The sequence below is a fragment of the Staurois parvus genome, unplaced genomic scaffold (assembly GCF_062004578.1).
Source record: "Staurois parvus isolate SC_StPar_1 unplaced genomic scaffold, SC_StPar_1.0 ptg000090l, whole genome shotgun sequence".
Classification (NCBI taxonomy): domain Eukaryota; kingdom Metazoa; phylum Chordata; class Amphibia; order Anura; family Ranidae; genus Staurois; species Staurois parvus.
In genome coordinates, this window is record NW_028317886.1 from 11,959,854 (window position 1) to 12,104,032 (window position 144,179).

Genomic DNA, 144,179 nt, shown 5'->3' on the forward strand with positions numbered 1-144,179 from the left:
ACAGCTCAAATGTAGACTGCATAGATGTGAACCTAGCCTAAGGGTTAATTACTTCTAAAGGGATGCAGACATTGCAAAGTTCCTTGTTAGAACAGTGCATGCTCATCAGCTGATTAGATTGAACAAATATCCTCCCATTCAGGAATCAATCTTCCAAAGACATACAGTAGTTGAACACACAGCTTTTTCTTAAGAACAGAAACAAGTTGGACTATTATTGTTAAAATCCTTGCAATGTACATAAATCACACAGATAGGATTGTTTTTTTCTCAACAAAAGTGGAGTTATTCTTTAAGATAAATGCTTTTGTAGGATTTTATAACTACCTGTGTTGACACATCTGTTCATATTGCATGGATACTGACACAATTATCTTTTAAAGCTGAATTCCAGGCTGATAAAAAAAATCCCTTATTTGCAGGTATATGTTCATTAAAAATTTCCCTTTGGGATTAATAAACTATTCTGAATCGGAATCTGTTCACATCTATACATACCCAGGTTAATGCATTTTTTGTAGCACTTTTTTAAGGGACCTTATTTGACTTCAATGGGACAGAAAATGCATTAAAACACATATAAAACAAACATGCCTCATTCTTACAAGTAAACTGCAATGCAGCACACAGATGTAAATGGGATCATTGGTTTTTTAATGTATTTTTAGTAAACGTTGTTTTGTGCATTTCGAATTACATTACGCCCTACTGAACTTTCAGTTTAAATTAATTAAATACATTCTAAGTGCATTAAAACAAAAGATATTGAATGCCTTATACTGCTTTAGAAAGCAGCCACATCCTGGGTAGAAAAAGCTGATCCCTGTCGGCATGCTGTAAAAAAGAGCATTTGATCTCTATAGAGAACACTCTAATCAGCAGGGAGTGCAAGCTTTTGTGTTTGCCAAGTTATAGGACTGACTTGAAGAGTATGTATTGTCGCAAACGTGCGCACCAGAGACTGACGCAGTCCCCCAGTTTGTTAAGAATCTCCATTTTCTCCCCTCATTCTCCCTTCCCCCTCACTCTGAGAGGCACAGTGACAGTGTATGTGTGTGTTAAAAAATGTCACAGGAGGGTCATAGGAGCTATAAAGGCCCCCCAGGGAGCCAGGCCTAGCTGTCCTAGAACCTGTGCCATTTCACACCTCGGAAGAGACAAGGCAAGCTTTCCCAAGAGTTGAAAGAGATCCTGACCTAATGAACCTACTCAGCATAGGTGACAGAATCAGATAACACTTCTCAAAATCCATGTTTCCCCTATGTCTTATATCTTGGAATATGGGAGCCTTACATAAAAACCGGACATATCGCCAGATGGACGATGAGCAGGCAAACAGTTTGATGGGTCACTCGCCTTGTCTCGGACACACAAGAAAGCAGAAAAATAGATCTCGTCAACCATTCAGTGTAGACTTTCATAATTCATATCTAATCAATCCTCAGACTTGTCTGCATAATAATCTACCCGCAGGTGGAATGTCACTTGCGCAGATGGAAAGGTATAGGCCAAAATATGAGTTACGGGAGATTTTTGCTCTAGTTGAGGCATCCACCCATATCTCCATGCCCTAAGCAGGGATTGGTCCTTGACTGCAGAGCCACCCCCTGCTGGGGACTACATAATAGGCTGTCAGGGCTAAGAAAAGAAAGTTGAAGACGTCTCCCATTTTAAGATCAATACCACCTGGGGGAGACCCGTGCCCCTTCTGCTCAGAAACTTGATCTGCTTACATCCAAGGCTTAATGGCAAGTACCTTAACCATTTAACCTCTCTCTGTTATCTCTTTGCTGTGCTGTTATTCTCTGTATGTTTATATATATATCTTAGTTACATCTTTTTTCTGTAAATATTTTTTATTGCACTCGTTTGACCTTTTAGTAATAAATCTTTCTTTCTGAAAGTGTTGAACTATTTCTATAGCTCTGTATTGCAATTTACGAATCCCTGCCTCTAAAGAGAACGCTACTGTTTGTTTAACCCTCTGTATAACTGGCCTGTGTTATGACCGGGTTATGTAGACGATTATTTCAATCATTATAGTGTTTTAGCTGAGATCGCCGAGTTTCCTCTTTCTCTGACAAAAAGGAGGTGGTGGCAGTGTGAAGGGTTAATTGTGTAATTAACCTGACCCAGTAACAATCGCTCAGGCTCCCGGTACATCGATCTGTGGTCCATTAGCTGGAAAATTGTTGTGCAGGGTGCAGCTGGGTGTGGCATTGTTACGCACGTGACATCGCGGTTTTAGATTGTCTAGCCCTTCGGTCACGAGTTTGGTGAGAAGGGCTGGGGTCTGACGCCGCGTTCGTCACATGTTGGACGTCGCGATCATGTGATCATCGCATGTTGGTGGCAGCGATCTTGCGATCATGACATATATCTTTCTCTACAGACCTTTAGCAGGGGGTATGCTTTTCTACTCAGCCTGTGGCTGAGTAAAACCAACTTTAGGACCAACTGAACACTCTTTGTGTAGCACCCTCCTAGTGCAGCTAGGGGAAACTAGACCCTAATGGTTAGACAGGAGCTGTTAGCAGCTCAGGTATAATAGCCAGTGGGGTCAAATTGTGGTCAGGGCTGAGAGACTCTGCAGACCAGCCCCTCTGGAATTTCCCCAACTCTGAGGCTTTCAGAGGAGGGCCATGGAGACAGTGGCTGGATCTGAGGAGTAGCTGGCTGCACTCTTGAGGAACCTCAGCCAATCCCCAACAGAAGGCTTGGCAAGGGGCTTGGACTCCCTTAAAAGTGGAAGAGCCTGCTCAGTGGGAGGAGAGGGAGAAGTTGAGTGCAAGAAGGAGAGGAAGATGTGAGGCTGGAGGAAGAAGGATGCCAGGAGGCCTAGTGAGATGGGGCCTGCCTGCAACCTGGAGTTGGAGAGGAGGAAAACTTGGAGCTCACTGGCCCCCTGAGAGAGAACCACCAGTATGACAGGGATGGAGCAGCCCAGCGTATAGGACTGGTAGCAGCAGCCAACCCACAAGCAGTACAGAAGAGGATCTGAGTGAGTACACCTGCAACCCCTGGTTGGATAAGGGAAGGAATAGTCTGGTGAGAAACTGGATTAGCCCCCTGCTAGTGACTGTTCACCATTTAAAGGAACAGGAGCTAGATCCCCTGCTCAAGAAGAAAGTCTCCAGATTGCTGGGTGAAGAAGAGTTCATCTAGGGTCTGGGATGGTACAACTAGGAGATGCTGGCTAGCACCTCAACAGAAACTGTGTTGCAGAAGAAGGAGAAGCTTGTGAAAAGTTTCAGGAAGTTGTCCTTAGTTATCGGTTACCTTAGGCATCCTATACCCCCTTACCCTATCCAAGTTCTAACCCCCTCAATAAAATAACAAAACCAACGCTCAAGGACTGATCTCTGTCTCCGGGTGAAAACTTATGTGAAAAATGCTGAATGACTGGCTGTGCAGGACTATAGGGGGACCCAAATTCAACAGCAATCCCTAAGGGGGTAGTGCTACATTTGTTTTGATTGAATTTATTTAGATAATTTACAAAAATTGGTCTTTAAAAACTAATTAAATGTATCATTAAAGTGATATTTAAAGGCAATTAAAAAAATTAAAATAAATAAATAAGCATGTCATACTTACCTGCTCTGTGTGATGGTTTTGCACAGAGCAGCCCTAATCCTCCTTCTTCTCGGGTCTCCCGCCAGTGCTCCTGGCCTCTCCCTCGTGTCAAGTGCCTCCAGAGCAAGCAGCTTATTTGGGGGCACCCAAACAGACTAGCTCCTGAACAAATGTCCATTCACACACAGAGCGTGGCTTGGCCCTGCCTCCAGTCTCCTCATTGGCTCACTGGATGTGATTGACAGTAGCAGGAGCCAATGGCTCCCACTGCTGTCTCAACCAATAAGGAGGGAGAGTCCCTGGAGTGCCACTGCTTTTGTCCACATCACTGGATTAAGAGGGATCTCTAGTAAGTATTGGGGGGGCTGCACACAGAAGGTTTTGGGCCTTTAAAACCACTTTAACCGCCTCCAGCCCGCCATATAAGGTAATGACGGGCGCAAGGCAGTTCTCTCGTTCTGGGAGGATGTCATATGACGTCCTCCCATTCTAACCGTGCATGAGCGGCTCCGGGGGCGCGCAACACGGCGATCATTGGTGCTCTTTGTCCCTCGGACACAGCGGATCACCGATCAATGGAAAGAGCCGAAGATGTTGGCTCGGTCATGTGATCAGCTGTGTCCAATCACAGCTGATCGCATGTAAATAGGGAAATGCCGATTATTTTCAGTGGTTTTCAAAATTTTCAGTGGTTTTTGGTTTGTTTAGCGAAAAAATTAAAAAACCAGAGGTGATTAAATACCACCAAAATAAAGCTCTATCTGTCTCAAAAAAATGATAAAAATTTCATACGGGTACAGTGTTGCATGACCGCGCAATTGTCATTCAAAATTTGACAGCGCTGAAAGCTGAAAATTGGCCTGGGCAGGAAGGGGGTTTAAGTGCCCTGTAGGCTAGTGGTTAAGAGCAACTAGTGTAAGCATTCAAAGTTGACTTAGTAACAGCTTTCTGCAATTGACTGTACAACAAGGCTAAGATGAAGGGGCAGAACTGGGGGCCAATCAATTGTGCTACAGTACTCATGTGATCACAAGGAACATGCTGGAATTCGGATAGAGTTATGAGCTTATCAGTCTTCTATTTATCTTTCACTGTCCAATCACAGACAGATGGAGGGACAAAACCTAGTTGTACTGCCTAATGGCAGTAGGGAAAAGCCGAGTCTCCAAGCTGGCTTGGTTATCTGATGGGGCTGTGTAAATCTCAGGAATACAAATGCATATGGGTTAAACAGCTCTGTATTTCAGTTGTGTACCTAGGAATTTGCCTTGAGCAAAATGTTTTTTGGTGTGGTTCTGGGCCAGTGTTATAGCAACAGATGTGGAAGATGTACCAGTTTGTTATAAGCCTCCCAGTGTTAATGAGGAGGTGGAAACTCAGCTCCTTGCACAGATCGAAAGGGCTGCAAGGGCTGGGATAGTGATAATAATGGGGGATTTTAACTACCCGAAAACTGACTGGAGTAATGGTACTGCAGGAACAGTTAAAGGGCAAAAATTTTTAAACCTACTACAGGACAATTTTATGGTACAGTTCATAGAGGCCCCAACTAGGAATGATGCTCTGCTGAACCTGGTAATCTCAAACCATGCAGAGATTATTACGAATGTCCATATAAAAGAACATATGGGTAGCAGTGACCATAAAATGATTTAATTTATTGTTAGCTGTAAACAGCAAGCACATACATGGGGACAAAGAGAAGGCACATTTATTTAATACCTTCTTCAGCTCTGTATATACAAAGGAGCATGGGGAGCTCTTGACCATAATGGGCATGGTATTGACACAGCTCCAGATGATCCACATTGGCTCACAACCGATAGGATCCAAAAATATTTAGACTGAATAAAGGTGAATAAAGCACCTGGACCAGATGGCATATACTCACGGGTCCTTAAAGAATTGAGCTCTGTCATTTCAAAGCCATTGTTTCTCATTTTTAGGGACTCTTTAATGACTGGCTTAGTACCACTGGATTGGCGTAAAGCCAATGTGGTGGCAATATTTAAAAAGGGGTCAAAATCTTTCCCAAGTAATTACAGACCTGTTAGTCTAACTTCTATAGTTGGGAAGATACTGGAGAGCTAATAAAAGACCACATAGATGAGTTCTTGCTGGAAAAAAATGTTTTAAGCAACAGACAGCATGGATTCATGAAAGACAGACGTTGTCAAACAAATCTGATTTCTTTTTATGAGGAGGTGAGCAAAATCTTGGACAGAGGAGTGGTGGTGGACATGGTATACTTGGATTTTGCAAAAGCATTTGACACAGTTCCCCACACACGGCTAATTTGTAAGGTAAAGTCTACGGGCTTGGAAAAATCAATATGTAAATGGATAGAAACTGGCTAAAAGATCATATTCAGAGAGTAGTGGTTAATGATTCATACTCTGAATGGTCTGGGGTCGTCAGTCGTGTACCCCAGGGTTCAGTGTTGGGACCCTTACTTTTTAATGTATTTATAAACGATATAGGGTCTGAGATTAAAAATCCCATTTCAGTCTTTGCAGATGACACCAAGCTGTGCAGTGGAATAACGTCCTTACAGGATGTCTTCAACTTACAAGCCAACCTCAATGCACTGTTTAGTTGGGCAACTATCTGGCAAATGAGATTTAATGTTGATAAATGTAAGGTTATGCACTTGGGGGCTAAGAATATGCATGCATCATACATACTAGGGGGGGTACAACTGGGGGAATCAATGGTGGAGAAGGATCTGGGGGTTCTGGTAGATCACAAGCTTAATAATGTCATGCAATGCCAAGCTGTGGCTTCTAAAGTGAGCAAAATCTTCTCTTGTATTAAAAGAGGTATAGATTCCAGAGAGAGATATATCATTTTACAGCTATACAAATCATTAGTAATGCCTCATCTGGAATATGCAGTTCAGTTTTGGGCACCAATTCACAAAAAGAACATTGGGGAACTGGAGAAAGTACAGAGAAGGGCAACTAAACTGATACGAGACATGGAGGAGCTCAGCTATGAGGAAAGATTAGAGGAACTGAATTTATTCTCTCTTGAAAAGAGGAGATTAAGGGGGGAAATTATCAACATGTATAAATACATCAGTGGTTCATATAGTGAACTCGGTGTAGAGCTATTCACCCTGAGGTCATCACAGAGGACAAGGGGGCACTCGTTACATCTGGAGAAAAAGAAATTTAATCTCCAAACATGGAAAGGTTACTTCACAGTGAGAGCTGTGAAAATGTGGAATAGACTCCCTCAAGAGTTGGTTCTGGCCAGCTCAGTGGATTGCTTAAAAAAAGTCCTGGATTCTTTCTTAGATACACAGAATATAACTGGATACTAACATTTATAGGTAAAGTTGATCCAGGGATTATTTGATTGTCTCTCGGGGGATCAAGAAGGATTTTTTTCCCCAGCAGGAGCAAATTGGATCATGCTTTGCTGGGGTTTTTTTGCCGTCCTCTGGATCAACTGTGAGTATTTTTTTCTATGTTTTTTTTTTTCTATAGTTGAACTGGATGGACTTTTGTCTTTTTTTCAGCCAGACTATGTTACTATGTAACCAGGCCCATCAAATGAAGCATTCGTCTTTCCTTTCTTATTGAACCATTAACACTGTCATCATGTCAACTAAAATATATTCTTTTTCTCACAGGTTTATTACTATGTGCAAAACATTTTTATGTGGTGGTTGTTAATAAAACAAAAACATCTACTTAATTATAAAACAGGTTAAAACACTTTTAATGCTATATTATGTTTTGAACCACTTGCCCTCCAGAGGATTTACCCCCCTTCATTAACCAGGCAATTTTTTGCGATAGGGCGCTGCATTACTTTAACTGACAATTGCACGGTTATGCAACGCTGTACATAAATAAAATATATGTCCTTTTTTCCCACAAATAGAGCTTTCCTTCGGTGGTATTTGATCACCTGTGCATTTTTTATTTTTTGCGCTATAAACAAAAAAGACCGACAATTTTGAAAAAAGAAACAATATTTTGGAGTTTTTGCTATAAAACATATCCAGTAAGAAACTTAAAAAATCAAATTTCGTCATAAATGTAGGTCAAAATGTATTCTGCTACAAGCCTTAGCTAAAAAAAAAATTCCCAATACATGTAAATTAATTGGTTTACGTGAAAGTTATAGCATTTATAAATAGCGGCATATATACTGGAAGTTTTACTGTTATTTGTTTTATAATAGTAATGGCGGTGATCAGCGACTTATAGCGGGACTGCATTGGGCATTCTGACACTGTATGGGAAATGACTAACTGCCACTGACATCCCAATGACACTAATACAGTAATCAGTGCTAATAAAAAGCATTGACACTGTACTAATGATACTAGGCAGGAAGGGGTTAACATCTGGGTGATCAAAGGGTTAACTGTATGCTATGTGCCATTCTACATAATGTGCTGTGTGTGTGTTTTACTAGGGAAACATGCTGCTGTGTATTTCTCTCCTGTGCAGAGAAATACACAGCAGCATGTAGTTGACAGAGACAGTCCTCTGGGTGACATCAGGGAATCTCTGGCCAGGACCCGGTGATTGAGCTGCCAATGGCAGCGTGGGAAGGGTGGCGCGCGTCCCCTGCCCAGAAATGCATATATATATATATATATATATATATACATATAAATATATATATATATATATATATATATATGATTTTGCACAGCCATGCCGCACTGTAGCAGTAGTTCTACTATAGGGCAGCGGGTAAGCAGTTAAAAATGGCACTTGCCATTTATGAAAAAAAAATTAAAGTTTTCCCTAAGGATTCAAAAACAAACTTCATACAGACATAGCTGGGAGTCTGGGTGACCAGAAAAAGGGTGGACAGCAAGCATGTGGCTGAACCATACCAGGCCACATGCTTTCAACATTGTAAGGCTGTCTTACAAGGAGAGGCAGAAAAACCTCTCCTCCAATTTCAAGGCACCTTGCCTCCAGTATTGAGGGAACAAGGGCCTCATTTCCACATCTTGTCTCCCTCTAGGTATGCAGGGCGGGGACTAATCAGAATTTGGAAGCCCCCTTTAGAATAAGGAGGGTCCCTAGATATCTGCCCCAGATACCCCTTTATTACTCATTCACAAAAAAGCAAAGAATACCCACATGGTGAAAAAAGGTTCTTTATTAGAAAATAAATAAAGAAACAAAATCCCCCCAATGCATATGCAACAGCAATCATGTCGTCCAGCCAAGTAGGTCTATGTCAATTACAATGAGCTGCCGACTTGGAGGTTGATCCACTTACATAATGACCCTCTGCTTGGTGATCTTCACTCGCCACTACTTCCGTTGAAAAAAACCTGGCCAGCATTTGTATTTAAACAAACAGGTTGGGAACAGTAAGTGACATCATTGACAAAATACGGTCATGACCATATTTGATCAATGATGTTATCCAGGATACACAGCCCTTTTAGTTACTCAGAGAAGCTAGTGGGAATCTGTACTTTAATGATGGTAGTGCTACCACCACTAAATGACAGCTCCCCGGAGTTGATTACAAACAGAAGACAGTGGAGCTCTGTCGTTTAGCAGGGCTTATATAAATGTACTTCGTGCTACCCTTCTATTTATACACCTATTTGTGAAGCAGCCTGTTGGCACTGTTATGTGTTTCCACACTAAAAAAAAGTAAATTATAAGAAAATAATAAATCATAGTACAAGCTCTGTATTTATAGGAGGTGCTTGATATACTATGTGCGGTGCTGATTTTCCTATGATTTATATTTAGCAGTACTAAAGATCCCTGGTTCCTTTTTAAAAACAATGTCATTTTAAAGGAATAATTGTAGAGCTTCTGCAACTTCATGTATAGATTTAAAGGTGAAGCATGGGAATCGAAAAAACAAACGTCTATACTCACCTACCTGCTGTAGCATCAGTCTGATCCTGCAGCTGTCCCCTACTGGCTCTAAGCCTGAGCGATTACATGACCACTGCATGTTGAGCTCAAGGTTTTCAATGAGCAGAGAGCAGTGACTGTCAGTCGCTCTTTTCTACTCTTGCTCTTTCCTTACAGCAGGTGGGGGTGGCGACTGGGCCAGCTGGCTCTGGCTCTCAGCCTCGTGCTAAGAGACTGAGCCTACTGTCAATCAGGTTGAGATCCTTCCAGAGCCTTGAGTGGCTCTGTGACACTTTAGCCCACTATTGGCTGTTTCTAGGTCACAGGATAGCATATGTGCGTTCATGTGACCAAGAAGAGAAATATGGCCAATACAGCTTTGGCTATACTTCTCTTTTAAGACATCCCCCAAACATGTTACTTTAAGGCTTGCTGGATGCACAGTAAAAAAAAAAGGTGTCCCTCAAACTTTTTTGAAAATGTTGGCAAGTATGAATTAGCCATTACAATGATTTGTGGATGGTGGAGTCTCCATTGCCAGCTGTTTTATTTAGGCATCTGTGGCACCTGAATACCTAAAGAGTGACTGTATTTGATAGGATGCAATCACTTTTTGGCCAATAAGTTTCCATCCAACTCAGTCATTTTTTTAAAATAAACCTAAGGCTTGATGTTTGGCTGATTCAACAGAAATATGGTGAAATCTAAATCATCTATAGGAACCTTAATTGTTAAATGACTGTAGTGATAGCAGATGACAGACACATAGAGCAAGCACTGTTTTAAAATAGTTGGGTGTCTCCTAGACTAGCATTGTAAGAAGAAAAGCAGAACTGTTTTATTCAGTTTGTGATCAGTTTCTCAAACTTTGCTCAATGTTTGAACAAGATTTGCAGCAAACCCCGTAGAATTCTATAGGGTTAATCTTGTTACTTAATTCTGTCCATTTGTGGGGCTAATAAGCAACCTATTGTCAAACAAAAGGCATGGGAAGGTGGGCACTGCCACTGGGAACATTTCAAAAAGTAAATGCAAATATATCTATCCATTTATCAATTTATAAAATACAAAATAAATCCTAAAAAAAAGAGTATTTTTCCACATAATTGTCAACTCTCCCTTACAGCTTCAGCACACACTGACAATATGGCGGCTGCAAGCCCACATTTTTTATTGTAGGGCTGAGCTATCCATTGCTTAAGATTAGTGACTCTTGTGCCACAGCTAATCGGCGGCAAAGGCTATACACTGCATTATAGGCTGTTGCTTATTTCTGGAGCACTTACCCCACTCCATGGATTGCCAACAGGAGTTCTGTTTTCACTGGAACAGTAGTAAAGAAATGACGCTTTTGGAAATAATGGGATACTATAAAAACATTTATTGCTATGACATTTACAGTTTACAATAAGAACTTTTTTACAGAGCACATATATATGCTCACATCCAGTAAGCCTATGCTGGTCTCATAACAAGTACATTCCAGGGACCATATAGTGAAGCACATTCTGCCTGAGCTGTGACAATATATAAGCTGACAAATCAGAAATCTGTATTACACAATAACATGTTTTAAACATTTCTTGGTGACACAATTGTTCTACAGATAATATTTTTATTGCAGCGTTACATCATTTATCAAGAGATAACAGAAGGAGCACACTATGAAGAATATCACTAGTTGTTTTTTAAAGACTCTCCAATTAAAATACTGCTACAAGATGTAGAAACAACAGTATCACGGCATTCAAAATAAAATACTATTTTTTTATTGGAAGCTGCTTATTGTATAAGTATTTGGCAACATCAGCAGGAAGACTTCAACGGACTTCTGCATAATCTCTTACACCTATTTAATTATCATATTAATAATAATGCTTAAGCAAGTTTTGACATTTATAAGTTAATGAACTTTTATGAAAGGTTTTCATAAGAAACACATAAAAATATACTCTGTATATGTCATGCAGATGTGACATGTTTATATATATATATATATCTATATAAATCTGTGTGACAAATGAAGTTAATAATTTCACAAGAATAATGTTTTATAAATAAAGTTACATTTTAAATGAATTAAAAAAAATGGCACAACCTTGGACATAAAAGTAATGTGGACATCTTTCTGTGAATAGCACCAATGACAAACTGGTACCCAATCATAAAAGGTGGAAAAATTGTAGATCTTTATCACAGCAGCTAATTTTAGGTGTTGTGTAGAATTTAATGCAAATCTAACAATAGAGATATAACTATGAGACACACTACCTTTTTGGCTCCAGTTCTTCAAAAATATCTCCACTGTAACATTACGTTAATGTTTTTATACATATATAATATATATATATATATATATATATATATATATATGCTAAAATGCGGGTTCAATGACGGGAAAAAGCATTATCCATAGCTATCAGAGGTTTCAAATTTTCAACTCCTATTAGAAAAATGACAGCTGCAGTCCGGTGGTTATGGATAACACTTCCACTGTACTACTTTTCATACTTTATGATTATAATATCTAATGAAAATTAGAAAGATAGTCTGATGGACTTTGACTGCTTAAAGTGACTAACAATTGTAAGTAAAAAAAGTCCTTTAGTTTGCTTACTAAAAGGGCAAAGTGCATTGGTATATAAAGTAAATGTGTAACCACTTTGAATGCCAAATCACGTTCGAGAGAAATTAAAATAAAGAAGGGTTTCTAGCTTGGGCATTCGATGTAAATACAGGTTTTCCTTGTCTACTAACAATCTGTTTGCTGAGAAAACAGCCTTTATCCTCAATGTCTGATGTGATCTTGCTGGGTTCATCATAAATCATAAGTAATATCTGTTTTGTCAACACTATCACTGCATTTTTCACTGGCACTGTACGCTTATACTTAGGGTAGGCAGGGTCTCAGAGGTACCTGCATCTAAAACACTCACTCACTAACCACCCATTTTTCTGCTAGCTATGTAATCTTTGTCCCACTACTTTAACTATTTGGTGCCAGCCTAGTAAGTGTATTTTTAAAGGTGGTAAATCATTGCAAGGATGGGAAAGTCTGGAGGAGCAAGAATAGAAGGAGCCATACATGCAAGTTATTTTCTATGTCTATTGAAAGCCTTAGGTTGAGCTTGGTCATGTTCCTTGTACTTCACTATAGGCCAATAGTTATGATTGATGGTTTCACTTAACAAAAGTACAGCACTGGAGGTAGGAGAGGTGGAATAAAGCACAGATTTATAAACTAAATTTCAGATTCGCATATTAGAGTGTCCTGAATTTAGGGGCTCCCATGGGCGCCTGCCTCAAAGTAAAATTAACAGGTCTAAATGTTTATTATACTTTATACCCACTCATCAATTAATTGCTCTCTTGGAGCCAATTAGCTTTTTCACTGCCACACAATTCAAGCTTGAACTCCCATACAAAGCTCTTAATTTGTTTCCAGACTAGCTCACAGTATTCTAGTATTATCAGATTTGGTTTTTTAATGAAAGAAAAAAATTACTTGCTTTCTGAAGCCAAAGACTACAGACCTTACCATTCCATCTTGTCTGATGAATGGAATGGTTTTCTAGGTGCAGTATCCATACAGGTTTGTTTTAAGGCTTTGGTGGCTTTGTGTCTCAAAGTTCAGATAATATAAATCCTGACCCTTTAGCTCAGAGGTCTCCAAACTGTAGCCCATGGGCTGGATACAGCCCTTTGCTTGCTTTATTCGGGCCTCGGGGCACTATTCTTCCCACTGATACAAGACATCAACAATGGGGCATTATATCTTTCATTGGTAGCAAGGATGGAGCATTATTCCTCCCTCTAATACCAAAGATGCACTGTGTACTCCCACTGATGTCAGGACAATTTCCACTCCCACAGGCCACAGTTTGCCTTTTGGTTAAAATTTGGAGACCCCATGCTTTAGTTGATGGTGCTGCTTTGGCTGAAGGTGCACTGGAGAGGTGCAGGGCCTTTAGATATCTGTAGCAGTTCTATTTCACAGTATAACATACTAAGGCAAGCCATAAATTATACAATGTACTGTCCTTCCACTATGAGTGGAAGGAAAGAAAATTGATCATTTCCCCCATCAACGTCCCCATCAGAGTTGATGGGGGAATTCCTCTCGCAGTGATATTGTGCTCTGCCGGCAGGCAGCCTTCCCTGCTTGCAGAACAAAATGATTACTGCTAGCTGTAATTTGCTGCCAGCAGTGATTGAATGCAAAAAATCTAACAGGCTGGTTGTACTGAAGTTGATTGATGGATTAACTTCAGTACAAAAAGTCTGCCCATAGATGGATCGAATTTTGTCCGATCCATGCTGAACTGGCTGATATTTGATCCATCTATGGCTGGCTTTAGGGTTGCTTCACAGTGCATAAATGATTCACTTTGGGGGGGGGTATTTTGATTTTTAAGCATTGCTATGTCTTTTGAGAATATTATCTAAAGTAAGGTTTTATGTTTATGAAAAGACACTGATGATACAGTGGAAAGATAGTGCAGCCCATTTACCCTAAACCTATTATTAAACAACATTTTGTTTATTTTATTGTTATGCAAATAGCTATCATAATGACGTTTTGGGTCAGCAGCTGTGTGGTTGAATTGACAATGTCTGAAAAATACAGTGGATTTAAATTTAAATGTTAAAATTTAAGGGAATTCTTTTTTGGATCTGTAAAGCTAGTTCTTGTGTGCAGTTAAAATTATTTCTGTGAAATACAAGTCATTCATAAGAGAGATGTTTGACTGAAGAAAAATGTCAAATCAAAGGAAGACAAGATTATCATTTACACCAGTATTGATTTTCTACACAATATAGTACATACAAATGATACAGTAAAATAGTTTATTTCGTTTTGTTGAAATGTGAATCAAAATGTGAATCTTCGAGAGTCTTTTTTTGGCGCCAAGTCTTGGTCAGCAGATCTTGATCAGAAGCTTCGAGGAAGTAACAGATGCCAGGAATATCTGATGGAAAGTTTGGTGGAAGATCTTCTCTAGACCGAGAGATGAAATTGAACCCTTTGTAATCCTTAAGCAAACTGCAAAAATATTGTAAACAAAAATGTAAATATAAAATAGCAATACGCGATGTTACCAAATATAAGAATAACATTTTTTTTTCATATATTGTGGCCAAGCAACCACCAGTGGTGGAATTACCAGGGGGCAAACCTGTGGCTCTACTCAAGTAATGCAAGAACTTTCTGTCCTGTTGTTTTCTTTGTATATCCTCTAAAGCTTTGGAGTGCATACATAAAGTGGAAACATAGCTAACTATGATAAAACATGCAGTTTGTAAACTCTTGGCAGCAATCCCCTCACCAGCCTAGAAAAGATACTGCAAATTCCTGTATGATAATAGAAAAAGTGTTGTGTATCATTGGCACTGACCACTTTTCATCTATGTTTAAGAATTAGAAGGTATTTTGACATTTCTAACTTGATAGTTTGTCTTTCACATTTTCTAGGCAGTGGTAGGAGATGGGGGCTGTACCACCTCAAAGCAAACATGGACAGCAATATACAGTATGAAGAAGTTGCCACACACAATGGATAAACATTTAAACAAGTGACTACCTGTACAGAACTTTTGACTCAATACAAACATGTACAGATTCAGGAACACTTGTCAGCAGTGCACACCAAATGCTCCTTTCAGACTCTGTGTATGAAGACTGACATGCAATTCTTCCTTTAAATGAAGTATGTATAGATTAAAGCAGCCTTTCTAAACTAGAGTTCTGTGCAGAGTTCCTATAAAGGTTTCTAGGGGTTCCTTGAGCAATTAGCAATTTTTGCCTCTCAGATTGGTAACTGCTTACCCCAGTGATCTTTGTAACTCTCAGTAATCTATCCCACTGGCCATAAATATAAGAAACATTCTTCCCACTGACTATCACACTAATTAATGGTTAGCTATAGATATAGTAATTATTAGCATATCTTTGCTAAGATGAGAAACTTATTTTATATGTTACTTTGTGTTAACAAGGTTGACAAAAGCTGGATCAGAGGTAGACACTTGCATTAGTGTATTGCAGTGGTCTCCATATTGTGGCCTGGGGACTGGATGTGACCCTTTGCTTGCCTTTATCAGGCCCTTGGGGCACTATTCCTTCAACTGACACCAAACAATGGGGCACTATTCCTCCCACTGACACCAACAAGGGGCACTATTTCTCCCACTGACACCAAAGACAGGACACTATCCCTCCAACAGACACCAATGATGGGTACCATTCCTTCCATCAATACCAACAATGGGGCACTATTCCACTCACAGACACCAATGATGGGGAATTGTTTACTCCCATTGATGTTGGGCATTTTCTACTTAACTGTCCACAGTCCAGCCCCCTCAAAGTCTGAAGAACAGTAAACTGGCCCTTTGTTTACAGTTTGGAGACCCCTGGTATATACTATATGACCAGTGGTGCGTATCTAGCAGAACAGATTGAGAATCTGGTGACCCTCTTTGCCTAGGTTAACTCTCTGTGTGTGACAGGAATATGCAAAAAATCACACATTTTTTGACAGGCACAGAAATGCATTGCCCTTTAGAGATTATGCCATGGTGCAATTAACTCTTAACTGCAAAACAGTAGCTGCTAATGCATACATGTTCACATGCGGCAAATTGGCACATTTTGGTGCGGTAAGATTTTGAAAAAGGGTCAGGGACTTCTTTTGTGTGTTTCTAATGCATAGGGCAGTCCTTTGAAATGAATGGGCTCCCCTACACATGAGATATGGGAATACTGTACACATATACTTTGTCACACCTACATGGTGTCAACAGAGCCTTACTTATGGATATACCATACACTGTAACTTGCTGTAGTGTTTGTCCCAAACTAAGACTATCCCTGTGTCCTTTGATGTCCATTTGTAGATAACCCAATGTGAATTTCCTTCATAATTCTAATAAAATAATACACATATTGATATGTACAAGTATGTTCTGCATTGCTGTGCATTTTATTTGTTTTTTTGTTACTGAAGCTCGGTATACATGTAGAGTTGTTTTTTGTTCAACAAGCAGGATGAATGAAGAAAAAAACCTCACAGAACCTTGTATCCATGCAAACAATGAGGATGCATGGATCTCCACCGTTGCGCTATTTTATTCTGACAGCAGGACCGTTCCACAGAAACTGGCTTCTGTTGAACAGACAGGGCTACACACTGAACGTGGTGAACCAGCTGAATTTTGAGATGTGTATACCCAGTTTACGATTCTTTATATCCTTTGAATACCACTTCCCTGTCTTTCTTGTGACAACTGCTGACATAAGACAACAATTATTCGACTTGCATTTTTAGAAGAAGTGATGAAACAACTTCATTACGGTTGATTTACTAATGGTGTTTTGGATGAATATTTTGCAGAGTGAATGTTAGTGAATAAAGTAAACCTGCGATGACTTTGACTACCCAATTATGTGTGGGGGAAATGAAAAAGCAGTGTTTTTGCTAGCGCATGATTGGTTACGTCTTCATTAAATCAACCCTAGCACTGTAGCACTGCTAAGCAGGATCTGCTTATATAATGAGCAAATTTGGCTGCCCCTATGTGAACATATAATTAAAAATACACAACGAAATGATGTTTAGAACACACATGGTTATTTTCATCAAGATGATCTTTTCCACATTTATATAAAGAAAAAATATAATTATCGATTGATGTATACTGTGTTCTAAAGAAGTTCATTAATGATTTTTCATTGCAAAATAATTATTTCTTCAGAGATAAAGCTCTTATGTAACCTGGTTATGGTACATTTTTATTTCAGTCATGTTAGTTTTATTAGTTTTAGCTTTAACAGGGAAGAGGAAGTTACTGCTGTACAAAGTGTATTATCAAATAAAAAAATATTAAAACACGGTATAAAATCTTACTGTAGCATGATATTTTCATACACAAATGAACTGTTTGAATAGATAAACAGGTTGTACTAACACCTGACTGGCAGTCTTGTAGATATGAACAATAAAATGAATATAGTAAATTTAGGAAGTGAACCAATGAAGGCCTGGGACGTACAGTACATATAAAATCAAGTGAAACCTTGTGCATCCTTTGGGATATTTACAGACAGGGACTGGAAATATTTTATTTTGATACAGAATCATTCCACTTTTGAACCAATATACCAATGATGTTGTCAGACTTCTCAGGATTACCACCCCACCCCCCTCATGTCATTCCTGTTGCAGCGGGGATTGTTTCACTAATCCTGCTACATTTAAATGAAAATTAAATAAAGGATTAAACAAATTAAATATATGAATAGCCAGTGATGAGAATAAGTGAGGCTCCTTTGGTTCTGATAGAGGGCAGCAGGGGTCTTCAAGAGACAAAAGAATCCAGTAGCTTGTAAGATTGAGAAATCAGTACTGGGCAGGCTGATCTTTATTATTTCTTAAAGTGGTACTAAACCCAGGACCCTGCATTCACTATATCTGGTCTCCCACAGTACACAGAACATGGAAATGCAATTATTTTAGTAAATATAAACTACTAAATACCTTTTCTTATCAGCAGTTAGAGCAGTCAGAGCAGTCTTGTGACTTCTATCAGTGTCCAGCAGAGCACTAGTTAAAGCTTGTAGGATGAGTTTTATCTAGAAGCATGTAGAACCCCTGATCTCTGTCTGGACAGTGCTGATTGGCCCTGTGCTAAGCACATGCACTCTCCCAAAAAAAAAAAACCTCTCTAGCAATACACACCATACTGAGAATGTGCAGTGTATCCACACAAGATGTCTTATCAGGAGATAAGAGGGAGACACTGGAAGAAGGGGAGGATCAGAGAAGTCAGGATCAAACATCCTTTTCACACAATGCAGAGAATTAACCCCTTAGGTTTAACAGGGAGTATAACAAGCATGCTTCACTGCATATACAGACTGATTTTACTGTTGTGGGTTTAGTAACACTTTAAGTCCTCCATCACTTTCCGCAAATTTCTTGGAAAACTGAAGAGGAAAATGAAATCTGAACCTGTGCAGCTGCCTAACATTGTATTATCATGGGAATCACTGGCTGCGTTCTATATAGCCAATCAGATTAGAGTTAAACTTACTATTGCAGTACAAAAAAAATTCCTCCAGGTTAACTATATACTGAAAAGATTTAATTAAAAAATGTAGATCTTTGCCTTCTTCTGTTTTGTACATAATAAAGTAAGAATGTACTGTATCCATTAAATTTTTTTCTGGTTGTGGATAGAGTGGGGAAGAGTTAGTACCCCTGTCTCAGCTTAACCCCTTCCAGTTGTCACCTCTTGGCTCTTTAAGTGGATCTAAATGCCGGGAGGCGGGCATTCCCATCATGTGACCACTGTGATTAGAAGTCACAGCAGTCACATGATCGGAAAGCTCCGGTTGCAATTATGTATCTGTAGCTTTCCAATACCCTTTTGTTACTGTGCTGGGAGTGGGCTCTCAGCACAGTAAAGTGTTTACCTAGGACCGCATATATGCAGCCCCTCTGTGTTAAAGCCCACCTGCCGAGAGGCCGTATATATGTGCCAGGTTGGCAGAAAGTGGTTAAATGCTGTTTGTGTCTATTTTGAAATGATTCATCCCTCTATATTTGCCCTGGTGACCACTGTCACAGAGACAGAAAGTGTCAGGACATTTTACAGTTGTCACCGGAACAGGAGGTTAGAGGATATCCTCCAATGTAGCCAACTGTGACTACTGAAGAGGGGATCTCCCCTTGCTTTGGAGAGATTTTATTGCAATTCCTATCTCTGGGAGAGAACTGATGGGACATGTCCCCAGTAGAGCATAGACAGAAAAACATGTAAAAAATAAACAGAGCTTTAACTAGTCTCTATTTTATGCCATTTCACTTGCTGAAATATCTTAAAGGATAACTCGGTGGTTTTGCCATAATCATATAGTGTTGTGATAAAAAAAAACACTGTACATTCAAATACATAAGATGAAACTCTGTATAGTAAACCTAAAAACACTGCTGGAGATGCCATATTCTATGTAACAAGTTGTTGGTCTTGCAATAAAAGCTTGAAATATTACTATATTGTTTTCTTTTACCTGTATGTAGTAGGACTGATATTGATATTCCTTGGCTCACTGCATGACTCAAATTTATTGGCAAGAGTGACATTGTTTCCAAAAAGGCAATAGCGTGGCATTTTTACTCCTACGACCCCAGCAAACACTGAACCAGAATGCAGCCCAATACGCATCTATTGAAGATAAAAAAAAATACATTTGCAAAAGCATTTTTAAAAGTCTCACTTGCTGTGTTGGTATTTCCTATTTAGGTTTTTAAAGAGGTTTTCTAATTTTGCAGTAGTTTTAACTCAACTACAGCACAGATGGTCTTTTGCAAAACTGTTTAGCCTGAAATGTAATAAATGCATCAGTTTCATTTAATTTCTGTCTTGCTGCCTGCAGGAAGATCCATCTTTGAGCTATGAATATCTGACCTTGGGAGGGAGGGTCCAGAAGGTGTGGCTAGGGAAAAGATAAATGTTTGGGAGGGCCTGTTTAGAGGTCTTGTCTCCTGGGGCCTCTTCCCCTGGAAGCCAACCTGTGTTACTGAAGATCTCTTAGGCCTCATCATGTCCTTGGCTTAGGGTTTGAAAAACATCTGCTGGAGGACAATGCCTTAGAAAGCTGGCCTCGAGAAGGACCCCTTTCACCAAAGTGTCATAGAGAAGATGGCTCGAGAGTTGTCTCTGGACATTGTGAGTAGAACATTTTGTCCAGAGTTTTAGTTGTGCCTTTGCTTTGACTAGTAGACACCAGAAGCTGCTACATGGACTGTGATTGGTTTTATTGAGTCTCAGATTGACTGACTGTTCCCTCTACCTCCAGCAATATTTAAAGAATATGTAAACCCAACATTTCATACTCCTGATATGTGTCTGCAATACCATGTACTTGTTTGAAAATGTATCCTGTTCTCTTTGCAATGCTTCCTTTGTGTGAAAGCCTTGGTGTTCTTGCCAGTCCCTCTGCTTGCCTATTAAAAACTGACCACACAAGGACATCACAGTGTGGTCAGTGTTCTGGCTGTGCTGGGAACCCAGCCTGCTCTCCGCCAATGATCAGACTTGTGCTGACACACCCTCTCCCCCTGCAAAGCCGTTCACTGGGAAGATCAGTATGCTGACTTTTCTCCTGCAGAATGTATGTGATCACTTAAAAAAAAGGGAAAACATATTTATAAAGTTTTTTTTATGGTTATATGCAAATGCCTTTTATTTTTATTTTAAACTGAATGGTCTATTTTACAAGGTGAAAGTTAGAATATATTTTAAGACTGAAATTGAGGGACTTTGCTTGAGAATCTGTCTTCCTGTACCTGCTTGTGTTAGGAGTATCCTGCACCCTCATCCCTCTACCCACCTGTGTTCAACTAGTACAGTAAATCTCAAAAAGACACGCATAAACTGCGCCTGTGTTTGTCAGTGTGCTTTGGAACTTGCATCTGGACTTGGCAGTCTCTGAACAGGTAAGGGAAACCTGGTTTATTTCCAGTGGCCCCTTTAGGGGTTATCACTACATGTGGAGGCTTGTTCAAGATATCCTAGCTTGCTCATGCTGCCATTGCCCATAGCAACCAGCGGACGATTGTGGACCTTGCATTTGGTATTTGCTGTACTGATTAAATAGTGGTAGGGATCTACCCGATAATGTAATATACTGCTTTGATACTCTTCTTGCAAGAGAACCTGTCACTGCAAGGCGGACTTTGCCTGCGGCACCCTCAACTGCATGTAATTTTTATGTATTCTAACATCCTTCATTTATTCAAAACTTCATTTACCTTGTTAAGTACTGTTATTGTCTACCCTTTTTACCCCCACCTATCATCTGTAAAGCAGGATACTCTGTTTTACATTTATTTTTCCTGGCTGATGAAGACAAGACTAGTCTTTAAGGAAGGGTGGGGGGAGGAAGTAGACAGCCCTTGACTGACCTGGTGTTTGTCAGTGTGTTTTGGAACAGGTATCTGGGCCTGGCATCCTATGAACAGTTAAGGGAGACCCGGTTTATTTCCAGCAGCCCCTTTGGGGTTTTTTCTACATAGACATACACATATCTATACATTATACATGGTTTCACTTAACAGACAATCTAGGTCATTTATTAACTGTTCATACACTTTCTGCTTATGTATGAAGTGGTGTAGCAGTTTACACCAGCTGCAATATACCTACAGCAGTTGTACTGGAGCGGTAATAAACTTTTTTCTCTCTTTTTAAAATTCACCTGGTGAAAATCCATTAACATTCTTCCTGTCTAAAGCTGGCCATACACTGATCATAATTCAGGTAGTCCAGCAGGGACTATCCAAACTTCGATCAGTGTGAGAGCTTCTCCATTAGACAGAAGTCAATGGTTTAATTGCCTTCTGTTAAAGGAAAATGTTGGAACATTTTCCATTTGATCAGCAGCTTTAGCCAACGGTCTGTGAAATTTTTAAGCAGTGGCTGCACATAACATTCCTGAACATGTTATGCATTATTATTATTATTGAGAAATAAATGTTTAATATATAATATTTTGTACATGCAGATGTTAACATACCTTGATGGGCTCACCATGAGGAGACATTACTGTATCCGAGAGTTCCATCATTTTTAATGCCATCAATGCAACCTGAAAAGCATGTGTCTCACTTTCTTTGTGTAATCCTCCTGCCACACAGTAAGCATCCCCAATAGTTTCCACCTTGAAACAGAAAATGTAATTTAATAATGTTAATATCTGCTTAAAAGCTACTACCCAAAATCTATTTCATAAAAGTAGGGAGCAGAGCTCATTATCTCTACCAGCCAATTGATTCATTATATGTGATCATATAATTATATAATCATTATATATGATAAACTGCATGTAAGTAAAAAGTGTTGAAGGGACAACCGAATTGCCCTGAGTTCCAGGGGGGGCGGTAGAAGGGTGACAAATTGATAGTGTTGACCTCCAACAGCAAAAACAAAGATGGCGTTAAGGAGGAAAAATGGGAATGTGCAAATAGCCATCCCTGATATCAATGGAGGCCAGAAGATCTCCATGAAGATTCCATGCAAAATGTTTAAACCTGCTGTAACAAATTGGCAATTTTCAGATACAGAATGGGTCAAATGCTTCCATTTGCCTTGGGAACGATAAACAGGTCCAAGTAGAACTCTCAAAGCGTTCATTATGTAAGAAAAGGATAATGACCCTTTGAGAACGGAACTGATGAACAACAGCATAAGGAACCACCTGTCTTTGTGAAAGGAAACAAAGAGGAGGGGAGCCCAAAATTCAAGGTTTTAGACCCTGGAAACGTGAATCTGGACCTAAACATCTGAATTTTTTTGGGACCAGAAGGCTAATAGACATTCCCTAGCTCTAACAAATGGGGACACTCCTTCATTGAGAAGAGGGCTTGGTGCCAGACCTGACAGGTTTGGATATCCATATCTTCTGATGAAAGTGTGTTCCAGACTTTGACTTGGAACTGGAGTCCTGAGAGGATGAAAATAACTTTTCTTATTCTCAGATATAGAAGGACTATCTGCAGGGACATGAGTCTTTTTCTTCATTGGGAAGAGAGCTTGGGGCCAGACTTGACAGGCTTGGATATCCATATCTTCTGATGAAAGTGTGTTCCAGACTTAGACTTGGAAAAGGAGTCCTGAGATGGATGAAAAGAACTCTTCCTATTCTCAGATATAGAAGGACTATCTTCAGGGACATGAGTCTTTTTCGGGGGAGGAAAGTACTCACACCCCCATAATCTTCTTAATGTACTTGTCTAAGGAAGGACCTTGAGGTGCTTTTTGCACGGGAGATTGCCTGACCACCATTTGAGCCAAAAGAACTTCAACAGAAGGATAAAGAGGAGTGTACCTCCCAGGCCATCACGTAGCAATGTAATGCCACAGGTAAAAGCTCCAGTGGTAGTTAATGGAGGGATCTGTTAAGATAGATCTAGGGTCTCTGGTCGTGCTTAGTCTAGACAGCAAGGGTCTGGCAGCCAGCCATGGAGGCAATCACAGATTGCATAGTGGGGCTCACCATAGAAAACTCTTGTCCATGGGTCCTTAAACACAGGATTATCTTACACAGAGACCATTAGTGTCTTGTTAAGACAAGAAACAATTATTGTCCATTTCAATAGGATATTGCTGGGCAAAAAGTTTATGAAAAGCAAAGAGCTTTCTAAGGTGAGGTCAGTCACCATAAAAAACAGGCTCTAAAAGCAAGTGGACTGGGAAGATCTTTACAGGTTTGGCCAATTTTAGGAAACTCATGTTGGAGACCTTGGAGTGAGTTGACTTAGGCTGCACTATCACTAAACCAGAGTGTACCATGTCAGTAAACACAACAATGGTATCTTTTAGCTTTGATGAGATCTCAGCCAAATACATATTGTCCCAATGCAATTATTAGAATTGGAGGGGTGATCTTTCTTTTCTACCTTTATCTCAGGTTGCGAATCAGTTGCCAGAGCAAAGTCAGAGACTCATTCAGAAGGGGAGACTGAAGAGGGTCATTTTTAACCCTAGTGATCTAAGGCCTGCAAAGAGGTTGACGATCATACCTATACAATAATGGTGGCAGAAAACCTCTCTAGCTAGGTAGGAGGAAGTGTGTGCAGTTGAAGGGCCGGCGGAGTTCCCAGGGAGACACAGGGAATCAGAATGGGGGGTAGTTGTCAGAACATAGGGTACTAGGGGCCCTTGGAGACAGACTATCAAAGAAAAGGATGAAGCCTTCTGTACCAGGCACTGTAGAGCCAGTAAGCCACAGGCCAACTGAGAGTGCACTGGAGTGACAGAATCTGGAAAACAATATGGCAATTTTAAAAAAAGGCCAGTGCTCCTGCAACTAAGCTGCAGCATTGCATTTGACATGTCACAGCCTGTGCTCCACTACAGCCCAATGGATTTGGAGCACCAGCATACTGGGTCAGAGAAGGGTGCAAGCCCTGCAACTTGCGCAATATTTCTTATTGCACCAAGGTGAGCATCCACATAGAATCCAAAGCTGTAGATGATGTTACAGGCCAGCCGCGCATCTTCTCCAGATGGGGTCAGGGTATGGTCTGCCACAGTGCAGCCATGCAGTCAACAATCTGTGGCTATGATGCAGTCAGGAAGCTTGATAAAAAAATCTTGAGAAAAAACCCTCTGCATAAAAGACATAAGCTTTTCTCAGTAGAGATAAGATGTTAGTTTTGGGTTGATGTAGCAGGGCAATTCATCTTCTGGCATCATATATTCTGTAGATAAAAGGCAAGATCGGTCACATGTTGCAGCAGTTAATGCAAGTGTCTTAAAGTAGAATTCCAGGACAACCCCCCTCTGTCCCTTCCCCCCTCCTAACACTTTTTCTGACTAACCTATGTAAGAAAGATCTGTATACTTACCTATTTATAGGCCGCTCCGGTCTGTTCACATGATCTCCCCTGTGTTAGTCAGAGCCGACTGCAGGGGAGAAAAGTGAGCATATGAAAACAGCTAGCAATGCCTGGCCCACAGGCTTAATGTGGACCATCCGTGGTTGGCGCTCCCTCCTCTCTCCTGCAGCTGCCACTGACACAGGGGAGTTGCATCAAGTGACTGGACTGGAGTAGCCTGAAAATAGGTAAACAGTTAACAGATATTTCTTACAAAGGTTAATCAGCATAGGTGTTAGGATGGGTGGAGAGAGCATTTTTAAGATAAGTTAGGTTTATACTGGAACTCTACTTTGGTTCTCCTGAATTCATTTTCATTTGTTTTACATTATATAGAATGTTCCAGGAGATGTCAAAGTTGAGTCTGTGATTATGTTCCCTATGTGCTCTAATTCTCAGGACAAGCTTTTAGGGGTCTAGCAATTTCTCCTAATTCGAGAAGCATTGGTACACAGATGTTTAATATACTCTTTTGGGCTTAACATTTTGCTAAATCTCTGTGTATTAGTACTGCTTGGACCTAAAAGAAGGTAGACATCTGAAAGCTTGTCCTGAAAAACTGAAAATAAAAATATATCACTGAGAGTACGTAACTATGTTGATGCAAGTGCAACATGACATCATTAAGCATCATGTAAAGAGGAAACAAAGCTGCCAACTCTAGAAAATAGATCCTGCCCTTGGAGTTCCCTAAATGAAGCCTTGCTATGTTCATAATTCCCCAGCCTTGCTTATATTGTGGCAAAGCCATGAGCATTTCAGTGGTCAGTCCCATCCCTCCAGAGGTTCAAGAATTAGGAAGCTTCCAACAAATAAGGGAAAAAGTAATGGCTGCAAGGAAAATCAGATATAAAATAGATCACAGTGGAAAAGTGCAATGACGTTCACTGCAATTTATCCCAATGATTAATCAAGGGAGCAGAAATATGAAATGCAAAACTCACAGTTCAACTAGGTCAAGAAATGTAGATGATTAAATTATAATAAAATGTATCATGTATGCTACTGTACTGTTGGTTGAAGGAACACTTTGTGACTAATCAGTCATTATTTTGTACTAGAGTATTACACTGTTTTCTTTATAGTTAAAGATTGCCTTCACTTCATATGATTAACAGATATTCTGCTCATGTATTGAATGAACACTTTGTGATTATTCAGTCATTATTTTGTACTGAACCATAAGATTCCCTTAATTTTCTATTCTGATGACAGCAATCAGCAGGACAGAAAACAAGAGGAATTTCCCCAGGCTGAACTAGACAACAATAATAACTCAAGAAGACCTTACTTTTCCAGAAAACTAAAACATAAAATTATATCTGGAGTTACATTTAATCTCTACTGCTAATACGTCAGATTATATATTATATGCCCGTATTTGGAAAAGACGTAACTCTGCAAATTCTTACAAAACCTTTGCACTGCTAACTAGAGATGAATAAGAGCCCACAGCTCCAGCAGTTGCCAATAACTGCTCATTATGATGAAAAAAAATGTAAGGAATCAACACCAGGTCTAAAATTCAAACAATACTATTACCTGCGCAAATGCCCTTACTTAAAAAAAAAAAAAAAAGAAAGCTAAGTCATATGGGTCTTCATCCTTCAAGTTTTGAACCTTGTGGGAAGGTCATGCAGAATTCAAGTTGATAGAAGCCTATTATATTTTATGAGTATCTGAGGTAGCAACTCCCCTAACAATCAGTCAAGAACAGCAGAACTCTGCTCAAAATATTGCTAAGCTTTACTGTGGAAGGTAATAAGCTGAGGGATGTAAATCAAAGTATAACCTCCTGCTGTAGTCATATAGAGAAAGGTTAACTCTGTCCTAAAGAAACTTTTTTTTTCCATCATAGAGGTATGGAATACCTAACAAAATGACAGAAATAGCTAGCAATAACCATGTATCCCTTTTAAAAAAGGCCATTTTGGTCACGCCTGCAACATAAGTATTCATATGTTGTCAATTTAAAAATCCACCCCAAAATAGTTTATTTTAGTTGAATAATTATATCAATTGTATCTGTAAGTTCTGGGGTGCTAAATAACTGCAAAATTATACAATTAACTGATTACCCAAAACAGATATTTCAGACAGGTCTTTATTCAACCCTTGCAGAGTTATGATCACCTGAAAGCTAGGTTTTCTAACCAAGCTAGTGTCACTGAGCCTTGAATGCCCCATATATCTTTTTGGGGAAATCATAGGGTGTAGATTCACATGCTAAAAAAAAGCAGCTTTTGTTAAAACCCAACATTGTCAGCCTGTTGTGAATATGCTGCCAGGGTAATGAGACCTTCCCCACCAGTATTTTAGATAGTAGCAAAAAAACTCAGGCGATCTAACCTTCTCCCAATCTATGCCAGTGTTTCTCAACCTTTTTCCAGTCGGGGTGCCCTTGAAAAGTATTTTCAGTCACGAGGCACCCCTGTCCAAGGTTTGGTTCACGTTACTGTGTGTCACGGAACGCATGCAAAATGGTGCTCATTCCTGACGCGCAGACAAATGCTCTGCTCTTTAGGGGTACCCCATAAATTGGCAAACACAGGGTGTTTTTGGTGTGGTGTAATTTTAAAACTAAGGTCAGGGACCACTTTCCCTGCATTTCTGTGGGTAAGGCAGCCCATTGAAATGAATGGGCTGCCCTACACACAACCACACAGATGTGAACCAAGGGCCTGTCCACCTGTGAGGTTGGAGGGTGGTAAAACCACGCAATTGATCTGCTTTTATTACCCCCAACTGCTCCCCCTTTAGCCTCAGAAACAGCAGCTGGGGGTATACACATGCTGTTGCTGCAGCTGGAAGTATACCTCCAGGTGAATGGAGCTGAACTACAACCACCCCGCAATTGTGTGTGCATTGCACACAGTTGTGGTGTAGTGATTGATGCTGGGGTAAACCAGGTGGTGAGGAGGCAACATATTGCCACTTTACCACCTGTCAAATGCCTCTGAAAAGCAATCTGATCATGGATTGCTTTTCAGAGGAGCAGCAGTCCTTGCTGCTATTACAAACAAGTCCTAAAAAAGCAGTTCTGATAGGACAGGAATAGGGGGTCGAGATTAAATGTAAAATACATATACACACATATAAAAACAAACACACACATACAAACACATGTACACACACAGACACACACGTACATATACACACACATATGTACACACACATATGTACACACATGTACGTATACACACACACATACACATGTACAGACACATATATACACACACTTGTACACATACATACACACACACGCACATATATACACATGTACACACACACGCACACTCGTACACACACTCGTACACACACACAGGTACATGTATACAACTTTATGAAAAGTTACAGTACCTTAGCTTCCATCACACAGCCGGGTACTGCACTTTAGGGGGAAACAGAGAGCACAGAAGACACTCCCCTTCCCTTTGCTTTCACTTTGCTTAGCGGTCTGACGGCTCCCAGTGCCGATGTACAGTGCGGCTGGGGATCGGGAGCTCAGGCTCAATGGACAGCCATTCTCCCCACGGCACCCCTGAAGACCTCTGGCAGCACTCTGGGGTGCCACGGCACCCCAGTTGAAAAGGGCTGATTTAAGCAGACATAATTAGCTCTTTAATGTTCTCCATATTATGAAACATATAAGTGTATGTAAACCCTAAAACTATTTCTCAGTATTTTTGAAATCATGCCCCACTGTATACAGTTTTATTAAAGGATAAGTTCACCTTTTAACAAAAAATAATAAATGCACATTCTTTTGCAGGTAAAAAAAATGTGCATTTACTAATCTTTGTTTTGGGAGCCCGTAAAACATTGTACCAGTGATCAGTACATCTGCTGCAATGCAGGACTCCTGCAGACCTGTCAGTGTATCTGTGTGCCCGTACATCATATTGGGCAAGCAGATGCACACTGACAGGAAGAATCACAGAACTACTACAGCTCTCCACAGCGCCGTGGTAGTTCATTGAGAACTACAAACCAACAGCCGCAAAAGCTGTCAGAACTTGTCATATTCTTTCACAGAATACTGTGAATTAGTGATGGGCTGGGCAGACGGAGCCCTCACAGCCACATTTTTAAAAAATTGTTACAGCTAGCGGAGGGAGAAGATCCCCCGCTAGCTGTAAAAACATTTGATGGGGGGGAGCGGGAGCTGTTCCTTTCATTGTATGTTGCATCCTGAATATGGGTGTAACATGTTATATAAGGTGAACGTATTCTTTAAGCAAATTGTTTTCCTGTGGATATGTTGCAAATGTTTCAGCTCAGCTTGCAGTGTGTGCTCATCAAGTATCAAGTAGCTTGCATAGAAGGGTGACAACGCTGCTGAAGATTGCAAGGCAGTGGCTTAGTGTTGTCAGCCTGTAACAGGAAGTGCTGGTACTGGCAGGATCTCCTTGCAACAGTTTGCATAAATTTGACTTGCTTTAAAAGACTGTATACAGTAAAAGCATAATTATATACACTGGAAAAAAGATTTTGGGTTTACATATACAACAACAAAACAACATTAGAAATTGCTTTCTACATACACTACATCTCTCTAAACCAAAGGCTCTCACATCCCTGTAATTGGCAACAGAATTCTGTATTATATCTTATTATAGTAGTGCTTACTCCTTTAGTGATTATGTACACATTCTCTATTACTGAAATAACACAAAACAAAAGCTTTTGCTTATTAGCACCAGAACACAGATCTGTAAAGTTGTATCTTGTGTTATTAGAAGCTAAAATAGGCATACCTTGTACACATCCAGTTCTCCACACTGGAAATCAAAAAGTGTATATAGTTCGTTAAGCATGGTAATAACTTGCATGGGTGAGCAATGAGAACATATTGCAGTGAAGCCTACAATGTCAGAAAAAAGCATTGTCACATTGCTAAATTTCTTGGCTTGCACAGTTTGCCCTTGCCACAACTGCTGGGCAACTTCACCAGGAAAGATAGAGAATAGAAGGTCAACAGTTTTCTTCTTCTCTTCCTCCAAAGCCTGATGAGCAAGTTCAAGTGTAGCTTTCAGCTTCCCCAACCGCTTCTTCAGCCCATCTTGTGCTCTGGCTTGCTCTCCAATCAGCACAACATCCCTCAACGCATTATGGATGGGAATGTCTGAAAGGTAAAGACCACGTCCTGTAAAATCCTCTAGCCGATCCACACATGGTGACCCCAGGAATAAAATGGCGCTGGATTCAAAAACATAGATCATCTGGCCTTTCAAATTCATTGTCTGTAAATAAAAGACAAGAAAGTTGTGAACAATGTGTCACCAGCAATAGATGTCCCAGCTTTTCTAACCATCATAAATTAAGGGTTCTTTTTCCTGATAAAACTGAATACCTGCAGAAGATGATTGTTTTTATCTACTGTCAAAATTACACATATGGGAATCTTTCCCATTTTGCATCAGAATACAGTGAGACATAGAATGAAACAGTTTATCTCTGCTAGCAAAACAAGATTTTTATGTGAAACATAAAAAAGACTGGGTTATATTTTTAGATCAACCCGAATGTACAAAACATGAAAAGAAAAGCCCACTGCTCTTGTTAACTTTTCTGTTTGTATCTTTTTGTGAATTATATATTTACGTTTCCTTAATATTTACATTAATTCTGTAGGTCATGATGAAAACTTGTGTCTTACGTGGGATACGATTTACACCAAAATGACCTTAAAGCCTACGGTTATCTATAAATAAAATAAAGAAATAAATAAACAAGGGGCATTACTTACCTTCAGTAGGATGCGTCCCTTGTGCTGCCATGTCCTCCTTTAGATGAAATATTTCCCCTTCAATGTCTTCTCCACCCCTGCTGTCACAACCTTCTGGTGCAGCTTAGAAGCTGTCACAGGATCTCATCAAGAGAACCTGACTATACCTGAGATCTGCCATTCATAGAAGCCGTACTACAGCTTCTATGAATGAAACAGGATTTAAGAATGGAGAATGTGTGGATGATTGATAGCAACGCCCCCTCCATTCATAGATCACATTTCATTTATAGAAGTTGTAGTATGGCATCTATGAATGGCAGATCTTGGCGAAAAGGGCTGACTTAACTGTAAACAAAGAAAAACCGACTTGTCCTTTTATTGGAACTGCCTGGGAACAGTCACAATGCAACTGGTATGAACAGACCCTAAGAATATTTTTGGCAATTACAGAAAAATATGCATTAATCTTTCGAAAGATGTAATTTCCTTGTCACTTAACTGCGAGCCGAACTGAAAGCAAAAACAATGTTATTCCTTCTGTGAACTATTATTATCACCACTACCTATGCAATGGAAACAGAAAAAGGCACAAAAGTTTGTACCCCAGTCTGGGTGGTAAGCATGGCTCCCTCTAAAGATACAGTGGAGGAATAAACATTGACACTAAGGGATAAGTGTGTTATTTGCAACATGACCAGGTGAAAATGAAGGGAAAAAACTTGAAAAATGAAAACAAATGCAGTCATCACATCTAAGGACTGGTAAGGTGCAATATATACATTTGTTTTCAGTTTGGATACATTTTAAATGAAATTTCAGTCCAACTCTCAGAGTTTTGCTTCTTCACTTAGAAAGTCTAGCTTTCTTCCTTTCACCACAACAATATCAACACTTTGTACTGTGTGTTTCTTTTTTTTTAACGTGCCTTTTGAATTGTGTGTTATATTTAGAAATAGACTTATTTTGATTTAAGAAGAAGAATATAGGACAGTAGACCATACTTCTACAATACATAAAATATCGTAAACACTCTATGTAAATTATATATTACAGGCAGTTGGAGTTCCAGTTAAATTGGTAGGACTAGTTGACATGCGACTTAATGTTACCCATGGCAATCCTCTTGTAAGCTCATTTGTGCTCGTTGTCTTCTATTACACTATTTTAGCAATCCCCGAATAGCAGCTGTAAAAATTCTGGAGAACAGATATTTTCAAGTAAAGTTGGTTTTGCAAAGTCTCCATGGATATAATGAAATCATCCTTCCTTTCATATTTTTTAGTGGCTTAAATCAGAAGATAGAAAACATAATATTAAATAATCCCACTCAATAGAGAAAGCAGGGTTGAAGGAAGCCAAAGTGAAATTAAAGTGGCTTTTACACTGAGTTTTCACAGCTGCTATCTAGGGATTGCTTGGGAGCGAAACAATAGGAAAAGGGAACAAAGAGCTTAAAAGCCTCTATGCACCGGTACTGTTAAATGAGATAGCAGAAGAAATGGCATGTGTCACTTTAAAAGCAACATCACCACTTAAAGAGTTCTAAACAAATCTCCTTTAAAAGCCAGCAGCATTATTCTAAACACAACATATATGTCCTAATGAGCATAATGCCATCAATGATACATTTAGAATCTCCATACACCATGATGATCTCTGCTTCACTAAAACACAGTAGTTATAGAGAAAGATATGGCTCTGTAGAGGTCTTTCCTCTCTGTGAGTCGGAGAAATACACACAACAAACAGTATTACAGGACAGCTACAAAACAGCAGCCTGGGCACTCATGCCTATGAGCCCTAATAGACTGTGATCACTATTGTTGTCCTCCCAAGTCAAACAAATATGTAGTTGAATAAATATTATAAAACAAAGAAATGCAGGAAAAAGCGAAGTCTGGAGCTTTTTACAGAAAGGTGAAACTAACAATTAATTTTTCATTTTTTTTTGTTCCTTTCACTTTTTATGGGACAAGATTTGTGACATCAACTAAAAGTTAAATACTCTGTTGGGTTAACTTTTATATGGGCAAGTGCCGGGATTACACGTGCAAACATTTCCAGTCCTGTACAAATAGCTTAACCATATAAAGGAATAAACAGTGCTCCAGCACAGTTAATTATGTGATACGCGGTGTCATCAGGTGCCATACTATATACTATCTTAACATGTCAGAAGAAATGCCATGAGCCGCATAGCAATGATTTCTACTTAGAGCGAGAAAATGTCCCTTCTCTAGGGAATATACGACCTGTCAAACTGGCAATACAAATCTCAGATGTACAAAATATTCATTTTCAGGTATGAGAAATATTTCCATATTCTGACTACTATTCTTGGGGAATGTCATTTCCTAAGCCTTTTTAATAACGACTATACCACCCAAGAAAAAAAATCTACATACATTTTAATAAGCTATGTCAGAAAGAAAATCACCTTCTAACTTACTAAGAGAAATTGTCACATTTCATTAAGATCTTTGTGTATATCAAACCTAATGAGGTGATGAGTTACGCTTTCAATAATAAGCATAGAAATGAAGCATGAAATTCAGCTCAGCCATATTACTTTTGCATAAAATTAAGGAGTAATTTTGTCACCCAATTTTCACATCTGCACTTTATTAACTGCATAATCCAAGCATTGGGACCAATGTCTGTGCCACTATTTTTAGTTAGCTAGAACCAATTCTAATCATTTAATTAACTTAATAATGACAACTTTAAAGCTGTAGATGTATTAAGAAAACCCCAACAGAGAGCTATTCATGATATGGAAAATGAAACATAAATATAATAAAGGAAAGCAACATTTTAAAAGTGGATTATTGATATATTTCAGCATTCTACAAAATGATTTCCCTTAAAACTGAATTATGAAAATGCTTTACTGAATGTACCAGCAAGATGTACCAGCTAAACTTGTTATTTTATACAGGAATGATCAAATGTGTGAGCCAATGGATTTTTAGCTAATTTAGGGCTCCTGCTGAGTGCACGCAATATATCCTATTTAATGATGGTATGGAAAGATTTTACTTCTCTTCTTAGTGTTGTGGGTAACTTGCTTTACTGAAATGATTAGTAAAAACATGGCTAAAACATTTTGGGGTTGATTTACTAAAACTGAAGAGTACAAAATCTGGAGTGATGTCAGCCTATAGCGGACTTTAGCATCCACAGAATTACAGCCAAACAAGCTTTCGTTGTACTTCTCCTTTAATTGAACAACCTGAAGTTAGAAGCTGATTGGCTATCATGCACAACTGCACCAATTTTTGCACTCTCCAGTTTTAGTAAATCAACCCCTTTGTGTACCTATTTTTTTCCCAGCAGGAGCAAATTGGATCATGCTTTGCTGTTTGTTTGCCTTCCTCTGGATCAACTGTGGGTATAGGATTATAACTTTTTTTTTTTTTTAATGGTTGAACTGGATGGACACTTTTCTTTTTTCAGCCAGACTAACTATTAGGCTACATTCAGATGGATGTTGGGGACAGTGAATAGTTTGCTGTGTTCAGAGGAGGCTAGACGCCGCCTCTGGATGCAGCTGAACTCTGTGCTCTGACCATTTGGAAACACGGGCACTGCCGAGGGCCCGGGGTCAGTGGGGGGCCCCATGAGATGCCCCTGGTACCTTTTTCATAGGCTTTTTTGAGTTTGGGCAAGGACACAGGGGCCCTAATGCCCGGGGGCCCCATGAGTTGTCAGTCCGCCCCTGGCTCTGGCTATATACAAACTGGCCAATTAGATGCAGCCAGTTTGAGTGCTGCAAGAAACTCAGCAGAAACATTGCCCCTGGATACACATTTCTGAGTCCAGGGTTGGTAGTAAGCTCTGACGAGTGGTTACATGTGAACAGAGTCGGTGTTGGTCATTGATCTGTACAGAGTATGAATCAATGTGAGCAAGCAGCGTACAGAACTGTCGGCAAGAATCTACGGATTCTCGCCGGTGGGTGCCCCTGGCCACCAGTCTGCACCCGTGTGAATATAGCCTTAGACAGATTCTATCAAGTGTCCATGGGAATTACAAAACAGGCATTTGTGCGCATGCATTCCCTACTAGCTGATGACTAACAGTGGTACTAAAGGCACAACGAAAAATACCATATATGATGCAGTCTGTAAGTAGCATTAAAGTGTCATTAAACTCACATTATTACAAACTGTCAGTTCATCTGTATTACATGCTGTTCATACACACTCAATCACTATGGGATTCATTTTCTGCTTTCAGCAAAAAAAACTGGTAGACCCTGCTGTTCACTGACCTACCCTCCTTGTCTGTGTCCCCACTGATATTGTGTAGACTAGCGATTGCCACATCTACTGAGCATGCTCCAGTTTCAGTTCCCTTGTAAGCTGTTAATTTCCTCCTTTTTTCTATCTGTTCAGTCCACATGTCTACAGCGTCCAACATGTGAGAAGTGACGTCATCCTCAGCCATTCAAGCTGCCAGAGCCAGTAAACCCGGAAGAGAGACCGAGAGAAAATGGAAGCCCGGTCAGTGGTGTCAGTAAGTTTCACATAATGTGCTAGTATGCGATGCATATGCACATAATGACATTGTCTTGTGGGGGAAAACGTATTTTTTTTTAGAGTTTACTATCACTTGTAAATGATTCTAAAGGTAGTAATTAAAAAAAAAATAACAAACATGTTATACTTACCTGCTCTGTGCAATCGTTTTGCACAGAGTAGCTCTGATCCTCTTCTTTTTGAGTGCTCCGCTGGTGGTCCTAGCTCCTCCCCTCGCCACCCCCAATAGCAAGCCCAATTACAAACAGAGAGTGGCTCGGCCCCTCCCCCACTCTCTCCTCATTGGATCACTGGCTGTGATTGACAGCAGCAGGAGCCAATGGCTCCCGTTGATGTGAGCCAATGAGGAGAGAGAGACCCCAGAGCCACTGCTCTCATGCATATCGCAGAGGTATTAGAGGGGGTTGAGGGGAAAGCTGCACCTTAACTGCTTCCCATCTGCCCTATAGCAGAAATACTGCTACAGGGCAGCTCCGGTGTGCAAAATCACCTATATATACATGATTTTGCATGTCTGGGTAGGGGGCATGCATGAGGCGTTCGCGGCCACGGCTCTTAATCACTGGGTCCTGGCCGGTGATTACTTGTCGGCGCCCGTTGATTGCGGAGCATATCAAGCGGGGAGGAGAACTGTTTGTAAACAAAACAGTTCTCCTCCCTGTCAGCTCCTGCACACTGCTTTGCATGGCTGTGCACAGCACTGCCATGCAAATCAGTGTGCTTACAGTGAAGCACACGAACACAGAACAAAGTAAAACAGCACACAGGACACAGTTAACCCTTTGATAGCCCCTCATGTTAACCCCCTCCTGCCTAGTGCCATTAGTACAGTGTTAGTGCTTTTTTTTTAGCACTGATCACTGTATTGGATGTCAGTGACACCAAGTCAGTTCCGCCCAGTGTCAGAATGCCTGCCACAGACCTGCTATAAGTCACTGATCGCCGCCATTAGTAGTAAAAATAATTTTTAAAAAATCCCAGTATATACACCGCCATTTGTAAACGCTATAACTTTCATATAAACCAATTAATTTACACGTATTGGGATTTTTTTTTTTAGCAAAGACATGGAGCAGAATACATTTTGGACTAAATTTATAATGAAATTTGATTTTTTAAATTTTTTTACTGTACATGTTTAATAGCAAAAAGTCAATAAGATTGTTTTTTTTCTCAAAATTGTCAGTTTTTTTTTATAGTGAAAAAAATAAAAACCGCACAGGCAATCAAATACCACTGAAAGAAAGCTCTATTCATGGGGAAAAAAAAATTTCATTTGGGTGCAGCGTTGCATGACCGCGCAATTGTCAGTTAAAATAACGCAGCGCCGTAACGCAAGAAATGGCCTGGTCAGGAAGGAGGCAGGGGGAATCCTCTGGAGGGCAAGTGGTTAATGCATAGAATGCATTAAGGTAAACAAAAACCTTCTGCCTTTAGAAACACTTTAAGGATTGTCAAGCTGCTATATATTACATTTTTGATTTTGAGTTTCATACTTCTGAGAAGCTCACAGTGTGCAGTGAAATCAGAGTAAGATAATTCAGTACAGGGGAGGAGCTTGTATAACTGTAGAAGAATTAAGGTAAGGATGGAGTTCGGCTTTAATTCACATATTGATGTCGCCTTCCACAATTCTGACTGAATCGGATCAGATTATTGCACAAATGTAGCTTGGTTTGGGTTTTGCCATTTGGGTTAGCAATAATCTAATAGGTTGTTCATTTTATCAAAAAAATGCTGCCTCTTTAAAATGTTTACTAATCAAAAGTTTATTAGCCTCAATAAATATCCCGTGTGCGACCAGTGAAAAGTCAGTACGGCAAATGCAATTTTCAAATAAGCAAAGCCTGTTTAAATCAGCTTATCTCATCTATCTACAGGGTGAGTACTGTAACTACCAAAAAAAGCAAAGATGTGCAAAAACGTTTCCTAAAATTAGTACAATATACATAGCTGACTATTTTTTTGGTAAACTAAGTTCTACTTTAATGCTCAAGCTGGTCAGATAGATAGTGATAAAATTATTAGTGCACACTTCCTGTGCTTCCTCTTGCAGTTTTTGAAGCACTATGAATAGTTCCACCTCACTTTCCAAGCCTTGAAGGCTCTATTTCTGCAGTTACCAAGGAGACAGTCTAGCAATTTAAACTTTTGAGGTCACTACGGATTATTGAACTAACATTGCCTGCATCATCCATATAATGATTCCAAATCTTGGAGAGAGCAGAATAAGTTTCAGTACATTGAACAAGTGCTTCATGACTTTGACAGCCTAAGAGCTCCCATCCTTTCATTTACTTAGGGGCCAGAAAATAAAAAAGAGGAGCTGCATCCTAGCCTAAGAGTTAAAGACTAAACATCCTGACATAAAGTGGAAGTAAACCCTATTTTTTAATGTTTTACCATTAGGTACTGGAAACATCTCCTTAACATGCACCATTAAGGAAATATTTACTTCAGCAGCGCTGGCGATGTCACCGGCTCATGCGCACCGTACTGTCAACGGGCGCCGTGCCATGGCCGAAGCTCCCACACGTATGCGCAGGAGTGACGTCATCACGGTTTGGCTAGTTGAACGGTTGCTGCCCATGAACCCGGAAAGAAAGCAATGGTCAAGCCCACCAAAGACTATTGTGTTACTGGTAAATAACTGGTTAGTAATGGTCCATTTACTAATGGGACCCATGATGGGCTCTTGCTTGCCAAATTAAGATTTACTCAAAGTAAATCTGCAGCCAAACATTTTTCTATGTGTTGGATAGTATAGAAAAGGGTGCAATTTTCTGTTAGGTTTCCATTGCTAAACTAAAGATATTCTTTTCACCTTCAGCACGTCCACCAGAACATGATGAAAAACATCCTCCAGAGACAAAACCAGCAATAAACACTTGCTGGAGGCTGTAGCACTTACTCAAGTTACACATCTATCACCTGTACTGTTGAGATGTTATTCAGCTTGATACATGCTACTGTAGCTGATAATATGGGCTGGATTGTGGTGCGGGGTTGTGCATGATGGGGATGAGATCAAACTTGCAAAGTATCTTATTTAACCAACCACATGAACTCTTCAAGGCTAATCAGGTCAAGGTCAAACATGAAGCTTTAAGCTGAATTGCTTCACCTTAACAATCATTTTACACAAATGACCACTCCATCAGATAAATCTATTAAATTGCTTCTCTGGACCAGTCTGAATCTGTAAAATAAAAGCCCATATTCTCCAGTTGAACCCCGAAGAAGTCAGGTGACCATGACGATATGCATTGGGCGAATCCAGGTGACTGAGTGCTGAAACCGGAAATGATGTGGGAGCAGCAGCCCCGCTGTGTTTAAATATCGCAAGCTTGTTTTTTATAATATGTAAGTGCAATACTATGTTAATAAAGTCATTTTAGAATGTATTGAACTATGGGGATCCTCTGTATTCTGTGAATTCATTGCAGAAAGTGACCCTGATTTTTTAACAGGCCACCCTTTTTAAAGGACACCTATATACAGTGGGGCAAAAAAGTATTTAGTCAGCCACCAATTGGGCAAGTTCTTCCACTTAAAAAGATGAGAGAGGCCTGTAATTGGCATCATAGGTAGACCTCAACTATGAGAGACAAAATGAGAAAAAAAATCAAGACAATCACATTGGCTGATTTGGAAAGAATTTATTTGCAAATTATGGTGGAAAATAAGTATTTGGTCATTATCAAAAGTTCATCTCAATACTTTGTTATATATCCTTTGTTGGCAATGACAGAGGTCAAATGTTTCCTGTAAGTCTTCACAAGGTTGGCACACACTGTTGCTGGTATGTTGGCCCATTCCTCCATGCAGATCTCCTCTAGAGCAGTGATGTTTTGGGGCTGTCGCTGGGCAACACGGACTTTCAACTCCCTCCAAAGGTTTTCTATGGGGTTGAGATCTGGAGACTGGCTAGGCCACTCCAGGACCTTGAAATGCTTGTTACGAAGCCACTCCTTCGTTGCCCGGGCGGTATGTTTGGGATCATTGTCATGTTGGAAGACCCAGCCACATTTCATCTTCAATGCCCTTGCTGATGGAAGCAGGTTTGCACTCAAAATCTCATGATACATGGCCCCATTCATTCTGTCCTGTACATGGATCAGTCGTCCTGGTCCCTTTGCGGAGAAACAGCCCCAAAGCATGATGTTGCTACCTCCATGCTTTACAGTAGGTATGGTGTTCTTTGGATGCAACTCAGCATTCTCTCTCCTCCAAACACGACGAGTTGTGTTTCTACCAAACAGTTCTATTTTGGTTTCATCTGACCATATGACATTCTCCCAATCCTCTTCTGGATCATCCAAATGCTCTCTAGCAAACTTCAGACGGCCCAGACATGAACTGGCTTAAGCAGGGGGACATGTCTGGCACTGCAGGATCTGAGTCCCTGGCGGCGTAGTGTGTTACTGATGGTAGCCTTTGTTACGTTGGTCCCAGCTCTCTGCAGGTCATTTACTAGGTCCCCCCGTGTGGTCCTGGGATTTTTGCTCACCGCTCTTGTGATCATTTTGACCCCACGGAGTGAGATCTTGCATGGATCTCCAGATCGAGGGAGATTATCAGTGGTCTTGTATGTCTTCCATTTTCTAATGATTGCTCCCACAGTTGATTTGTTCACACCAAGCTGCTTGCCTATTGCAGATTCAGTCTTCCCAGCCTGGTGCAGGTCTACAATTTTGTTTCTGGTGTCCTTCGACAGCTCTTTGGTCTTCACCATAGTGGAGTTTGGAGTGTGATTGTTTGAGGTTGTGAACAGGTGTCTTTTATACTGATAACAAGTTCAAACAGGTGCCATTGATACAGGTAATGAGTGCAGGACAGAGGAGCCTCTTAAAGAAGAAGGTACAGGTCTGTGAGAGCCAGAAATCTTGCTTGTTTGTAGGTGACCAAATACTTATTTTCCACCATAATTTGCAAATAAATTCTTTCCAAATCAGCCAATGTGATTGTCTGGATTTTTTTTCTCATTTTGTCTCTCATAGTTGAGGTCTACCTATGATGCCAATGACAGGCCTCTCTCATCTTTTTAAGTGGGAGAACTTGCACAATTGGTGGCTGACTAAATACTTTTTTGTCCCACTGTATGATGAATCTGCACTCATATATGGAAGTGGTGACAGAAGCAGGATTTCCTAGAGTGTTCACACGGAGTGGAGACTGGGAATAACCCCAAGGAAGGGAAAGTGTTTGTGACCTGGAATTTACCAGGTCAGCTTCTTGAGGCGAGTGCATGAGTAAATGGTGGTGGGAGTCACGTTATATATTTTTTACTGTAGTGGACTTTCATTAACAAAGAGAATTTAGAAGAATTCGTGGAGAGTTTTTTAGGTTGAACTGTTATTTTATGGACACATTTATGGACACTTGCACGATAAATATATGTAATGTGCATTTATGTATGGCTATGCACTGGTATCTACTTGCTCATTTATGTTTATGCACTGTTATGCTACTTTAGTTGACTAGCATTAGGGTTGGCGTGACAAATTTACACTTATACAGTTTATAAATTCTCCAATGGATCAACTGCTTTTAGTTGCTTCACTGTAACCTTGCACACACATTGGGGCATGACAGGGACAACAACAAAGGATCTTACAATGAAATTCTGGGCTATTCCTAACTATGCTTATATCTGCTCCCAGCCCCCTTCTAAATCCTAAACTAACTACCCTGTGAAGGAAGATGTTTATACTTACCTATTCTGAGGGCACTCCAGTCCGGTCATGTGACCAGCAGAGGTTTCAGGGGAGAAAACGTACAGCCAACAACATATGTCCCATAGCAAGCCTATGGGTGATGTCACTACGCAGGCATTGCGGCTGCTGTTGGGGATCTTCTCCCCTGAAGCCGCCACTGAGAAGATCACATGACCAGACTCTGAGAATAGGTAAGTATATGCATCTTCCATTTACAGGGTGGTTAGTATAGAATTTAGAAGTGGGGTGGGAGCAGGTCTAAGTATAATTTGGAAAAACCTGAAATTCCACTTTTTTAGACAGAAGGTTGAAGTCCCATCCATAATCATAGTGAGAAGAATGAATTTACTTTTATTCTGAAATTACTCCGGAGTGAAAGTAAAAAGGCTATTAAAATTAGCCACACATCCCTAAAGCACTGGAATTATCAACATGCTTTTTTGTATATCTTCTTTACACATCTGCATGAAATTTGGTACCTGAAGCTTTCTTACTTTGTCTTCTCACATCAGATGTTTAGTGTTTTAGCAAATCACATTTTCTAACAGAAATAATACATAAAAAAAATGTTTCAAACAGAGATTGATATTCTACCACCCACTGTTCCAATTTTATCCTATCACCCTGAAAAACATATTAAAATATATTAAAACATACATGTCCAAAAAATGTTTTACTAGCAATTGTGCAATAGCAGACGTCATCAACATATCACACTGAAAAAAATGCTTCAGTTTTGCTCTGGAAACTCTAAGCAAGTAATAAAGTTTTGACTTTACGAAGAGTCAAAGATTAGCACAACACTTAACCATTGCATTTCACAATGCTTTGGGGACACATTTCAATTAGTTGCCAAGGCAACTGGATTGAATTATGGGATGTGGCATGAAGTGGAAAGAAGCTGCCTGTAGATTTTCAAGGGGTGTTAAAGCACAGCTGAGGTATTTTGAAGTTATTCATAGTAATGAGCCAAACATTCCTGGGTTAGGTTTGAGCATGGTTTGGCAAACATGGCTAAAGACTGAGTGATGATTCCGGAACCCCATTGTAGTCAATGGGAGCTAAATGTTAAAAAACAGTTCTAGCAATTTGATATTCTTCAAATATTACATTTATGGATTCATGCAGTCCACTACGTGATCCATCACCCATAAGAACAGCACTCACTGATAGTTGTGGCCTCAAAATTATAGGTAGGTCAAAATAAACCTGAATTAATCAAAGCTACAGGGTCTACAGTCTACAGGGGACAGGACTCCCCCGCAGGTAAACTATGGCAACGTGTGGTTGACTCAATCCAAAGCACTATGTGCCAAGATGAGTGCCCACACAGGATCCAGTGCTGAATTAGCTTTACAAGCCTGCCCTGAATCAATAGGGGTTCCAGCTGAAGAGTCCAGCTGAAATGGAAAGCTGCTGAAGAAAAGCCACAGTGGCTATGGGAGCAGCTAGAAACTTGACAGAAGAATCTTGAGAGATAAACTATAACAAAGAAGTAAGCTTATCTCAGCTGAGAGAAGAAGTCCATCACCCAAGGACATAAAACTGATGCAAACTGGGATTATATAGAGGGTGCCGCTGCAGCTTTTTTGCCAATCACCTGAAGGTATAAAATTTTGTCCTTAATCACAGCGCTTTAAACCAACATTCAACGATAGTGCAAAATGCTAAATTATTATTTTTTAACATATAATATCCCATGTAGTGCAGCTTTAAATAAACGTGTCCATAATTAATTATGTCCTTCAAGTGCTGCTTGCAGCTATGCTTTATTTTGTGCAATACAGTTCAAATACAGTGCTCCTGGCACTTTTTTTTTTTTGGGGGGGGGGGTTATCTTGCTGGGGAAAGGTCAATTGTTGCTGGGAGGGATCTACTCTTGATGGATCAGTCTACTGTTGCCTTCTGCTGGAGGATCTATTGATGCTGGCTGCTGGGAGTCTATTGATGGGGTGGATCTATTGTTGCAGGGATGGAATTTTGTTGAGAGGGGTCCACTGTTGTTGGGGGAGGTTCTATTGTTGTGTGGGGGATCTATTTTTGCTGGGAGGTCTATTATTACTGTGGGGGGGTTGTTAATTGGGGATCTATTGTTCCTGAGGTGTGTATTGTTGCTGTGGAATCTATTGTCGCTGGGGGGTCTTTTGTTGCTGACTGCAGGGAATTTAATTCACTGCTGTTCTTGTTATCATTAACAAATTCCATGCAAGTTACTGAGCACCACAGACTGATACTTGATTCTGTATTCTCTAAAAGAAGTGTGACTAAGAATGGGCAGGTTCCTGCACCTATTCTCTAAGAAAAAAAGCCCTGCATATAACTAATGATTAAAACTAAGGTCCTGTGTTCTGTATAGTTATTTAATTTGCTTCACATGTGCATATTTGAGTTTACCTGCAAATCATTCTGTTGGTTGGACTGGATTTCAAATGGATGTAAAATGATAACTTGCAATTTGCAACAAAAGTTGCCCTCACCAAATAAAGCAAAACATATACTACTAAATACTAAAGTAGTCAGATAAAAAACATCTTAGTTCTCTGTAACTGATCTTACCTCTGGTGAATTCTCAATGGTTGTGTCCCATCTTTTAACTCTTACAGTAAACTGCATATTCAACATAGTCATGATAGCACTAAAAGTACTGCTTATCTTTGGGGAAATTATTTCAAAATTTTCTTCAAAGTTGGTTTTCCCAGGAATGTCCTTTCTGTTGAGCAGTTTCTTTACTCCATTACCAATCTGTAGCATATTCATGTCTGTATCAAACATAAAATGGAAAGGGAAAGTCTTGCAGAAGATAGCTGCTGGGATAACCACATATGACTGTGGTTTACATGGAGACAAGGATGGTTTGGTATTTTTGACCTCCACAGAGTATAAAAGATAGGGTTCTTTGATAAAGTCACTACTATCGTTATCACGATGTGGTATCAACTTCACTTCCACATCTGTTTCATATAGTGTATATGCTGCTGCTTTAATAATCCCTGGTAAAATCAATCTTGTTACATTATTTGGGAAGAAATAGTAGACATTTAAGTAATCTGGGTCTTTTTCTAGGCACAAGATTGACCCTTCTTGAAGTCCACCCCCATCTTCCTGTGTTCTGCTTTGTCCACTTTGTTTTAAATGTGTGCTAAAACTGTTTAAAAAGTCTTTCAGTGACCCTCCAACAACTTCCAAAACATGTTCATCTTCTTCATAACATAGTTTGAAAAGTTCTTCTCCTATAGATTTTTTAACATCGTCCACAGGAACTCCTAAAATGATAACATTTCACAACATGAGAATGGAAAAGGAGGACTATGATAACTACAAATGTTTACAGAGGAAACCAAATAGCATGGTAATTTAGGAGCAAAGGCCCTACTAAAAATACCCTACTTATGAGAATTATTATATACCTTAGCTTTTTTACTTTCATTTTACAGGATTGCAGCAATACCATTATTGTTTTTACTTATTGATAAACACTACTACAGTAGTCCATATGACCACAATGGTGTTCCTATATCACATTACCAGTAATTATCTTGTCATTAATAATATTGCTGACCATAATATTGGCGCTACTTGCCTTGTACTTATCCATACTTGGACATGCAAACCTGGCAGAGATTTTATGCAAACTAGATTACACAATAACACCTTTTTTATGTACAACCACAGGCACATAGTACATTGGACTTATATTAAGCTCATTTATGTCAATACATTTAAAACTTGCAATTGATTAAATGTGTTTGTAGCATATAATAATGTAATTTTTACAAATATAATATAATGTGATTCTGCATTATTCATTTGTTTTCAGAACTTTTTGTCAATATATATGGTTTGCTGCACCATTAAACATTTTATTCGCTCTTGAAACATCATGCAACCTGAAATGTACCACTCTGGGTAGGCTTTAGACTTAGTCTCCCTTCTAATAGATAATATCCTTTGGGATATCCTTTCTCCAAGAGAACGGGGCACAATTATACAGTAGGGAAAATCATTTTTTGATCTACTGCAGATTTTGTAAGTTTGCCCACTTAAAAGAAATGGTCTATAATTTTTTTCATAGGTGTATTTTAAATGATGGAGACAGAATATCAACCATAAATCCAGAAAAAAAAAACATGATGCAAATGTGATAAACTGAGTTGCAGTTCAGTGAGTAAAGTAAATATCTGATCCCCTACCAACGAACAATAATTCTGGCTCCCACAGACTGGCTATGTGCTCATGTGGTACACAGATTAGTCCTGTCAATTTAAGAAGGTGCTCCTGATAACAACTAGTTATGTGTATTAAAGACACCTGTCCACAGAATCTCTTTCTTCCATTCAAACCTAATCATCACCATGGGAAAGACCAAAGAGCTGCCAAACGATGTCAGGGACAAGATTGTAGACCTGCACAATGTTGGAATGAGCTACAAGACCATCATAAAGAAGCTTGGTGAGAGGGAGACAACTGTTGGGGCAATTATTCACAAATGGAAGAATGATAAAATAATCATCAATTGAATAAAACGTGAGGGATCAGCCCAGAACTGCATACAGTAGGAGGAGCATGTGAATGATCTCAAGGCAGTTGGGACCACAGTCACCAAACAAACCATTGGTAACACAATACGCCGTCATGGATTGAAATCCTGCAGCGTCCACAAGGTCCCCCTCCTCAAGAAGGCACATGTACAGGCCCATCTGAAGTTTGCCAATGAACATCTTAATGATTCACAGAAGGATTGGGAGAAAGTGCTGTGGTAAGATGATACCAAAAGCGAGCTCTTTGGCATTAACTCGACTCGCCATGTTTGGAGCAATAAAATTGCTGACTAAGAACACCATCCCTACACTCAAGCATGGAGGTGGAAACATTTTTTTTGGGGGGCTGTTTCTCTGCTAAAGGCATAGGCTGACTTTGCCGCATTGAGGGGCCAATGGATGGGGCCATGTATTGTAAAATCTTGGATGAGAACCTTCTTCCCTCAGCCAGAACACTGAAGATGGGTCTTTCAGCATGAAAATGACCTAAAACACACTGCCAAAGAAACAGAGGAATGTCACAAGAAGAAGCACATTAAAATCTTGGAGTGGTCTAGCCTATCTCTAGACCTTGACCCTTTAGAACATTTATGGAGGGAGCTGAAATTGCCAAGCAACAGCCAAGAAACCTTAAGGATTTAGAGAAGATCTGTAAAGAAGAGTGGACCAAAATCCCTCTTGAGATGTGTGCAAATCTGGTAACCAACTACAAGAAACGTCTTACCTCTGTACTTGCCAACAAGGTTTTCTCCACCAAGCACTAAGTCAAGTTTTGCTTGGGTATCAAATACTTATTTTACTCACTGAACTGCAACACAATTTATAACATTTGTACCGTGTTTTTTTCTGGATTTTTGGTTGATATTCTGTCTCTATCATTTAAAATACACCTATGATAAAAATTATAGACCCTTCATTTCTTTGTAAGTGGGCAAACTTACAAAATCTGCAGGGGATCAAATAATTATTTTCCTCACTGTAAATCCAGTTACTCAACACTCTATATCCCTGTGGGACAGGGTGAAATGCACATCAGGCTTACTGTCCGCACAGAATCCACTGCTCTCGTTCATGCACAATCCATCCTTCTATCCTGCATTTGTCTCCCCAGCTTCGTTTCACCTTTGGCTCCAATTTAAACTGATTTCATCACCTATTTACCGCCTTGAGCTTCAAAACTTTCACCCATCTGCAAGAAACCTATAAGATCCCTAGCTCTGAACAGTTTCACCATCTGCAGATAAGACATTTCTTTCAGCCAATTTTGAAAGCCCATGAAGAGCCTACCAAGGAGATCCCCATTTGAGCATTTATGCTCCTCTGACCCTTACACCAAGGGTGTGATCTCACAACTTTTTAGATGCCTAATGACCTCTCCCCCCACCTATGTCACTCGCTACACAGTGGAATTATCTATAATCCTGACACCAGCAAAATGGTCTGATGTCTGAGTGACCACTCATGTATTTTATTTATTTATTAGAGGTACTTATATAGTGGTGTCAATTTACGCAGTGCTTTACATATGCAGTATACATATTGTACATTCACATCAGTCCCTAAGCCTCAAGGGTCCCTAAGCAATCTAAAGTCCCTAACATACATTCATACATACACATACTAGGGCCAATTTAGACAGGATTCAATTAACCTACCAGCATTTCTTTGGAGTGTGGGAGGAAACTCATGTAGGCACAGTGAGAACATGCAAACTCCAGGCAGGTGGTGCCGTGGTTGGGATTCAAACCAAAGACCATAGTACTGCCAGGCGGAAGTGCTAACCATTTAGCCACTGTGTATATCTTGGCAAAATATAGTAGCACATGAAACCAATTATAAGGTACTGTCTAAATGGTTCCTTGTCTCTTTGAGAATAGCGAAATATGTCCTGGGTTACTGCACCCTCTGCTTCAGAGGCTATGGTGAACCAGGGACATATTTGCACATTTGGTGGACCTGCCACCTGGTGAGTTCTTTCTGGTAGGAGATCTTTCAAGTCCTCAACTGTTAATTTGGTACAGCCCTGCAACCCGACTCTCAGGCTGCTCTACTAAATGTAACCCCTCCCCCCTGAACCTGACCAAAGCCACTCTTACTTCAAATCACAACAGCAACAAAGCAAACTATAGCAAAATTCTGTAAAACCCATGCCTTGTGTTTTGGCCATAAAGCATAGAGCAGTCCAAGCAATGATACATACAGGACAGAAGCTGCACATATTTGAAGACTTGGCAACTCTGGTTAGACAAATTTCTTCTTCCTGATTTCCTTACAATCCTATTGGAGCCTTGACCCTTCATATTGATTGATCTTTATATCACCACACTGGGCAACTTACCAGGCTAACCCACGAATACCCTTCCCCCCATCCTTTGACCCTCCTCACCTCCCTTTCTTACTCTCTATTCTGGATTCACTTGATGAGTAATTGCCCCAAGCCAATCTTTATTTGCATTGACTTTGTTGTTGTTTACAGTATCAGCCTGATTTTTTTTTGTTGAGACACTTTTCACATATTTAATAAACTATGTTTTGAGATGCTGTGATACTGTTATACTGATAATGTTATTCACTAATTTCTCTGTAATTCAGGCTGTCACCTCTATCCCTGTGTGGAGTTTGCCTCAACTCTATATTGATCATACATGTATTAAATGTATACATGCTTTTAATAAAAATGTGACTAAGAAAAACACTTTCTGGAGTCCCTGAATATATGGGGGTAGATGAAAAAACCAAGACATAATTAATATACATTTGCTATGCGTTGAACACCAATTTCTCTTACCTGCTGCATTTGACTGGTTTATCAAAATTTTCTCAAAATCTTCCTTCCCAACTTTTCCACACACTGGCATGCCAGGCAGCTTAAATGTACTGCAAGCAGATCTACACAGAAACAAATGTAAAATCACTTCATTCAACAACCAGAAAGCATTTCATACTTAGGTATGGATCTATTAAACTAGTGTGTCCTCTTTAAGAACCTTGTCTGCGTTGCATGACTGAGCTTTACTTGGCATCGATTTCATGAGAAAAATGTGAAATCTCATCTATTTGGGGTCTCAGACCTATGACACAACTAAAGTCTCAGCCTATAAAAGTTTTATCACAGAACAGACTGGGAATTCGGTAACTCTGGCAGGTACTAAAAAGCCTGATGGACATGAGTGTATTTTTGTTCTGATAGGAGCTTCTGACTCTTAGTCATTAGTCTTAGTCATATTTTGTACATGACCTTCAATACTTTATTGGTGCCTACTAGTCATTTTTTTTTTCAGATCTCAGAAAAATATGACAACGCTCACAAATATAGGCTGGCATGCTTTATGTGCCATTGCTGTTTTAAATCCCAGCCTGGGACTATTTGTGCACCTCTGGCTTAGACAGCATCATAGTGATTTGATTGACCGTATATAGCACAACATTATTCAAGCAGGCAATGGAACATTCTGCCTCCAGGGCATAAGGCATCCAAAAACATTATTTCTGTTCAGTGAGTTCCACTTACAGAACAAATGACACATGCCTCTCATAGAAACAGTGCCCAATATTCCTACCATCATAACTGTGCCCTTTAATACAGTCCTTTAAATGAATTCATCTATGCGGCATGACAGTATCTGCTAAGTGCCATTAATTCACAGTAACACTACGGATGTTTCCAGATACAGCTGCTACATATTCTCTGCTTTTTTTTTATTGTGTCCATACAAATCTCATTAAAACTGAACAGTTATGTACACTGTGTATTATTCAGATTGGCAATGCATTTATTTTTGTTTTTAAATACAAATAGAAAGCTTTCAATTGTATTTAGGGGCTGTCCTCAGGATACTCATACATATCAGCATCTAGATGAAAAGTTAGCTTTGAGAAAATACTGCCAGCAGTAGACACTGCCTGTGTTGGGTTCACAGAACACATCTATTTTAGTGCATGCAGTGCTTGAGATGCTTTCAGAAAACAAAGTCAATATGTTATAAGGGCTGTAGCCAAGACTGAAAGCATCAATGATTTCCCCTGGCATAAGGAAAGACTACGGATTAATGTGAGCGCAAACCACTCTCGTGGTGACACATGTGCTCATTGCATCTAAAGTGTAGGTAGTATTGGACCCTGAAATCTTCTTAAAAACTTTAGCCAGTTCAGGAACAGGAATATTTGTCTGCGCCCACATCTGGTAAACAATTGCTGGATAAATGTCTGATATATATTACACAACATAAACACAGTCAGTATACTGTATGTTGGCAAGTATTTAGCTATAGGAGGCAACAGGTCTGTAGCAAAGGTATAAAAAATATTTGGCTGGTCCTCCAATATATACAGTATATCACATGTGTCAAACACAAAGCCTGCAGGCCAAATCTTGCCCACCAGACCATTTCATGTGGCCCTTGCACCTCTCCTGCAGCTGCGCACCCCCCTCACCTCCGCCTCCCACCTTGTCTCCGCAGACAGCAGCAGAGTACAGAACTCTCTGTGCAGCCACAGTACCCCCTTATCTCTGGCTGGTTTTATCAATCAGCAGACTCCAGCAGCTGACTCCAGCCCTCCTCTGGTCCTCCTCCAGACCCTGCACTTTCTGCTTCCTAGCTCCACCCTTAGCTTTTTGCTGGCAGCAGAACAAGGTAAGGCGAATGCACTGTGATGAAAGGGAGAATGGGGGATTCTTAACTTTTGATGGTGGGGGGATTTTGGCATCTGATGTAAGGGGGGGGTGGGGTGCTCTAGAATTATAGTATTACAGACACAACCAGGCGTTTGAGGGCAACCATAATGCTGATGTGACCCGTGATGAAATTGAGTTTGTTGTTTCCATTGGACAGCTATCCATTGGAAATATTCAGATTTGCCAAATCAGATTGCAAACCCCATATCTTGTCAATGTGAATATGCACAAAAGTCTATAAATATAGCATATAGTGACCTGATGAGTAAGTAGACGGCAAGCTACTTACAAGGGGTGATTGATCACCTGTGTCTTTCTATAAATAGACCTTTCAGTCACTCTCTTTGTTTCTTTTCAGGAGAAACAACTTTTTTTGTGTAATTTTCAATTGTACTGACAAAACCTCACATGGATAATGAATCCCTTGCCGTATAATGAACCTAGAAATACTGATGTAATCGTAATGTGCATGGTACATGGTAAAACATGACCACAGTCAACAGGCTTTGCTATAGTATTTGGCTATAATTAGAGATGAGCGAATCGAAGTATCCGAAGTGGAATTCGAGTCGAATATCGGAAAAATTTCGATTCGTGCCGAATCCGAAAAACAGCCTAATTCGGACGCGCGAATCGAAATTTTTCCGAAAATGGCGGCTGACATGTGCGGCGACGGAGCGGGGATGTCGGGGAAGGCGCGCAGACAAGGCGCGCTGCCCCATAATGCATTCCTCAACGACATGTGATCGCATCAGCCAATCAGCAGCCAGCCAGCCAGCACTGTGTAATGGTCGAGGTATATATAGCGGCCATTTTGGAAATCTTCATTTGCCTGCAGTCATTGAACAGAGGCAGACCGCTCTGTACTAGGGACAGGGACAGAGTTAGGGCCACAGAAACGAGAATTGGGGACAGAGAGAAGTTACTTAGGGACAGAGAACCATTACTCAGGGACACAGACTTGTTAATGAGGGCCACAGAATCGTTATTTAGGGACAAAGAAACGCTAGTTAGGGCCACAGAATTCATACTCAGGGACAGACAGAATTGTTACTCAGTGCCAGAGAATTGTTACTTAGGGCCACAGAAACGTTATTAGGGCCACAGAATTTTTACTCAGGGACAGACAGAATTGTTACTGAGTGCCAGAGAATTGTTACTCAGGGACAGACAGAATTGTTACTGAGTGCCAGAGAATTCTTACTCAGGGCCACAGAATTCATTCTCAGGGACAGACAGAATTGTTACTCAGGGACAGACAGAATTGTTACTGAGTGCCAGAGAATTGTTACTCAGGGACAGACAGAATTGTTACTGAGTGCCAGAGAATTGTTACTCAGGGACAGACAGAATTGTTACTGAGTGCCAGAGAATTGTTACTCAGGGACAGACAGAATTGTTACTGAGTGCCAGAGAATTGTTACTCTCACAGACACAAAATTGTTACTTGCACAGACACAGAATTGTTACTTGCACAGACACACAATTGTTACTCAGGGCCACAGAATTCATACTCAGGGACAGACAGAATTGTTACTGAGTGCCAGAGAATTCTTACTCAGGGCCACAGAATTCATACTCAGGGACAGACAGAATTGTTACTCAGGGACAGACAGAATTGTTACTGAGTGCCAGAGAATTGTTACTCAGGGACAGACAGAATTGTTACTGAGTGCCAGAGAATTGTTACTCTCACAGACACAAAATTGTTACTTGCACAGACACAGAATTGTTACTTGCACAGACACACAATTGTTACTCAGGGCCACAGAATTCATACTCAGGGACAGACAGAATTGTTACTGAGTGCCAGAGAATTGTTACTCAGGGACAGACAGAATTGTTACTGAGTGCCAGAGAATTCTTACTCAGGGCCACAGAATTCATTCTCAGGGACAGACAGAATTGTTACTCAGGGACAGACAGAATTGTTACTGAGTGCCAGAGAATTGTTACTCAGGGACAGACAGAATTGTTACTGAGTGCCAGAGAATTGTTACTCAGGGACAGACAGAATTGTTACTGAGTGCCAGAGAATTGTTACTCAGGGACAGACAGAATTGTTACTGAGTGCCAGAGAATTGTTACTCTCACAGACACAAAATTGTTACTTGCACAGACACAGAATTGTTACTTGCACAGACACACAATTGTTACTCAGGGCCACAGAATTCATACTCAGGGACAGACAGAATTGTTACTGAGTGCCAGAGAATTCTTACTCAGGGCCACAGAATTCATACTCAGGGACAGACAGAATTGTTACTCAGGGACAGACAGAATTGTTACTGAGTGCCAGAGAATTGTTACTCAGGGACAGACAGAATTGTTACTGAGTGCCAGAGAATTCTTACTCAGGGACAGACAGAATTGTTACTGAGTGCCAGAGAATTGTTACTCTCACAGACACAAAATTGTTACTTGCACAGACACAGAATTGTTACTCGCACAGAGACAGAATTGTTACTCGCACAGAGACAGAATTGTTACTCAGGGCCACAGAATTCATACTCAGGGACAGACAGAATTGTTACTGAGTGCCAGAGAATTGTTACTCAGGGACAGACAGAATTGTTACTGAGTGCCAGAGAATTGTTACTCTCACAGACACAAAATTGTTACTTGCACAGACACAGAATTGTTACTTGCACAGACACACAATTGTTACTCAGGGCCACAGAATTCATACTCAGGGACAGACAGAATTGTTACTGAGTGCCAGAGAATTCTTACTCAGGGCCACAGAATTCATACTCAGGGACAGACAGAATTGTTACTCAGGGACAGACAGAATTGTTACTGAGTGCCAGAGAATTGTTACTCAGGGACAGACAGAATTGTTACTGAGTGCCAGAGAATTGTTACTCTCACAGACACAAAATTGTTACTTGCACAGACACAGAATTGTTACTTGCACAGACACACAATTGTTACTCAGGGCCACAGAATTCATACTCAGGGACAGACAGAATTGTTACTGAGTGCCAGAGAATTGTTACTCAGGGACAGACAGAATTGTTACTGAGTGCCAGAGAATTGTTACTCTCACAGACACAAAATTGTTACTTGCACAGACACAGAATTGTTACTCGCACAGAGACAGAATTGTTACTCAGGGCCACAGAATTCATACTCAGGGACAGACAGAATTGTTACTGAGTGCCAGAGAATTGTTACTCAGGGAAGACAGAATTGTTACTGAGTGCCAGAGAATTGTTACTCAGGGACAGACAGAATTGTTACTGAGTGCCAGAGAATTGTTACTCTCACAGACACAAAATTGTTACTTGCACAGACACAGAATTGTTACTCGCACAGAGACAGAATTGTTACTCAGGGCCACAGAATTCATACTCAGGGACAGACAGAATTGTTACTGAGTGCCAGAGAATTGTTACTCAGGGACAGACAGAATTGTTACTGAGTGCCAGAGAATTGTTACTCTCACAGACACAAAATTGTTACTTGCACAGACACAGAATTGTTACTTGCACAGACACACAATTGTTACTGAGTGCCAGAGAATTGTTACTCAGGGACAGACAGAATTGTTACTGAGTGCCAGAGAATTGTTACTCAGGGACAGACAGAATTGTTACTGAGTGCCAGAGAATTGTTACTCAGGGACAGACAGAATTGTTACTGAGTGCCAGAGAATTGTTACTCGCACAGACACAAAATTGTTACTTGCACAGACACAAAATTGTTACTTGCACAGACACAGAATTGTTACTCGCGCAGACACAGAATTGTTACTCAGGGCCACAGAATTGTTACTCAGGGACAGACAGAATTGTTACTGAGTGCCAGAGAATTGTTACTCAGGGACAGACAGAATTGTTACTGAGTGCCAGAGAATTGTTACTCGCACAGACACAAAATTGTTACTTGCACAGACACAGAATTGTTACTCGCACAGACACAGAATTGTTACTCGCACAGACACAGAATTGTTACTCAGGGCCACAGAATTCATACTCAGGGACAGACAGAATTGTTACTGAGTGCCAGAGAATTGTTACTCAGGGACACCTAATCGTTGAATTAAATAGTATGTCAGACAACATGCAGAGGAGTGGCAGAGGAGGCAATGTTTTAGGAGCGAGCAGACGTGGCAGCAGAGGAAGGGGTCGAGGCAGCAGTATTCGCAGCCAGAGGCCAGTGCTCCCGGTGTCATCCAGCGGTCGTGTCTCCACCGACAACCCTGCCGTCATTGATTGGTTGGCTCGGTCGTCTTCCTCTTCCCAGGTCACCTCTGACACCTACAGCCAACGGTCGGTGGGTACGTCAGACACAACCGTTAGTTGGCATGGCCCGGGACCAAGCCCACTGAAATCACGTGTCCTCTACCTGCCCCTGTCCTTTGCTGTTCCCTCACCAAGCGAAGTATCGCATGCTGTGGGCTCAGCCCCACTGTACAGTGAGGAAGAGCTAACAGAGGGCGGTCAGGAACGGGGGGAGACATCGGCCTTTTCAGCAGCCAAGCGAACAAGTACTGGCGAGGAGAGTGGCTCGGTAGCCGGTCTAGAGACAGGTCTGTCTCCTGACCCAGACGCAGCCGAGGGGGCTAGTAGTGAGGCGGAGACCCTACTTGATGATGAGGAGGTTGATCGCACTTGGCACTTGACTCACATAGCTGCTGCCAGGCCCCTAATCTGCCATAGGCCCCTATATACCGCCTCCTCATGCTGCTGCCAAGTCCAGAGTCTGTCATGGTCCCTGTACGGCCTCCCATTGCTGCTGTCTCCATCGCCACACTCTGCTGCCATGTGCCACTTTCAGGTCTCTTCACACTGCTGGTGTGTTAAATTTTTTGACATAGGGTGCAGGCAGATTACGGGCCTCACATAGCTGCTGCCAGGCCCCTAATCTGCCATAGGCCCCTATATACCGCCTCCTCATGCTGCTGCCAAGTCCAGAGTCTGTCATGGTCCCTGTACGGCCTCCCATTGCTGCTGTCTCCATCGCCACACTCTGCTGCCATGTGCCACTTTCAGGTCTCTTCACACTGCTGGTGTGTTAAATTTTTTGACATAGGGTGCAGGCAGATTACGGGCCTCACATAGCTGCTGCCAGGCCCCTAATCTGCCATGGGCCCCTATATACCGCCTCCTCATGCTGCTGCCAAGTCCAGAGTCTGTCATGGTCCCTGTACGGCCTCCCATTGCTGCTGTCTCCATCGCCACACTCTGCTGCCATGTGCCACTTTCAGGTCTCTTCACACTGCTGGTGTGTTAAATTTTTTGACATAGGGTGCAGGCAGATTACGGGCCTCACATAGCTGCTGCCAGGCCCCTAATCTGCCATGGGCCCCTATATACCGCCTCCTCATGCTGCTGCCAAGTCCAGAGTCTGTCATGGTCCCTGTACGGCCTCCCATTGCTGCTGTCTCCATCGCCACACTCTGCTGCCATGTGCCACTTTCAGGTCTCTTCACACTGCTGGTGTGTTAAATTTTTTGACATAGGGTGCAGGCAGATTACGGGCCTCACATAGCTGCTGCCAGGCCCCTAATCTGCCATGGGCCCCTATATACCGCCTCCTCATGCTGCTGCCAAGTCCATAGTCTGTCATGGTCCCTGTACGGCCTCCCATTGCTGCTGTCTCCATCGCCACACTCTGCTGCCATGTGCCACTTTCAGGTCTCTTCACACTGCTGGTGTGTTAAATTTTTTGACATAGGGTGCAGGCAGATTACGGGCCTCACATAGCTGCTGCCAGGCCCCTAATCTGCCATGGGCCCCTATATACCGCCTCCTCATGCTGCTGCCAAGTCCAGAGTCTGTCATGGTCCCTGTACGGCCTCCCATTGCTGCTGTCTCCATCGCCACACTCTGCTGCCATGTGCCACTTTCAGGTCTCTTCACACTGCTGGTGTGTTAAATTTTTTGACATAGGGTGCTGCAAGATAACGGGCCTCACATAGCTGCTGCCAGGCCCCTAATCAGCCATGGGCCCCTATACCGCCTCCTCCTGCTGCTGCCAGGTCCAGAGTCTCTCATGCCATGTGCCACTTTCAGGTCTCTTCACACTGCTGGTGTGTTAAATTTTTTGACATAGGGTGCAGGCAGATTACGGGCCTCACATAGCTGCTGCCAGGCCCCTAATCTGCCATGGGCCCCTATATACCACCTCCTCCTGCTGCTGCCAGGTCCAGAGTCTCTCATGGGTCCCTGTACGGCCTCCCATTGCTGCTGTCTCCATCGCCACACTCTGCTGCCATGTGCCACTTTCAGGTCTCTTCACACTGCTGGTGTGTTAAATTTTTTGACATAGGGTGCTGCAAGATAACGGGCCTCACATAGCTGCTGCCAGGCCCCTAATCAGCCATGGGCCCCTATACCGCCTCCTCCTGCTGCTGCCAGGTCCAGAGTCTCTCATGGGTCCCTGTACGGCCTCCCATTGCTGCTGTCTCCATCGCCACACTCTGCTGCCATGTGCCACTTTCAGGTCTCTTCACACTGCTGGTGTGTTAAATTTTTTGACATAGGGTGCAGGCAGATTACGGGCCTCACATAGCTGCTGCCAGGCCCCTAATCTGCCATAGGCCCCTATATACCGCCTCCTCATGCTGCTGCCAAGTCCAGAGTCTGTCATGGTCCCTGTACGGCCTCCCATTGCTGCTGTCTCCATCGCCACACTCTGCTGCCATGTGCCACTTTCAGGTCTCTTCACACTGCTGGTGTGTTAAATTTTTTGACATAGGGTGCAGGCAGATTACGGGCCTCACATAGCTGCTGCCAGGCCCCTAATCTGCCATGGGCCCCTATATACCACCTCCTCCTGCTGCTGCCAGGTCCAGAGTCTCTCATGGGTCCCTGTACGGCCTCCCATTGCTGCTGTCTCCATCGCCACACTCTGCTGCCATGTGCCACTTTCAGGTCTCTTCACACTGCTGGTGTGTTAAATTTTTTGACATAGGGTGCTGCAAGATAACGGGCCTCACATAGCTGCTGCCAGGCCCCTAATCAGCCATGGGCCCCTATACCGCCTCCTCCTGCTGCTGCCAGGTCCAGAGTCTCTCATGGGTCCCTGTACGGCCTCCCATTGCTGCTGTCTCCATCGCCACACTCTGCTGCCATGTGCCACTTTCAGGTCTCTTCACACTGCTGGTGTGTTAAATTTTTTGACATAGGGTGCTGCAAGATAACGGGCCTCACATAGCTGCTGCCAGGCCCCTAATCAGCCATGGGCCCCTATACCGCCTCCTCCTGCTGCTGCCAGGTCCAGAGTCTCTCATGCCATGTGCCACTTTCAGGTCTCTTCACACTGCTGGTGTGTTTAATTTTTTGACATAGGGTGCAGGCAGATTACGGGCCTCACATAGCTGCTGCCAGGCCCCTAATCTGCCATGGGCCCCTATATACCGCCTCCTCATGCTGCTGCCAGGTCCAGAGTCTCTCATGGGTCCCTGTACGGCCTCCCATTGCTGCTTTCTCCATCGCCACACTCTGCCATGTGCCACTTTCAGGTCTCCTCACACACTGCTGGTGTGTTGAATTTTTTGACATAGGGTGCTGGCAGATTACGGGCCTCCCATAGCTGCTGCCAGGCCCCTAATCTGCCATGGGCCCCTATATACCGCCTCCTCATGCTGCTGCCAAGTCCAGAGTCTGTCATGGGTCCCTGTACGGCCTCCCATTGCTGCTGTCTCCATCGCCACACTCTGCCATGTGCCACTTTCAGGTCTCCTCACACACTGCTGGTGTGTAGAATTTTTTGACATAGGGTGCTGGCAGATTACGGGCCTCCCATAGCTGCTGCCAGGCCCCTAATCTGCCATGGGCCCCTATATACCGCCTCCTCATGCTGCTGCCAAGTCCAGAGTCTGTCATGGTCCCTGTACGGCCTCCCATTGCTGCTGTCTCCATCGCCACACTCTGCTGCCATGTGCCACTTTCAGGTCTCTTCACACTGCTGGTGTGTTAAATTTTTTGACATAGGGTGCTGCAAGATAACGGGCCTCACATAGCTGCTGCCAGGCCCCTAATCAGCCATGGGCCCCTATACCGCCTCCTCCTGCTGCTGCCAGGTCCAGAGTCTCTCATGCCATGTGCCACTTTCAGGTCTCTTCACACTGCTGGTGTGTTTAATTTTTTGACATAGGGTGCAGGCAGATTACGGGCCTCACATAGCTGCTGCCAGGCCCCTAATCTGCCATGGGCCCCTATATACCGCCTCCTCATGCTGCTGCCAGGTCCAGAGTCTCTCATGGGTCCCTGTACGGCCTCCCATTGCTGCTTTCTCCATCGCCACACTCTGCCATGTGCCACTTTCAGGTCTCCTCACACACTGCTGGTGTGTTGAATTTTTTGACATAGGGTGCTGGCAGATTACGGGCCTCCCATAGCTGCTGCCAGGCCCCTAATCTGCCATGGGCCCCTATATACCGCCTCCTCATGCTGCTGCCAAGTCCAGAGTCTGTCATGGGTCCCTGTACGGCCTCCCATTGCTGCTGTCTCCATCGCCACACTCTGCCATGTGCCACTTTCAGGTCTCCTCACACACTGCTGGTGTGTAGAATTTTTTGACATAGGGTGCTGGCAGATTACGGGCCTCCCATAGCTGCTGCCAGGCCCCTAATCTGCCATGGGCCCCTATATACCGCCTCCTCATGCTGCTGCCAAGTCCAGAGTCTGTCATGGGTCCCTGTACGGCCTCCCATTGCTGCTGTCTCCATCGCCACACTCTGCCATGTGCCACTTTCAGGTCTCCTCACACTGCTGGTGTGTTGAATTTTTTGACATAGGGTGCTGGCAGATTACGGGCCTCCTATAGCTGCTGCCAGGCCCCTAATCTGCCATGGGCCCCTATATACCGCCTCCTCATGCTGCTGCCAAGTTCAGAGTCTGTCATGGGTCCCTGTACGGCCTCCCATTGCTGCTGTCTCCATCGCCACACTCTGCCATGTGCCACTTTCAGGTCTCCTCACACTGCTGGTGTGTTGAATTTTTTGACATAGGGTGCTGGCAGATTACGGGCCTCCTATAGCTGCTGCCAGGCCCCTAATCTGCCATAAGCCCCTATATACCGCCTCCTCATGCTGCTGCCAAGTCCAGAGTCTGTCATGGGTCCCTGTACGGCCTCCCATTGCTGCTGTCTCCATCGCCACACTCTGCCATGTGCCACTTTCAGGTCTCCTCACACACTGCTGGTGTGTTGAATTTTTTGACATAGGGTGCTGGCAGATTACGGGCCTCCTATAGCTGCTGCCAGGCCCCTAATCTGCCGTAGGCCCCTATATACCGCCTCCTCATGCTGCTGCCAGGTCCAGAGTCTCTCATGGGTCCCTGTACGGCCTCCCATTGCTGCTGTCTCCATCGCCACACTCTGCCATGTGCCACTTTCAGGTCTCCTCACACTGCTGGTGTGTTCCATTTTTTGTCATAGGGTGCTGGCAGATTATGGGCCTCCCATAACTGCTGCCAGGCCCCTAATCTGCCATAGGCCCCTATATACCGCCTCCTCATGCTGCTGCCAAGTCCAGAGTCTGTCATGGTCCCTGTACGGCCTCCCATTGCTGCTGTCTCCATCGCCACACTCTGCTGCCATGTGCCACTTTCAGGTCTCTTCACACTGCTGGTGTGTTAAATTTTTTGACATAGGGTGCAGGCAGATTACGGGCCTCACATAGCTGCTGCCAGGCCCCTAATCTGCCATGGGCCCCTATATACCACCTCCTCCTGCTGCTGCCAGGTCCAGAGTCTCTCATGGGTCCCTGTACGGCCTCCCATTGCTGCTGTCTCCATCGCCACACTCTGCTGCCATGTGCCACTTTCAGGTCTCTTCACACTGCTGGTGTGTTAAATTTTTTGACATAGGGTGCTGCAAGATAACGGGCCTCACATAGCTGCTGCCAGGCCCCTAATCAGCCATGGGCCCCTATACCGCCTCCTCCTGCTGCTGCCAGGTCCAGAGTCTCTCATGGGTCCCTGTACGGCCTCCCATTGCTGCTGTCTCCATCGCCACACTCTGCTGCCATGTGCCACTTTCAGGTCTCTTCACACTGCTGGTGTGTTAAATTTTTTGACATAGGGTGCTGGCAGATTACGGGCCTCCCATAGCTGCTGCCAGGCCCCTAATCTGCCATGGGCCCCTATATACCGCCTCCTCATGCTGCTGCCAAGTCCAGAGTCTGTCATGGGTCCCTGTACGGCCTCCCATTGCTGCTGTCTCCATCGCCACACTCTGCCATGTGCCACTTTCAGGTCTCCTCACACACTGCTGGTGTGTAGAATTTTTTGACATAGGGTGCTGGCAGATTACGGGCCTCCCATAGCTGCTGCCAGGCCCCTAATCTGCCATGGGCCCCTATATACCGCCTCCTCATGCTGCTGCCAAGTCCAGAGTCTGTCATGGTCCCTGTACGGCCTCCCATTGCTGCTGTCTCCATCGCCACACTCTGCTGCCATGTGCCACTTTCAGGTCTCTTCACACTGCTGGTGTGTTAAATTTTTTGACATAGGGTGCTGCAAGATAACGGGCCTCACATAGCTGCTGCCAGGCCCCTAATCAGCCATGGGCCCCTATACCGCCTCCTCCTGCTGCTGCCAGGTCCAGAGTCTCTCATGGGTCCCTGTACGGCCTCCCATTGCTGCTGTCTCCATCGCCACACTCTGCTGCCATGTGCCACTTTCAGGTCTCTTCACACTGCTGGTGTGTTAAATTTTTTGACATAGGGTGCTGCAAGATAACGGGCCTCACATAGCTGCTGCCAGGCCCCTAATCAGCCATGGGCCCCTATACCGCCTCCTCCTGCTGCTGCCAGGTCCAGAGTCTCTCATGCCATGTGCCACTTTCAGGTCTCTTCACACTGCTGGTGTGTTTAATTTTTTGACATAGGGTGCAGGCAGATTACGGGCCTCACATAGCTGCTGCCAGGCCCCTAATCTGCCATGGGCCCCTATATACCGCCTCCTCATGCTGCTGCCAGGTCCAGAGTCTCTCATGGGTCCCTGTACGGCCTCCCATTGCTGCTTTCTCCATCGCCACACTCTGCCATGTGCCACTTTCAGGTCTCCTCACACACTGCTGGTGTGTTGAATTTTTTGACATAGGGTGCTGGCAGATTACGGGCCTCCCATAGCTGCTGCCAGGCCCCTAATCTGCCATGGGCCCCTATATACCGCCTCCTCATGCTGCTGCCAAGTCCAGAGTCTGTCATGGGTCCCTGTACGGCCTCCCATTGCTGCTGTCTCCATCGCCACACTCTGCCATGTGCCACTTTCAGGTCTCCTCACACACTGCTGGTGTGTAGAATTTTTTGACATAGGGTGCTGGCAGATTACGGGCCTCCCATAGCTGCTGCCAGGCCCCTAATCTGCCATGGGCCCCTATATACCGCCTCCTCATGCTGCTGCCAAGTCCAGAGTCTGTCATGGGTCCCTGTACGGCCTCCCATTGCTGCTGTCTCCATCGCCACACTCTGCCATGTGCCACTTTCAGGTCTCCTCACACTGCTGGTGTGTTGAATTTTTTGACATAGGGTGCTGGCAGATTACGGGCCTCCTATAGCTGCTGCCAGGCCCCTAATCTGCCATGGGCCCCTATATACCGCCTCCTCATGCTGCTGCCAAGTTCAGAGTCTGTCATGGGTCCCTGTACGGCCTCCCATTGCTGCTGTCTCCATCGCCACACTCTGCCATGTGCCACTTTCAGGTCTCCTCACACTGCTGGTGTGTTGAATTTTTTGACATAGGGTGCTGGCAGATTACGGGCCTCCTATAGCTGCTGCCAGGCCCCTAATCTGCCATAAGCCCCTATATACCGCCTCCTCATGCTGCTGCCAAGTCCAGAGTCTGTCATGGGTCCCTGTACGGCCTCCCATTGCTGCTGTCTCCATCGCCACACTCTGCCATGTGCCACTTTCAGGTCTCCTCACACACTGCTGGTGTGTTGAATTTTTTGACATAGGGTGCTGGCAGATTACGGGCCTCCTATAGCTGCTGCCAGGCCCCTAATCTGCCGTAGGCCCCTATATACCGCCTCCTCATGCTGCTGCCAGGTCCAGAGTCTCTCATGGGTCCCTGTACGGCCTCCCATTGCTGCTGTCTCCATCGCCACACTCTGCCATGTGCCACTTTCAGGTCTCCTCACACTGCTGGTGTGTTCCATTTTTTGTCATAGGGTGCTGGCAGATTATGGGCCTCCCATAACTGCTGCCAGGCCCCTAATCTGCCATAGGCCCCTATATACCGCCTCCTCATGCTGCTGCCAAGTCCAGAGTCTGTCATGGTCCCTGTACGGCCTCCCATTGCTGCTGTCTCCATCGCCACACTCTGCTGCCATGTGCCACTTTCAGGTCTCTTCACACTGCTGGTGTGTTAAATTTTTTGACATAGGGTGCAGGCAGATTACGGGCCTCACATAGCTGCTGCCAGGCCCCTAATCTGCCATGGGCCCCTATATACCACCTCCTCCTGCTGCTGCCAGGTCCAGAGTCTCTCATGGGTCCCTGTACGGCCTCCCATTGCTGCTGTCTCCATCGCCACACTCTGCTGCCATGTGCCACTTTCAGGTCTCTTCACACTGCTGGTGTGTTAAATTTTTTGACATAGGGTGCTGCAAGATAACGGGCCTCACATAGCTGCTGCCAGGCCCCTAATCAGCCATGGGCCCCTATACCGCCTCCTCCTGCTGCTGCCAGGTCCAGAGTCTCTCATGGGTCCCTGTACGGCCTCCCATTGCTGCTGTCTCCATCGCCACACTCTGCTGCCATGTGCCACTTTCAGGTCTCTTCACACTGCTGGTGTGTTAAATTTTTTGACATAGGGTGCTGCAAGATAACGGGCCTCACATAGCTGCTGCCAGGCCCCTAATCAGCCATGGGCCCCTATACCGCCTCCTCCTGCTGCTGCCAGGTCCAGAGTCTCTCATGCCATGTGCCACTTTCAGGTCTCTTCACACTGCTGGTGTGTTTAATTTTTTGACATAGGGTGCAGGCAGATTACGGGCCTCACATAGCTGCTGCCAGGCCCCTAATCTGCCATGGGCCCCTATATACCGCCTCCTCATGCTGCTGCCAGGTCCAGAGTCTCTCATGGGTCCCTGTACGGCCTCCCATTGCTGCTTTCTCCATCGCCACACTCTGCCATGTGCCACTTTCAGGTCTCCTCACACACTGCTGGTGTGTTGAATTTTTTGACATAGGGTGCTGGCAGATTACGGGCCTCCCATAGCTGCTGCCAGGCCCCTAATCTGCCATGGGCCCCTATATACCGCCTCCTCATGCTGCTGCCAAGTCCAGAGTCTGTCATGGGTCCCTGTACGGCCTCCCATTGCTGCTGTCTCCATCGCCACACTCTGCCATGTGCCACTTTCAGGTCTCCTCACACACTGCTGGTGTGTAGAATTTTTTGACATAGGGTGCTGGCAGATTACGGGCCTCCCATAGCTGCTGCCAGGCCCCTAATCTGCCATGGGCCCCTATATACCGCCTCCTCATGCTGCTGCCAAGTCCAGAGTCTGTCATGGTCCCTGTACGGCCTCCCATTGCTGCTGTCTCCATCGCCACACTCTGCTGCCATGTGCCACTTTCAGGTCTCTTCACACTGCTGGTGTGTTAAATTTTTTGACATAGGGTGCTGCAAGATAACGGGCCTCACATAGCTGCTGCCAGGCCCCTAATCAGCCATGGGCCCCTATACCGCCTCCTCCTGCTGCTGCCAGGTCCAGAGTCTCTCATGGGTCCCTGTACGGCCTCCCATTGCTGCTGTCTCCATCGCCACACTCTGCTGCCATGTGCCACTTTCAGGTCTCTTCACACTGCTGGTGTGTTAAATTTTTTGACATAGGGTGCTGCAAGATAACGGGCCTCACATAGCTGCTGCCAGGCCCCTAATCAGCCATGGGCCCCTATACCGCCTCCTCCTGCTGCTGCCAGGTCCAGAGTCTCTCATGCCATGTGCCACTTTCAGGTCTCTTCACACTGCTGGTGTGTTTAATTTTTTGACATAGGGTGCAGGCAGATTACGGGCCTCACATAGCTGCTGCCAGGCCCCTAATCTGCCATGGGCCCCTATATACCGCCTCCTCATGCTGCTGCCAGGTCCAGAGTCTCTCATGGGTCCCTGTACGGCCTCCCATTGCTGCTTTCTCCATCGCCACACTCTGCCATGTGCCACTTTCAGGTCTCCTCACACACTGCTGGTGTGTTGAATTTTTTGACATAGGGTGCTGGCAGATTACGGGCCTCCCATAGCTGCTGCCAGGCCCCTAATCTGCCATGGGCCCCTATATACCGCCTCCTCATGCTGCTGCCAAGTCCAGAGTCTGTCATGGGTCCCTGTACGGCCTCCCATTGCTGCTGTCTCCATCGCCACACTCTGCCATGTGCCACTTTCAGGTCTCCTCACACACTGCTGGTGTGTAGAATTTTTTGACATAGGGTGCTGGCAGATTACGGGCCTCCCATAGCTGCTGCCAGGCCCCTAATCTGCCATGGGCCCCTATATACCGCCTCCTCATGCTGCTGCCAAGTCCAGAGTCTGTCATGGGTCCCTGTACGGCCTCCCATTGCTGCTGTCTCCATCGCCACACTCTGCCATGTGCCACTTTCAGGTCTCCTCACACTGCTGGTGTGTTGAATTTTTTGACATAGGGTGCTGGCAGATTACGGGCCTCCTATAGCTGCTGCCAGGCCCCTAATCTGCCATGGGCCCCTATATACCGCCTCCTCATGCTGCTGCCAAGTTCAGAGTCTGTCATGGGTCCCTGTACGGCCTCCCATTGCTGCTGTCTCCATCGCCACACTCTGCCATGTGCCACTTTCAGGTCTCCTCACACTGCTGGTGTGTTGAATTTTTTGACATAGGGTGCTGGCAGATTACGGGCCTCCTATAGCTGCTGCCAGGCCCCTAATCTGCCATAAGCCCCTATATACCGCCTCCTCATGCTGCTGCCAAGTCCAGAGTCTGTCATGGGTCCCTGTACGGCCTCCCATTGCTGCTGTCTCCATCGCCACACTCTGCCATGTGCCACTTTCAGGTCTCCTCACACACTGCTGGTGTGTTGAATTTTTTGACATAGGGTGCTGGCAGATTACGGGCCTCCTATAGCTGCTGCCAGGCCCCTAATCTGCCGTAGGCCCCTATATACCGCCTCCTCATGCTGCTGCCAGGTCCAGAGTCTCTCATGGGTCCCTGTACGGCCTCCCATTGCTGCTGTCTCCATCGCCACACTCTGCCATGTGCCACTTTCAGGTCTCCTCACACTGCTGGTGTGTTCCATTTTTTGTCATAGGGTGCTGGCAGATTATGGGCCTCCCATAACTGCTGCCAGGCCCCTAATCTGCCATGGGCCCCTATACCGACTCCTCATGCTGTGACGTTGCAACAAGGTGGAATTCAACCCTACATATGTTAGACCGCCTTTACGAACAGCAAAAGGCCATCACAGATTTCCTGATGTTAAAAGCAGATAAAGGTACTCCCTGTGTAACTTAGATGTCAGCCATTGGCAGCTCATGCGTGACACCTGCGCTTGCTCAGGCCCTTTGAGGAGGCCACGCTATTCGTGAGTCGGCAGGACTATGGGATGAACGACGTCATTCCTCTGTTGCACGTCCTGGAACAAATGCTGTTAACAATGGCTGGTCAGGGTGCGGTAGACGTGGCGCACAGATCTCAACGCCACATGGCCCCTGTGGGGGCAGGACTGGAAGAAGAGGAGGAGGTAGAGGAGGACATTGGTGCTCAGGAATTATTGAGTGAAATGGGTGGTTTTTCCACTCAGCGGACAGGAGTGGAGGAGCAGGAGCATCTGGTAGAGGAGGAGGAAGAGGAGACAGAGGACCTAGACGCACCGTGGCAGTATGCTGTGGAGATGGAGGCAGGGAGTCCCTCGCATTCCTTGGCACAAATGGCCCATAGCATGCTCGGTTGCTTGCGTAGCGACAGCCGAATAATAACCATCAGACAGAGGGATGACTTTTGGCTGTCCACCTTGTTGGACCCTCGCTACCGTTCAAAAATGGTGGCCTTTTTCACACCTGCTGAGAGGGAGGCCAAAATAACGTACTATAAAAAACACCTATGTAGTCAGCTGGTCTCTGCCTGTCTGCGCCAACGTCCATCCTCAGACACTGTGGGCCCTGTGCGCTCGTGTTCCGCTGCCATGGCAGCAGGGGAGGGGTGGGGTGGTAGGAGCAGTGGCAGCTCCACCAGCAGCGGCTGCCTCAGTCTGCAGTCGATGATGAGTAGCTTTCTTCACCAGCGCAGTGAGGAAACTACTAACCAGCCGCAGCAGCAGCAGCAGCATCAGGTGGACCTGGAGCAGGACCTCAAACAACAGGCTTAGGCCTACTTGGACAGCACCCTGCCAACCGAGGTAGACAATCCCCTTGACTACTGGGCAACGAAACTTGACCTTTGGCCCCAACTAGCTGAATTTGCCCTTGAAAGGCTGTCATGCCCGGCCAGTAGCGTGGCATCGGAGCGCGTGTTTAGTGCGGCAGGAGGTATTGCAACTCCGCGGAGGACACGACTGTCCACCCAAAGTGTGGAGAGACTCACGTTTGTGAAAATGAATCAGGCGTGGATTAGTCTGGATTTCAAACCACCAGTTCCTGACACAACTGACTAAATCCGCCATGAATCATGCCCCAAACATGTGCCACTTTCAGGTCTCCTCACACTGCTGGTGTGTTCCATTTTTTGTCATAGGGTGCTGGCAGATTACGGGCCTCCCATAGCTGCTGCCAGGCCCCTAATCTGCCATGGGCCCCTATACCGCCTCCTCATGCTGCTGCCAAGTCCAGAGTCTCTCATGGGTCCCTGTACGGCCTCCCATTGCTGCTGCCTCCATCGCCACACTCTGCCATGTGCCACTTTCAGGTCTCCTCACACTGCTGGTGGGTTCCATTTTTTGTCATAGGGTGCTGGCAGATTACGGGCCTCCCATAGCTGCTGCCAGGCCCCTAATCTGCCATGGGCCCCTATACCGCCTCCTCATGCTGCTGCCAGGTCCAGAGTCTCTCATGGGTCCCTGTACGGCCTCCCATTGCTGCTGTCTCCATCGCCACACTCTGCCATGTGCCACTTTCAGGTCTCCTCACACTGCTGGTGGGTTCCATTTTTTGTCATAGGGTGCTGGCAGATTACGGGCCTCCCATAGCTGCTGCCAGGCCCGTAATCTGCCATGGGCCCCCGTACCGACTCCTCATGCTGCTGCCAGGCCCGTAATCTGTCATGGGCCACTGTTGTCGCTTGTTGGCATATTCCGCTCGTTCAGATGCTCCTTCTCCTGCTACTCCTCTTCACGGATTCCGTCAGCAGTCTTTCTTGGAATCCGTTTCCAAGAGACAACAGTTTGCGAGCACGCACCCGACGGTGCAGAAGCTGAACGTCCTCCTGTCCAAGTTGCTGCTGCCAGGCTCGTAATCTGTCATGCGCCCCTGTACCGCCTCCTCATGCTGCTGCCAGGTCCAGAGTGTGTCATGGGCCCCCGTACCGACTCCTCATGCTGCTGCCAGGCCCGTAATCTGTCATGGGCCCCTGTACCGCCTCCCCATGCTGCTGCCAGGTCCAGAGTGTGTCATGGGTCCCTGTACGGCCTCCCATTGCTGCTGCCAGGCCCGTAATCTGCCATGGGCCCCTGTACCGACTCCTCATGCTGCTGCCAGGCCCGTAATCTGTCATGGGCCCCTGTACCGCCTCCTCATGCTGCTGCCAGGTCCAGAGTGTGTCATGGGTCCCTGTACGGCCTCCCATTGCTGCTGTCTCTATCGCCACACTCTGCCATGTGCCACTTTCAGGTCTCCTCACACTGCTGGTGGTTTCCATTTTTGTCATAGGGTGCTGTATGGCCTCCCATTGCTGCTGCCTCCACCGCCACACTGTGGCTCCACACTCTGGTTTTGGCCCCGTGACTGCCCAAATGAGTGAAGTGTGCGGTGATTCTAAGATCGACGGCACTCATCTGCATGTCATACTGACTGACAGTATTATTTCTCTTCCCCAGCAGACTCCAAGGGCATTTAAATTAAAGGTACAGTGTTCTGCACTAATATTAAGTCTCTCTGAAGCCTAGAAACACCCTTTTTTAAGTTAAATTCACAGCGAATTTATTCGACTCGAATCGAATATTGTCCACGAATTCGCCGAATCAGTCGAATCGAATTTTTCATTTCTTCGCTCATCTCTAGCTATAATAATGGGACGCTTAAAGCAGAACTTCACCCTAAAAGGGAAGCTCCGCTTTAACACCTCCCCCTTCCCCCTCCTATCCCACTTTTGGAGAATGTTGTTGGGGGGGGGGGGTAGCTAGTTTTAGCAGGCAGTCAGAGTGGAAGTTCTCCCCCCACCCAAGACATGTCACCATTCATACAATGCAGCATGGCTTGAGCATATGTAGTTGGAAGCCAAATGCGAAGCTGCAAAGAGTCACAGCTGGCTTCCCTTAGTAAACATGGCGGCGTGAAGGATCTAAAGGCCGGCCGGATGAGGACAACTCTGGATCCCTGGACAGGTTAGTGTCCTTTTTTAAAAAGTCAGTATCTACAGTATTTGTAGCTGCTGACCTTTTTTATTTTTTTTTTACTTTAGGATGGAAGATCCTCTTTAACTAATCAAAGTATGTGAATCTCCCTTAATCTTTATTATGACACTGATAAGAGTATTTATTCTGTGGCTGGAAGCTGAGCTCCCTAAATTTTAGGGGTGTATCTAAAACAGCATTTTTTTTTTAGTATTGGTAGAGTAGGGAAGTTTTAGAACACCAGTCCGGCTTGTTATTGTTCTCTGTGTCCCAATTAGGAAGATTTACCCTCTCTATTTGTCCTGGTGATTATTGTCATTGGGCTAAAAGGGAGTAATCAGAAAATTTGAGTTGTTGCCAGAACAGGAATATATAGGAAATCTTCCAAGGGGACACATATTCTGTGTTCAATCTTAGTTTATTGACTATTTGCTACAAAACATAACAAGACAATCCCGTATTAACGGTATTAGAAAAGAAACAAGTTCCAAAAATGTACATTGTTTCAAAAAAGGAAAAATTAAAGGTGACACAATACAATAAAACTAAGCAAGAATATAAAGTAAAATGCAAAAATAAGCATATCGCTGGAGACCATAGTGGCAAAGGACACATACCTACAATAAGGCAGATATACAATCAGGGTTGGTACACAATTATAAAAAAAAAGTGTGTAGAGCATATGAAGTGTAGCACAGCAAATAAGAAGGGGATACAGTCCATGAGGAGGTGCCCAAAGGAGAACAACACCATTAGAATGGATGCATGGGGGTCACACACAGGGGGAGGGGCCTGAACATGGTACCGACAGGCAGTGTATGCTAGGAGCTCCGGCAACTGCCGGAAGATGCTGGAGAGAGATAAGATAGAGACATACCTCTTGTCTCATGCCTTCTGAACTGGGGAGCTGTGTTGGTGGAGTCTGTGTCTGCTGGGGCCCCTGTGGCTTGGCTGGAGAGCAGAGACTGCACGGCGGAGTGGAGGTGGAGCCCGGTGTGGAGGTGGCGGTGACTGCGGGAGCGGTGTACAGGTGGTTCTGCCTGGCTGCCTGGCTGTTGGTGGAGGCGGCTGTGAATTGGCCAGTGAGAGCGGGGTGGAGCCGGGACCACCAAGCTGACTGCTAGGGTCGTATGCACTGAGTGCACTGTGACTGACAGTGACAGTGAGGTGATGGATCCCTGTGGAGGAAGCCAGCCCCGCTACGGGAGGTCCCATGAGAGCTGTCAAGCAGATCCCTGGGAGGTAAGTGGCAGAGCAGAGAGAGGGAAGAGGAGAACTTGCTGTACAACACCCCTGGTCACCCCAAAGTTGAAGGAAGATCGAGAAGAAGTACTGCAAACTATGAAGCTGTGTGGGCTGAAGAAAGGATAAAAGGCTGGACAATCATATTGTGGAGAATGGTGAGTGCCCACAATTAAATAACATTATAAGTAACATTCTAAGCCTTGAGAATACTTTTTTTTTATCAAGAAAATAAAGTGGCTGGTGCAGGCAGTACCTAGAGAAACTTATGGTAGGAAGTGATACGGGGTATCCAGTGGATTAAAAATAAGTATTAAGGGGATGGAGCCAGAAGATTGGAAATAATCGTGAAGGAACGTGGATATTTGAAAGTACAATATTGAAGGCAGAGGCCCTGTACACCTGTACCATATCCATTTATCTCTTCAATCCACCTATGTAACTGTGTAATCCCTTATCGAAAACAAAAAGAGGATTAAGAGTGTATACATAGTCGCTAAGGAAGGTGAAGAGGGGGAAAAGAGAAAAGAAAATAATTATGAAGGACAGATTGGCGAAAGGAGGAGGAGTAAAGACACCCAAAACAAGCATAGGTACAATTAAAAAATACATGCCCCCACAGGAGAAAAGCCCAGGAGGTTTAACCCTGGAGAGACAATGGAAAACTAGTGGAAGACAGGAAACGGAAATGAATAGTGGAGATCAATCTAGACTGTCCCTAGAAACAACAGATTTGAATCTAGGTAAAGATAAACTAAAAAGCGAAGAACAAAATGGGAAGCTCACAAATACCTACAAAGATTGAAATGGCAGATAATGTTTGTGAAGTTGGAACTCTCAATAAAGAACGATATGGCAATCCTGCATTTAGGGAAGGTTTTGTCTCGAGTGGAAGAAACGGAAGAAAAATTGGATAAATACGCACAAGTAATATCTGAGTTAAAGGAGCAAATGGCGGAAATGTGAAGTGAACAGAGGAAACTGTTATATAACATAAGAAGATCAGGAAAATAGAAATAGAAGGAATAATCTAAGGATCCAGGGGTTACCCTGAGACATCCAAGGGAGAAGATTTAAGAACTGTAATGAATAAGTTACTAAATTCAATATTAGATAGACCTATAACAGAGCAATTGAAAATGGATAGAGTTCACAGGACAAGAAGACTCCAAGCAGTGACCATAGAAACACCAAGAGATGTGATAGTAAGATTCCACTATTAGGAAGATAAAATAAAGATCTGGGAGAAAATTAAAGGGATACCTTCAATGAAATATGAAGGAGCGACCTTGCAGGTTTACGCAGATATAGCACCAGAAATGCTAGCAAGAAGGAGATCCCTGAGACCTCTATTGGAACAGATGCAGAAAAAAAATATTCGAGTCAGCTGGGGTTTCCCAGCATGTTTAGTGGTATAGAAAGATGGTCGTTCAGCTAGATTGATGTTCCAAGAAGAGCTCCAGGACTTGTGTGAAAATTAGAATTGTAAATGCCAGAAATCCTAGGATGGACTGATGAGATAAAGTAAAAAAGGGGACTCGAAGAAGAGAGGTGGCTATTAATATCCAAAAAGAGAGACAGTAATAGAGACTCAAAGAACGGAAGAAGATAACATTCTTGAGAGACTGTACAGTTTAATAGAGGGAGTTGAATGGGAATTTAATTGAAAGTTAGATTGTGGATCTCCTTTTTCCTTTTTTTTTCCTATCTTTTGACTTGATTCTTCTCTCTCTCTCTCTCTCTCTCTCCTCCCACTCTCTCCTTGCCCTTTTACCCATATGTAATATGGGGTGGTTGGAGATGCAGGAGATTGGGGGGAGGGGGAGGAAGAGAGAGAGATGGAGGTAGGATGTTTGAAAGGTACAGCATAGGCAGGATAAATGGAAGCCAATACACTTCTGGACCCACGCTCCAAAGAGTTGGGATGGGGTGGAGGGAGGTGTAAATACATAAAGTCTTACCCAAATTAGAGGGATCAATGATGGGAAGTGTCCTACAACAGATCCGAAGGCTTCAGATGAGCCATAGGTTTTTTAGGGGAGGGGGGAGAGGATGGGGGGAGAGGGGCAGAAGAGTAATAGGGAGGGAAGAGGTGAGGGGGACAGGGGGGAGAAGAAAGACTTGCCTAGTAGTTCCTTGTTGGGTTAGATGTATCATATTAAGATCTATGAATGGGGTATGTAGCGCTAGAGAACAGATGACAAGCACGGGGGCTGTTACAATATGAAGTAACCATACAGTAGTTCATATAATGATTCATATATAACGGTCAGAAGAAAAAAGGAGATGATCCAATGCTGCTCCAGATCACATTCGGTGAGATAAGAGAAAATAGTGAGGTTGTGCGCTTACCACAAGTACACACAATATGAGCATTGTATGCAATTCAACAGCAACCGGACATCATAGTCTGGTCAACAGCCTGGGCACCCTCTGGTCATATCCGAACATCTGGGTCACAGGTACACCGCTGTCCAGGCCCCCTCTGGCTTTCAAATCCAAAACGCCACCTTGCATAAGATCGACAAAATATACATCCAGGCCCAAATATATAGGCTCCCTGGTGGTTAGTGGTTCATTCAACATGCACCGCATACAAATCCCCTTTGAAAACGAGCTTTAGCTCGAAACATGTTAGGGGATCCACCCTACTGACGCCTTTGCTACTGAGGACCCACTAGCCACCAGGGAACTACCTCACCAGACCTGGATGAGTATACTTGCATTATCACCCATTATACTCTATGGCTTTATACTCATGATACCACTAGCCACCAGGGTTTTATCTATTGGACCTGGATTTGTATGCGGTGCATGTTGAATGAACCACTAACCACTAGGGAGCCTATATATTTGGGCCTGGATGTATATTTTGTCGATCTTATGCAAGGTGGCGTTTTGGATTTGAAAGCCATAGGGGGCCTGGACAGCGGTGTACCTGTGACCCAGATGTTCGGATATGACCAGAGGGTGCCCAGGCTGTTGACCAGACCATGATGTCCGGTTGCTGTTGAATTGCATACAATGCTCATATTGTGTGTACTTGTGGTAAGCGCACAACCTCACTATTTTCTCTTATCTCACCGAATGTGATCTGGAGCAGCATTGGATCATCTCCTTTTTTCTTCTGACCGTTATATATGAATCATTATATGAACTACTGTATGGTTACTTCATATTGTAACAGCCCCCGTGCTTGTCATCTGTTCTCTAGCGCTACATACCCCATTCATAGTTTTTATTCCAAGGCAGTGAGGTTTACCCTGTATGTTAGCTGCTCACCTGATCTGTTTGCGCTCACTTACCCACCCTTTATATTAAGATCTATGCTCAGGTGAATTGGAAGAAAAGGAGTAGGAATACAAAAAGATGGAGGATGGAAAGATAGTTAATTTTACAACTTATAATGTAAAAGGATTAAATACCCTGGTAAAAAGACATAAGATTTTAAGGGAAATCTACCAACGCTCGATGGATGTAGTGTTCTTACAAGAAGCACATTTATCTCATGATACACGAAGTAGGTTACTATCAAAAAATTACCTGGTTTGGTATTATGCTGATTCACCAATAAAACGAGCTAAGGGGGTAGCTTTTTGGATGACAATAAATGTGAGATTCTCTATAGAAGATAGAATAGTGGATCCAGAAGGGCAATTTTTGTTTTTGAGGGGGAAATTATACAAATGGAATGTACACTTGCAAATATTTACTGTCCAAATAAGAACCCAATCACTTATTTAGAGGATACGTTATGGAACTTGATGGATTTTAAGAAAGGTAAACTGATTGTGGTGGGGGACTTCAACGTTTACATGGTCCCCAAGTTAGACACTTCATCGCATGTACAGAGGAGTGGAGGTAGACATTTAGGATGAATAAAAAGGAAACTACATCAATACCAATTGGTGAATGCATCAAGAATAAAACATTTAGAAGTAAAGGACTATACGTTCTAATCCTCAGTACATGCGATGTATTCCAGATTCGATTATATAATGATAGAACATAGATTATTGGAGTCATTGATTAAATCTAATATCGAAGTTACATCATTGTCAGATCGTACACCAGTCACAATGAGGCTGAAAATGGGGAAGAAACAAAATAAAATGTATGCATGCAAACTAAATGAAAAATACAAGGTCAAGAGACGGAAGTAAGAATACAAAAAGAAGTAGCAATACTTTCAATTAAATCAAACAGAAGAAGTTTTGATTGCTATGGTTTGGGAAGCCCATAAGGTGTATATAAGAGGTATCCTGATTTCCATAGGGACGGAAAAAAAAGAAAAAACGGCTGGAAAAGATATAAACAGTAATAGAGGAATTATATGAACTAGAGCAATTACATAAAAAAAAAATAGAAACTATAACACAACAAAAGATAATATTAAAGAGAGAAGAATTAAGTAGTCTAATGGAACAGGAGACAAACAGGGTCTTTAATATGGTGTTAAGAGAAGGATATCCATGGGGGTATAAATCGGGAAAATATTTGGCAAGGATGGTAAGGAAAAAGAAATCAGTAAATTATATAGAAAACATCAGGGATAAATCAGGAGAAATAGTATATTCAACTAAATGAATTGCGAGTGTATTCCAAAAATATTATAGTTCCCTATATGTGGTAACTTCAAAGAATTCAAGAGAACTGGAGGAGGATAGAAATAAAAAATAAGACATTAGAAATAGCTGCACTACCTAAATTAGAAGAAGAAAGATTGGCAATGTTAGAAAGACCAAGAACACAAGAACAGGTGATTGAAGCTCTGAGGAGTACACAAGCAGGGAAAAGCCGGAGGCTAGATGGATACATTGTAAGATATTATAGGAAGTTTAAAGAACAATTAATCCTAAAAATGTGTGTGTATATGAATGCATTAGGAGAGGGAATGAAAATAAGGAAAGAGTTTTTGCTGTCACACATAACAATCATTCCCAAAGAAGGTAAAGACTTATCTCAATGTGCCAGCTATAGACCAATAGCATTATTGAATATACTGTAGATACGAAACTATATGCAAACGTTATTGCTAATAGGAGAAAAGATTTAATGCCAGAATGGATTTATATAGATCAAGTGGGGTTTATACCAGGAAGAGAAGGAAGAGATAATGGCCTGAGATCATTGTTACCGCTACAAAAAAACAAGAAGGAGAAATCCCCAGTCTTATTTCTGTCAATAGACACTGAAAAAGCGTTTGACAGGGTAGACTGGAGATTTATGATGAGCACTCTTGAAGCCACAGGACTAGGACAAAAAATGATTAAGTGTATAAAATCCTTATATAGTTACCCTTCTGCAGCGGTGAAAGTTAATGGCTCACTGTCAAGTCCTTTTGATATGCACAATGGAACAAGACAAGGATGCCCACTCTCACAGCTCTTATTCATACTATCCTTAGAGCCCTTGTTAGCAACGATACAGCAGAATGTAGATATAAAGGGGTTTCAAATTGGAGAAGTAGAACATAAAGTGGCAGCGTATGCAGATGATATATTGTTTTATGTAGTAAACCCTAGAGTAACAGTACCAAACCTCATGAGAATATGAAAACATTATGGTGAATTATCAAATTCTAAAATTAATCTCTCAAAATTGGAGATATTAATATATCGAAAGCAGAAAGACAGTCTCTACAAGAAAGGTTCCCATTTACTTGGAGGGATACAGAACTTAATTACTTAGGAGTAAACCTGTCACTTAGGAATATATACCAGACAAATTGTATACCACTATTAAATGAGATTAAGGATGAGCTGAGGAAAATCTCAAAAAGATCACTTTCCTGGATAGGACGAATAAATATGTTGAAGATGGTGATAGTGCCTAAAATTCTCTATAAATTTCAAATGTTACCAATATACTTCCTGCAAATGTATTTTAGGGTCTTAAAAGGAATGATAGTGAGATATATATGGGCAAATAAAAAAACAAGGGTGAAATATGAGGTATTATGTAAAGATAAAATAAATAGGGGTTTAAATGTGCCAGTCTTTAAAAGATATTATTTAGCAGTATTATTATCACGAACAATGGATTGGGTAGATAATGCATGGGGGAAAAGTTGGGTAGGGATTGAACAAACACTAAGTGTATCAGATGTTTTCGGTAAACACTAGCACTGTAACCAGAAATGTATTTAAGGTATGGGATTTAATTCATAAACAAAATGGATGGGGGTTTAATTCACCATTAATACCACTGGCAGGAACAAATTTTTTCCCACGGGGAAACACTATTATAGCAGGAACTTGGATTAAAGATAGGAATGCATGATTAAACGATATTCTGAATAATGGGGAAATCGGCACCTTACAAGAGTTTACACAAAAAAAGGACACGTTTTATGCACTTGATGACTGGCGATATCGTCAATTAAGGCATTTTGTTACATCTTTTCCACAACCACTGAGAGGGGTTAAAAATATGTATCCATTTGAGCAATTGTTAAATTCAGATGGAATACAAAAACATGGTACTTCACGCATTTATAATATACTGACAATGATATCTGAACCGGTTACACCAGCATTTATGGGATAATAGAAAAATGAGTTGGGAATGCAGTTAAGCGAACAACAAGGAAAATATTTAGAATTGCACATGGGGCAGTTGATATGAATACTGTGGTGACGAATTATAAATTGCTGGTAAGATGGTATATTACACCTTGTAGAGCACACAAGCAACACCCGGAGAATTCTATGTATTTATGAAGGGGATGCAGGATGGAGGGTACAATAACACACGTATGGTGGGAATGCCCCAAAATACAGGAATTCTAGCAGGGGATAATACAACAAATAGTTGAGATTATGAGGGAAAGTACATTAAAAGACCTGTGGGTGTGTCTATTCCATAATACTGATCTAACAACGAAACAATATACGAACACGGTGATACCCCATTTAATAAAAGCAGCAAAAGGCTTGATCCCTAAATTTTGGAAGGCCCAAGAAACCCCTAAAATAAAAGACTGGATAAAAAGGGTAGAACTTTTATACAGTAATGAAGAACTATATTTTAGTGGAAAAGATAAAATGGATAAATTCAGAAAAATCTGGGAAAAGTGGGGAGAGTTTAAAATAGAGATTTGTAGAAGAAAAAAAGAGAAATATAGGAATGAGACGTAAGGGGTAAAAAGTTGATATAACGATAAGAAGATATATTGGAGTCAGAGGAAAATAGTAGAGGTGAGGGAAAAACACTAGAAGAAAAATAGGCAGTGACATTTTGGGAGAAGTAAGGGTGGGGGGTGTAGAGAAAATTGTAATAAATGTTTGATTATTATGTATCAATGTATTTATGTTATATTGGTTTTGCACTCAGTAAATATAATAAATAATAAAAAGAATGGGTGCAGGGTAGTTACATAGTTAGTCTGGCTGAAAAAAGACAAAAGTCTATCCAGTTCAACCATCAAAATAATACATCACCAAGCTAGAAGATCTTGCAACTCAAATGATTCTCTATATGTATTCCAGAGGAGCCAAGTCTGATTACAAAAGTAATGAGTTCCAAATTCCTAAGCCAGAAGGGACTCCATACGGGAAATATGGTCTATCTCCTCTATCCACTCTCAAAGAGAAGGAACCCATGTCATTCTCCAGTGGCGAGGGATGACCTGCTGTGCAGTGGTCAAGCAATAGGCCTTGCTTAATACACTTGTAGGAACCAGGGAGAACAGAAAGTAAAACCACTTGGGGCGTATTAGGAACACTAAGATCTTTGACAGCAATGTAAATACATAAAATTAGGTTCCAAAAGGCAAGGATAAGGGGACATGACCACCAGATATGTAGTAATGACCCCACATCTGAGTGGCAATACCAACAGAGATCACAGACCATGAAAAACAACCTATGGAGATGAGTGGTAGCTTGAAATTAGTTTCTTGTGCCTTGCTAGTCAATGATAAGCAGTGTGTAAAAGTAAAAGATATCTCCCAATCCTCTTCAGGCAGTTGAACATCTAGATCAGCAGCCCATTTGGTCATAAACTCTAGTAGGTCAGGTTGGATGCGGGAAAGTAAAAATTTATAGACCGCAGAGAGCATATGCAGAGGAGGGAAATGTTGAAGAAGCATAGCTTCATAAGAATCCGTGTCTCTAGTCAAAGAGTCATTATATGGGAGGGAACCAAAAAAGCTAAGTTGGTGGTATCCCATCCTTTGCGCAAAAGGTGCTTACCCCACCTTGGCTATGTGTCAGAAGTTGGGAGTTGGGGAGATGACCCCTGTAAAGAATCTGAACCAATCGCCTATGCGACAATTTGTTCCACATGAGAAAGCATGATCTTGTCATTGACGGAGGAAACTGGAGGTTTCCAAATAAAGGAGTCATACAGTCTATCATGGAAAAGACCCTTGGTTTCAGGGACAGATGATCCCATATATGCAACAAATGATAGGTGAGAAGAGGTAAAGGGGAGATGGAGCCCTTGTACACTGGAGCCACCCATGGAAGGGCAAGGAGATCGCAGGACACTAAGGCCTGTTTCATAAGCACCCATTGCTTCATGGAGGAGTTGTGAAACTAGTTGGCCATCTGAGTGAGAAGAGCAGCCACATGTAAAAGTTAGAGGTCCGAAGCTCCTACACCATTCCTCTGCTTGGGAAGAGTCAAGATGGTCCTATGAAGCCTCGGGTTTCTCGCACCATACGAATCTCGTAAAGGCTGATTGTAATGTTTTAAAGAAGGACCAGGGGGTGGCTATTGTTAAAGTTTGAAAGAGGTAAAGGAAATGAGTTGTAATATTTATTTTTAGGATATTAATCCTACAGAACCTAGAATATGTGGGACGATGTGACATAAATGTACAGATTTGAGTAGCTGAAATGTGACCTGTAGCAATATGTAGTCATAAATTTAGTTCAGTCCTTATCATTAAAGAAATATTCAGTCATAGGTACTCAGAGACAGATGGTCACTCATTAGCATCTGAAAAGAGACAGACCTTCCTCAGGCTGGAAGTGACACCTGGGTGCTAATAAGATTTTGTCACCAGATTTTTGTAATCAGACTGTGCCATCTTCCTGAAGTTTAAAAGAGAAACGCAGATTTTTCGGCTTCATGACACCAGGGGGGGCTCTGATCTGTCTAGAGAGCTCTAAAAGTATATACATAGATCAAAGAAGTATGTTTCATCCCTCATAAAAGCTAAAATATTAGTTGCAGAGAGATGAAAATACTTCCTTCTGATTGGGCACTCTGTAGGCTGCATTGGCATGTAAAAACTATATTTGTGGACTATGTAGAATGCCAGAAAAATGCATGAAATAGTTATGTGGCAATGGAGTGTGATAGCGGAACAGTGATTGGTACTGTTGTGATCGGACTGATGCTCTGGTGTCAGAAATTCAATCCCCGACTTGGTGATTCAAGGCGGTCTTGGTCCAATTGACTTTGGGCAGTTCAACACCCAGGACAACCTGTGGGCAGGTACAGGAACACCCCCCAGAGTCGATTGGCCAAGGACTAATGTCCAGCCTACATCCATATCCCCATAAATTGAGGACCCTGAGATTTGAACATTGTGATTCGTATGGAGCTGGTTCAATCAACTAACGGATTACGGACTCTCTGACTTGCTCAAGTCGCAGGGTAAATCTTGGTAAAGGTTTTATCTCTGTTTTTATTCCCTTTTATTTTATAGTGAATAGTCTATGTGTGTCTTCTTGTATTTTTTGTATTTCTGTAACTTTTTATAATTTGTACATATTTTATGCACTGCCCACTTGCGGGATATTAAATTTTAAAATTAAAAAGTAACTTCTGTGTATTTAACCATTAGCCGCCCGGCCAATGGCCGTTTGGCGGCTTCAGATGTGCTCCTCCATTCCGGGTGCACGCCATTTGGCGTGCTCACGCACATGCGCCGTTTGCGCTAGTGCAGGGCGGCGCAGCAGTGCAATCTGTTGCCGCCCGTGCACCTCGGACACGGCCGATGACAGATCCGAGTACCATCTCCCGTTGCTGGTACCATGTGACCTGCTGTGACCAATCACAGCAGGTCACATGACAGTTGTATACATGGATGGCTTCATTCATGATGCCATCCATTGTATACTAGTGCCTAGCTGTGGTCACAGCTAATCACATGCACATGTCATGTGATTAGCTGTGACCAAATCACAGCTAAGCACAAAAAAAAAAAAAAAAAAAAAAAAGCTGAATGAATCGATTTCATTCAGGTAAATGCTTGCTTATAGCAAAGTAATTCTTTGCTATAAGCAAATTGTGTAAAAAAAAAAAAAAAAAAATACTGATCACTTCCCCAAAGTAGTACAATGTTACTATGGTAACATTGTACTATTTTGGTCATAGTAAAATATGAAAAAAAATCTTAAAAAAAATAAAAAAAAATGTAATAAAAAATTAAATATAATAAAAAAATAAAAAAAAATTAAAAAAAAAAATATATATATATATTTTTTTCATACTGTCACCAGTCAGTGTCCCTGTTCACCGCCATGCCAGTTATATGATGACGCTGTACTGCACTGGTGACAGTATGTAAAAAAAAAAATAGTGAAAATAATTTTTTTCATTTTTTCATTTTCGGAAAAATTATGACAAAAAAATACAACTTCAAAAAACTCGCCATGCCTTTTATGAAGTACGTCCGACTGTCTACTCTGCAAAAAGGGGTCATTTGGGGATATCTGTACTATTCTGACATTCTTGGACCTCAAGAAATTAGATTGGCCGTCAGTACTTCAGGATTGATCAATATTCAGATCTATACCATAGTTTGTGAACTCTATAACTTTCCTACAAACTAAATAATACATCCTAGTTTGGGTTATTTTCACCAAAGGCATGTAGCAGAATACATCTCGGCCTAAATTTATGAAGAACAATTATTTATTTGTAAACTTTTATAACAGAAACAAAGAAAAATGTGTTTTTTTTTCAAAATTTTTGGTCTTTTTTTGTTAATTTAGCAAAAAATAAAAACCCCAGCGGTGATTAAATACCACCAAAAGAAAGCTCTAGTTGTGTGAAGAAAATGATAAAATTTTAGTTTGGGTACAGTGTTGTATGACCGCGCAATTGTCATTCAAAGTGAGAGCGCTGAAACCTGAAAAATGGCCTGGGCAGGAAGGTGTAAAATTGCACGGTATTGAAACGGTTAAGCACGGGCTCATATCTTCGGAGAGATTAGATTGTATTGAATGTTAGTGCCTTTGTATGCTCGGTCAAGCTCATTGCCTGTCTGTATGCAATTGCACTGCGTGTTGGCAGATTGCATGCAGATTGTAAAGGTAACAGGTCTGCCAGATGGAGATCTGTGTGTGTGTGGTGTCCCAGCAGGCCAGTAAAGCTGTTGGGTGGTGGCAATCTACCGTTTGTGGTGTCTGGTGTGGGGGTGTGTGGACAGTGGAAGAGTGATTAACACCGGGGTTCTGACTTGTAGGATAGCTGGAGGGATCCTAGAAGGGTGTGTGATTGCTAAGTTGCTCCTCAACTCTAATTAGTGCACCAGATTGTATATAAGATTTGTATCTGCCAGTGTGTGGGGTCGACCAGCTGGATTGGAGTGGAGTCTCCCTCTGGTGGTGGCCAAGAGGTAGTGCAGGCTGTGGAAGTATATCACGGCTGGTCTTATATACGGTTTTATATAGTCAACGTTAAGTCCCCCTTATTCCCTCTTACCCCAAGTCACGGCCGCACGTGCTCACCTTGGTTAGCTAGTCACTGTGGGCGTGGCATGTGGGTGGATCCGTGACAGACGATCATACTGCTTAAGGTTTTGTAAGGTACGCTGAAGGACAGGTGTGTAGTATCCCAAATATAGTGAGAACAAGTCTGAAGGAATTTTGATGCCTAAATAATTAAGGGAGCCAATGCAGAATTTAAAAGAATAGTTTTCTCAAATGGCTTGCTCCATGGGGATGGGTAGAGATACATTAAAAATTTTGGACTTAGCAAAGTTAACTTTAAAGTTGCTAAACTCGCTGTACCGCTGAAATCCCTGCAGGATAGATGGTAGGGACGGGTGTGGATTTGTTATGTAAAACAACAAGTCATCATAAAAAAAACTCTAATTTTACTTCCCCAGGGATTATGGGAACACCTGTGACAGTAGGGTTCTTGCAAAGGGCAACATCTAGGTAACCAGAACATAAAGAAGAGGGGACAATGGACACCCTTGCCCATACTATAGGGAAACTAAGCATCATGGAGCCATTGATTCTAATCCTGGCAGTTAGCCTAGTGTACAATACCAGAATCCTTTGTTGCAGAGTGGGGACCTCCCAATCCAGAACAATGTCTGTGCCAGGAACAGCCATTCAACCCTATCAAATGCCTTTTCGGCGTCAATGGAGAGAAGACAGGAAGCTGAATAGAGCAGGCATGGCCTATTACCAACAAAGTTTTCAATGTGTTGTCTCGTGCCTCCCACCCCTGCACGAATCCCACCTAGTCCGTATGGATAATGTCAGGAAGAAGGGGTTGTAGCTGGTTATAAATCATTTTTGCATAAATTTTAATGTCCACCTCAATTAGGGAGATAGGACAATAACCTAAGAAAAGATGTCCATCCTTATCAGGTTTAGGGAGAAGGGAGATGTGAGCTTCCAGGGTTTGGACTAGAAAGTTGGTGTCCGAAGAGATGTAATTGAAGACCCATAGCATAATGGGGGCTAGAACATTTTTAAAGGTCTTCTAAAACCTAGGTAAGAAGCCATCCGGACACAGGCGTTTGCCTGCTGGGGTAGCCAAGATAGGAGCCGGTGACTCCTTAATGAAAAAGGGGCTCTCCAGTGAGTCTCTAATGTCCACATCAATGGCAGGTAAGGCCGTGTCATGGATATAGTCAAGGAGGGGGTCCTGGAGTGAAGAGAAGTCCTCGTCTGCAGGGGGCGATGAAGTGGAGAAGAAGCCACGGAAAGTTTTGTGCATAAGAGATGGGATAGATGGTAATTCACCCGTGGAAGTCTTTATGCTAGGGATACAAGTTTGAGAGGAGTGGGGTTGAAGAGACGAAGCCAAGAGACGCCCACATTTTGTGGTCATAGCAGTAATGCCCAAGGGCCAGTTTACTTTGATAAGAATTGTAGGCGAAATCATACATCTGTAAAAAAATGACCAAATGAGAGAAATAGAGCTGAGCAGTTCCTGTGAGGGAGAGGATTTATGTCGGTTTTCCAATGTCCGAAGCTTGGCAAGCAGAAATTGAATACACTGAGAGCATTCTCTCTTTAGCCTTGTTCCATGCTGGATGAAGACTCCTCGCAGTACTGCTTTAAAGTTTCCCACTGTGACAGGTCACACTTGTGACCGCTTGAAGACAAAGAGGATCAGCCAAGAGGCTATCATTTAGACACCAAGTCCATTCAGACCTAGGGGCCTACAGAACCAATGTCCATAGATGAGTTCCATTCAAGGACATAGGAGCTGGCAAAGGAATAGTCTAATCTACAAAAGGACTGGTGACTGGTGGGCAGACAAATAATAAGTGTAGTTATGTTCCTTAGTGTAAAGTGTATGGCAAAGGTCGAGCAGGGGATGATTGTTTCTTGAGGTATTTAAGGTGGCTGGCCGTAGGACACATGAGACTGCTGTGAGGATGAATCGAGGGCAGGTTCAAGGGTCCAGTTAAGGTCTCCCCTGACTATGATCATTCTCTCTGCAAATTCCACCAATAACTCTGGGTAACGAGTGACAACACTAATTTGGTCATTATTAGGGATAAAGAGGTTAGCCACAGTGAAAAGTTTATACCAGAGCTTAAACTGTAGAAATAAATAGTGGCCATTAGGGTCCGACATGTATTCCAGTGAGTGGACTGGTAGGCGCTTATACATGGCGATGGAGACACCTCTGGCCTTGGAAGATTGGGGGGGGGGGGGCACTAAGGAACCATCGGGAATAATACCTTCAAGAGCAAGGGGACATATATTCTGGTGGCAACTGTCTAAGCGGAAATTTTCTCTCACATTTGGAAAGATCCTCTCTATTGTTCTTATAGGACAGGAAGTTAAGGTGACATCTCCCCAGTGAGACACAGATGGTAAAAAATTACTGGGTTTTTAAGCATTTCCTACTCTATCCAAAAAGAAAAAAATGGGCTTTAATTCTGGACCGATCATTTAAAGTGGGACTTTCAGGGTTAGCTACCTCTAATTCTTGGTATACTACATCCAGAGGGTTGCAGGAGACAATAAAAATCTTAGATGTAGTATGTCATGTTTATGTCATGCAAAGGCTAACATCTACATAAATTTAATGTTTTTTTTTTAATATACATACCACATTGATAATCATGCTTGCTAAAGAAATGTGTTCAGTTAACTATCTATAACAATGGCCCTCTTTCTTTCTTGGGACATTCATATTGCCAAAGGTGGAGTCCAGGGAGTGCAGTCATTTTTTTTATTGTAAGCTCATCCTGGACACATGTGAAATGGTTTACTGAAGACAAATATACTGTTTACTTTGCAAGGGAAGTTGCACAGTGCAAGCAAATTTCACTTTACAATTGCGTGCAAGGAAATGTTTTAAAAAAACAGCTTTTTTGTTTGCATGCTTGCATTGGATGATGAAAGCCAGCAGAGATTCACCTCATTCACTATGCTCTGAGGAAAATTCCTTTTCACTGTGCAAATTTCCCTGCAAAGTAAAGTGCCTATTTGCCTTTAATAAAGCAACCCCAATGAGAGTGCTGCTTGACAAGTGGCTGGGAATTTAAGCCATGCAAGCCTGCTAGGCTGTCAGTGGCTGTACATTCCCAGAATGCTGGGTCATTTAGAACAGATGAACACTGCTACTGAGGAAGCAGCAAGATAAGATTGTATCTTTTGTCAGCTGAATTCTTGTTCCTTTTTCTCAGCAGCAGCAGCAGCAGTGTGTGTCCTGTCATCGCTCTTGCTCCCCCGTTCCTCCTCTGACCTCTCTCAAAACAGTTTAAGTCTCTTTCCTGCCTACTGCTTCTTCCTCCAGCCCCCTGGCAGCAGTATTTTTGTGTATTTGCTCTTGTGAGACTCTCAGTAATCTGCTGTAAAAGAAGAATGCTCAGTGAAGGCCGTTACATTTTTAATAATGAGCAAGTTGAAATAAACACTTTTGTCGATTTCGCCACATAGGAAGAAAACAAATATCCTTCCTGGTCCCCAGGGGCAAACAGATCTATTTCCTGGGCCAAAAGTTTGTAGTCAACATAACTTATAATATCAGAAACTGCAAGAAAATCATATGGACATTTTTTTTTACTCTAAAACATCTTTTTTTCCCACATTGCAACATCCAGTACCTAGTAATATTTCAAGAAGATTTTTCCATCCCCCTTTGTTCATTTAGTTTCAAGTCCTTTTTTATTCAAACATACAATATTTCTAATACTTCAATATATGGAAGGTTTTCCATCCCCTTTATTAATTTAGTTGCCTGCTTGTTTTCCCCAAACATAACACATCCAATTTTTCAAATATTTTATTGTTAAGGTTTTCCATCCTTCTTTATTAATTTAGTTCTCTCAGTTTATCTCAGCATAATATACCCAATATTTCTAATATTTCAATGTAAAGATTCATCATCACCCTTTATTCATTAAGTTGCACGCTACTTTTTCCTAAACACGGCATTTCCCATTTTTCTCACATTTTGATCTAAAGAAGAATTTCCATCTTTCTCTATTAATTTAGTTGACTGCTACTCTTTTTCCAATTCAAAATTTCTAATATTTTATCGGTAAAGTGATATTAAAGGCATTTTTTTAAAATAACAAACATGCCATACTTATCTGCAGTCGTTTTGCACAGAGCAATCTTCCTCTTCTAGGGCCCCTGCAGGTTCTCCTGGCCCCTTCTGTCAAGTGCCCCCAGAGCAAGAAGCTGGCTATGGGGGCACCAAAGCAGGCTCCCTCCTGAACTGCTGCTCTGCATGTCCATTCACACACAGAATCACGGCTCAGCCCCGCCCCCTCTCTCTCCTAACTGGCTCAATGGCTCCCGCTGCTGTCCCAATTAATGAGGAGGGAGAATCCTGAATCGCAATGGGACTCAGGTAAGTATTGGGGGGGGACTGGGGGGGCTGCTGCACACAGAATGTTTTTGAGCTTCATGCATTGAATGCATGAAGGTAAAAAAAATGTGAGCCTTTAGAACCACTTTACAACTTCTTTATTAATTTAGTTCCCCACTAATATTTTCCAAACACAACATACCCAGTTTTTCCAATATTTCACCGTAATGAATATTTTCAATCACTTTCATTAATTCAGTTCCTTTTTTCTTTTTTCCAAACACAATGGGTTAGACCACGGGTCCTCAAACTATGGCCCGCGGGCCACATGCGGCCCGCCGAGGCCATTTATCCGGCCCGCCGGCAGGGGCGGGACAGGAAGGGACACTAAGTACAGGCTCGGGCAGGTGGCTGCTGTACCTTACCTGGCTCCGGTCCCAGTCCCACGACAATCCAGTCCAGGAAGCGCTGCTCCTTCATTCACTCCGGCCACTCACTCCTTCCGCTCGGCTCCGCCTTCTCACCGGTGATTGGGCACCAGAACTGTAGCTCAGGAAAGGCACACAGGCGGCCAATCACCTGCGAGGAGGCGGAGCCGAGCGGCCCCGCGAACATCGAGTGAGGGAGAGGCCGGAGTGAAGAAGGACAGCTGGCAGGTAAGTGTACCATGCTGATGGTGCTGCTGCAACCAGGTATGCTGGCTGCAGTAGCACCTAGGCTGGAGCAGGGGTCAGCAAGTTACGTGTCATTGGTGTCAGTGGGAGGAATAGTGCCCCATCATTGGTGTCACTAATACTAATGATGGGGCATTATTGCTCCCACTGACACCAATGATAGGGCACTTTTCCTCCACTGACAACAATGATTGGACACTATTCCTCCCCCCACTGACACCAACAATGGGGCACTATTCCACCCTCCACTGACACCAACGATGGAACACTATTCCTTCCTCCACTGACACCAATGATGGGACACTATCCCCCCCACTGACACCAATGATGGAACACTATTCCTCCCACTGACACCAATGTTGGGACACTATCCCCCCCCCTGACACTAACGATGGGGCACTATTCCCCTCCACTGACACAATGACGTACTATTCCTCGCACTGACACCAAAGATGGGGCACTATTCTTCCCACTGACACCAATGATGGGACACTATTCCTCCCACTGACACCAATGATGGGGCACTATTCCCCCCCACTGACACCAATTACGTACTATTCCTCCCACTGACACCAGTGACGGAGCACTATTCCCCCCCACTGACACCAATGACGTACTATTCCTCCAACTGACACCAAAGATGGGGCACTAATCTTCCCACTGACACCAATGATGGGGCACTATTCTTCCCACTGACACCAATGATGGGACACTATCCCCTTCCCCCATTGACACCAATGATGGGGCACCATTCCCCCCACACTGACACCAACGATGGGGCACTATTCCTCCCCCCACTGACACCAATAATGGAGCACTATTCCTCCCCCCACTGACACTAATGATGGGGCACTATTCCTCGAACTGACACCAATGATGGGGTACTATTCCTCCCACTGACACCAATGATGGGGCACGATTCTTCCCACTGACACCAATGATGGGGCACTATTTCTGCCACTGACACCAATGATGGGGCACGTTTCTTCCCACTGACACCAATGATGGGGCACGTTTCTTCCCACTGACACCAATGATGGGGCACTATTCCTCCCACTGACACTAATAATGGGGCACGATTCTTCCCACTGACACCAATGATGGGGCACTATTCCTCCCACTGATACCAATGATGGGGCACTATTCTTCCCACTGACACTAATGATGGGGCACGATTCTTCCCACTGACACCAATGATGGGGCACTATTCCTCCCACTGACACCAATGATGGGGCACAATTCTTCTCACTGGCACCAATGATGGGGCACTATTCCTCCCACTGACACCAATGATGGGGCACGATTCTTCCTACTGACACCAATGATGGGGCACTATTCCTCCCACTGACACCAATGATGGGGCACTATTCATCCCACTGACACTAATGATGGGGCACGATTCTTCCCACTGACACCAATGATGGGGCACTATTCTTCCCACTGACACCAATGATGGGGCACTATTCCTCCCACTGACACAATGATGGGGCACTATTCCTCCCCCTGACACCAATGATGGGGCACTATTCCTCCCACTGACACCAATGATGGGGCACTATTTCATCTTATGGAGCGGCCGGCCCAGTATTCCTGTTGTCGTTGTATGTCTGCAGTCTCTGGACATCTCCTGTACTGTGTCTGCATTTGTTCATAGTTTTTTTTTTTAAAACTATAGTCCGGCCCTCCAACGGTCTGAGAGACAGTGAACTGTTCCCCTGTTTAAAAAGTTTGAGGACCCCTGGGTTAGACATTAATGGCTGTGTGTTGAGTCATTTTGAGGGGACAGAAAATTACACTATTATACAAGCTGTATACTCACTACTATACATTATAGCAAAGTGTCATTTCTTCAGTGTTGTCACATGAAAAGATATATGAAAATATTTACAAAAATGTGAGTAGTGTGCTCACTTCTGTGAGATACTGTATATATATATATATATATATATACACACACACACACACTGTATATATACTATGTATGCAACATTTTATATATTATAGCTACTAACTTTAACCAATACACGCCAGGGCCAATAGCCAAAAGGCGGCCTGCAAAATGTACTGGATTTCTGGGTTGGACGCCAAATGTACTACTTTGGACATAGTGAAATATGAAAAAAAAAATCTTAACAAAAAGAAAAAAAATGTGATAAAAAATTAAAAATAATAAAACAAATAAAACAAATAAAAAAAAATATATATATTTTTTTTCATACTGTCACCAGTCAGTGTCCCTGATCACCGCCATGCCAGTTATATGATGACGCTGTACTGCACTGGTGACAGTATGTAAAAAAAATAGTGAAAATAATTTTTAGCATTTTTTCATTTTCCGAAAAATTATGACAAAAAAAATACAACTTCAAAAAACTCGCCATGCCTGTTATGAAGTACGTCCGACTGTCTACTCTGCAAAAAGGGGTCATTTGGGGGATATCTGTACTGTTCTGACATTCTTGGACCTCAAGAAATTAGATTGGCCGTCAGTACTTCAGGATTGATCAATATTCAGATCTATACCATAGTTTATGAACTCTATAACTTACCTACAAACTAAAAAATACATCCTAATTTGGGTTATTTTCACCAAAGACATGTAGCAGAATACATCTTGGCCTAAATTTATGAAGAACAATTATTTATTTGCAAACTTTTATAACAGAAACAAAGAAAAACTTTTTTTTTTCAAAGTTTTGGTCTTTTTTTGTTAATTTAGCAAAAAATAAAAACCCCAGTGGTGATTAAATACCACCAAAAGAAAGCTCTAGTTGTGTGAAGAAAATGATAAAATTTTAGTTTGGGTACAATGTTGTATGACCGTGCAATTGTCATTCAAAATGTGAGAGTGCTGAAACCTGAAAACTGGCCTGGGCAGGAAGGTGTAAAATTGCCCGGTATTCAAATGGTTAACCGCTTGCCGCCCTGCCACTGTATACATACGTGTGCAGGGCGGCACTCAGGCGCAAAACCACGTTTTAAAACGGGTTCCGCGCTCCCGACGTTTTCGCTGGCAGGGGGCGCGCGCGCTCCCGCCGACCCGTGGGTGACACCATTCGATCCCGGAGGGATCAATCATTAGATTTCAGCCAGTGATGTCTGGATGAAATCAGATGATCGGTCCCTGTCCTATCCTGTCCTGTGTTGAAGTTTACACAGGATAGGATATGATGTCATTCTTCTCTGCCTGGACACATTCCGTTCCAGACAGAGAAGAAGAAACAGTAAAAGTGAGTAAAACACTACACATTTACAGTTAGAACACACCTAGGTCACATTTAACCCCCTGATCGCCCCCCCCCCAGTTAACCCCTTCACTGCCCTGTCACCAGTGTCACTGATCAGTGAATCGATTTTTACTGATCACTGTATCAGTGTCGCTGGCGACTTCCAATAGTGTTAGCGCCCCTCCCAGATAGCGCAGGTTTGCCCGCCAGTACACCAGTAATCCCGTTTAACCCCTTAACCCCCCCCCCCAGTTAACCCCTTCACTGCCCTGTCACCAGTGTCACTGATCAGTGAACCGATTTTTACTGATCACTGTATCAGTGTCGCTGGCGACTTCCGATAGTGTTAGCGCCCCTCCCAGATAGCGCCAGATTGCCCGCCAGTACACCACTAATCCCGTTTAACCCCTTGATCGCCCCCCCCCCCCCAGTTAACCCCTTCACTGCCCTGTCACCAGTGTCACTGATCAGTGAACCGATTTTTACTGATCACTGTATCAGTGTCCCTGGCGACTTCCGATAGGGTTAGCGCCCCTCCCAGATAGCGCCAGTTTGCCCGCTAGTACACCAGTAATCCCATTTAACCCCTTAATCTCTCCCCCCCCCCAGTTAACCCCTTCACTGCCCTGTCACCAGTGTCACTGATCAGTGAACCGATTTTTACTGATCACTGTATCAGTGTCGCTGGTGACTTCCGATAGTGTTAGCGCCCCTCCCAGATAGCGCCAGATTTCCCGCTAATACACAAGTAATCCCGTCTAACCTCTTCATCGCCCCCCCCCCCCCCCCGAGTTAGCTCCTTCACTGCCCTGTCACCAGTGTCATTGATCAGTGAACAGATTTTTACTGATCACTGTATCAGTGTCGCTGGCGACTTCCAATAGTGTTAGCGCCCCTCCCAGATAGCGCCAGTTTGCCCGCCAGTACACCAATAATCCCATTTAACCCTTGATCGCCCCCCCCCCCCCAGTTAACCCCTTCACTGCCCTGTCACCAGTGTCATTGAGTACAGTGAACAGATTTTTACTGATCACTGTATTAGTGTCACTGGTGACTTCCGATATTGTTAGCGCCCCTCCCATATAGCGCCAGTTTGCCCGCTAATGCACGGGATTTTTTTTTACCAAAAACATGTAGCAGAATACATTTTGGCTTAAATTTATGACTAACTTTGAGTTTGCGATATATTTTTTGTAGCTGAAAGTAGAAAATATTGTTCTTTTTCAAAATTTTTGTGTTTTTTTGTTTATAGCGCAAAAAATAAAAAGTGCACAGGTGTTAAAATACCACCAAAAGAAAGCTCTATTTGTGTGAAAAAAAGGACGTAAATTTTGTTTGGGTACAGCATTGCATGACTACGCAATTATCATTTGAATTAGTGCAGCACCAAACAGCAAAAAAAGGCCTGGTCATTAAGGGGGGTAAATCCTCAGGAGCTCAAGTGGTTAAACATTAAAAGTTCTTTACTCCCATAAAACCATTAGAATCAGCAATTTCCCTCTCAAATATTCACCCTATAGATGCAATACTATCAAGATTTGAGAAGCCTCTGCAGTAGGATTGCTTTTGTTGCGTTATCTAATAGAATCCAGAGCCAGCAGTCTTTTTCATTTTCTCACATGCCACATTCAATAGAAAGGGAAGCTTCAACAGAATCTCTGCCTGAACCATTGAAGAGAAGACACTGTTCATGGCAAGTGCTTAGCAGAAGAAATCATAGCGATAAGAACTGGCTATTTTTTAATAAGGTAGCACAAAGATTATATGCACAGTGTAGTTGTAGTAACCAAAGGCAACCAATCAAATGTCACTTCACTAATGTCATATCATTGAAAGATAAATTCTAATAGGTTGCTGTGACTTACTGCACTTTGCACTTTGTTTTTTCCTTATTAAATCAACCTTATAGATTCATGGATAAGTGTTTTATTAAGGTTGAGCATTCCATCTTTCTGGTGTAATGAAAATGATTGAAGCAGCTGCAAAATACTGCTTGTGTACAACACCATGGTTGGTTTTTAATATGATTAGTTTTAGCTTACATGGTTTTGAAAGACAGGTCAATGGTCGAAGCATTAAAGGGACTTATGTGGTCTATTATTAGACTGTATTGAACAAAACACCAGGCAGATCAGGGGATGGGGAAAGGTCTTGTCAGCTCCTCCTAGACGATATTGTGCCTTTTTATATACAAATAAAATGTACTAGAAGTAAACATGCAACTGGGCTTACCTGTTTGTGCTACATTTTGTTTTATGTCTTGTGATTGTTCTTTGAAGAGCAAGATTCAGTCTGTCAAACTGAAAAACAACGCAGGTAAATCAGTAAGTAATGCTAAATACTGACTATGGGAAGTAATTACAGTACATATATGTGGTTTATGACTTGTGGCAGCAATAAAACACAGGGGAAAACATTTCATTATGTCTTAATTGTGGTAGTGTTGTTTTATCCTGTATAAACCATAATCTTGTCAGTTGACACAGATACTCTTTTAATATTTTTAATTGGCAGGCAAAATGTTTGTAAGTTCTAACGAGCAGAGCCCTCTGAATCCTCCAGTATTGATTTGCATTGTAATAGTACTGACTGCCCTTTTGTTGTAAAGCGCTGTGTAAACTGTTGGCACTATATAAATCCATAGAAGTGTAAAGAAATAGTAAAGTAATACAAGGAAGTTAACTTGGGCAGGCACATTTAAAAATGTCATACATTTTCCAGGATGCTGATAAATGATGTAGACAAATCTAACTTATAGATTCTGTATGGAATATTTCTAAAACAGATACATATTTTAAAAAACACACTCACACATTGACAGTTTATTGACACTTTATTAATATCCAGATTATTTATTTTCTTTTTTTTTCTAAATGCAGACCTTTTATCTGAAACCATGCAGTAGGAGTAGCCATTATAATCACAGCACAACAAAACCTGCATTACAGTGGAAGAAAAGGCTTGCATTAAAAAATGCCCTGCAATAGCTAAAGAAATCCAAGTCATTTCTTAAATGCAAAAATGTTGAGATTGCCAGGTTTGTACCCTTTTTTGTTTGTTTGTATTCCCTTGTTGTCGCGTGATTAGGATGTCTGTCTGTTCATACTGTATGGGCAGCTGGTGGGCATGTCTACTTGGCCCAGCTAAATCACATATGTCACACTTTGTGACTATAGTGTCCGTTTATTAACCAGCAGTAATAGATCGCTGCTCAGTTCTCCGGCATTCTCAGAGAACACAGTTCTCCTGTGAATGCCGTTTATGAAGCATATGTAGATCTGTTCTCCAAACGAAGGGAGAACGGTCTACAAACGCTGTAAAACGGTTGATTTTACTATAATCTCGTGAGATTACAGTAAAAGATCAGTTTACTAAGCAGAGGTAAATTATCTCTGCTTAGTTTGCGGTCCCTCCGATTCTCCAGCTCTGGGCTGGAGAATCTGGAGGGAGAACACAGATCGCCAGGGAAGGGCAGAACATATTCTCCTGGGTGTCATAAACTGTGAATGACCAGAGAATAGCTGTGATCCTCTGAATCGCAGCTATTCTGTGTGTCATAAACGGACACCATAGTGATGTACTTGCTCCTCTAGCAAGGGGGATGGGAGGAGCCGCATCGCCCTTCAATCAGAATGACATGTAACATCATGGGATGAGGGCATAGTCAGGTGGGGCTATGCAGTTTGGGGATGTGCTGCTTTCACAGACACCGACAATGTTGCCAGGAAGTGCCTCTGGACAACCACTTCCCACCTGCAGGACATCATATGACATTCTGGACTTGAAGTTGAGATATCTGGATGATGCCTGCAGCTTCAGGCATCCAGAAATGTTTATTTTCAGCCAGCTATTCCCTGTAATATAAAAGCCATCCTAGCAGCTGATTAGCCGTTGGATGACTTTTACAGGCAGTGGGAGGGGACGTTCACGCCCACCTCTTTGGCTCTCCTGTTTGATCAGGGAGCCCGTCATCAGATGCAGCGGCGACGGGTTACCACAGATCTGGCTGTGGACTGGATGGTCCCCGGCCATCTCTATGATCCTGGGACACTGGAAGCAATGTCATGACGTCACTTCTGGCTCTGGCAGATGTAGACACTGCCATTTTTTCCCCTGGAAATCAGAGATCATTTTTTTTTTTAATCTCATGCTTTCCAGGATATAGGAGATATCTGGGGTCTTATTGACTCCAAGGGGTTTATTTACTAAAGCTGGAGAGTGCAAAATCAGACTCACTTCTGCATAGAAACCAATCAGCTTCCAGGTTTCATTGCCAAAGCTTCATTGAACAAGCTGAGGTTAGAAGCTGATTGGTTTCTATGCAGAAGGGAGTCTGATTTTGGACTCTCCAGCTTTAGTAAATAAACCCCCAAATGTCTCCATAAAGGGGACCTGTCATGCCTTATTCCTATTATAATGGATGTTTACATTTCTTTTAATAAGAATATAAGTTATTCGATGGGATTGTGTCCTTTTTGCAGCCAGACTAGTTATGTAACTATGATCAAAAAAAAATTAAAGGTACAGTGTAAAAAAAATAAAATACAGAACATTTTTTTTGTAAAGTGCCCCCATCCCGCATACACAGGTCACACCTGCATATGTAAACGGTGTTCACATCACACATGTGAGACATCACTGCAAATGTTATAGCAAGAGCAATAATTCTACTGCTAGACCTTCTCTATAACTCTAAACTTGTAACCTGTAAAAATGTTTCAAGCATCGCCTATGGAGATTTTTAAGTTCCGCAGTTTGGTGCTATTCCACGAGTATCCACAATTTTAAAGTGTGACATGTTAGGTATCTATTTACTCGGCGTAACGTAAATGTTATATTTTACAAAAAAATGGATTATATATTTAGTTTTTTTGCAATAAAATTCATTAAAGTGTATATCTTTTTAGTTTGCATTTGAAAAATATCACATGACATAAAAAATTGCAAATTGTACTTTCTAGGGTCCAAGCTAAATATATATATATATATATATATATATATATATATATATAATGTTTGGGGGTTCTGAGTAATTTTCTAGCAAAACATTATGTTTTTTACATGTAGGCGAGAGATGCCAAAATTGTCCTGGGTGGGAAGTTGTTAAGGACTGTTTAGATCTTTTGTTGAAATGGATCCAAGATCTGTCTTAGACATTCTAAGGCAGCCTTTCCCAACCAGAGTTTCTTGAGAGGTGACCACAAATATAAGCTATCACTTTTACAATGGCCACCAATGTAAGGGGACACCATAGTTTTAATTTCTGTGTTTCTTTTCTATTATCATTAATTATTTCATTTCAAGATCACTACTGAAAATAATGTTGAATAAAAGATAGTTTGTTAAAAAAAAAAATATTCTGGGCTAGGTGTCAAATACCCTAGGAATGCCACATTGTTTAAACTTTCTATAACTTACAGATCATGCTAATGTGCCATGAGTCATAGGTATAATCATTCTTAGTAGGGGTTCGCACAGACCTGGTTATTATTTCAAGAGTTCCTCTGGGGCAAAAAAGCTGTGATGAGAAAGGCTACTCTAAGTGAATTAGTACACCAGGTATAATCTGGCTAGCAAAGAACAATTATGCCTAGTTTTCATTGATTTATCAGCAGATGGCCTAATTCTCACCAGAATGTTGCATCAGGCTTTTGGATTTTGATGGGGGTGTAAGGTACAAGATCACATTTGCATTAAAACATAGCCCTAGTATGTATAAGTGATTTCTTGTTTATGCACACATTGCAATGTGCATAGTTTTCATATCTGTTATACTTTCTCGCTTGGGTTGAATTCGTCATATTGTAACATTTTTGCATTCTGCATTTTCTCAGTTGTTTGCTTTGCCTTGTGTATAAATGGTACTTGGCAGTATGTGACTGGTTAATTGTATTCTTCTGCCTGGAAATAAGCATGGACTGGGTGTGTCCCAGCTACAGTCTACTAAAAAAAGGCACCAATGAGCATGAATAAATGAAATGCTAAAGGTAGATAATAAAACATATTGTAAATGAGGAAGATGCTTTTGTCATACACAATTTTTGACAAGTCTCATAAAAAATAAAAATATCCAAAATATCCCACAGTGTAAATTAGGGGTGGGCAATTAATTTTCCCAAAGGGCCACATGAGAAACTGGGACTGTCTGGGAGGGCTGAACCAATAGTCTAAGCCTAATTCTGCTCAGGTCTGAAATAAATCCACTATCAATCTCATCATCCAGCAACACAGATCTACATCAATCATGACACCTGCCAACCTGCCAAAAGTATCCACCAATTGCTGACACGTCCAAACCCTTCACTTGGCTCCCACCAAATCTCTTGGTACCTGCTGCCGAAATATAAGCAAAGGGACTGGGCCTCCAGGATGACGTCAATGATTCTATATTGCAGGGGTGCCCCCCCATGTGAATAGGTAAAAAAAAAGTTGCAACTTACCTAAAAACAGACACGTGTCACTCAGCAGGAGTCAGTAGACGTGTTTGGACATATCGGCAAGCATTGGGCAGCGTGACTGACATGGATCTGAATTGTTGATGGATTTACATTGTGAGACATTTTATGTGTTTTTTTATTAAGGCACTTTGGATCAAGTATTTTATACTGTAAATTTCAGAAAGTGTTGCAATTCTAGATTACAGGTACAGTATATATAACCTCAATGACACTGCCACAGCAGCCTTTGGCATTTTATTTTTAATGTCACCAAGATGTGACTTTATTCTGAGAACATGACTGCTTGTCATCCTGGGAGTTGAAACCAAAGGCTCCCAGAGAACGTAAAACTGCTGAGCTGCATGTCACCAGGGCACAATGACAAGTAGTGGAAATCTTAAGCTTTTCTTCTTGTTCTGTCAAATAGATTGTATATACAGTATGGTATGTACAAGTCCTGACTTCTGAGTCTATTCTCACACAGATTTATTGTGGTCTTGCAATGGTTTCAAGATGTGCTGAAATTTGTCCATAGTCTGTATAAACAAGTACAAAATTAAAAGATAAAATGATCATAAGAGCAGCTGTCAGGGCCAGACTAGGAATAAAAACAGCAATGACATACCACGGATCTAAGCGTGTAATGATCATAGGTGATAGCGATCATTGCTGGTCATATCTATGCAGCCTACAAACATTCCAAGACAGTCCAGCCATTCTGGCATCTTCCAGAGTGGTCAGGTTGCTGGTACTAGACTGATAACTGCTGATTTGTACCCCAGAACCACATTTAAAGAGGTGCTGGGAACTTTCAAGCTAAAACATGCAGTCAGATAAATGAGAATTGCAAACAAGCTCAGTAGCTCTGGTAATGCGGCTCCCACACAGCGAGACTCCCTCAATGGCCACCCGACAGTAGCCCAATCTATAGAAATACAGAAAGTACCACCAGATCAAAATAGAAGGAAAGAGTCCAACGTTTATTATAATTGTTGGTAAATAAATCATGAAAAAAACAGCCAATGAGTTTTGGGGACAACACCACTCTCCCTGCTTATTTGCAGTCAGGCCAAATGACAGCACTAAACAGCGGCTCCACTTCTATTTTAATTTCAATAAATTTTTATTGAGGGTTTTATAGACATAACAGATGATATTATACAGTTCAACAGGAAATGTCGGAATACAGTATAAACAAGAGTATTTTATCCCTCTGAATATTGGGGGATGTAGTTAGGGTCTATGAGACAACATCATCAGAGGTTTTCTAGTCAGTGTGTTGAACTTGGCTAAGTGTATGAGGTATTGGGGGAAGTATAGAACTGGAAAGGATAGGGGGGAAAGGAAGGGGGAGGGGTATGTAACTTGGAAGGGGGAGAAAATACCAGTCTAGGTTTGGTTGTTATTTTTGGTTTTAAATTTGCGATTTATTAAACAAAGTTGTATGGTGCATTTTGGGTTGTGTAACCATCGAGCCCATTGAAGGGTGAATTTATGTTGAGAGGAATTGTTTGATGCTGATCTCTTTTCCATGTCACATTGGAAGTTAAGATCTTGGATCAGGAGTGTGAGAGAAGGGGCGTTAGTGGTGTTCCATAATCTAATGATGTTGATTTTAGCTGCGAAAAGTGTGTGGACAATGATGGAGTTGGTGGAAACTCTTCGATTCCGATATGTAGGAGTGCTAAAGAAGGATTTGGGGTGGTCAGGGATCCAGATATTTCTGAGATTAGATTGAAAACGCTATTCCAGTAGGATCTAATTGTTTTGCAAGACCAGAAGATGTGCAGTGTTGAACCGATGTCACCACATTGTCTCCAGCAAGATGAGGGGTGTTTTGGATAGTAGGTAGAGAGCCTAATGGGAGTTAGATACCATTGGAGAAAGATTTTTAGGTACGACTCCCAATGGGAGGTACACCGGGTGGATTTGTGTGTAATAATGAATGCTTTTTCACATGATTGAGTTGTAATTTGTTTTGAAAGTACTTTTTCCCAGTTTGTTAGGGAGGTAGTTTGTATGGTGAATTGTAGGTTAGTGAGGAGCGTATAAAGGTTGAAATGCCCTTACCAGGATATCATTTTTTGGTAAGGAATTGGTATGCGGTAATGGGGATCGTTGTACAGTAGGGTATTTTGTTGTTTGTAAGCAATGTATAATTCTTAAGTAGGTGAAGCATTCGGTAGAAGGAAGTGTATATTTGATTTGGATATTCTGGAACGAGTGTGGGATTTGGTCATCATAGAGGTCAGTAATGTGTAGTATGCCCTGTTTTTGTCCATTGGGTTAAGTTTAAGGAGGGTATAAGGACATGTAGTAAATTGAGTGGAGTAGGGAGGTGTTTAATGTCGGTAAATTTGGTGGTAAGAAGATCTTGCCAAGCTTGTAGAGTGGCTTTGATACAGGGGTGTTTCCACTGATTTTCGAGTTGGGCTGTATGCGGTGTTATGAGTAGATTTTGGGGATCAAGAGGGTAAAATGGGAGAGTTTCCATGATGGACCATATTTTTTCTTTCGGAGGGTTCCACCAAAAGTATATTTGGTCAAGTAGAGTGGCATTGTAATAGGATTTCAAGTGGGGGAGGCCTGCTCCTCCTCTGGTTGTGGTGCGTATGAGAAGGTTAGTAGTGCATCTTTGTTTTTTGGAGTTCCATAGGAAGTTTGTGAATATTATTTGCAGTCTGGAAAAAAAAACATTAGGGACTGGTATTGGAAGCGTGCGGAATATGTACAGTATTTTGGGTAGTATGTACATTTTCAGAGTCGCTACTCGACCTACTGTAGTTTGGAGAGTTCTAAAGTGTGGAGAGTAGTAATTTCGTGGGGGATAGTTTCAAGTAATTTCTTGTGATTTGCAAGGTATAGTTGATCTGTTGTTGCCGTTAGTCTGATTCCTAGATAGGGGATACTGTGGGTTTCCCAGGAAAATGGAAATTGTGTAGTCAATAATTTTTGGTCTTGGGGTGATATATGGAGATTTAGTATTGAAGATTTAGGTTCATTGAGTTTATAGTAGGAGACTGTCGAGTAGGTATGGAGATGGTTACGAATTGTTGTGAGGGATTTGTTGAGGTTAATCACCATCAAAATGATGTCATCTGCAAATAGACTGATTTTATGTTCTGTGTTGAGATGTTTGATGCCGGTAAATGATGGGTCATCTCTGAGTTTGAAAGCTAAGGGTTCGATGAGGAGTGCGAATATTATAGGGGAAAGAGGGCAGCCTTGTCTAGTGCCGTTTGTGATGTCAAAAGGATCGGATAGTGTACCATCTGTTAGTACTCTAGCCGAGGGATGTGAGTACAAGGATAGTATGGCTGTTAACATCCAACCTGTAATTCCAAATTTCTGGAGTGTGAGTTGCATAAATTTCCAGTGTATGTGGTCAAATGCCTTTTCTGCATCTAGGGATAGGGATAGTAGTAAAGAGGGGCATTTAGAAAGTTGTAGATTGTGGAGGAGTGATATTATTCTTCTTGTAGCATCTGGTGTGAAACCTACTTGGTCCGGATGAATTAGGGTAGGAAGATAAGAGAGAAGTCTGTGTGAAATGATTTTTGCGTAGAGTTTTATATCGGTATTAAGTAACGATATCGGCCTATAGTTTTGGACAAGTTGTGGGTCTTTTCCAGGTTTTTAAAAAGTCTGGTTAGGTATGGTGATAGTTCTGGGGCAAATAGTTTGTAGTATTTGTTTGTATATCCATCATTTCCCGGAGATTTGTGTAGTGGTAGTGTTTTGATAGTCACTTCTATCTCTTTGGAAGAGATTGGGATTGAGATGTCAGTAAATTGGGACGGCGAGAGTTGGGGGAGGTTTGTTGTGTGTAAAAATGTTTGTATGGATGTGGATGTAGGTTGCGTGGTGTTGGGGTCATTTTTAAGGTTGTATACATTCTGATAATAATTTGCGAAATCATTAGCTATATCCTGTGGGTTGGTATATAAGGTATGGGTGGTTAGGTGTTTGATGTAATTTTAGATTTTAGTCGTTTTTGTTTGATGAGTTTGGATAGTACTGAGTTAGCTTTGTTACCTAGTGAGTAATATTTTTACTTCATCTTTTGGAGATTAAGATCGTATTTATATAATAAAAGGGATCGTAGTTTGTTTCTATCTGTATTAAGAGAGGAAGAAATTAATGGATCCGGGGATGTTTTGTTGATTTGTTCTTTTGATTTGATGGAGGAGAGGAGTTTATCTATTTACTGGTTTCTTTGTTTCGTGATGTGGGAATTAAGTTGTATGAGAATACCTCTCATGTATGCCTTGTAAGTAGCCCACAATATGGAGATAGATATGTCAGCTGTGTCATTGAGTTAAAAAAATGTGTGATGTGCATCCAATATGCGTTTCTTGAGGTCTGGGTTTTTCAGTAGGGATGAGTTCAGTCGCCATAGCCGCGGGATCTATGAGTATTGGTTGTGGTCAAGAGAGATAGTAATCGGGGCATGGTCTGACCATGTAATGGTGCCAATCTTGAAGGAAGTGACATGTTGCAGAGTCCATTTGTCGGTAATGAAGAAGTCTATGCGGGAGTAGGATAGATGAGATGGAGAATAGTAGGTATAGTCCCTTTCCGTGCTGTGTTGTCATCGCCAGGCATCATATAAATCGTTGAAGTGTAGAAAGTGGGTCTCCTGTAGGAATAGTACGTCCGCTTGTAAAGATCGAGCTTCTCTAGAAAGTAAGGATCTTTTATAAGGCGAGTTGAGGCCTCCGACATTTAGCGAAGATATACTAATCATCGTTTCTTATATTGATGGTTTGTTTGAGGTATTGGTGTTGTTTCCAAGAGAGTGGAGAAAGATAGGGTTTTTCATGGCGTGGGTGGTGATCATCCAGTGAGGATCTGTTGTGGGCTTGTATCGATCGTTTTTTTGGAAGGAGGTTTTCATCTTGTATTGGAGAACTGTGGGGAGGGTAGATTCGTTCAAGTTGACTGGTACTGTGGGGGAGGAGGAGGAATAAAAAAGACTTGCAAAAAATACAAGTGACATGGGTAGCATCATATGCTACTTCGTAACACGGAGGCTTGAGCAAGCTGGGAGGAATCTTGAAGTGTGAGGAAGTCCATACTGGGCCGTTTGCCAGTTGTAGTTGCTTATGGAGCAATGCCTGTTTTGTGGCGAGCTAAAGAGTGCAGGCTGGTTTGGAGTCATGACCATTCTCTGTCCATTTGCTGCGGACAGTTGGAGGCGGGTTCATGAGTGTCCTCCAGAATGATGTTCCACGTTTTCAGGAGTTCTATGCTTGTGTCTAAAGATTTGATCGTGTAGATCCTACCTTGGTGTTTAACGGTTAGTTTCGTGGGGAAACCCCATTGGTATCCTATTCCGTGGTTCCGTAGTGCTTTCGTTATAGTGATGAGTTTCTTACATTTGAGAAGTGTCGTTTTGGATAGGTCAGCAAATAATTTGATATTTGCATGTGTTGGTGCTATTGAGTTGGGGTTTCTGGCAGCTATCATTATCTTCTCTTTCCCATGATAGAAGTGTATGCATGCCAATGTATCCCTGGGGATTGCGGCTGGAAAGAATGATGATTTGGGAATGCGATGTGCCCGGTCTATGGCTAGTTCCACATCTGTGAGTGTAGGGATGATATGCTTCATGAGTTGTTGGATGAATGGGACTATGGCATCCGCTGTAATGGACTCGGGAATACCACGGAATTTTATGCTGTTTCTCCTGGAGCGATCCTCTAGGTCTGCTAATTTGAGGTTTATTTGGTCAACCTCAGCTGTATGGTCTGCGTGTGCATCTATGAGGTCATTATGTGCGGCGCACATTTCTCCTAATTTGTCTTCAATATGGTGAATGCATTTTTCTTGTTTTTGTACAGTAAGGGAGATTTGGGATAATGTCGCCGTCAAGTCATTATGCAACGTTTGTCACAGAGATAAGAGCATGTTTTTCATACCGATTTCCGTGATAGGTTGGTCAGAGGCAGGATAGGAATCAATCAAAGATGGAGAGTTGTCAGGATTTGAAAGTGAAACAGAAGGCTGTCTGTCATGGGGGACATCAGTGTCCAATCTCAGTCTAGATTTGGCTGGGCTTCTAGTAGTAGGAGACAAAGGAGGAGAGGACTCACCCGGGTCTCCTGGGTATAATGATGCCTTCAGCCTGGGGTCCGGGTTATATGCTGTATCTCCCTGTGTGTCTCCTTCATGAGGGGAGAGACTGCCTGTCACGCAGCCGGTACCATCTTGTCCACAGGGACCAAGGGCTGGGAAGAAGTTAGTGAGTTTCCTCGGTTGCCCCGGTGTTTTTCGACGTTGGGTCATGCTGACCAAGGGTTCCGTAACCCATAGCTGTGTGCCTGCTATGTTTGCTGGGTTCGGGCTTGCTGTGTGCCGCGTTGTCACTGGTGGACGGACGGAGCTCTACTCAGTGAGCTGTCATCTGCTGGCCAGCCGCGCATGCGCCCTTCACTTCTATTTTAAACTGCAGATCATAACTTACATTTTTTTCTTGTATTATGAGACCCCATAATATGCTCAGTATGGCATCTCAGATTCAACTCATGTATTGTCTCTAGACCAGCCTTTCTCAACAGTTTTTTGGGAACCATGGTTTCCTTCAGAAATTGTTGGGGTTCCAGTAGTAATGGTGGATTCATTTTCATCTGATCGTGCTTGCAGAAAGTCTGGTCCCAATCCATGAGGCCCTACACTGGCCACCAGTGTAACTGTCCATTCCTTTTACTGATTTTCAAAGTACGGAGGCACCTCTTTTACTGACCACCACAGTAAGCAGACACCTCTCCTACTGGACACCAAAGTAAAGGGGCACCTCTCCTATTGATCACCAAAGTACGGAGACACCTCTCCTACTGACCACCAAAGTGAGGAGACACCTCTCCTACTGACCACTTAAGTGAGGAGACACTTTTCCTACTGACCAACAAAGTAATTAGACACTTCTCCTACTGGCCAACAGATAATGAGACACCTCCCCTACTGATTACCAAAGTAAAGGGGCACCTCTCTCGCTGATCACCAATGTAAAGGGAAATTGACCTCTGATTTCTAATGTAAAGGAGCCCTTTTATACTGACCACAAATGTATGAGGGCACTTTTCCACTCCTCTCTTTCCTGGGCACTTTTGCAATGACTACCAATGTAAAAGGGGCATTTCCCACTGATTACCAATGTAAAAGTACACTTCACTGACCACTAATATAAGGGAGCTTTTTTCTACAGACCACCAAATTGCAGACTGCAATCTTCAGAGCCTGCATTTTTTTCCTTGTCTGGCATTATTGATTATTTGTCTGCTTCCTGCCTCTCTATTTGAATTATATTAATACCACGTTTTGTTAAAGCGGTAGTAAACCGCATCCAAAAAAAAAGTGAAAAAAACACCCCCTGCAAGGTAAAGGTATAATGTGCTAGTATGCATCGCATACTAGTACACTGTGAAGGGCTTTCCTTGAAAGAAAGCCCTCCAGTGGAGCGCTGTCACTGCTCCCCGGGGCTTCCATCTTCACCCGGTCTTCCTTCCGGGTTTGCCAGCTCTGGCCAGTTCACTGGCCGAGCAGCGATGACATCACTCCTGCAAATGCGCGTAGGAGTCCCAGGCCACGAGGCACTGCTCTGAAAGAGCGGCAAAGGTATGCCATTCCTTCAGAGCGCATGTGTCGGCTATCAGAAATGCTATTATCTTCTAAACGGTTCACGTTTAGGAGATATTAATTTTACCTACAGGTAAGCTTTATTACAAGCTTACCTGTAGGTAAAGTTATTAAAAAAGAGTTTGCTACCACTCTAATATCTTTGTATTAACAATTTAAAAACATATATATATATATATATATATATATATATATATATATACAGTGAGGAACAGAAGTATTTGAACACCCTGCAATTTTGCAAGTTCTCCCACTTAGAAATCATGGAGGGGTCTGAAATTCACATTGTAGGCGCTTTCCCACTCTGAGAGACAGAATTTAAAAAAATTCAGGAAATCACATTCTGTGATTTTTAAAGAATTTATTTGTCTTGCACTGCTGAACATAAGTATTTGAACACCTAAGAAACAGCAAGAATTCTGGCTCTCAAAGACCTGTTATTGTGCCTTTAAAAAGTCCACCTCTACTCCACTCATTAATCTAACTTAGTAGCACCTGTCTGAGCTCTTTAACCCCTGTCCACCCCACACTCAGTCAGACGCCAACTACTACCATGGGCAAGACCAAAGAGCTGTCAAAAGACACCAGAGACAAAATTGTGGACCTTCACAAGGCTGGAAATGGCTACGGGGCAATTGCCAAGCAGCTTGGTGAAAACAGATCAACTGTTGGAGCAATTGTTTGAAAATGGAAGAGGCTAAAGACGACTGTCAGTCTCCCTCGAACTGGGGCTCCATGCAAGATCTCACCTCGTGGGGTATCACTGATGAGAAGAAAGGTGAGGAATCAGCCCAGAACTACAAGGGAGGAGCTGGTCAATGACATGAAGAGAGCTGGGACCACAGTTTCAAAGGTCATTGTCGGTAGAACACTATACCGTCATGGTTTCAAATCATGCATTGCACGGAAGGTTCCCCTGATCAAGTCATCACATGTCCAGGCCCGTCTGAAGTTTGCCAATGACCATCTGGATGATCCAGAGGAGGCATGAGAGAAAGTCATGTGATCAGATGAGACCAAAGTAGAACGTTTTGGTCTAAACTTCACTCGTCATGTTTGGAGGAAAAAGAAGGATGAGTTGCATCCCAAGAACACCATCCCTACTGTGAAGCATGGGGGTGGTAACATCATGCTTTGGAGGTGCTTTTCTGCAAAGGGGACAGTACGACTGCACTTTATTAAGGAGAGGATGAATGGGGCCATTTATTGTGAGATTTTGAGCAACAACCTCCTTCCCTCAGTCAGAGCATTGAAGATGGGTTGTGGCTGGGTCTTCCAACATGACAACGACCCGAAGCACACAGCCAGGATAACCAAGGAGTGGCTCCATAAGAAGCATATCAAGGTTCTGGAGTGACCTAGCCAGTCTCCAGACCTAAATCCAATAGAACATCTTTGGAGGGAGCTGAAACTCCGTGTTGCTCAGCGACAGCCCCGAAACCAGACAATTCTAGAGGAAATCTGTGTGGAGGAGTGGGCCAAAATCCCTGTTGCAGTGTGTGCAAACCTGGTCAAAAACTACAGGAAACATTTGACCTCTGTAATTGCAAACAAAGGCTTCTTTACCAAATATTAACACTGATTGTCTCAGGTGTTCAAATACATATGTTCAGCAGTGCAAGACAAATAAATTCTTTAAAAGTCATAAAATGTGATTTCCTGATTTTTTTTTTTTAATTCTGTCTCTCAGAGTGGGAATGCACCTACAATGTAAATTTCAGACCCCTCCGTGATTTCTAAGTGGGAGAACTTGCAAAATTGCAAGGTGTTCAAATACTTTTGTTCCTCACTGTACACACTTACCAGCCACTTTAATAGGTACACCTTGCTAGTGCCAAGAATATATCCCCCACATCACCAGCCTGAACCGTTGATACAAGGTAGGATGGATCAATGCTTTTGTGTTGTTTACACCAAATTCTGACTCCGCCATCTGAATGTTGCAGCTGAAGTCAACATTCATCAACAAGGCATTTTCATCCAAACAACTGCCACTCATTGGATATTTTCTCTTTTTCTCTGCAAATCCTAGAGATGGTTGTGCATGAACATCCCAGTAGATAAGCAGTTTTTGAAATACTCAGACCAGCCCGTCTGGCACCAACAACCACGCCATGTTCAAAGGCACTTAAATTCCCTTTTTTCCACATTTTGATGCTCAGTTTGAACTTCAGCAAGTCGTCTGCACCACATCTGTCATGTGATTGGCTGATTAGCAATTTGTGTTACCAAGCAATTGAACAGATGTACCTAATAAAGTGGCCGGTGAGTGTATATGTATATATATATATATATGTATCAACAAGCACAGTATTTTTCTACGAGATAAGTAATAAAACAAAGTAATACAGTTAAAGTTACTAACAGGTGCTACTATCTCTAAGGCCCCATTCACACTAGTGTGATTTCTCCTGCATCTGCTGTTGCACTGAAATACACATCAGTGGAAATCATATTCTTTATTTTGCCCATTCCAATAAAAGCAACTTGGTGCAGTGCAATTTTTGAAAAGATGTGGATGCTTCTTTTGGTGCAGTATACTGCGCTTTTGGCCCCATAGACTTCAATGCTTGAAAAATGCATGTACATGCGGTTTTGGTAGGTTTTTGGGTGTTTTTGGCAGGGTTTTGTGCTTAACAACCAGTCTCCTCCTATGCATTAAGCATGAAAACGCAAAGAATCCAAGCACATAAACACACCACGAAAATGCACATTACACTAGTAAGAATCTAGGCATATAATTCAGTGTTTATTGTCAGCTGTGCATTGCGAACACGAGGTGGAAGAATTCACCTGAAACATTAAATGCTCACAGTGCATAGTAGAGAAGTTTGATAACTGATTATTTTGATTGTAAGTGCTCATGAGCAGGTCCCTCACCCTCTTGTATCGAATTGTATTGTAAGGTTACTTTCACACTGAGGGGTTTTGAGTTAACAAAAGCGTTAAAAAGTGTTAAAAAAAAAGCGCCTGAAAAGCTCAAGAAAAATGCTTCCCTATGTATGTCTATGTATGTTTTCACACTGGGGCATTGTGCTACAGTTGCGGAGTAAAAACTCCTGCCCGCAGCATCTTTGGAGCATGTTTGTTCAGTTAAAAAAAAATGCCCCAAAAACGCCTCTTCCCATTGAACTCAATGGAAAACGCCTGAAAAATGCCTCTGAGAAGTGTTTTTGGTGCAGTTTTTAAATCACGTGTCCTTTAAAAAACGCTCAGAAAGCATGGTAAAAGTGCAGTAAAAACACCTATGTGTTTTTGTGTCAGATCAGTGTGAAAGTAGCCTAACTGTACTCCCTTCCTTTATTTTATAAGGCGTTGAAAAATCTGTTGGTGCTCAGTAAATCCTGTATAATAAAGAAAGAATAATTAATATTAGAAACATTTTACACTTGTTTCTTTGAGTGATAATTTCATGCAAAACCCCATAATGTCAAGGAAGTGTAAAAGACCACACATTTCTTATATGCCGGTGCTAATTTCAAATATATATTCCTTTACTATGGCTATTTTCTGTAAAGGTCTGCAGTTGGTTGAGTTGGCCGCTTTGCATGACCCCTTTATTAATCATTGTGCTTGTAAGACCATGTAAAGGTCATTACTGCAGCATATCATTACTTCTAGTTACCTAAGTGCCCTGCTCATTGTGATTCTATACCAGTGATGTTCAACCTTCTTCATTCAGGGGGCCTCAAGTGCTGCCACTAAAATCATCAAAGAGCCACGCACAACATGTAGTGAATGCATTGCTACAGAAAGCTATCAGACATTACAGATATGCAAAATAAGAATTTTAAATACGGAGGGGGGTTATTTACTAAACTTGGAGGGAGCAAAATCTAGTGCAACTCTGCATAGATACCAATCAGCTTCCAGATTTTATTGGCAAAGCTTAATTGAACAAACTGAAGTGAGAAGCTGATTGGCTACCATGCACAGCTTCACCTGATTCTGAGTACTCCAGTTTTAGTAAATCCACCCCTATGCGTATATGCAAAGTGATGGTCAAAGACTGCAAACATGCTATTGGGGTTATTAGAGACTGGGAAGTAATAGACTGGACAGGGGCAGACTGACCATTTGGAAACTCGGGCACTGCCCGAGGGCCCGGGGTCAGTAGGGTGCCCCATGAGATGCCCCTGGTACCTTTTTCATAGGCTTTTTTGAGTTTGGGCAAGGACACAGGGGCCCCATGATCCCCTATTGCCCGGGGCCCCATGAGTTGTCAGTCCACCCCTGAGACTGGAGACACATTGTATGAGACTGCCAGAGATCACTGCTATTGCAACCCTTTTACAAATCAATACTTCCAAGTTTGTGCTCCCTACAGCTCCCCTTAACCCCTTGGCCGCCTCCCGGCCCTTTAAGAGTTCTAAAAGGCAGGCATTTGGGTAATACGACTGCTGTAATTGGCTGTCATATGATCAGAAAGCTCCCGACTGCAAGTATGCATCAGGAGCTTATCGATCCTCGCGGGTTACCATGCAGGGAGTGTGCTATCAGCACAATAAGTTGTTTTAACAGGCTGCATATATGACGCCACTCAGCATTAAGGCCCACACACTAAGCGGCCACACATATGCGTACGGCTGCCACCAAGAGGTTAAAAGAACCCCCACCACATAAAAGGTACCCCATTATATGACAGATACCCCATCACATCAGAGTTACTCACCATTTCACCTCAAATACTCCATCACATCAGATCAGGCACCCTATCACTTAGGACTCCCCCCTATACGTTAAAGGCCTCCTATACATTATAGCTCTCCATAACATCAAAATCATCCCTATACATCAGAGGCCCCCTATACATGAGTCTCCCAATCAAATCACAGTCCTTCCATCACATTAGAGCCTCCCCATCACAAAGTCCTCCCATCACATTAGAACCTCCCCATCACATCAGAGGCCCCCCATTACAGAGTACCCCAATCACACACTCCCTTCATCACAAGGCCTTCAGTTGCACAGACCCCCTCATCACAGAGCCCCACAAACACACATCCCTCCAATCAGAGCCCCCAAATCACACAGTCTCCTTTTCATATCAGAACCCTACCTTTTGGTTCCAGCAGCGCAGCACAGGGCAAAAGATGGGGGAGGTCTGGAGAAGGCATACTTCCATATTTCCCTTATTGCTAAGGGTGGCCCTGCATGCTTCCTGCTCTGGATTATAGTTATGTAATGCCATGGTGCAAGCGAGCTGGCCTCCATCATCATAGCACTGACTGGCGCCATGGGTCCTGACCCCAGAGCGTCATTGGTTGCTATGGTGTTGATGGCTGGCTCACCCACATCATGGTAACTCATGATGGTAATACAGAGAAAACTGGGTCCTGTGCTTGCAGCACCCTGGGGCAACCTAGAAAGCACCCCATGATGCAGTGGCACCCTGGTTGAGAAAAGCTGGTCTAAAGAACATATCTTCTTCACCGAACTGAGCAAGCATTTAGGCAAGGAAAAACAGGTTATTGTCTGCAGGGGCCCTGAGGGCTGCCAAGTAAGTGACAAAGGGCCACAAGTTGAGCACCTGAGCTCTATAATAATGATAAGAGAAGTCATTTTTAAGCTAACTGCAAAACAAGCCATAAGGAAGGATGAACACAGATACAACCTCGCACACACCTAAATCTGCATCTGCTACTCACTGGCCAGAACAAGATCATATTTGAAATGACAAACGACATCAGGAAAAACGGTGTCAGGCAGGCAACCCTAAGAACATCTGGTGTAAATATTCCAGCACACTGTGTAATCACAGGAAGGCAGCAGAAAGTGCGTTCCGTTTATTTTAGGAGAGATCACTTAAAAAAAATGAACAGTGCACCTGAACAGACCTGCACTTGTAGAAAGCAGTGGATATGTAAACTCGCACTGAGCTGCACCCTTAGACATCTATCACACAATAAAAATGTTAATTAGGAAAATGCACATCTGCACAATGACGTCAAAAATCACCCATGCCAATAGAAGCGCATCACTTTGTGCGTCTGCTCTGGGCACCGCTGTACATTGATTTTTGTATGCTGTCAGAAAACACATCATTCTTAATTGGAATGGACAAAACACATAGAAACAATTGAGCAGCTGACATACATCACCTCCATAGAGGTTAACATCTGTATAATCATACACTGTGGACCAATGATGGATAATGCACCTACATTATGTACAGACACCATCCAGGCAGAGGACTAGCTGTACTTTGGAGCTTGGCTACATTGCCTATTTATACAGCTGAGAAAGACGTTGGCGCTGGCTGCCAGAGTGTTTATTTCTCCATTTCAGCAAAATGCCTGGAGTGTTAAGTAGATGACAGCGACTATCACAAACCATTACCATGTTTGACATAAACTACCCCTTTTATCCTTTGTTGCATCTCAGTGCTGCTGGTGTCCTACAAATCCTTTGCAATCACTTCCTATCTACAGTCACAAAATTAATGGCTGTATTTCATTTCTCAGGGTGGCTTGCCTGATGGTGACAACAGTGGACCATAACTGTGTAATGCGCACTACGAGTTTCCATCAGACGCATGTCTGCCAGGGTGACAACCAGGGGCGGACTGACCATTTGGAAACTGGGGCACTGCCCAAGGCCCCGGGGTCAGTAGGGGGCCCCATGAGATGCCCCTGGTACCTATTTCATAGGCTTTTTTGAGTTTGGGCAAGGACACAGGGGCCCCATGATCCCCTATTGTCCAGGGGCCCCATGAGTTGTCAGTCCGCCCCTGGTGACAACACAAGGGCACAATTGGTAAACAGGGAAAGTGTTGCCATCTTATATAAGGTGCCTGAACATGGAACGTCATGACAGGAGCAGCACGCATTACTTTAATGAAAGCTGTAGATTTAAAAAGATTGAAATGAAAATTAAAGCCGAACTAAAGCTTGAGCGAGCAGGCAGGTTCTTTATGGCGGAAGAAACTTGCATTGTATCTTCTACAATAGGATGCACCTACCTGCCTGCTCACAGCATTCTCTGCTATATAAACTGAGCTGCACATGCACAGATCAACTGTCAGTGCCAGTTTGATCCCTGTGTACCTAGAAGACTAGCTCCTGCGCGTGCGCAGAAGTGGTGTCATGAAGATGGCTGAAAACTGGCACTCAGATTAAAGATGCCTGTGCTGGCACAGGGATGAGAACTGTTGGAGGAAAGGTGAGTATATCTCTCTTTACTTCTGTTTTAAAACTGGCTATTCACAATACTATCAGATTGCAGAATCTCAGCAAATCCTTTTTCGATGTACGAAAATTATAGGGCAATCCTAAACAATCCATTTAATTTGTATCCAATCAGGCAAGCAAAGTTGATGGTTGATCTAAAGGGGGTTGTATAATATGATTCTATAGTGTATGTCCAGCTTTTAATGCCATTAAAATGAAAAGGCTTATGAGAGTTTAGTGATTAGGCTTACATCTACTTTAATAGGACTACTGGATCAGTGTTTAAACCACATTCTTAACAATACAAAAACTGGAGAGTGCAAAATCTGATGCAGCTCTGCATAGAAACCAATCGGATTCCAGGTTTTATTGCCAACGCTTAATTGAACAAGCTGATGTTAGATGCTGATTGGCTACCATGCACAGCTGCACTATATTTTGCACTCTCCAGTTTTAGTAAATCAACTCCATTGCATTCATATTATTTGCAGCACAAAAATGCACCTATTGTTGATCCAAAGCTAGCCCTACATGGAATGAATTTTGATGAACCAGCCAAAATTCAATCTGTGGGTAGCCCTGTTGACCCCACACCGACCCTACATCCCTCAAATGAAAAACTAAGGGTTAGCTGAATTTTGTAAGATGTTGAATATGCTCATACTCTGTTATCTATATCCTTTAGAAACCTGTAATACATTATTGCGACAATACTGTTAATTGTTGTAAACAATCAAATGACCAATAAAAAACAATAATTTAAAAAAAAAAAAGAAAAACTAAGGGGCCAGGTGGAAAATTGTCATCCGGACAGCACCCGGATCCAAATCAGAACATAGTAGCCGTAGCGGAAGAACCGTCAACCTGCGCTGTTTAACATGGTTGGAGGAAGCTGTTCGATTTTTGTCGCTCACCCTACCTGTGTATGGCCAGCTTTAGAACTACTTTTTTTCCCTCCTTTTACTTAGACTGTAGAAATATTGATTATTCCACATACATAAATAGAACTAATAAAGAATCATTGTAAACTGATTGCTGTGAAGATGTAGCTTTAACCCCTTAGATGCCACAGCCCTGGGAGGAGGGGGATTGGTGAGAAGAGTTGATTGGGGTGCTAAGTGGAATAAATGAAATCAGTGTGGATTACCTCGGGGAAGATTAACTTGTGGATGCTCTCCGCTAAAGTGTGCAGGTAGACCCTGGTGCGGCTGCTCTTCCTCTGCGGAGGCTCCTCGGCGGCTCTTCGGTGCCGCACTACGCCGGACTCCTCGCTGCAGATCGGGGCTCCAGCTGCCGCACTGGCCGGCACTTCATCGTCCTCCGATGGCTGGCTCAGCATAGAGAAGGGGCATTCCCCAGACAATTTCAGATCCTTCAGCTTCGTGCAGAACATGTTGGAGTGCCGCTGTCAGCTCATGTGCCGCTCTCCGATCTCTCCGCAGTCTAACAGGTCCCGGACTTCATGCAGAGCTGGAAGTGTTCGGAGGAATGCTGTGTACAGAGGGCGGAGAGCACAGCACACGGCGAGGGAAGGGAAGGGGGGGCTCCCACTGCATGACGACGGGACCACCCTCCGCACTTCTCACACTCAACTTCGTCTACTGTCATATCCCTGATTATCATCTGTCACATCCCTGGCTGTCATATGTCACCTTCCCGGCCTGTTATCTGTCACATCCCTGTCTATCATCTGTCACATCCCTGTCTATCATCTGTCACCTTCCCAGCCTGTCATATCCCTGACTGTCAGCTGTCACCTCCCCTGCCTGTCATCTGTCAGCACTGCCCAGAGGCCCTATGTGCATGGGGGGCCCATTCAAGTTTACTCCCCGTAGTTTCCTGCCAACAGTTTCCCCAACTTTGGCTGACTGTTCTCTCTTTTTTTGTCTATCAGTCTTGCCTGTCATCTGTCACATCTCTGGAACCTGAGTGTCCTCTGTCACCTTTCCTGCTTCTCATCTGTCACTGGATGGAGGGAGCTCATAGGACTGAGATCTGCAGCATCTATCTAGGGAAAATTTACCTTTACCGGCTATTAATTTCCTGACCGGTGTGGTTTACTACGTCAGTTTTTCTCGACACATTTTTTTTTCAGTTACTACACAAATATAAAAAAAATTCAGGCACCCCAGTCTAAAAAATGTAAATGTTACTTATCAATGGGAAATCTAAGTCTGGACAATGTACACAACTGTTTTGATGAAATTAACTTCACATCAGAGGGTCCAAATCTCAACAGAGGTGACCCATCACATCAGAGGTGCCCCTTTAACAGTAGAGCTTTCCCCATCACTTCAGAGGTTCCCAATCACATTAGAGGTATCTGCATCCCATCAAAGGTGCCCCCATCCCATAATAGGTTCCCCATCACATCGTCACATCAACAGAACCCCTTCACATTAGATGTCCCTCATCACACCAGAGGTGCCTTATAACATCAGAGGTTCTCCCTTCACATCAGTGGTTTACCCATCCTATAAGAGTTGCTCCTTTCACAGTAGAGGTTCTCCATCACATCAGAGGTGCACCCATCACATCAGAGGTTGCCACATCACATCAGAGGTGGCCCCATCCCATCAGAGGTTCCCCCATCACATCAGCGATCCCCAAAACATCAAAGGTGCCCCCATCATATCAAGTCCCCATCACATCAGAGATCCTCATCCCATCAGAGATTCCCCCTTCACATCAGAAGTCCCCCCTTTCACATCAGAGGTCCCACATAACATCAGTGGTGCTCCTTTCACAGCAGAGGTTCCCCCATCACATTAGAGGTGCTTCCATCACTTTAGAGGTTCCCCATCACATCAGAAGCCAACCATCACATCAAAAGTTCCTGTATCACATCAGAGGTGCCCCCATCACATCAGAATCTTCCCATCCCATCAGAGATCCCCCATCCTATCAAGGTGCCCCTTTCACAGCAGAGGTTGTCCCATTACATCAGTAGTGCCCATCACTTCAGAGGTACCCCCATCACATCAGAGGTTCCCCATTGCATCAGGGGTGGCCCCATTAAATCAGAGGTTCCCCCATCACATCAGAGGTCCCCCATCACATCAGATGTTTTCCTATCACACCAGGGGTTCCCTGTCTCATCAAAGGCTTCCTCATCACTTCAGAGATCCCCTATCACATCAGACATGCCCCCTTTAAATCAAAGGTGCTCTTTTCACATCAGAGGATCCTCCATCACATCAGAGGTGCCCCCATCACATAAAAGATGCCCCCGATCCGATCAGGGGTGCCCTTTTTACTTCAGAGATTTCCCAATTGCATCAGAGGTGCCCCCATCACAACAGAGGTCCCCTATCCCATTAGAGGATTCCCCTTCACACCATAGGTTTCCCCTCCACATGATTTCATCCCATTCCATCCCATTAGAGGTTCCGCCATCACATCAGAGGTGCTCGTTTCACAGCAGAGATTCACCATCACATCAGAGGTTCCCCCATTACATCAAAGGTTTCCGCATGACTTCAGAGGTCCCCCATCACATCAGATGTGCCCCTTTCACATCAGAGGTCCCCCATCACATTAAAGGTGCCCCCATCCCATCAGAGGTGCCCCTATCACATCAGATGTTTCTGCATTACATCAGAGGCCCCTCATCACATAAGAGGTGCCCACATCACATCAGAGGTGGCCCCATCCCATCAGAGGTTCCCCCATCACATCAGCGATCCCCAAAACATCAAAGGTGCCCCCATCATATCAAGTCCCCATCACATCAGAGATCCTCATCCCATCAGAGATTCCCCCTTCACATCAGAAGTCCCCCCTTTCACATCAGAGGTCCCACATAACATCAGTGGTGCTCCTTTCACAGCAGAGGTTCCCCCATCACATTAGAGGTGCTTCCATCACTTTAGAGGTTCCCCATCACATCAGAAGCCAACCATCACATCAAAAGTTCCTGTATCACATCAGAGGTGCCCCCATCACATCAGAATCTTCCCATCCCATCAGAGATCCCCCATCCTATCAAGGTGCCCCTTTCACAGCAGAGGTTGTCCCATTACATCAGTAGTGCCCATCACTTCAGAGGTACCCCCATCACATCAGAGGTTCCCCATTGCATCAGGGGTGGCCCCATTAAATCAGAGGTTCCCCCATCACATCAGAGGTCCCCCATCACATCAGATGTTTTCCTATCACACCAGGGGTTCCCTGTCTCATCAAAGGCTTCCTCATCACTTCAGAGATCCCCTATCACATCAGACATGCCCCCTTTAAATCAAAGGTGCTCTTTTCACATCAGAGGATCCTCCATCACATCAGAGGTGCCCCCATCACATAAAAGATGCCCCCGATCCGATCAGGGGTGCCCTTTTTACTTCAGAGATTTCCCAATTGCATCAGAGGTGCCCCCATCACAACAGAGGTCCCCTATCCCATTAGAGGATTCCCCTTCACACCATAGGTTTCCCCTCCACATGATTTCATCCCATTCCATCCCATTAGAGGTTCCGCCATCACATCAGAGGTGCTCGTTTCACAGCAGAGATTCACCATCACATCAGAGGTTCCCCCATTACATCAAAGGTTTCCGCATGACTTCAGAGGTCCCCCATCACATCAGATGTGCCCCTTTCACATCAGAGGTCCCCCATCACATTAAAGGTGCCCCCATCCCATCAGAGGTGCCCCTATCACATCAGATGTTTCTGCATTACATCAGAGGCCCCTCATCACATAAGAGGTGCCCACATCACATCAGAGGTGCCCCTTTCACATCAGAGGTCCCCCATCACATCAGAGGTGCCCCCATCCAATTAGAGATGCCCCTTTCACATCACAGGATCCCCTATCACATCAGAGGTTTCACCATCACACCAGAGGTCCCCCGATCACATCAGAGGTCTCCCGTCACATCAGAGGTACCCCCATCATATCAGAAGTTCCACCTTCACATCAAAGGTCTCCCATCACATTAGAGGTCCCTCATTTCATCAGAAGTGCCTCCTTCACATCACAGGTTCCCCCTTCACATCAGTGGTCTCCCATCACATCAGAATATCCCCTATCACATCAGAGGTCACCCATCACATCAGAGTTGCCCCCATCAAATCAGAGGTTCCCCCTTCACATTAAAGGTCCCCCATCACATCAGAGGTCCCTCATCTCATCAGAGTTTCCTCCATTAAATCAGAGGTGCCCCTTCACATTAGATGTCCCTCCATCACATCAGAGGTTCACCATCACAACAGAGGTTCCCCCATCACATCAAAGCTTCCCACATGACTTCAGAGGTCCCCCATCAAATCAGCGCTCGCCAATCCCATCAGAGTTTCCCCTATCACATCAGAGCCACCCCCCCCATCTCATCAGAGGTCTCCCATCACATCACAGGTGCCCCTATACCATCAGAGGCGCCCCTATCACATCAGATGTTTCCACATTACATCAGCGGTCCCCCATTGCATAAGAGGTGCCCACGTCACATCAGAAGTGCCCCTTTCACATCAGAGTTGCCCCCATCACATCAGAGGTTCCCCCTTCACATCAAAGGTCCCAGATCACATCAGAGGTCCCTCATCTCATCAGAGGTTCCTCCATCACATCAGAGGTACCCCTTCACATTAGATGTCCCTCCATCACATCAGAGGTTCACCATCACATCAGAGGTCCCCCCATCACATCAAAGCTTCCCCCTTCATATCAGTACTGCTCCATCCTATCAGAGGCGCCCTTTCACATCAGAGGTGCCCCTTTCACAGCAGAGGTCCCCCCTTCACATCAGTGGTGCTCAATCACATCAGAGGTTCCCTATCACATCAGAGGTGGCCCCATTAAATTAGAGGTTCCTCCATTACATCAGAGTTCCCCTATCACATCAGAAGTCACCATCACATCAGAGGTGACCTATCACTTTAGAGGTCCCCCATTACATCAGAGGTGCCCCCTTCACATTAGAGGTCCCCCATCACATTGGATGTTTTCCTTTCACATCAGAGGTGCCCCTTACATATCAGAGGATCCCCCCTTCACATTAGAGGATCCCCCATCACATCAGAGGTTTCCCCATTACATTAGAGGTCCCCCATGACATAAGAGGTGCCCACATCACATCAGAGGTTCCCCTTTCATATCAGAGGTCCCTCATCACATTAGAGGGTCCCCTATCACATCAAAGGCTCCCCCTTGACATCAGAGATGCCCCCTATGCCATCAGAGGTGCCCGTTTTACAGCAGAGGTTGCCCCATCACATCAGAAGTGCCCCCATCACATAAGAGATTACCCTTCACGTCAGGGGTCTCCAATCTCATCAGAGGTGCCCCCATCACATCATTCGTGCCCGCTTCACATTAGAGAATCCCCCATCACATCGGAGCTTCCCCTTACACATCAGAGGTGCCCCTTACACATCAGGGGATCCCCCATCATATCAGAGGTTTCCCCATCACATTAGAGGTGCCCACATCACATCAGAGGTTCCCCTTTCACATCAAAGGTCCCTCATCCCATTAGAGGGTCCCCCATCACATCAGATGCTCCCCCTGCACATCAGAGATGCCCCCATCACATCAGGGGTTCCCGTTTAACAGCAGAGGTTCCCCCATCACATCAGAGGTCCCTCATCGCATTAGAGGGTCCCTCATCACATCAGAGGTTCCCCTTTCAGATGAGAGGTCCCTCATCACATTAGAGGGTCCCCTATCACATCAAAGGCTCCCCCTTGACATCAGAGATGCCCCCTATGCCATCAGAGGTGCCCGTTTTACAGCAGAGGTTGCCCCATCACATCAGAAGTGCCCCCATCACATAAGAGATTACCCTTCACGTCAGGGGTCTCCAATCTCATCAGAGGTGCCCCCATCACATCATTCGTGCCCGCTTCACATTAGAGAATCCCCCATCACATCGGAGCTTCCCCTTACACATCAGAGGTGCCCCTTACACATCAGGGGATCCCCCATCATATCAGAGGTTTCCCCATCACATTAGAGGCGCCCACTTCACATCAGAGGTTCCCCTTTCACATCAAAGGTCCCTCATCCCATTAGAGGGTCCCCCATCACATCAGAAGTTCCCCTTTCACATCAAAGGTCCCTCATCCCATTAGAGGATCCCCCATCACATCAGATGCTCCCCCTGCACATCAGAGATGCCCCCATCACATCAGAGGTTCCCCTTTCACATCAAAGGTCCCTCATCCCATTAGAGGGTCCCCCATCACATCAGAAGTTCCCCTTTCACATCAAAGGTCCCTCATCCCATTAGAGGATCCCCCATCACATCAGATGCTCCCCCTGCACATCAGAGATGCCCCCATCACATCAGGGGTTCCCGTTTAACAGCAGAGGTTCCCCCATCACATCAGAAGTGCTCCCATCACATAAGAGATTCCCCCTTCACGTCAGGGGTCTCCAATCCCATTAGAGGTGCCCGCAGGTGCCTCTTTTACATCAAATGATCCCTCATCACATCAGAGGTGCCCCTATCACACCAGAGGTTTTACCATCACCTCAGAGGTTCCCCATCACTTCATAGATGCCCCCATCACATCAGAGGTTCCTCCATCATATCAGAAGCACCCACCCATCACATCAATGGTTCCCCCATGACATCAGAGGTGTCCCCATCATGTTTTAGCCTTCACATCAGAGTCCCCCCATCACATTAGTGTTCCCCTTATACCTCTCAGTCCCCCCTATAAGTCACAATCCTCCACATTGTATCAGATTTCCCACATTACTGACTATTCTTATCTCACCAGATTCCTCACCATCACAAGGCTTCCCATAAATCTTAGGACCCCCCCCCCCACATCACAAAGTCCCTCCCATCACAGTGCCCCCCCCCCTTTAGATAGAGATGTCCCCCTTTCATGTCAGAGGCCACTCATCATGTCAGACTCCTTCTATATGTCACAGTTTACCTCTTCCAAATCTTAGAGCCATGCTCACACAGCCCCCAATAACACAGCCCCCATGTATGTCAGTGTTCCCCCTTTATGTTAGAGTTTCCCTGATCATGTCAGAGTCCTCCCTATATATCAGAGTCCTCTCATTATGTATGATTTCTCCCATTACTCTTCTTATTACATCAGAGTTCTCCATCTAAAAGCCCCCACCCAAATCTTAGAATGATCATCTCACACAAAGTCCACCCATAACAGAGCCTGCCAATAATCAGAGGTAACCTCCATCACATTAGAGGTCCCCACATCATGATAGAGTTCCTTCTTTATGTCAAAGGCCCCTATCATGTTAGCGCCACCCTGTAGGTTACCTCTTCATGTCAGAGTCCCCCCATCACTCCCAAGTACCTCCAATATGCTAGATTCTCCCTCCATCATGTCAGAGTCACCCCTATATGTCAGAGTCCTCCCTATACAAAAGAGTTCTCCGATCACATACGATGTCGCTCTTTACTGAGTGTTCTCATAACATCAGACTTCCCCTATCCCAAATTGTCACCATACAGTCCACCCATCACAGAGCTACCCCTTCACAATAGGGGTTCCTCCATCACATCAGAGGTCCCCACATCATGCTAGAGCATACAGGTACAGCCAGTCTGTCAGGTATTACATGCGATTATTGTTAGTGGCTCTTATACCTGTTAGCAGTTAGCATTGTGTTCTCCTGCTGATGACAGCTCCCCAGTCCCCCCGTCGGGAGAACACAATAGTTCCGTAAGAGGAATTCCCCCATCAATACTGACTGTTTTGATGAAGCAGTCAAGCAATTTTCTTTCCTGCAACCCGTTGTTGCAGGAATGAAAATGCACCTTCTATGGCCAGCTTTAGATGTGGTGGCTGCATTAGTTTTCTTTTTGAAGGTGAAACAAGTAGGCGTTTCTAAGTGCAGTATTCCAGGTCAACTTTAATAAAAAGCGGTTGAAAACACTTACAATGCGGTAGTATAAAACAGGCTCTAATGTAATCCTTCAGTAGCAGGGCTACAGGACAGAGTCCTGTTACTGACAGATGACATTAGAGCCTGTTTTATACTACCACATTGAAAGTGTTTTTAACCGCTTTTTATTAAAGTTGACCTGGAATACTGCACTTAGAAGCACCTTCCTGTTTCATCCTCTTCTGCACAGTGTTTGTCTCCACTCTGTAAAAGTGCTGCTCAGTACCGATTTCCCTACACACCATCCATCATCAGCTGCCATACTTCCACAGCATCGTCCAATGACGTGCCCTGCTACCCACCTTATTAGTTTTCTTTTTTCACACTTTTCTTTCTTTATATTAACCTGGTAATCCTGCCATTAGCTCACTTCCTGTCCTAGGGTGACCACCATAGTGAGCAGCATTGTCACCCTAGGACAGGGAGTACGACATAGCACTGTGTTATTACTACATAATACCTCCCTCTCTTTTCCCTAAGGGGGGGGGGGAGTGATTGTAAACCATTACATAAACTAGTGAAGTGACTGGTGATACACGGAGATGAAACAAATCCTCCTACATATGTGTTGTATCTGTATATCTGCAGTGCTTTATCCTGTACAGCAGGGGTTCTTAACCTGGGGTCTATAGATGCCAAAATAGTCCATGGATGGGTTTCATGCGGTTCATGAGGATCAGATAAAAATATACAGTCCTCCCTCTTGTTCCAATCAGTGGTTTCCCATTGAAAGAATTAAAGAAAACACACCCTGCTATTAATTATAGCGCTGATTGCTAAGCATCTCTTGATTGATTTAAAATCAGGGTATCATGTGATTGCTATGGCCAATCATATCAATCACAAGATAGCAATATAAACAAACTGTCTTGAATGGATTTCCATTTATGAACAGCTTGCTTATGGTTGTGATATGTGATTGGCCCACAACAATCACATGGCATCTGGCTACCTGTAGCATATGTAGCCAATCACAGACTCTGATGAAAGTATGTAAAAAAAGCATTTTAAAAAGTTGTAAAAAATGATTTAAACATTTTTCCCTGACCATTGCCACACCACTCATATGATGAGCTGTACTGCACTGGTTAAAGTATGGAAATGGAGGGGAAAAATGTATTTAGTTTTTAAAATGTATTTAATTTTTCATTTTCCAAAACATTGTGGCGAAAAAAATTTCAACTTTTAAAAACTCACCATACCTCTTACTAAATACCTTGAACTGTCTACTTTCCAAAAAGGGGTCATTTGGGGGTATTTCTATTGTCCTGGCATTTTGGGGCCTCAATAAATTACAACAGGACTGATTAATTTTCACAAATATATCCCATAGTTTGTAGACTCTATAACTTTCACACAGACTAAATAATATACACCGATTTGGGTGATTTTATCAAACAAATGTTACAGACTACATTTGGCCTAAATTTATGAAGAAAGATTATTTATTTTCAAAATTTTATAATGGTAACTAAGAAAAATTTATTTTCATAGTTTTCTGTATTTTTTTGTTTATATATCAACCAAAAGAAAGCTTTATTTGTGTGAAAAAATTATATCAATTTCTTTTGGGTACAGTGTTGCATAACCGAGCAATTGTCAATTAAAGTAACACAGTGCTGAAAAGCATAAAATGGCCTGGCCATGAAGAGGGTAAACCCTTCCAGAGGTCGAATGGTTAAAGGGTTCAGTGATTCAAAAAAGGTTAAGAATCACTGCTCTACAGTCTTCCAAAACACACATTTTGCACAAGATCTCTCAGCAGCAGAAGGCAGGGGGCATAGATCTGATGTCACACACACTGAAGGGCTAGAACACAAAGTGAAATTTGATAGATGATTGGAGGGAAGGGGCACACCTCTTTAAAAGGCTCAGAGAAAAACACAGAGCTGAGTCTATGAGTCACCTGCTGTGTGCTAGAGGGGGGCGGGTTGTCTCCCAGAAGCCTGAGGTGTCAGCTTAGAGTTCCTTCAATAACTCATTCAGATATCAGAGGGATCAGTGCTTTGGATTCAGGCTAGTACACACTATACAGGGTGTGCTTTGATCACTTTTCCTGTCTGAGGTTTACAACCACTTTAAAGTGGTATTAAACCCACTTATTTAAAATGTGCTGACAGGTAGGATTTTTATGACAGAAACAGGGGCGGACTGACTATTTGGAAACTCGGGCGCTGCCCGAGGGCCCGAGGTCAGTAGGGGGCCCCCATGAGATGCCCCTGGTACCTTTTTCATAGGTTTTTTTGAGTTTGGGCAAGGACACAGGGGCCCCATGATCCCCTATTGCCCTGGGGCCCCATGAGTTGTCAGTCCGCCCCTGGACAGAAAAGACCCTATTGATCTATTCTACCATAAAAGCTTCCTCCCTCCTGTCAGCTGTCATATACACTGAGCACCACATGCACAACTCAGCGTACATGCATGGCACTTGATTGGTACTGCGGTGATGTGACTCCCATGCACATGAGCGGTAATGATATCCTTGTGGCCCAACCATTCAAAACAATTCAAAAAAATTCAAAAGACTCACCATGCCACTTGCTTTCAAAAATGCGCTAATTTTGTGGGTGTTTTTGCTGCTTTGGCGCTCCTTGGCCTCTATAAACGTGATATGTAGTCAGGAAATAAGATGCATACTTTATGCCCCTAGAACATCTGAAGGTGCTCCTGGGATTATGGCCCTCTCCTTGTGGCTAGGGTGGGAAAAAGTCTCACACATGTGGAATTGCTGTTCTCGAGAGAAGTAGCAGAATGTGCTTTAGGGTATAATTCAAAGTATGCCTATGCCAGGGGCGGACTGACCATTTGAGCACTCAGGCACTGCCCGAGGGCCCGGGGGTCAGTAGGGGGCCCCATGAAATGCCCCTGGTACCTTTTATAGGCTTTTTTGGATGTGCTTTGAGTGTGGACAAGAACACAGGGGCCCCATGATCCTCTATTGCCCGGGGGCCCCATGACTTGTCAGTCCACCCCTGGCTTATGCTATGTGTTAGGAATATTTTAATAATTTACAACTTTGTTTAAAAAATATATCTTCATTTTCATTCTACATTTTCTAAAATTTTGTGGCAAAAATCAAGTCTTCAAAAGGCTCACCATGTTCCTTAGAAAATACCTTGGGATGTTTACTTTCCAAAATGCTGCCATTTTGTGGGTCTTTCTGCTGTGCTGGTGTTCCAGAGCCTCAAACAATGTGATAGGTAGTCACGAAATTACATGTGTTATTTATACTACTAGATTGCCCGAAGGTGCTCCTTAGATTTTGGGCCGCTCCGTGTGGCTAAATTTTGAACAAGTCTCACATATGTGGTAGTGCCATACTCAGGAGGAGTAGCAAAATGTGTTTGAGGAGTAATACTAAGTATGCCTATGCTGTTTGTTAAAAATATCTTATTAATTGACATCTTTGTGAAAAAAATACATTTTAATTTTCTTTCCTGGATTTTCCAAAACCTTGTGGCAAAAAATAACATCCAAAAGACTTACAATGCCTTTCAGAAAATACCTTGGGGTATTTACTATCCAAAATGGGGTCATTTTGTGGGTGTTTCTCTGTCCTGGCATTACAGGGACTCAAGAAATGTGATAGGTATTCAGGAAATTAAATAATTTATGCGCCTTAAAAACCAAAAGGTCCTCCTTGGATTTTGTGCCCCTGTATGCATCAAGGCAAGTGTTTCTCAACCTCTTTTCAGTCTAGGCACACTTTAAAAGTATGCACAATCTTGAGACACCCCATTCTAAAATGTAAAAAACTAAACAAATAGTTTTACATAACAAAACAACATCCAAGCATGCAAAACACCCAACGTTGTAGGAGATTTATTTTTCCAAAGCAAATACAACTTTGCACACCGGTACTAACTAGTATTCCAATGTTTCTCTTCTCCCTCAATTTCTCTTCCTCAGTCCACGAACCTGGCCCCAGTGCTAAGGGAGATGGGCGGGGAGAGGCAAACAAGGATGCTGTGCAGGCACCCAATGTCCTCCTTATTATCTAATGATGTCATTGGTTGTTAAGGCACCAGCAGCTGGAAGGTTGTAATCATGCACAATGAAAACCTGTGGCTTTGTGCAACTAAAGGGCAAGCTTAATCCACCCACTGGCTTGTAATCAGTTTTTGGGCAATCTTTAGGCATTTTTCCAAGGCATCCCTAGAGAATACTGACGGCATCCCAGGGTGCCTGGGCATACTGGTTGAAAAAGGCTGATCTAGGCTGTGAAAACGTCTTACACATGTGCTATCTTCATACTTGGAAGGAGTAGCAAAATGTGTTTTGAGATGTACTTGTAAGTATGCCTATGATGTGTTAGAGAAATAAAATAAAAATGCTTTCCAAGTAGGGGTCATGTTTGGTCTATTTTGTACTGTTCTGGCATTTTAGGGCCTCAAGATATAAGATAATCAGTACAGCAGGATTGATTAATTTTCAAACAGTATATACCATAGTTTGTAGACACTGCAACTTTTACACAGACTAGATAATATATACTGATTTGGTTTTTTTTCCACCAAAGAAATGTAGCAGAACACATTTTGTCCTAAATTTATGAAGATAGATGATATATTTGCAAAATTGTATAACAGAAACATTCTAATTTTTTCCTTTATATAGTAAAGCAGCTGCTCTCTCGGCTTTCTCCCTTCTCATTGGGTTGGAGACAGCAGTGGGGCCATTGGCTCAGGATCAGGGCTGCTCTGTGCAAAACCGTTACACAGAGCAGGTAAATATACCTTGTTTGTTATTTTAATAAAAAAACCTGAGCATTTACACTTATATATCACAACATCCAACATATATCACCAAAAGAAAATTGTGTGTAAAACAAATGAAAAAAATAATAATTTTGGGCAGTGTTGCATGACTAAGTAATTGTCATTCAAATTGTGACAGTATTGAAAATTGAAAAGCGGTCTGGACTGGAAGGGGGTGTGACAGTCTGGTCTTAAAGTGGTTAAACAGATTTAATTGTGGTTGACAAGTCTGATCTGCTGAAAGGAATGCTCCATTGTCCAACCAGTGCAAGTGCCAAACCGGTCCTCTGATTCCTGCTTCCCATCAGCAGATGCAAACAGGAGTGTCCCTAGACTGTTCTTTCTCCACAAGCACATGTTCTTAGGCTCAGCCTCCCTCATATGCAGGTCTCTGTTTCTTTTGACTTTACCTACATTGTAGGGCTCCCTAAAATGAAACTATATCCCCTATATATTCCCGCCTGTTGCAAATATGGCTGTGTCTAATCAGACACAAGCTTCCCCAAAATGACACCCCGTGTCCCCATAGAAGACAGAACAAAATTAAAGTAAGGAACATGATTCCAATAATGAATCTAAGGATAGGTGAGGGCATCTGGTGGTAGAAAGTGAGAAGTGCACTAGAAATCACCCTCCCTTACTTAAGAAATGCAGTCCATGGTAAACAAAAGAAAGAACAGTGTAAAAGTGCCCCCCAAAGCCCCCTTGCCCCATGTTGATAGGGACAAGGGCCTCTTCCTCACAACTCTGGATGGTGGTTGTAGGGGTCTGCGGGTGGGGGGCTTATCAGAATCTGGAAGCCCCCTTTAACAAGCGGGCCCCCCAGATCTCACCCCCCCATGTGAATGAGGATGGGGTACATAGTAACCCTACTCATTTACATAAAAAAGTGTCAAATGCAAAAAAAAAACATAAATACATTTTTGACAATTACTTTTTTTTTTTTTTTTAAATGTCCCCCTAAGTGGTACAATGAACACCGACAAAAAAAAATAAATCACCGCCCGCTGAATTCGACGTGTCCCGTACAGAGGCATACACTGAATGACGGGTAAACATGGGGCAGGGTCACCCAGTGACATCACTCATGTTTACCTGTCATTGCGTGAGTGACTTTCCATGGGCTTGGTATGGATTTTCGAGGAGGCCCACTTCTTTTTTTTACTTTGTCATGGGGTTCCCCTTAAAATCCATACCCGACATAAGAGTTTGGTATGGATTTTGAGGTGGACCCCACATCGTTTTTGTTTTTTTTAATTATTATTTTTGGTGTGGGGTTCCTCTCAAAATTTTGTGGTGGGACTTCCCAAGCTGTTTTATTTGTTTATCTTTTTAACTGGCACTTCTTTTATTTCCTTTCTGCTGTTAGTGGGGAATCCCTTTGACAGCAGATGAATTATGGTTGTTAAGGACATGGCGGCTACCCGATCTGTAACAACCGGCTCTTCTCAATGATCCGAATGACCTGAATGAATCCTAAAATTTTGTTACAACTTTTTCAGCTTCGTTTAGATTCATTACTATGTCCATTCAGAAATTCAGATACACCTGAATCTCCGAAAATGACATTTTTGTCCGAAAAACGAATCTCAACCTCAATCGAATCGCACATGGCTAGTTAGAAGGATTTGCTTTCGGAATGACTCATTATTTCAGGAAAATATATAATCATTGTTCCAAATTGATTGCATTTTCAGATGTTGTTATTCTTTTATTTCGGATGATTGGCTTTATCCTTGCTAGTCCAGCCCACAATTAAATGACCTGATTGGACGTTATCGACTGGAGTCACATGCATCCGAAAGTAACAAATGGAACAAAATTAATTTTGGAATCATTCGTTATGGTATGATTTGGAGATTCTGACAGATCCGCTTCCATCCAACCCAACCACAATAAGCAGGAATCATCTTATTTCACTTTTATTATACCTTACTTTATTTATTGCATGTAATTAAAAATGTTAATGCAAAAGAATCAGCTGAGTGAAAGACTACCGTGCTGCTCTCATCCGAGTAAAATAAATAAATCTGAATTATTATGTATTCATTTGTTATGGTATTAAGTTGAATTCATTTCCCCATTTTCATTTTGTTGGGCAGTGCACATACAAATTAAACAAATGGTCTCTCAAATGCAACCCCAATAGAAAAAAAATCTCATTAGAATACTCATGATATGCGTACTAGAATAAAAACAAATGAATTAGAATCAATTCTGATAATCCGCTATGTCGCTACGTTATTTCAAATGAATACAACCGAATCACACAAATTTCATCCACATTTCGACTCATAATGAAACAAGTTGCATGTCTAGTGCCCAGACCTCATTATCATTACATTTTGGATTAACAATGTAGAGGTACTGATACTTCACGTGTTTTGTGTGCTATTGGTGTAGAAGGTTATCAGTACTTCATTCTATTAGTTGTGGAAATGTCTGCATTGAGCACAAACTTAACCGTTTCCGTGCCACCCTATAGTAGAAGTACTGCTACAGAGCGGCACAGCTGTACAAAATCACATATAAATACGCGATTTTACAATTTTGGGTAGGGGGTGCGTGCGTGCACACCCTACCAGCACCACCATTTGCTACCTCAGCTGTCAATCACCGGGTCCCGGCTAGTGATTTTCCCGCCGGCACCCGGCAATCACCGAGTATCAATGATGGGGGAGAGACCTGTGTATAAACACAGATCTCTCCTGTCACGTACCTGATCGGAGACTGAATTGACGAGGTCGGCCTCACTTGTGTCACTAGCCCTGACCCCGCTGAGGTTGGAACAGAGGGAGTCTAGGGACCAGGGGGACAAGAGCGCCAGTGGTGGTTGTTCGTGGCTCTTTCAAATGATGACTTTGGTAGGCAGAGTATCCTCTGATTTGGTTACCGGAATAGCAGGCAGAGCAGGTTCTGGGCAATACCCGATGTGCAGCAGGGCAATGTAGGTAGCCAGGACACAGGACAGGGGCAGGGTCATAGAGTAGCCAGGGTCATCAACCGTCGGGCAGCGAGGTACAAAATCAGCAGGAGAAGCCAGAGTCAAGAACAGAGCAGGAGTCAGGAACCAGGAGCAGGAGAGTAGTCAGAGTCGGGTCAGGAGCAAGCTGGGTCAGCAACAAGGAAACGTTCAGAAGCAAGCAGGACACAGGTGGGGGAGCTGAAGACCAGTCAGCACTGAATCAGCACTGAGGTGCTCTTTAAATAGCCCACCCAGCGCTGACAGGCACGCCTGGGTCCTAGTGCCTGAATGGCGCCGTCATTGGTGACAGTTGCGCCTGGGTCCTAATGTCCGCCTGCCTGTATGCCTTGTCGGGATCCTGCACATGCGCAGATTCATGCGCTGCAGCGATCTTCTCTTAGCCGGAAATCCCTTACATTGCCTCCCCTTAGGGGCAGCCTCCGGATGCCCACTAGGACTCGTTTCTCAGGATGAAGACGGAGATAGGCTTGAAGTATCCGCAGAGCATGGACATTAGTGTGATGGTTCCCAAGAGTTATCCTCAGGTCCATAACCTTTCCATTTGATGAGGAACTGGGTCTGTCCGCCCCTTTTCCTACAGTTTAGAATAGCCTCAACCTCATACTCTTCATTCCCTTTGACCAGCAATGGCGCAGGCGCCTCCGGGTTCTGGTTGGGAAACCCACTTGGGATGTGCGGTTTCAACAAGGAGCAATGGAATACTGGGTGAATCTTCAAGTTTTTATGTAATTATAAATCAAAGGCTACAGGATTCACCTTTCTTTTGATAGAAAATGGTCCCAGATATCTTGGGCCGAGCTTCCTTGATGGACAACTTAGTTTCAGATTGGCTGTGGAAAGCCAGACTTTATCCCCTTGTTTCAGTTCCAAGTTACCTCTTCTTTTCCTATCAATCTTTTTGTTGCTCGCCTGAGCTTCAGACATTGTCTTCTGTAGAATCTCACCATTCCTCCTGGGGAACTCCAACCTTTCTTGTACCGCCGGAACAGCGACCTCTACTGGTATTTCTGGAAGAAAGGTGGGGTGGTATCCGTAATTAGAGAAAAAAGGAGATTGCTTGGTAGCGGAATGGATGGAATTATTATAGGAGAATTCTGCTAATGGAAGAAGCAATGCCCAGTCATCTTGTGAATAGGAGGAGAAGCAGCGGAGATATTGCTCCAGAGTTTGGTTTGTCCTTTCCGTCTGTCCATTTGTCTGTGGGTGGTAAGCAGATGAGAAGCGTAACCCAATCTCTAATGCCTCACACAGAGCTTTCCAGAATTTGGATGTAAACTGCACTCCCCGATCAGACACAATATTCAGGGGAATGCCATGTAATCTTATGATTTCCTTAATGAAAACGGAGGCAGTTTCTGTGGCAGATGGAGTCCCTTTCAAGGGGATGAAGTGAGCCATCTTCGACATGCGTTCAATCACTATGAAGATAGTGGTAAATCCTTCAGATGGTCTAAGTTCGACAATAAAATCCATTGAGATCATGCTCCAAGGTTTTTGCGGTACGGGCAAGGATTCCAACAGGCCCCAAGTCTTAGCTTTGTCAGATTTATTTCTCAGGCAAACCGTGCAAGATTTCACATAGTGCTGGCAATCCTTTACTGTGTTTGGCCACCAGAAAGAGTGAGAAACCAACTCAGAAGTCTTGTGAATCCCAAAATGACCTGCTTATGGATGGTCATGACATCTCTGGAGAATAAGGGTTCGGAGTTCTTCGGGCACAAAAATCTGTTCCTTGTGGAAGTACAAACCGTCCCTTAATTGCAAGTGCATATTCATGGGTGGTGGATGACTATCCACGACTTCTTTTATTTGTGTGACAAGGTCTGTCTGAAGAAGTAAGAAGTTTTTGGCAGGCAGGATTGTGTCGGGTTCAGATTGCACAACTGGGTCAGGAAACATACGGGAGAGTGCGTCAGGTTTGCTGTTCTTAGATCCAGGACGGTATGTCAGATGGAAGGTGAAGCGGGAGAAGAATAGAGCCCATCTAGCTTGTCGCAGCCTGAGATGTTTTGCCGTCTTAAGATACTCTAGGTTCTTATGGTTCGTGAAGATGAGGATGGGATGAAATGCTCCTTCCAGTAAATAGCGCCATTCTTCCAATGCTGCCTTAATGGCGAGTAACTCTCTGTCTCCCACATCATAGTTTCTTTCAGAAACACTCAATTTCCGGGAGAAAAATGCCACAGGGTGCAGAAGGGATTTGAGTCCCTGCCTTTGAGATAATGTGGCTCCAACTGCGTTCTCCGAAGCATCCACTTCAAGGACAAAAGCAAGAGCAGGGTCCGGGTGCTTCAGGATAGGTGCGGACGTGAACATAGCTTTTAATTGCTCAAAGGCTACTTGGGTTTCAGGAGTCCACCGAAAGGGAGTATGCTGGCTGGTGAGCTGTGTCACTGGTGCGATGATTCCAGAGAAGTTCTTGATAAATTTCCTATAAAAATTAGCAAATCCTATAAAGCACTGTACCGCTTTCCTGTCTCCCAGGATGGGCCATTCTAAGACGGCAGACACCTTTTGGGGATCCATAGAGATGCCCTCAGAAGTGATCACAAGTCCCAGGAACTGGATGGATTGCTTCTCGAACTCGCATTTCTCAGCTTTTGCGTACAGGCGATGCTGGCGTAGTCTATCCAGAGTTTTCTTTACGTGAACCCGATAGCTTTCTATGCAGCTAGAGAAAACCAGGATGTCGTCCAGATAGACGATAAGGAATAGATCCAGATAATCTTGGAAGATATCATTTACAAGGTGTTGAAAAGCCGGGTCAGCAACAAGGAAACATTCAGAAGCAAGCAGGACACAGGTGGAGGAGCTGAAGACCAGTCAGCACTGAATCAGCACTGAAGTGCTCTTTAAATAGCCCGCCCAGCGCCGACAGGCGCGCCTGGGTCTTAGTGCCTGCCCGGCGCGGTCATTGGTGACAGGTGCGCCTGGGTCCTAGTGCCCGCCTGCCTGTATTCCTTGTCGGGATCCTGCGAATGCGCAGATTCATGCGCTGCAGCGATCTTCTGTTAGCCGGAAATCCCTTACATCTCCCTTGTCAGCTCCTACACACTGCTTTGTATGGCTCTGCATAGCAGAGCCATACAAAGCAGTGTGCATACAGTGTAAAGCACACACACAGCACACAGTAAAACAGCACACAGTTAACCCTTTGATTGTCCCAGATATTAACCCCTTCCTTCCCAGTGCCATTAGTACAGTATCAGTGCTTTTTATTAACACTAATCACTGTATTGGTGTCACTAACATCAAGTTAGTTCCCTCCCACTGTCAGAATGTCCACTGCAGTCCCGCTAAAAATCACTGATCACCGCCATTACTAGTAGAGAAAAAAAAATCCCAGTATCTATACTGCCATTTGTAAACGCTATAACTTTCACATAAATCAATTCATTTACACGTATTGGGATTTTTTTTAGCTAAGACATGTCATGGAATACATTAAAGGCCTAAATTTATGACGAAATTTGATTTTTTATTTTTTTTTACTGGACTTGTTTATTAGCAAAAAGTCCAAAATATTGTTTTTTTTCTCAAAATTGTCAGTCTTTTTTTTTATAGTGTAAAAAATAAAAAACGCATAGGCAATCAAATACCACCAAAAGAAAGCTCAATTCGTGGGAAAAAAAGGACATACATTTCATTTGGGTGCAGCAATACACAATCGCGCAATTGTCAGTTACAGTAACGCAGCGCTGTAATGCAAAAAATGGCCTAGTCAGGAAGGGGGGTAAATCATCAGGAGAGCAAGTGGTTACCTAGTGTATTTATTATTGTTATTAAATTTTTTACATTAACCAAGGAAATTCATCGTAGTTTTTGTTTCAGCATTTTTTTCTCTGTATCACTATCCTTGTTGTGTTAGTTTTCAGCATCTGAAAACTTGTTTTATTTTGCTCCTGGAGTTTATTACTCTTGGTAAAACCTTTTTTTATGTGTGATGCATATCACATAATCACACCTATAACTTAAAATATAATTCATAAAAAAATAATAGGTGCTTTATCCTTAACCTCTTGCTGCCCACATAACATACACTGTATGTGCAATGGCAAACAGGGTGAGCTTTAATGCTCACACACAGCACATATGCACCCATGGATGGTGGATTCTCTGCTGAGAGTTCTGTCATGTACACTCCTATGCAGATAGCTCTTAGGTTCTAGGCATGATCGGGAGCTGGCGGGACCGGCTCACAATCATGTGACCACTGTGACAGCCAATCACAGTTAACATCACATAACCAGGAAGTCTATTCCACCCCCCTGCATAAAGACCTATTTAAAAGAATGCCAGGGCTGGGTTGGGAGGGGTTAATGTGTATCCATACTCAATAACAAAAATGAATATCACTGCAGCTTATCAGTCCTTAAGCCGGCCAAAGATGGTTAGAATCTCATCTGGTTTAGCAGAGACCGGCTGAGATTCCAACCATGTATGGGCAGAATGAATGTACCCAAATTGATCGATCGATCAACCTGGGTACAGCCAGCCTGTCAGGTATTACATGCAATTATTGCCAGTGGCTCTTATACCTATTAGCAGTTAGCACTGTGTTCTCCTGCTGATGACAGCTCCCCAGTCCCCCCGTCACAACAGTTCTGTAAGAGGGATTCCCCCATCAATACTGACTGTTTTGATGAAGCAGTCAAGCAATTTTCTTTCCTGCAACCTGTGGTTGCAGGAATGAAAATGGCGCCTTCTATGGCCAGCTTTAGATGTGGTGGCTGCATTAGTTTTCTTTTTGAAGGTGAAACAAGAAGGCGCTTCTAAGTGCAGTATTCCAGGTCAACTTTAATAAAAAGCGGTTGAAAACACTTACAATGTGGTAGTACAAAACAGGCTCTAATGTAATCCTTCAGTAGCAGGGCTACAGGACAGAGTCCTGTTACTGACGGATGACATTAGAGCCTGTTTTATACTACCACATTGTAAGTGTTTTTAACTGCTTTTTATTAAAGTTGACCTGGAATACTGCACTTAGAAGCACCTTCCTGTTTCATCCTCTTCTGCACAGTGTTTGTCTCCACTCTGTAAAAGTGCTGCTCAGTACCGATTTCCCTACACACCATCCATCATCAGCTGCCATACTTCCACAGCATCTCCACTGATGCGCCCTGCTACCCACCTTATTAGTTTTCTTTTTTCACACTTTTCTTTCTTTATATTAACCTGGTAATCCTGCCATTAGCTCACTTCCTGTCCTAGGGTGACCACCATAGTGAGCAGCATTGTCACCCTAGGACAGGGAGTACGACATAGCACTGTGTTAATACTACATAACACCTCCCTCTCTTTTTACTTTTTTTTTAGCACTTATCACTGTATTGATGTCAGTGGGGATGTCAGTGACACCAAGTCAGTTCCCCCCAGTGTCAGAATGCCCACTATAAGTCGCTGATTGCCACAATTACTAGTAAAAAAAATGTAAAAAAAATTCCAGTATATATACCGCCATTTGTGAACGATATAACTTTCATGTAAACCAATTAATTTACACATATTGGAATTTTTTTAGCAAAGAAATGTAGCAGAATACATTTTGGCCTAAATTTATAGTGAAATTTGATTTTTTTATATTTTTTTTACAAGACATGTTTAATAGCAAAAAGTCAAAAATATAGTTTGTTTTTCAAAATTGTCGGTCATTTTTTTTTTTACAGCGCAAAAAATAAAAAATGCACAGGCAATCAAATACCACCAAAAGAAAGCTCTATTTGTGGGGAAAAAGGATGTAAATTTAATTTGGGTGCAGTGTTGCATGACCACGCAATTGTCAGTTAAAGTAATGCAGCGCCGTATCTCAAAAAAATGGACAGGTCAGGAAGGGGGGAAGATCCTCTGGAGGGCAATTGGTTAAAGCTGACATTGATCTTTGAAAACAACTGGTTCCTATAGCAGACTTATCTGTTTATATGACATGGTTATGTTAACAGTGAGGACGAGTATGTACTGTAGATGGGTTCCTGTATACCTTCAAGAAATGTATTCAGTTGTTTTCAAAGGTCAGAGCCAACATTAAAATTGTGTTGGCTACAGGCATTGTGACTCTTAGTAGAGTGGAGCACTTGTGACTTTCTGCTCTATATTTGAGCAATAAAAACTTGGCAGAGGTTAAAATTCTTCCCTAATCAATCAAAAAGTGAAAAAAAGATTTTGGCTTTCGATCAAAAAGCATTGTGGCTGATGACTGTAAGTTGTTCAGAAGCTACGGAAGTAGATTTAGATGACAGGCCAAAATCTTTCTGGAACATAAACAGTGTATTCAAAAACATTTCTCACTCTACTTATTTATTGTACTACTTTGTATTTTCCTCTTTAATAATATTGCACATCCACACGAACAAACAACTTCAGAATTATTTTTCCAATAGAAGACAAGTGATAAATCCTTGCAATTGAATACAGTGTGCACCACCCTGTGTTGAGTCATGATGACCATCATTTGTATACTTCTGGGAAGAATATACTCATTCATTTATCAGACAGATATGGAACAAGCAAAAAGCTAAATTCCTGCATTAATCAGTTAAATGGATATTGAATGCTGTGCAAGTTGATGTCATTGTCATTATTCCCTGCTGTTGGCTCCTGAAACCCATACTTTTTCTTGCTGCTCTCTGAAAAACACCAAACGAGCCACCTGTTTTAGTTAGTATGCATTAGGATGATTCATAAAAGTCATTTTGCTCTGGTTAAATCACGCTAATAAACTTACAGTGTTTAAATAAACATAGCGTTAATGACCTGACTGTACAATTAATCTGAAGGTATTTTGATTTACATCATCATAATGTAAATTTCATATTTCATTGCATTCTATCCTGAAAGGTAGCAAAGATAATATAATGTGCAGCACTAACCAATTAATGAAACAAAACAAACAGCAGTCATAACCCATATGGAAGAAAAATATATTTGAAATATATTTTAAAAATATTCTTCCCAAATATATTGACATATATTTCAAATGCTACAATTTTGGCCATATTCTCTCTCTCTCTCAATCTCTCTCTCTCTCTCTCTCTCTCTCTACAGTATATATACACTGCATGTTGAAATACGTTTTTATATATTGAAAAATATATGAAAAATATTTTTAAAAATATATATTTTTTAAATTATATTCTTCAGATTTTATTTAACATATAAAAAAGTCATTTTAACATATATTTTTACATATATTTGTAAATGCATTCCAAAAATGTAGATTTGTATTTTTAAAGACAGACAGTATATTTGAAATGTATTTTAAAAAATATTTGTATATATTTTGTAATATAAACGCATTTCAACATGCAGTATATATATATATATATATATATATTTATTGAAATATCTTTTGAAATATACTGAATATGGCCAAAATTGTAGCATTTCAAATATACGTCAATATATTTGTGAAGAATATTTTTAAAATAAATTTCAAATAGTTTTCTTCCATGTGGGAATACAAACCTAAAGTATTTTTTTTATCATATACAGTAACTGATTGGATGTTGGTTTACTGGGACTTGTTACAGTCACCTCCAAATATGAGTATAATTTTTAATGTGTGGGTGTCCTTTTTTTTGCAGGGCTTTCAGAGGAGGAGAAAAATAAATCATTCTACCCTCATACATACAGGTGAAACTCGAAAAATTAGAATATCATGCAAAAGTTCATTTATTTCAGTAATGCAACTTAAAAGGTGAAACTAATATATGAGATAGACTCATTACATGCAAAGCAAGATAGTTCAAGCCGTGATTTGTCATATTTGTGATGATTATGGCTTACAGCTCATGAAAACCCCAAATCCACAATCTTTTGCACAATATTCTAATTTTTCGAGTTTCACCTGTACTTTTACCACATTTTTCAAAATGTTTGGTGATTTTCAGTATACCTGATAGGCAGGCAGTTACTGAATGACAGGAAGGATCAATTAACTTCTTAGAGTAATATATACAGATATAGCGAGCACTCAAAACAAATATAAAATTGAATGTTATATTAATTAGATGATAATTAAAATATAACCAGCTGCAAATGCACCAACTTAGGAACCCAAAGCCTAGTGAGAATCAATCAATATAATAGTGCAGCACTAAAAATGCAAAACTAATATCTCCAATATGTTACGTGATACAGATAATGCGTAGTGAAATATTAAATTCAAGACTCCAGGTGGATATGGCGCATCATCAAGCGCAAAAAGATTGTGATATTAAATAGTCTTATAATAAAAATAATTGTTCAGAAAAAGTGCAAGCTTGACGTGATCAGGTCAACAAATTCATGCTTCACTCTTAATATTCATAAGTGACTTTTTTTAAGAAATCCGTGTGATATTAATCCGTGCAGCAACGTATAAAATGCGCACTCACCAGGTGCGCATAAGTTATGCACATTAAGCCGATATGACTCTGTAGAGAGCCCCTTTAGGTGGATCTGTCAGCTAGCCTGGAACAAGAATCCCTCCTCTGGACACCAGCCTCCTCTGCAGCCACGCTTTCTCTGGGGGTCTCTGTGATCTTAGCTCAGATCAGAGCCAAATGATAAAAATTGCCTCATGGTGTAGTATTTAAAAGTTTCATTTATTAATAAAGGATGATCATCCAAATCATTTAAAATGTGTCGGAAAGCATAAATATTAAAAACGATCCAAATAAAGCAAAGTTATCCTGTGTAAAACACATGTGGCATGCTCAGGCACTTTCCAAAATGGCTGCCGGGCCTTCGTGCGGCCCCAGCGGCGTGACGTCATAATGTTAAGGCTCCTCCTTGATGTGTTTCGTGATAGTGCACGTTATCAAAAGGGGTGTGCCTAACGTCCTATCTCATCTTTTTATACTTTCAATGTGCACGCGCATGTGTATTGCGCGGGCGCCATGTTTGATATGGTGCGGTGCCATTTTATTGGAGGTAATAGTTCTGAATATCTAAATGCACATGCGAGCATGCATAGTCCAGTTAAAGACCTCCAATGAGCTGCTAACATTACTCAATTGTCAGAGGAGAAACTGCTCACATATAAGAAAAGGGGAACAAATATTTGTCCTACTTGGGTCATGAATTCTGCGTGTATAAATAATGTAAAAATTGTGCAAGAGTATACAATCACATATCAAAACCACACAGATCCTCACTTATTATGGGTTTATCATATACATTAAAATTAGGCAAAGTAAACATTAATCATAATCTTTAGTGTTATCAGTCATGATAAAAAAATTAATTATTATTAAATAATGCCTCTAAAGGTTAATTACGGGGAAAATAGGGGAAAATCCCACCCTCTTAAACCTTAGTGACAATAAAACTTTATATGATGAATAAAAAAGTCAGGATAAAACCACAATGTGGGATCGTACGGCAAGATATTCATAAAACCATAAAATATAATTAAAAAATGTGAATCCAAGTGAGCGCAAATATACATCTTAACGTACTGAAATCCGTAAATCCATAAGACCATAATGAATTTAAAAGAACGATATAGAATAGGATAGGAATGAATCCCGATATACATATAATATATAAAAATATATATATATTCCAGCTTAATACATCATATTCCATAAATCAATAAAACCATATTGTATTTAAAAAATAAAAATAAAAAATGTGCTCCTTTTTTAAACAGTCTTTCTTTCATGCTATATTTATGTGGTCATTGTGCAGAACAGGTTGTTCGTCCATTTGGCAGGACTTGTGTTTTAAAGGAAGAGACTGAGTAGGACCTTCTGTCCTTGTCTAGCCAGACATTGCCTATGATGACTCATCCTAGGTCCAGACGCTGAGTATATGGTGCATTGTGTGGACTGTTGATTTGATGATGAACTTTGTGCACCCTTAGGATGTCTCGACCAAGTAACAGCAGGATATCAGCACTTTCATCGAGGGCTGGTATTTGGTTGGCTATGTGCTTTAAGTGAGAATGGTGAAAAGCAGCTTCAAGAGTAGGGATCTCCTCTTTGGTGTTTGGAATCTGGTTGCACTCAGTGATAGTGGGCAAAGATATTTCCACATTGTCATTCAGAGGAGTAACTACAGGAGCACTGGCTCTCTTACCTAAGACTTCTGTAGTGCCGGCACAAGTGCTTAGAGTATAAGGCAGAGCATCTCCAGTTATGTTCAACAGTTCAAAAAACTGTGTTCTTGCAAGAGATCTGTTACTCTAATCATCCAGAATAGTATACAGTCTTATGGCCTTTTCAGGTTGACGTTTGGGGTATACACGGACCAAGCATATCTTTGCACAGAATTTGTCGCAGAATCCTTCTCCACAGACCTCTGTACATGTAGAAAACACTGGGGTGGTAGGTGCTGCTTGATCTGGGTTCTCCCCGCCTTGCTTTGACTCAGGAAGATTGTTTGTGAGCGTTGTAGAGTTGTGTGAATATTGATGAAGAGTTTGCACATGGTCATCACTGTCACACTCTATACATTTGATGATCACTTTACAGTCCTTGGCAAAGTGTTCTGTGGAGGCACAGAATTTGTAGCAAACCCCATATTTCCTCAAAAGTTCCTTACGTTTTTGGAGGGTTTTCTTTCTGAAGCTAAAACATTTCTTAAGTGGATGTGGTTTGTTATGTATTGGACATTGCCAATTTGGGTACTCAATTTTAATGTTTTGATCAGTCTTTTCAGGCGCAGGCACAGGTAGAACATTAGTCCTTTTCACTAATGTTGGACCTCTACGGTCTCTGTGCGACATACGTGTGTTGGTAGGTCTTGGAGAGAGTGTACTGAGAAGGTTACAGTCCCCATATGAGAAACTTGGGTCATTCTTAGTGTCTGCAATTCTTTTGATGAACTCACAGAAGTAGGAAAAAGGAGAAAAGGCAACTCTGTGTTCTTCCTTATACTTTGATCCAAGCGCTGCCCATCTTTCTTGAATTCCATATGGTAGCTTGAGAACAATAGATTTGGTGCTGTGAGAGGTGTCAAGGTAACTGAGACCAGGTAAGTTGATGTCAGCCTTAGCAAGTTGAAGCTCTAATAGAACATCGCTGAGTTCTTGAAACTTTAGATTGTTGCTAGTAGAAATCCTTGGAAAGCTTTGCAACCTTTTGAATAAAGCATCTTCAATGGCCTCTGGGCTGCCAAAGGTATGTTCAAGCCTGCCCCAAGCAGCATTAAGGCCTGCAGCAGGGTTGTCAATATGAACTGCTTTGAGCCTCTTGATGCATTCAGTAGACTGGGGACCTAGCCATCTGATGAGCAGATTTAATTCCTCTGTGGCATTGATGTTTAGGTCACTCATTATGGCCTTAAAAGTGGATTTCCGGCCTCTGTAATTTTCAGGCTTGTCATCATACTTGGTGAGGCCTGTCTTAACAAGTTCTCTGTAAAGCATGTATTTAGTAAACTGTGACATGTCCGTGTTTTCTGATTTTGGGTACATGACTGAAGGTAGAACAGAGTTGGTTGATGGACTTACTTGGACTTACGTGGAGTGACATGGGAACATATGTTGCTGCTAAGTCATTCAATGCCAGAACTGGCTTAAAGTCCATTGACATGTTAGTTTGTAGAGTAGTGCGTTTGCTAGGAGGTACTCTGTTGGTGCCAAAGTATGATGGACGGTCTATTAAATACACACTAGTGTCGGCGGCTAGCTGAGATGCTGCAGTCTGATGTATTGGAGGATATAAGGGCACATCGTCTTGAGGTACAGTAGGTGCAGAGAAGAGACTTTGATTGAGTACTTTGGCTGCTGTGACAGGGAGTTGACCTTCTGGAGAGGTGTGTGAAGAGTCTGAGACATAAGATACAACTGAGTGTCTGGAACTGTTGTCTCTTTCATTTTCACTAGTGGCTTTTTCTAAGACCCTTAACCTTGCCATGGCTGTGGCATGCTCACATTGTTTTTCCAAAACTTCAATTTCTGCCTTTTGACGTGTGGCTTCAGCTTCTTTCTCTGCGGCCTGAGCCTCCATTTCTGCTTTCTTATATGCGGCCTGATCCTCCATTTCTGTTTTCTTTTGGGCGAAAGCTGCCTGACTTTTAGAAGCTTCAGCATCAGCATGAACTTTTATTAGTTGTTGACTGAGTGTAGAAGACCTTGATTGTATGTATTTGGAAGATCTTGAGTAGCGTCTAGTAGATGCAGAGCGATAAGATCTGGATTCATGGAGCTGTGTTATTCTCACTTCTGCCTTTGTCTTTGTTTGCACCACAAAATTGTCTCTTTCAAGATTGAGCTCCTCAAAACTCATTAATTCTTCCAATGATCTATGAGTGTTGTAAAGCTTTAATAGCGCAATATATTTCACACAGTCTTTGATAATTCTCATAAACAACATTCAACTGCCGGATAGCGCCCTCTAGTTGTATTGGCTCATGAGATTGTTGGGAGAGAGCAGACATGCATTTAACAGTATTAGACCATAAGTCATTAATATTAGACAGCAATTCTTCCTTGTCAGCATGAAGCTCTGATTGTGGTTGTGTATCAGTTTCCCTAGACTGTATATTACTTTCCTGAAACATCATGTTAGCAAGGAGAAGGGTTGATAGAATGTTTACAGAGAAATTTATCAATTTTATCTGTGGGTGAGATCAGGTTTCCTAGGCAATGGTTGTTGAAAGGTTTTCTTTTACTTTCTTACAAGATTTACAGACAAGCCCATGTGCTAATGCATACAGATGCAGTGTATAAACTTGTAGTTGTAAGACATTCACATCAATAATTTGTCCCGACACTGATGAGTGTTATGCTGAGATATACTTGCAGACATGTACACGCTTGTGTAGAGATGGCTTCACTCTGTATTAGCTGTCCATATAACATCTTACTGTGTTTTCAAAGATAGCAAGGATCATATGAAGACATTTCACTGATCATTGGACTGATCTTTTAGCTGATCCTATGAAGACATTTCACTGATCTTTTGACTGGCAAGGATCCTATGAAGCATTTTACTGATCTTTTGACTGTTCTGTCTCTCCAATCTATGCATTGAAAATGTGATCTCTGTAACTTACAGTTGTGATGAGATAGCGATAACTTCAACCTCAGTTGGATATCACAGTCAGTGACTCAATTGAGATGATATCTTGTAGATCTTGTGTAGTGTATTCCATAAACTGAGAGAATCTTACAACAATGAACATTCCATAGGTCAAAAGATCATAATGTGCTCTGCTTCATGAGACATGCACTATTGACTGCAATTGAGAGGCCTGTAGTTCATATTTACAAGTCTATGGTCAAGCTAATGCTGCCAATGCATATTCACTCATATAGTGAAAGTACTTATAGAAATAAGATGACATGCTTATTAGCTATATTTTGTAGAAATCTAGTCCTAGCAGTGCATGAAAGAACAGCATAAATTGTTGTATTAGTATCTATAAGGGTCTTATAGAAGTACTTTCAGAGTTAGCATTGTATACACTGCATGCATCCATTATTCTGGTTCCCATTATTGAGTGATATTAAAGGTATATGTATATATATATATATATATATATATATATATATATATATATATATAAATAATTTTTGTTTAATAACAAATATGTCACACCTAACTGCTCTGTGCAGTTGTTTTGCACAGAACAGCCCCAATCCTCCTCTTCTTGGGTCTCCTGCCTGCACTCCTGGCCCCTCCTTTTTGCCTAGTACCCCCATAGCAAGCAGCTTGCTATGGGGGCACCCGAGCAGACTTGCTTCTGAGCAGTGGTGTATTTAGGTTTCGTGCTGCCCTAGACAACACAAAGGTTATCTCCCCCCCACGGAGAGACCCTGACACTGACAAACACTCCTGCCCCAACAGTAAGAGCATGACATTGACCAACAACCCCCCGCCCCCCCATGCACTGGCAACCCCCCCCACCCCGGCGAGAGAGAAGACACACACCTTCAAAGCTCTGGACATCCCCAGGAACAAGAGTTGGGCTCTGCATACACCATCAAGCAGCCCATAGCCTCTCTCAGATCTCACCTGTGTGTATCCTTTCTGCCATCCCTTCTTTCGGGGGGGATGGCTCTGCCCCCCTGAAAAATGCCACTGCCCCCTGAAAAATGCTGCTGCTTCTGGAGAAAAAGACGCACTAGGCAAATGCCTTGTTTGCCTTGTGGTAAATATGCCCCTGCTCCTGAGCCGCTGCTTTGTCTATCCATTCAGACACAGAGCATGGCTCAGCACAGCTCCCCGCTCTCTCCTCATTGGCTCACTAGCTGTGATTGACAGTAGCAGTGGCCAATGGCTCCTGTTGCTGTCTCAGCCAATGAGGAGGGAAAGAGCCTGGTAAGCCACTGCTTTTGTGTACATAGCTGGATCGGGATCGGGCTCAGCTAAGTAATGGGGGGACTGGGGGGGCTGCTGCTCACAGAAGGTTTTTTACCTTCATTCATTCTATGAGCCTTTACAACCACTTTAAGTTAACAAAGATATATACTGTATATGCACAGTGCACAGTGCAGTGTTTGAATCACTGTGTCACAAAAAACAGTCTCCTTAAAGAGTCACCTTTAATGATAGTCGTGCACATTTGATTTTTTTTTAAATTATTCCTATATGGTCATCAAAGTTAAAAATGCTAAAATCATTTAGATATACAAAAACAATAACGTGACACTAAAGTTTTTTTTTTTTTTTCTAAAATAACAAACATGTCTATACTTACCTGTTCTGTGCAGTGATTTTGCACAGAGCAGCCCGGATCCTCTTCTTTTGGGTCCCCTCCTGTGCTCCTGGTTGCTCCTCCTTGAGCATTGCCCCCAGGGAAATCCACTCACCCTGGGGACCTCTGTGTGCTCGTCCCCAAGCTGCTCTATACGTCCATAAGACACATAGAGACACATCTTGGTCCACTTTCTCCTCATTGGCTCACTGGCTGTGATTGAAAGCAGCAGGAGCCAAAGAGCATCTCGTTGCTGTCTCAGCCAAAGAGGAGGAAGAGTCCCCAGAGAGCAGAGGCTGTCAAGAAAATCGCTGGATCGGAGGAGGCTCAGGTTTGGGGGGGGATTGGGCTAGGGGGGCTGCTGCACACAGAAGGCTTTTTACCTTGAATGTATAAAGGTAACAAAACCTCAAGTCTTTAGGACCACTTTAGGAAAATCACATTTTTATATTAGGCATGCCATGGCTTAGCTGGCATATGTTCAGATGCTGGAGAGTACATTTCATAGCACAACAGCTTTGTTAGTAAATTTCACAGATATACATTATATTGCCAAAAGTACCTGCCTTTACATGCACATGAACTTTAATGGCATCCCAGTCCTTAGTCCGTTCAATATTGAGTTGGCCCACCCTTTGCAGCTATAGCAGCTTCAACTCTTCTGGGAAGGCTGTCTACAAGCTTTAGGAGTGTGCCTATGGGAATGTCCGATCATTCTTCTGGAAGTGCATTTGTGAGGTCAGGCACTGATGTTGGATAAGAAGGCCTGGCTCGCAGTCTCTGCTTTAATTCATCCCAAAGATGTTCTATCGGGTTGTTGTGGTGGTTTATGTACGGATATATATTATTTATAAAGGGCGTGTCCCTTTCCCTTAGATGAAATATTACAGTGCCTCCAGCCGTTAAAATACGGCAAATATTTAGTAAACCAATAATTTGGACACCTTGATAATTTGATCACCACTTATTATTATACCTTGAATTCTTTTAGCCAATATGATTTCGTACCATACACACAAAATTTGCCTTATAATAGATAAATATAAAAATTTATTTATGTACAAAAATTATATATATATTAACACAAAACACAAAAGACTGGTGATAAATGAATATTGGTACACATAATCAAAAACATATCCTACCAATGTAAGACACACTAATCAAGTTTCTAACTAATTACATCAATCACAAATTTTTTATGATATGATTATTTATTAAATTTATTAATAATTAATAATTTCGAATATCTCAAAGGTTATATTCTCGCATGCCGTGGCCATAGGCTTGCAAGAAGTAAGCCCTTGATATGTGATACTCTGGTTATTAATATTCAATAAATTATGAAATATGGAAAAATTTATAATATGGCAATGAACAATTTTTAACAGTAACACAGTATCTGACTACATATATCTAACTATCCAATATTGTTGTAATACACTACGGTAATTTTTATGATTCTACACAACAGAGGAAATAATTAATACAAATCAAATAAACATCTCACCACACCCGGACGTCAGACTAGGCAACTCTCCCGTGGATTTAGCTGGCAGTGGAACGCCTTTAGACTGATATATAGGCAAGTGATAGATTCAATAGGGGAGAATGTAGGAAGTTATAAGTTTAGAGGTTTAAAGTTTAGGAAGTTTGAAAAGATGGAAGAGTAGTTATTTCAGCAGAGATCTTCTTCAGATGTCAGGTCTTCCCATGAGGTCTTATGAGGGTTCTTCTTTTTCATGAGGTTTTTTTCTTTGTTACAGCACATGGGCTTTTTATATCCACTAGTCCATTGTTCTAAGATACCTTCCCACCAGGCTTCCTGATTGGCTAGTTGAGAAATGTGTGTACATAAGCTATTTCTCACCTGCCCGCCAGGTGGCGGTCATGTATCACAGAACAATGTGAGTATTTGATATGACTCATATCTTGGGTGGAATCTTCAGGTAATTTCAGGAATAAAATATACAGCACTTTCCAGATATAGCAGTGATCATACCTATGATATTCTAAATAGGGACCATGGAATATA

At 42.7% G+C, this 144,179-nt stretch overlaps 1 protein-coding gene across 1 annotated transcript; it reads right to left on the reverse strand.

The window, feature by feature from the left end:
• Positions 1-10,792: 10,792 nt before the first annotated feature.
• Positions 10,793-112,538, reverse strand: GUCY1A1 (guanylate cyclase 1 soluble subunit alpha 1). Its single transcript, XM_089670419.1, has 8 exons — positions 112,059-112,538; positions 91,900-91,967; positions 48,190-48,290; positions 43,420-44,126; positions 29,632-30,117; positions 22,012-22,155; positions 19,504-19,658; positions 10,793-14,475 (listed from the first exon to the last, which is right to left on the reverse strand). The coding sequence occupies exons 1-8, from the start codon at positions 112,302-112,304 to the stop codon at positions 14,280-14,282; spliced, it is 2,103 nt and encodes a 700-aa protein (XP_089526545.1). The 5' UTR covers positions 112,305-112,538; the 3' UTR covers positions 10,793-14,279.
• Between the last annotated feature and the right edge of the window lie 31,641 nt (positions 112,539-144,179).

Coding starts and splice junctions, on each gene's coding strand:
- GUCY1A1 (XM_089670419.1), bottom strand. CDS start 112,304: ATGTTCTGCACGAAGCTGAAGGATCTGAAATTGTCTGGGGAATGCCCC. Junction 44,127..48,189: donor AAACCAGTCAAATGCAGCAG/GTAAGAGAAATT, acceptor TTATCATTTTAG/GAGTTCCTGTGGACGATGTT. Junction 19,659..22,011: donor CTCATGGTGAGCCCATCAAG/GTATGTTAACAT, acceptor TATCTTCAATAG/ATGCGTATTGGGCTGCATTC.